Source organism: Dendrobates tinctorius, unplaced genomic scaffold (genome assembly GCF_039654945.1).
Source record: "Dendrobates tinctorius isolate UK_male_01 unplaced genomic scaffold, ASM3965494v1 ptg000246l, whole genome shotgun sequence".
Classification (NCBI taxonomy): Eukaryota; Metazoa; Chordata; class Amphibia; order Anura; family Dendrobatidae; genus Dendrobates; species Dendrobates tinctorius.
Window position 1 is genome coordinate 10,052,226 of NW_027361913.1, and position 144,179 is coordinate 10,196,404.

The window sequence follows — 144,179 nt, forward strand, 5'->3', positions numbered from 1 at the left end:
GACACTGGACACTTTTGGATTGTGTGAGGCCCAATGAATATCTGAACGCTATGTGACAGGCTCGATGGCACAGCTGTGACCAAAGTGACTAGAGGATAAGGGAGATTTTGAATCTCTGCACACACTTTTGGACACTGGACACTTTTGGATTGTGTGAGGCCCAATGAATATCTGAACGCTATGTGACAGGCTCGATGGCACAGCTGTGACCAAAGTGACTAGAAGATAAGGGAGATTTTGAATCTCTGCACACACTTTTGGACACTGGACTCTTTTGGATTGTGTGAGGCCCAATGAATATCTGAGCGCTATGTGACAGGCTCGATGGCACAGCTGTGACCAAAGTGACTAGAGGATAAGGGAGAATTTGAATCTCTACACACACTTTTGGACACTGGACACTTTTGGATTGTGTGAGGCCCACTGATATCTGAGTGCTATGTGACAGGCTCGATGGCACAGCTGTGACCAAAGTGACTAGAGGATAAGGGAGATTTTGAATCTCTGCACACACTTTTGGACACTGGACACTTTTGGATTGTGTGAGGCCCAATGAATATCTGAGCGCTATGTGACAGGCTCGATGGCACAGCTGTGACCAAAGTGACTAGAGGATAAGGGAGATTTTGAATCTCTGCACAGACTTTTGGACACTGGACACTTTTGGATTGTGTGAGGCCCAATGAATATCTGAGCGCTATGTGACAGGCTCGATGGCACAGCTGTGACCAAAGTGACTAGAGGATAAGGGAGATTTTGAATCTCTGCACACACTTTTGGACACTGGACATTTTTGGATTGTGTGAGGCCCAATGAATATCTGAGCGCTATGTGACAGGCTCGATGGCACAGCTGTGACCAAAGTGACTAGAGGATAAGGGAGATTTTGAATCTCTGCACACACTTTTGGACACTGGACACTTTTGGATTGTGTGAGGCCCACTGATATCTGAGCGCTATGTCACAGGCTCGATGGCACAGCTGTGACCAAAGTGACTAGAGGATAAGGGAGATTTTGAATCTCTGCACACACTTTTGGACACTGGACACTTTTGGATTGTGTGAGGCCCAATGAATATCTGAGCGCTATGTGACAGGCTCGATGGCACAGCTGTGACCAAAGTGACTAGAGGATAAGGGAGATTTTGAATCTCTGCACACACTTTTGGACACTGGACACTTTTGGATTGTGTGAGGCCCAATGAATATCTGAGCGCTATGTGACAGGCTCGATGGCACAGCTGTGACCAAAGTGACTAGAGGATAAGGGAGATTTTGAATCTCTGCACACACTTTTGGACACTGGACACTTTTGGATTGTGTGAGGCCCACTGATATCTGAGCGCTATGTCACAGGCTCGATGGCACAGCTGTGACAAAAGTGACTAGAGGATAAGGGAGATTGGATTGCTTTTAAAAAAGCAGTTTGCGGAGCAGTGGGTAAACAGCAATGCCAGCCTGTCAGGAAGCCTTAAAAGGCAGCCCAGCAACCAACACCACTGATACACCACAATATTGCCTCCCCTTGCACTGCACACACAGTGACTGGTGTGTTGTGCAGGCCAAATTGCTAGCAGCAGAAGCAGGTTTTTTTTCTTCTCAGCAGGACAAAAAAAAAAATTGGGATTGCTTTTAAAAAAGCAGTTTGCGGAGCAGTGGGTAAACAGCAATGCAGGAATGTCAGGAAGCCTTAGAAGGCAGCCCAACAACCAACACCACTAATACACCACTATATAGCCTCCCCTTGCACTGCACACACAGTGACTGGTGTGTTGTGCAGGCCAAATCGCTAGCAGCAGAAGCAGTTTTTTTGTCTTCTTCCCTGCCTAACGCTCTCCCTACAGAATCAGCAGCAACCTCTCCCTATACTGAGATCGGCAGAAGTAAGATGGCGGTCGGCGTGCACGCCCTTTTATACCCCCTGTGACGCCCACCAAAGCAAGCCAATCACTTGCATGCCCTTCTGAAAGATGGTGGTGACCCCTGCCTATGTCATCACGTTGCCCACAGTGTCCGTGGATCCTGATTGGCTGAAAAAGAGCGCAAAACAAACTTTTGAAACGCGACTTTGGCGCGTAAGTCGCCGACCTCGTGGCCGACCTCATCCTAGGGTCGGGTTTCGTTTCATGAAACCCGACTTTGCCAAAAGTCGGCGACTTTTGAAATTTTTCGACCCGTTTCGCTCAACTCTATTCATAACGTGTGGCTATTACAACTGGCGACGAGGATGGGATATAATCACCTACTGCTGTGAGTACAGACTATATTTTACCGCTTCACACGCCAGCACCACTGAGAGACTCTATCATGGCTGACTACTTGCACACATATTTGATATGACTGATGTCATTAATCTCTCCCATAACTGGAGAAAATGGCTAAACAGATTTGAGAATTTCCTAGAAGCCATGGACATAAAGGAGGAGAAAAGAAAGAGCTTTGCTCCTGCATTGTGCATGCACAGGAGTCTATGACATATACAGTACGTTACCTGCAGCAGAAACAGACACATACAGCAACTGCACTAAAGCTCTCACTGGCTACTTCAACCCCAAACAGAACATCAGATATGAAAGATATAAATTCAGGATTGCGAAGCAGCTTCCAGAAGAGTCCATAGACACTTATGTCACACGGCTGAAAGAGTTAGCACATGGATGTGCCTTTACAGATGTAGATGATGAAATCCTAACTCAAATAATTGTCACCTGCTCGTCTAATAACCTAAGGCGTAAGGCTCTGCAGCAGGATATCTCTCTACATGATTTGCTCAAAATGGCCCGTGCTATAGAAATAGCAGATCATCAGGCTACCGTAATGGAAAATGGGGATAAATTACATGTGCATAATCTCAAACAGAAAAATTTACCAGACAAACAAGCCCAGAAACAGAAGAAATGTTATAGATGTGGACAGGATTTCCCTCACCACCAGAACAAATGTCCAGCTATGGGACAAACCTGCAGTAAATGTGGAAAAGGGAATCATTTTGCAGCTGTTTGCAAATCAGCGCACTACAAGCCTCCGCTGCCTATGACAAAATCTGCAGATGTAAAAGTGATAAATCAGGACACAGAAGAAATGTCTGCAACTGAGAACTATGTGTTCACTACCTCTGTCACTGGTTCAGTACAGTCTCCCTGTGTTACACTCTCAATCTGCAACACTGACATTACCTTTACAATAGATACAGGAGCTTCAGTGGATATCATAGATGGCACTACATATGAACAATTGAAAACAAGGCCAGTCTTACAACAAGTGCAGACTAAAATCTTTCCTTATGGATCTAAAACACCTCTAGCTATAATGGGACAATTTGATGCTGAAATTAGATATAAAGAAAACAGGCAGAAAACCACTTTCCACACATTACAAGGATCGAGAGGCTGTCTTCTCAGCTATCATACTGCCTTGGAGCTAGGGCTCATCCAGATTATTCATACCATAACTGACCCTGCGGATATGGATGTACAAACTATGGTGAACAGCTTTCCCTCCCTATTTAGTGGTTTGGGAAAACTAAAGGACTCTCAAGTACACCTTCATGTGGATGACAATGTTCGTCCAATAGCCCAGCCTCACAGGTGTATTCCATTTCACCTGAGACAGAAGGTAGAAAAGGAACTCCAATTGCTCATGGATGAGGACGTTATTGAAACTGTTACTGGTCCCACTCCGTGGGTCTCTCCACTTGTGGTAGTTCCAAAACCAAAGACTCCTGATCAAGTGAGACTGTGTGTTGACATGCGCCTGCCCAACACCGCTATCCAGAGGGAAAGACATATCTCACCTACGATTGATGACATTATTCATTTATTAAATGGAGCCACCGTCTTCTCAAAGCTCGACCTCAATAAGGGATATCATCAATTAGAACTGAGTCCAGAGTCCCGATACTTGACCACATTTTCCACCCATGTGGGCCTCAGAAAATACAAAAGATTGACTTTTGGAGTCTGCTCAGCAGCAGAAATTTTTCAGGATGCAATAAGGAGTGTCATTCAACACATCCCAAATGCCTTTAATTACAGTGATGACATATTGGTTTTTGGTAAAACTCAAGCTGAGCATAATCGTGCTCTATATGCTATCTTCGAATGTCTGCTTTCTGCTGGACTCACTTTAAACAAAGAGAAGTGCGAGTTTGACAAGGGTTCATTAGAATTCTATGGTCACATCTTCTCGGCAAAAGGAGTACAACCAGACCCCAAGAAAGTGGAAGCTATCAGAACAGCCTCAATTCCACAGGATGCCAGTGAAGTGCGTTCTTTCCTTGGAATGGCAAGTTACTGTGCTAGATATATTCCGAATTTTTCAACAATCAGCAATCCACTACGGGAACTTACAAAACAAAGTTGTATTTTTCAATGGTCTCAAGACTGTCAGGCCTCTTTTGAAACAATTAAAAATGAACTCTGCTCGACAACCACTATGGCTTATTTTGATCCAGCTCTTCGAACTGAACTGATTGGGGACGCCAGTCCCGTGGGACTGGGTGCTATTCTAGCGCAGTACAAGGATAACAATCAAAATCCTCACATCATTTCTTATGCAAGTAAGAGCTTAACAAACACTGAAAGAAAATATTCTCAACCTGAAAAAGAAAGCTTGGCAGTTGTCTGGGGATGTGAACACTTTCACTTATTTCTCTATGGAGCTCCCTTCACCATTGTCACAGATCATCAAGCACTTCTTACAATTTTTGGAAATCCCAGAGCTAAAATGCCTGCATGAATTGAACGATGGGGCCTACGTCTACAGGACTACAACTATAAAATTGTTCACAAACCTGGAAAATACAGCAATCCGGCTGATTATCTTTCAAGACATCCTACTAATGATGATATACCTGTGCATTCCTCCATTGAAGAATACCTACGTTTTGTTACAGATCATGCCGTGCCAAAAGCACTTTCTCTTGATCAATTTATAAATGAAACAACAAAAGACAAGACACTCTGTGCCCTAATACAAATCATCCAAAATCGAAGGTGGCATGAAATTCAAAAGGAAAAATTTCCTGATTCTGAGATTGATCTGAAAGAGTTAAAACTATTCTCAAACGTACGTGAGGAATTATCAGTCACTGAAGAACACCTCATTCTTCGAGGTACCAAACTAGTTGTACCTAAGACTTTGCGTAACTTAGTCATACAGATAGCACATGAAGGTCATTTAGGAATTGTTGGCACAAAGAAGTTACTCAGAGAAAAAGTGTGGTTCCCAAATATGGATCACTTGGTGGAAGAAAAGATTAGACGCTGTTCTACTTGTCAATTAATCACTCCATCATCAACCTTAGAGCCATTACAAATGTCTCCGTTACCCACTGCTGTCTGGGAGGAAGTGGCAGTCGATATATATGGACCATTGCCAAATGGCCAATACATTCTCGTAACAATTGATGAATATTCTCGATACCCTGTCATTTCATTTATCTCTTCAACATCTGCTAATAATGTTATACCAGAGCTGGACGACATTTTCTCGGCATATGGTATTCCAAGAGTGGTCAAAACAGACAATGGACCTCCATTCAATGGACATGTGTTTACACAATTTTCTGAATACTTGGGATTCAATCACAGGAAAATCACACCTTGCTGGCCGCAAGCCAATGGAATTGTGGAACGTTTTATGCACACTCTGGGGAAACGTATCAAGGCAGCGAGTCTGGAGCACATCCCACTAAAACAGTCATTATACAAATTCATGCGTAATTACCGCAATACGCCACACTCCACTACTAATGCTGCTCCAGCTCATTTAATGTTCAGCAGAACCCTGCGTATACGTCTCCCTGATGTGACCAGCCATCCCCGACCAAGTGACTCCTCAGTGAGATCCACAGATTTCTCCAACAAACAAGCCATGAAACGTTATGCAGACAGAAGGCGAAGGACACAATCAAGTGCCATCGAGAGAGGGGATGTCGTGGTGGTACGTCAAAGACCAACCAACAAGACCTCATCTGTATATGGTCCTGCAAAATATTATGTTACTAAAAGGAAAGGCAGCATGATTACAGATGAACGAGATGGACACTCCATAACGCGAAATTCTTCATATTTTAAAGTCATACCGCAGAATGATGACAATGAACTCTCTTTGGTGGAAGATTTGGTATCCGATGGTGGAGAGGACCAACAAGAGGTAGCTGGTCCATCAATAATGAACCCTCTCAATGAGCCCAGACGTTATCCTACACGAGAGAGAAGAGCTCCATCGAGGCTTATTGAAGAAGTGTAATTACAGTTTTGTTTTGTTTTTTTTGTTTTTTTTTGTTTCTCTGGTTTTGAAATTGAACAAATAAGACAAAACGGACATATGATTTCTTTGGACGTTTTCATGTTGTTGCATTTATCAGTAATATGGGTTATTTATAAAAAAAAAAAAGGGGATGATGTAATGTATAATAATTAGATCTGTCTCTTTAAGCAAGCCAGACTTATGGGACTTGGGGGGTGGAGACAAGAGGGATGAGAAGGGAAGTTTCAGTTTCACTTCTGTGTAGCATGGGAATGCAACTGTTATGCTGTGTGCCGGAGGACGAAGAATAAAACATATCTAAAGTTTAATACCTTGAATTCTTCATAACGTGTGGATATTACACCCCCTTGTGCTGACACATAGCCCCCCATCCCATCCTGGATATTGCCCCCCGGTCACTATATGCCCCCTGTTGGCACTCACATGGCCCCCCTCTCTCTATATGCCCCCCTGCTGGCATGTACATGGCCCCCCTCTCTCTATAGGCCTCCCTGCTGGTACGCACATGGCCCCCGCGTTCCTATATTCCCCCCTGCTTGCACACATTGTCCCCCCATCCATATATTCCCCCCTGCTGGCACACATTGTCTCCCTGTCCATATATTCCCCCCTGCTGGCACACATTGTCTCCCTGTCCATATATTCCCCCCTGCTTGCACACATTGTCCCCCCATCCATATATTCCCCCCTGCTGGCACACATTGTCTCCCTGTCCATATATTCCCCCCTGCTGGCACACATTGTCCCCCCCGTCCCTATATTCCCCCCTGCTGGCACACATTGTCCCCCCATCCCTATATTCTCCCCTGCTGGCACACTTTGTCCCCCGTCCCTATATTCCCCCTGCTATCACACATGGCCCCCGTCACTATTTTTTCCCCCCTGCTGGCAAGCACGATAAAATAATAAACAGTTAACTCACCTTCTAATGATGGCTCCTGCTCCCAGCTCCCCCTGTGGCTTTCCTGTGTCTGCTGAGATCCTCCTCCTGTGAGGGCGTGCACACTGGGAGTCACGTGACCGCAGATCCTATTGGTCACATCATGGAAGGTCCTGAAGCGATGAACTGCCTGAATGAGCAGCTGCTGCCACGTGCCCTGCAGGAGGAGGATCTCAGCAGACACAGTAAAGCCACAGGGGGAGCTGGGAGCAGGAGCCATCATCGTAAGGTGAATATAGTGACTGGGCAGGGGGGGATAGTGCAGGCTCATGTAATATGCACCGCTCCCCTGTCTACCAACTCGGCGCTGCTTCAGCACCGAGGTGATGGACTGCGGGTGCAGTGAATATTACATGAGCCTAATGAGCGGGAGCACAGGACCTCCTGCTGTCTCTGCAGCCCACAGCCAGCCCACTCCAGCCCCCTGACACCATGCCAGAGCCACCCCCCACTCTATAGCACAGCAGCACACAGATTCGCATTATAAGACGCACCCCCACTTTCCCTCCAAATTTTGGGGAACAAAAGTGCGTCTTATAATCAGAAAAATACGGTATACACACGATATACAGTGGTGAAAAAAAGTATTTAGTCAGTCAGCAATAGTGCAAGTTCCACCACTTAAAAAGATGAGAGGCGTCTGTAATTTACATCATAGGTAGACCTCAACTATGGGAGACAAACTGAGAAAAAAAAATCCAGAAAATCACATTGTCTGTTTTTTTTCATTTTATTTGCATATTATGGTGGAAAATAAGTATTTGGTCAGAAACAAGCAATCAAGATTTCTGGCTCTCACAGACCTGTAACTTCTTCTTTAAGAGTCTCCTCTTTCCTCCACTCATTACCTGTAGTAATGGCACCTGTTTAAACTTGTTATCAGTATAAAAAGACACCTGTGCACACCCTTAAACAGTCTGACTCCAAACTCCACTATGGTGAAGACCAAAGAGCTGTCAAAGGACACCAGAAACAAAATTGTAGCCCTGCACCAGGCTGGGAAGACTGAATCTGCAATAGCCAACCAGCTTGGAGTGAAGAAATCAACTGTGGGAGCAATAATTAGAAAATGGAAGACATACAAGACCACTGATAATCTCCTTCGATCTGGTGCTCCACGCAAAATCCCACCCCGTGGGGTCAGAATGATCACAAGAACGGTGAGCAAAAATCCCAGAACCACGCGGGGGGACCTAGTGAATGAACTGCAGAGAGCTGGGACCAATGTAACAAGGCCTACCATAAGTAACACACTATGCCACCATGGACTCAGATCCTGCAGTGCCAGACGTGTCCCACTGCTTAAGCCTGTACATGTCCGGGTCCGTCTGAAGTTTGCTAGAGAGCATTTGGATGATCCAGAGGAGTTTTGGGAGAATGTCCTATGGTCTGATGAAACTAAACTGGAACTGTTTGGTAGAAACACAACTTGTCGTGTTTGGAGGAAAAAGAATACTGAGTTGCATCCATCAAACACCATACCTACTGTAAAGCATGGTGGTGGAAACATCATGCTTTGGGGCTGTTTCTCTGCAAAGGGGCCAGGACGACTGATCCGGGTACATGAAAGAATGAATGGGGCCATGTATCGTGAGATTTTGAGTGCAAACCTCCTTCCATCAGCAAGGGCATTGAAGATGAAACGTGGCTGGGTCTTTCAACATGACAATGATCCAAAGCACACCGCCAGGGCAACGAAGGAGTGGCTTCGTAAGAACCATTTCAAGGTCCTGGAGTGGCCTAGCCAGTCTCCAGATCTCAACCCTATAGAAAACCTTTGGAGGGAGTTGAAAGTCCGTGTTGCCAAGCGAAAAGCCAAAAACATCACTGCTCTAGAGGAGATCTGCATGGAGGAATGGGCCAACATACCAACAACAGTGTGTGGCAACCTTGTGAAGACTTACAGAAAACGTTTGACCTCTGTCATTGCCAACAAAGGATATATCACAAAGTATTGAGATGAAATTTTGTTTCTGACCAAATACTTATTTTCCACCATAATATGCAAATAAAATGAAAAAAAAACAGACAATGTGATTTTCTGGATTTTTTTTTCTCAGTTTGTCTCCCATAGTTGAGGTCTACCTATGATGTAAATTACAGACGCCTCTCATCTTTTTAAGTGGTGGAACTTGCACTATTGCTGACTGACTAAATACTTTTTTTCCCCACTGTATATACTGTTTATTAGATATTTATTAAATATATATATACTGTATACTGTGTGTGTGTATATATATATATACAGAATATATATATACTGTATCTATTTCATAGGCGCATCTTCCTGACCACAACAGGTTACACTGCCTGTGTTGCCAATAGCAACCAATTACTAAGCATCTTTCATTTCACCAGAGCTGTTTAAAAGATGAAAGCTGAGCTGTGATTGGTTGCTATGAGCAACAGTTTTCCTTGTAGACAGTTGTGATAACTGAGGCCTGTTATTCTTATCATTTCTATGATGTTATCATCCTTCTGTAAAGCTGGAAATAACATAATTTATTACTGTGCCGACACAGACCTCCCTCTGACACAGACTGCAGGGGGAGCCCAGAATCAGGAACTGAATCCTGTTATTCTTATCATTTCTATGATGTTATCATCCTTTTGTAAAGCTGGAAATAACACAATTTATTACTGTGCCGACACAGACCACCCTCTGACACAGACTGCAGAGGGAGCCCAGAATCAGGAACTTCTCTTTGTCTGGCATGAAGCATCTCATTAACTTAAAAATTCAAACGCAGATTAAAAAAAGAAACATAAGATGGATTTCTCCAACCCAAGTATCATTTTAATTGGTGTAACATCTCCAACCTGACAATGCCTGGTTTGCTTGAAACTTATTTATACAGCTACAACTAATGCCACTCTAAATTAGTCCTTCTTTACAATTTCTAACTAAATGGTATTACACTTCCACAAGGTTGAAGTCTGCTTTCTCTAAGACAAAAACTATATTATGCCTCAATGAGCAAGACTTATAGAAAGATGAAAGGGAGCCAAGACTTACAGAAAGGAGTACAAAAATGGAAGAAAGGGAGGCTAGCGCTGTTTCCTCAAGGGCCACTGAAACGTCTCAGCAGAGCCTGCCCCTCCACCGTGTACAGATGGGAGGGAACCTGCGAGACATACAGGTATATACTATATACAGGGAGAGATGACATACAGGTATATACTGTATACAGGAGGAGATGACATACACGTCTATACTATTTACAGGAGGAGATAACATACAGGTTTATATACTATATACAAAAGGAGATGACATACAGGTATATACTATATACAGGGGATACTATGCCTGGGCAATGCCGGGCTCTTCAGCTAGTGTATTAATGAAAATAATGCAGTAGTATAAGCTAATTACTACAGTAATTTTTGAGTGGAAATTATCCTGTCCCTAAACCTACACTGTTAAGTTTTTGGTTTAATTATAGGCATCACTCAATGCCAGCTCTGACAGAGCTACAATGGAAGGATTCAGGTCAAAGCATATTCATGCGTGTGAGTAGCCCAGTCACACAGTCCAGACCTAAAACCCCCATTGAGAATCTGCGGCAAAATGTGAAAAGTGGAAAGTTTCATGGGGTATAAATACTTTTTGAAGGCACTGAATGTCAGGAAGTGGTTAAAGAATAATCATTAATGTAAAATATAACATTCACCCTTCTTACACTTTGTACTATAAAAGTTTCCTAGTGGCACCAGCCTAACAGTAAAGTCATGAGTAACACAATGCCTCTGTATAGCTTGGAGACTATATTTTAACAATGTCCCCGTGTTTTTTTCAAAAACAGCATTATAGATTATTTTACTGAAATCAATAATCAGAGCATAACATACCAGTATTTTGTCATCACAGGACCATTTGAGCAAAAGTAACTGCACTTTGTGTTCTGAGCTCTATGTGGATGTTCAGGCTCATTGGCTCCCATTACAAGGGATATTCAGCTGAAGAGTGCTGAATGACTATGTTCTTTAAGAAACCCTTGTACAATCACAGAGACTAATATCAGTTGCAGCCATACAGAGTCTCACGGCCATTTAGGAAAACAATATAAGTAAAGGTAACTGTGCTTTAAATCTCTCTAAGATCACAGTGGCGAATAACACTTTATTACCACTCTTCACATCTGAAACTGACATCAAGCTAGCAGATTATAGAGCGTTCTACACTAAAAATTGCTTTTTTATGCATAGACATTAGTTTAGCTTTGTGAAATGTACCTATTTGTTCATTTCACATATAGAGGGATGAAATTGAAGCGTAAATCACCTACCACACCGGCTACAATTTTACACATATTGTCTGTACGTACGCACACTCAATGATATGGTCATAACAGTAATAAATCATAAAAAATTATAAGGACGGCAAAGAAGTGAAAAAGGTGTTAAATTTCATCTAAGGCCTCTTTCACACTTCCGTTTTTTACAATCAGTCACAATCCGTCAGGTTTTGAAAAAAAACGGATCCTCAATTTTTTTTTGAGGATCCGTTTTTTTTCCCATTGACTTGCATTAATGGCGGATTGTGACGGATTGCTGTCCGTTGCATCCGTTTTTTGTGAGGATCCGCCAAAAGTTGCTGTCCGTCACCATCCTCAAAGATTTCAAAACGGAGCTTGTAACGTTTTTTCCTCTGGTGGATCCTCCAGACACTCATTTAACCCGAAATTCTTTCTGGGTGCCGGACAAAAAAAAAAATTCTCTCTATCTCTCTCTCTCTCTCTCTCTCTCTCTCCAGCGATTCCTTTAAATTTCTTCATTTTCAGGATCCGTCTGAAAACGGATCCTGCCCCATCCGTTCACATCAGTTGAGAACGGATCCGCTTGTCCGCCTTTTTGGCGGATTATAACTGATGCAAAAAACTGAAGTGTGAAAGAGGCCTAACAAGAAAACAGAAAGTACAGTAAGTAGACAAGAGTTACCAGCCTTTTTGCACTAACAATGTGATTCCTCTGGCTTCCATCATAGCACAGAGGCCAGAGAAAGCGTGTCATTTGTACGAAACAGACTGTTCACCTGATATTTTCCAGGAGAATGCCATATTTTCATTTCTTTGGAAATAAATTACATATGAACTGTGAATAAAACCAATCCCAGAAACATTAGGTATAGTGGCAGGGCTGCCATCCAGGAATTTTGGGGCCCCATACAGGGAAAATTTTCGGGACCCCTTCGTACTCCACCCAGGTTCCACCTCCAACCCTCGAAACTTCTACAGTCTCTCAGCCCACTCATAGAAAAACTTCGCATCTGCACCACGTCCTCACCAATCACACATTATCAGCTCCCATCTAACACCAGATAACATACATAGCCAGCAGCTTTTGTTTTGGCTAAAAGATTTTTTTTAATCTGCCACCACGATAAGGTAGACTGTTTTGGCAGGACCGTACTCTACGCTAATCTATTAAATATTTTTTAAAATATCCAATTCTCTTTTAAGGTACATTTTTCCTTATGTTTCTTTAAGGAAATGTGTCACATACATTTTTTTTTTTAAATGAACAATAATACCACATATAAGTGACAAATACTGTCACACCATGACCAGACCACATATTACCACCACATAGTGACTTTTAATATCACTTACAAGGGACAAATACCACCACATAGTGACCGAATAATACCACATACAAGGGACATATACCACCCCACCATGTCCAGACCACATATTACCAACACACAGTTACCAAATAATATCACATACAAGGGACAAATACAGACACCATGGCCGAACCACATATTACAACCACATAGTGACCTAATACTACATTACTGATCATAAATAAAAAAAACAATACTATTTTTACCATAAGTGCCATTATACACAGGAGCTTTGTATATAGTACACAGTGTATAGTGTCAGGAGTGTCAGTGTACACATAATACAATTATCACCAGTGACATTATACACAGAAGTTGTATATATAGTGTCAGTGTATAGATAATACAGTGATCATCGGTGACATACACAGGAGCTCTGTATATAGTGTATAATGTACAGAAAATACAGCGATAACTAGTGACATAATAAACAGAAGCTCAGTATATAGTCTATAGTGTACAGGTAATACAGTGATCACTAGCGAAATTATACGCAGGAGCTCTGTATATAGTATACAATATATAGTGTCAGTGTACAGATAACACACTGACTCACCGGTGATGTCTCTAGTTGAAGTCCTTCATCTTCGCTTTTCATCTTCATCCAGTTCAGACCACCATCACTTCTTTCAGCCAGGAATCATCTAAGCAGAAAATAACAGGTATCTAGAGAACATTCCTCAAATTTTCCCCAACCTCTACACTACAGCAGATGAAAAAGCTACCGTGTCGCCCAGCGCAGTAACAGGACCTCTCCTCTCCCTCAAAAATAATATCCTTTAATTAGCACCTACAGTAATAATATCCTACATTCTGGACCCCACGTGTCCTCCCATTATGGACTTAATGTGTCCTCCCATGCTGCCTCATGTCTTTCCATACTGCCTCCATAGATCATCCATAATAGTATAATGCATCCCATAGTCATATATAGTAGTATAATGCAGTCCCATAGCAGTATAATGCAGCCCACTACAAGTATAATGTACCCCCATAGCAGTACAATGCACCCCCATAGCAGTACAATGCACCCCCATAGTGGTATAATGCACCCCCATAGTGGTATAATGCATCAAAGTATAATACATCCGCAGAGAGGTGTAATTGACCTCCATAGTGGTATAATGCAATCAATAGTAGTTTAATGGACCTCCTAGTATAATGCCCCCAATAGAAGTATAATGCACCCCTCATAGTAGGATAATGCAGCCCCATACTGCGGCTTTGCATAAAAAAAGTTTGTCCTTACCTGGCCAAGGTCCAGCAGTGTCTTCCACTTGATACATCTGAGAGGCATACCATCGTATGACAGTGACGTCATATGCTGGCGATGTGTCCACTGACGTTAGCTGCTGGCCTGTGATTGGCTGGCAGAAGTTAACTGTTGCCATGCAGGAATCTCCCGCAAGGCAACAGATTTTGACTGCCTGTGTGTTTAAAGACACACGATCAGTTGAGCAGGCAGAATTACTCTACTAGGGCCAGTAAGGGCAGTAATGCCCTGGTGGCACCCTTTATAGGGGGCACAGCACCAGCCAAAGGTGCATTGATAATACCACCCATAAAAACTCATTCCATACATGCAGATGAAACAACTGGAGCAAGAGGAGTAGCGAATGATTAAAACAATTTTAATACATGATTTGACAATGAAACAGTGAATGATAAAGTACAAAAAGGATATATGTAACACAGCAAAGATAGACAAAGACAGTATCAGCCAGAGAACACTCCATCTCCTGGGTAAACAAGAGGCACATCAGCATAGATGTGAACAGGAGGTGTAAGCCAAATTATATTGCTAACACATGCTAATATGTGGACACCAGGCGAAATGCATCCTTCCAGGTAGATGGAGAAAGATTCAGGCTGGAGGAAGGCTAAGAAGATTAAAATATTTTTGATAACTCGCTATTCATCTTTCTCCAGTTCTCCAGTTGTTTCATCTACATATGAACTGTGTAGAGTACAGGACCCATGGAAAACATGAGAATTGTGAGCATACCTGTCACGATACATGAACACACTAACCAGACAAACAAGGGAAGATGATAGGAATAAATGAAAGCACAAACTGTTGTGAGTTCATTTTCCCCTTCACCGTTGATGTCTGATGAACTCCCTCTTCTGGTGAAGGAAGCTAGTGAGGCTGATTACCAAACACCTGATCTGGTGGATGATGACTGGGTGGCAGGAACTTCTGACTGGATATAAGGCAGCCGACGCCCTTCTGAGTCGCTGGTGATTTCTCTGCTGGATTCTTGGAGACCAGTCTGATTCCTGCTTCCCAAAGATAAGTTTTTGCTCTGCTATTGAACTTATTAGTTTTGTTTTGCTTACCTTGTTTTTTGGAGTTCAGCCATCTCCGGTCTGGGGTGTGCTGAGTTCCATTTTTTCTTTGATCAGTTTGTCTCTTTTCTCTGTCTTCAGAATTTACCTGAGTGCTGATATAGTCATTTTGAAGTCCTAGCGACTTCAGGGCCTGTTTTTCCTATCAGACGGTTGGGACATTTTTTGGTAGGGTTTTTTACGGATTGCAGACAGCAGCTTTTCTATCCTGTCCTTTTTAGTTAGCTTGGGCCCCATCGTTTGCTCAACCTATCTTTCTATCTGTGTTAGTGTTTTCATTTTGCTTTACCGTCATTATATGTTGGGGGCTGCCTTTTGCTTTGGGGTCTGCTCTGGGGCAGTTTAGATTTCCCCTTTCTTTCTTTAGGCCTCTTTAGTTCTCCGGCTGTGATCGAGGGGTCTAGGGCATCGTAGGAACCCCCCATGGCTACTGTTAGTTGTTGTGGATAGGATCAGGGGTCTGCAATCCGATAGCTACCAACCTCTCTGGTTTTCTGGACTTAGCTTGTATTTTTGTTTTTTCCTCCTTCGGTGACTCATTCATAACAACAAACCATACAAAATACACACACCAAATAACAGAGTGTGACAGGGAATTTAAAGGAAGAAGAAATCAAAAATATAATACTCAAATATAAGGACTACTAAGGTCATATGGTCATAAATTGTTTTAAGAAAATACACTCAGCTATGAAATCACATGCCAATCACTCAGGCCAGAGCACAGTTTTTTAATTATGGCATGGACTTCTGAATGATCCTCAAAACAATTGGCATTTCAGATACTACTAAAAGTTCCTACTTCTTGAGTTCACAACCAAAACATCTTTGCAGTAAGTGAAAGTTTTATACTGTATGTAATCACCCACTTATGCAAATAGAATACTGCAGTTATTAATGAGAACCTGTCAACACGATTTTGTAATGTAATTTGAGGACATGGCTGCAGTTGCACTGAAATGCTGATTAAATGCACAGTGGGTACGAAAAGCATTATGACCCCTTTACATTTTTCACACTTTATTTCATTGTAGCCATTTGGTATATTCAAAAAGTTCATTTTTTTCTCATTAATGTACATTCTGCAACCATTTTGACTGAAAAAACAAAAATGTAGAAATTTTTGCAAATTTATTAAAAAAGAAAAACTGAAATATCACATGGTCATAAGTATTCAGACCCTTTGCTCAGACATGTATATTTAAGTCACATGCTGTCCATTTCTTTGTGATCCTCCTTGAGATGATTTTAATCCTTCATTGGAGTCCAGCTGTGTTTAAGTAAACTGATATGATTTGATTTGTAAAGGTATACACTTGTCTACATAAGACCTCACAGCTCACAGTGCATGTCAGACCAAATGAGAATCATGAGGTCAAAGGAACTGGCCAAGGAGCTCAGACAGAATTGTGGCAAGGCACAGACCTGGACAAGGTTACAAAAGAATTTCTGCAGTACTCAAGGTTCCTAAGAGCACAGTGGCCTCCATAATCCTTAAATGGAAGAATTTGGGACCACCAGAAGTCTTTCTAGACCTGGCCGTCCAGCCAAACTGAGCAATCATGGGATAAGAGCCTTGGTGAGAGAATTAAAGAAAAACCCCTATATCACTGTGGCTGAGCTCCACAGATGCAGTAGGGAGAGGGCATAAAGTTCCACAAAGTCAACTAGCACTGAAGCCCTCCACCATTCGGGCCTTTATGGTAGAGTGGCCAGACAGAAGCCTCTCCTCAGTGCCAGACATATGAAAACCCACATAGTTTGCTAAAAAACATATTGAGGACTCCCAGACTATGAGAAATAAGATTATCTGGTGTGATGAGATGCAGAGAGAACATTTTGGTGATAATTCTAAGCGGTATGTGTGGAGAAAACCAGGCACTGCTCATCACCTGCCCAATACAATCCCAACAGTGAAACATGATGGTGGCATCATGCTATTGGGGTGTTTTCAGCTGCAGGGACAGTACAACTGGTTGCAATTGAAGGGAACATGAATGCGGCCAAGTACAGAGATATCCTGGATGAAAACCTCTTCCAGAGTGCTCTGGACCTCAGACATGGCCGAAGGTTCACCTTCCAACAAGACAATGACCCTCACAGCTAAAATAACAAAGGAGTGGCTTCAGAACAACTCTGACCATTGTTGACTGGCCCAGCCAGAGCCCTGACCTAAACCCAATTGAGTATCTCTGGAGAGACCTGAAAATGTCATCCAATGGCCAAAGGCAGGTGGAGGGGCCAAAAATCACAGGCAGGGAGGAGAGGACCCAGTGTATGGTCCAACCCTTGAGCTTTGAAATCTAAATAGCAGAAAACTTCAAATCTTGATAAAAAGAGAAACACAGTGGATTTCTTCACCAAAAGTATCAATGTAATTTCTATTCAGCATTATTATAGCCATGTCTTTACATTACAAAATCCTTCTGACAGGTTCTTTTTAACATGATTTACACTATGGAACAAGGTTCTCTAGTAAGTGTTGAAATGTACTACAAATGGACCCCAGCATGCGGATTATATAAATTTAGTTATTACTAGAGCTACACTATAGACAAAATATAAAGTTGTTCTCAGCAATAGGCACACGTTTTCTGATGTGTAGCTATACAGATGTTTCTGGAAACAGAAAAATCTTGGTTAAAGTTTAGATGGTCCTAGTGTACCAACTTCACATGGAAGCATACAGGTGCCTTTTTTTCCAAATTTTGTATAGTTGGCATATTTCAAAGCAATTTTTCTCTTATGAGTACTATATTATTATTATTATGCATTTATTCCATGGCGCTTTACATGTGAAAAGGGGAAATATAGGCAAGTATAATAAACATGTGTAAGACAAGGGACACACAAGTACAAAAGGAGAGGGGACCCTGCCCGTGAGGGCTCACAGTCTACAGGGAATTGTGATCATAATAATAGCAAAAGGAACTTTGTGTATGGCTGTACAAACCCAGTTCACATGGCTCGGTATTGTGCGTAAAACTTTATGCTGTAGAAATCAATAGGTTGTTTGAGATTTATTTTTTTACCTATTAATCTATCTACAATAAATCCTAAAATAAAAAGAAACAGTAAGAATGCAGTTGTTTGCTGATGAATACGTGTGACAGCAACCTGCTGACTTTGAGGCTATGCGCACACGTTGCTTTTTTTTAGCGTTTTTCCGCTGCGAAAACGCTAAGAAAACTCATCCCATGCAATCCTATGGGATTCCGCATTGCTGTGCTAATGCTGCTGATTTTTCCGCTGCGGAACCGCATAGCGTTAAAATACGCAGCATGTTCATTCTTTGTGCAGAATCACGGTGATTTCGCACCCACAGGATTGCATTGAACGCTCACTTTATGCATGTGGCTATGTCCACCATGCTCTGGGTTCCATAATCCTGTAAAAAATAGAAATAAAATAAAAAAACGAGATATACTCACCCTCTGATGGCCCCCGGAGTCCTTCCCGCCTCTCACCACGTTGCCAGCACCTTCCAGTCCCAGTGATTCTTTGCGCGAATCACCTGAGATGATGTCGCGCTCTCGCGAGCGTGACGTCACAAAGGTCCTTCGCGCAAAACATCACTGGGACCAGAAGATGCCAGAAGCACCGCTGAGGAGATCGAGGCCGTTGGAAGGTGAGAATAACCATTTTTTTATCATCCTATCTTTTACTATTGATGATGCATAGACAGCATCAATAGTAAAACATTGGTCACCCTTGTCAAGCACTATGCTTGACAAGAGTGACCAACTTGTCAATCACCTTTCCAAATGATGCTTGAAATTGCTTGGAAAGCGCAAGCATTCTGCAAGCTAAATACTCTTGCAAAACGCTTGTGTTTAGCGGGAAAATGCCTGCGAATTCCGCATGTGTTTTACCCACGGCGGAAGTTGCAGAAATTTCCGCAGCATTTCCGAACGTGTGCACATATGAATGTTTAGGTGGGAAGAAAAGAAGAGTTGACATTTTCTATGTTTGTCCAAAAAAAGAAACAAGAAACGGCACCGCTGATCCACCAATTATATTCCCACAAAAGACACACGCACACAAAGACGCATAAACGTCCTAAGAAGGGGTGCTCTATCCTTGGAAAATACAATGTCTTGATCCAAGCAAACAAGAAATAAGGATCGCACTCACCATTCATAAAATCCACCATTAAAATCTTCAGCAGGGGAGCAATGTGTGTGGTTAGAGGACTGCGGCCGTTTTGTGCTTCCACGGGCCCTACGGTTTGAGTTTGACATTTAATAGTATAATCATTTTTATAGTTATTACAACTGACATAATTCCATTAGGCGTACCGTAGCTTGTGGGCAGTGCTGGCATATGTTACAAAATGATTTACTAAACTATAGCTCACATAAAAGCTTATAGCAACCTTAGGAAAATCACTGGCTAATTTTTCATTTCCATATTCCTTGACCAGCTGGTAAGAAAATGCTATCCGAAGTGTATCTCACAGCTGTAATTTGTTCCGCAATGCTCAGAATTTTAACTAGGCAGAACTGCTGAACTATGGTATGACTAATTTTAATGCACAACCCTAAAATGTGATAGGAAAGTCTTTACGGTTTGAAAGCAAAGCAATTAATAGCATGTAATTGCCAAACACTAATGACCTAGAACAACTCCACATTTATTTTATGTCAAAACAGGTGGCATTTTGTCCACAGTTATAATATCCAGACAGAAAAAAAAGGGAAATACGGGGTGTTTCAAGCATTAAAATGCTCAACTTTACTGAACAATAAATTGACTTTTAATTAAGACCAATTTGATATTCATTTTTGATTAACAATCACATTTAACTTATAATATGGCAATTTTTCCAGCCTTATGGGATGCATACAATTTGTATGGGAATGATATAACTCTGGGGAGTTTTTAAAAAATGCCAGCTCAACTTTTAATTACAGCATCACTGCCCCAAAAGTCCTATTAATTACACTACATGCTCCTTTTTAAAGGGTTGCAAGCAAATTAGGCTTCTTAGAGTATCTTAATATCATGGTAAGTCTCTTGGTAGTTCAGAGCAGACATGAATCAGCAATATGTACTCCTTTAGCCTATATGAAACAGACGAAGATGTATTTAAATAGAAATAGGACATCCTGGGCCAAGGGGACCATCTGCTTTAAAGACAGATGGAAAAGGGGTTATTAATGTCATGCAATGGTGAGTAAGGAGAGGTCACGGACAATGTTAATAGGGAGCAATAAAGGCACAGGTGAGCTTCAATGATGGAGTGAAGTACATGAGAAGAACAATGTATCAAGACGATAAAAAATGAATTTTCATGTGTTGTCATTTTTCTGTAGAGCTGTTTTGCTTTGAAATTTGTCAAAAATTGTAATGGGTAAAATTCATCATTTATGTGCAATATGGGACATATGACAAAAAAAAACACAGATAAAACAGTTTAACATGTCCTGGAGAAAGACAAACAAGCAATATAGTTAAGGTATTTGTGGTTGCTTCTTCCTAAATGAAATATGTACTTTGGCAGCTTGTTTTATGTATTTATGGGTTGCATTTAAGGAATGAACGTCATTGTAACTTTATAAAAATTAGTGGGGACTTTCAATCTATGTAAAAAATATACACTGATGAATTTTACATTGAAAATATCTATATATAGTTGAATATAATCAAATGGCCTCTTCAGAGAGGAAGTACTAAGTAGGATATAAACTTTAGTATCACCTATCAAATGCAACAGTCCAAAATATTGACCTTTAAAAGGACCATTTGAGGACAAGTGTGTCATAACTCCTTTTCTCAGAGTGTCTGGGACTCAGTGATGGACAGCTCTGTCATCCTATCCTGTGCTGGGGCATGCTGAGCTGTCAATGCTTTGATTGACAGCTCGGTTGACCTATCAGAGACTGGAAGGTGCAGAAATTTCCACAGGTGCTCCCTATTCTTGGTAATTGCCCTCCTATTTAGGTGAGCTGTCTGGCCCAGATCACTGCCAGTCAAAAACTGCTTCTAAGCCTGTGCTCTCTGGTGTGTGTTCGCCTGATCCCATTGCTGTAAGTTCTGATCTTCTGCTGTTGATCTTTGGACCGTGTTCTGACTACCCACTTGTTATTGTAACTTTACATCTGATTCTCTGCTACTGATCTTTGGACCATGTTCAGACTATCCATTTGTTATTGCCCCTTTGCATCTGATATTCTGCTGCTGACCTTTGGATCAAGTTCTGACTACTTGTTTGTTATTGCCCATTCGTTTATTCACTCTTTCTCTGGTATTCTGACCCTGGTATGTGATCTGACTCACGACTTCATATTTTCCCTTGGTTTACCATGTGCTCTTCTGGTATTGCCCTCGGAACATTTGACTTCACTGATTCATGGCCTGTCCATGGGTTGTGACTAGCATCACATTAGTGACTAGCGTCACAAAGTGTTTCAGTGTGGTTGCTCCTCATCAGTGCAAAGCTGGACAGAATTTGTTTGACATGTGATCCAAGGGGTAAAGTTTCTCCTAGTAGAGAGGCGCAAATCGGCATTGGGAGGCTTATAGGCCATTCAATGCTCCACTTGGATTTGAACATGAAAATAGCCTGTTTAGAGGGGAAGAGGATGGGAAATCTATGCTATATGTACTATATAGTACTATGTACTATAGTCAGATACTAGAGAGCATTGATATCCTAATTTACACCACTTTTTTGGCATAAATAAAGATAAATATGTTGCCAGTACTTGGCTACACTCTCTCCTGGCAAATTTGGACAGATTGGTGAAAAATTGCCAAAAAATTTCAAAATGTTTGAGCAATCACGAGTTTCACAAAATTTGATGACATTTCATGAACCTTTACAAAAGTAAACTGTTGAAAACTGCTTAATGATTCCGAAACTTTCAAATGTATTAGGAGATAGAAGGAAAAACAAAAGCCAATGAATGCTCTCTGTGATTACATGTAGATTTCAGCTTTTTATGAATTATTAGTATTGAACCATCGGTTATGCCATGCTCGCAGACTACTGACCATGATGTTTAGACAATGTAAGATTAGTATAGTCTGGGCGCGCTGTTGCATCAGTGAAAAACACATGTGAAAACAAACCCAAAATCAGCACAATAAATTATTGTACAGCATTAGGCCTGGATCACACTTCTGTTTTTTAAATCCGTCCAAATCCGTCGTTTTTGATTAAAAAACGGATCCGCCATGTTCTTGGCGGATCCGTTTTTTTTTCCCATAGACTTGCATTAGCGGCTACCGCGGATCCGTCAAAAAAACGGATCCGGTAGCATCCGTTTGCGTCAAAAAACGGAAACGGATCCGTTTGGCGGACACAAAAAACGGATGTGTGAAACAGGCCTTATCCACTGTGCACAAAAAATTCTTATACAGTGTCCACTCCTTACGCCTTTGGATGCAAGGCAGAAAATTATCCAATATGTACAAGATTGCATCTCCCAACATAATTCTTGTGACAGCTGAAATGAGTAATCCATACTGGGATATTATGACAAAAGTTGGGCACCATACCAATAAGTTAAGATTTCAGGTGATTGGCTGAATGCCAACTCAATGGAAAGGGTATTATAGAGAAAGAATTCCCATTCCAAAGAATTCTTCCCATTCTAGGGGGACTCATACACTATAGATAGCTGTGGGTTCAGCTGATTATCTCTATCAATTCCTCCATACACAGGTGCACTCTGCCGAGCAGTCCCGTGTTCTCTACTGTAGAACCGCTGCCATGATTCTCCAGCGACAGCTTATCTTGCCAAGAAATAAAGGATCAGCAGTCTGAAAACTGTCTGTGGAGCGGGAGGCCAGCGTACACATTTGACTGTCAAGTGAACCAGCCGATAAATGCCATTTGTCGTAAAGTTTTTGATAGCCCATCTGAAAGAAGCCTGATATAGAAGCAAAGACCCTAATTCCAACATTATATCACTTATTTTACTTAGTGCTGTAGTGTTTGTTGAAAATTATTTTGTCTGTTGTAAATCTGCCATTTATCTGAATTCTAAGCTCTGCATAACTATGACCATACTACTGATTGGCAGCTTTCTGTGAACACTGTGCATAAGCATAGATAAAACGGCCAATTAGTGTTGGGAGTGTGGTTGGACTACCTGGCAGCAAGTAACATAGTAACATAACATACATAGTAACATAGTTTTGAAGGCTGAAGGAAGACCTTATGTCCATCTAGTTCAGCCTATTTTTAGTGCAGCTGTTCTGCATTGTTGATCCTGGGGAAGGCAAAAAACCCACAGAGTAGAAGCCAATTTTCTCCATAGGGAAAAAAATTCCTTCCCCTAAGCTGGGTCAATCATCTACCTATAATATTCTATTATTCGTAACCTTCTATACTGTTACTCACAAGAAAAGCATCCATTCCTTTCTTAAATTCATTCAGTGAGTTGGCCATCACCACTTCCTCAGGAAGAGAATTCCAGAGCCTCACTGCTCTTACCGTGAAGAACCCTCTTCTATGCTGGTGCAGAAATTGTCTTTACACCAAACGAAGAGAATGCCCCTTGTTCTTGTCACAGTCCTTGGTACAAACAGTTCATTGGAGAGATCTCTGTATTGCCCTCTGATATACTTGTACATATATATTAGATCTCCCCTAAGTCTTCTCTTTTCTAGAGTAAATAGACCGAATTTTGATAACCTTTCTGGGTATTGTAGTGAACCAACTCCATTTATCATTTTAGTAGCCCGCCTTGGAACCCTTTCAAGTTCAGTAATGTCTTTCTTGAGCACCGGCGTCCAAAATTGCACACAATACTCCAAGTGTGGTCTGACGAGTGATTTGTACAGAGGGAGAATTATGTTTTCATCTTGTGTTCCTAGACCTCTTCTAATGCATCCCATGACCCTATTTGCTTTGGTGGCAGCTGCCAGACACTGGGAACTCCAATTTAGCTTCTTATTGACTTAGTTGCCTAAGTCTTTTTCCATGTCTGATTTCCCCAGCAGTTTCCCATTTAGTAAGTAATATAGCATGTTTCTCCTTCCCATGTGCATAACCTTACACTTATCTGTGTTAAACCTCATTTGCCATTTTTCAGCCCAATTCTCCAATTTACTCAAATCTGTCTGTAGTTGCAAACTGTCCTCCTTTGTGTTAACTACCTTACATAGTTTTGTATCATCTGCAGCACGGTGGCTCAGTGGTTAGCGCTGCAGCCTTGCAGCGCTGGGGTCCTGGGTTCGAATCCCACCAAGGACAACATCTGCAAGGAGTTTGTATGTTCTCCCCGTGTTTGCGTGGGTTTCCTCCGGGTACTCCGGTTTCCTCCCACACTCCAAAGACATACTGATAGGGAATTTAGATTGTGAGCCCCATCGGGGACAGTGATGAAAAATGTGTGCAAACTGTAAAGCGCTGCGGAATATGTTAGCGCTATATAAAAATAAAGATTATTATTATTATTATTATTATCTGCAAATACTGATATTTTACTGTGTAAGCCATCCACTAGATCATTAATAAATATATTAAATAGTAGGGGGCCCAATACAGAACCCTGTGGTACCCCACTAGTAACCCTGGCCCAATCTGAGTATGCACCATTAATAACCACTCTTTGTTTTTTATCACTAAGCCAGCTACCTACCGATCTACACACATTTTCCCCTAGCCCAAGCTTTCTCATCTTACTTACCAAGCTTTTATGTGGGACAGTGTCACATGCTTTAGAGAAGTCGAGATAAATGATATCCAATGATTCTCCTTGGTCCATTTGAGAGCTTACATCCACATAGAAGCTGACAGGAGCGATCCTTCATAAATCCATGTTGATATGGAGTTAAACATTTATTAACATTGAGATATTCCATAATGGTATCCCTTAGAAACCCTTAAAAAATTTTACCCACAACAGATGTTAAGCTTACCGGCCTATAGTTTCCAGGTTCCCTTTTACACTCCTTTTTGAATATTGGTACCACATTTGCTTGCCGCCTATCAAAAGGAACAGACCGCTAGTTAATCTCCTGCTACTAAAATAATGCTTTTACTGCAACACAGAGACCAGTAAGGGATACATTTCTGGAATCAGAGTGTCTGCCCATACATCATGCTGCTCTCACATTAGATAGTAAACACCTCATTACAACTTAAGTCCATAGACACTATAATGAAGTTGTCCTACTTCAAATAAGTTTGTCTGTGAGAATGTTGGCCCATTCATCCAAAAGAATATTTCTAAGGTCAGAGACTAGTGGAAAAAGCCTGGCAAAATCGACTGCTGGAGTTATTTACATCAGTCCATCTGACCCCTGGCATTGTGATTGGTGATTTAAGGCTTAAATCACCAATCTGTATGGAGCAGAGTTTGTGCTGATGGTTTGGAGATCTGTAGTTATTGAGTCAGCACAGTGTTGGTGAGTTTTGTGCACTATGTTCCTCAGCACTTGGTAACCCAATTTGTATATTTCTTGACTAAATTGCCGCTGTACTTAAATGCTTCAATAATACCACTCAAGGCTAATTGTGGAATATTTTGGAATGATGGTCCAATTTATTTGTTAGCAAATCAATTTCTATTATAATTTCCTGAAATCTTCAGGTATTGGCAATATCGAACAATGAGTTATTTAATTGGAGCGAACCGGCAAAAACATCCTTCATCATTTTACACATTGTAGAAGACTGCATGAATTACAGACTGTGAGGGCTTTTCCAAAATGCCTTGCAAATATCTCATAACATGTTATAGCACCACCAATCAGGAGAGACTCTCTTAGGCCAGGGTCACACTAGCGTGTGTGTGAGGAGACTGCAGGCACGTAGGATGCAGTAACGAACTGTACACAGATCAAGGGTGAAAGGGGTTTATTAGGCTACTTTCACACATCCGGTGTGTGGGGTCCGGCGGCGTGCGGCGAAAAGCCGGGCCGCCGGATCCGGCCTGCAGCCGTGACACCGGATGTGTGTGCGGCGAGATGATACGGCTCGGACGTTATTAAAGGAGCCGCAGGACAGAGGCAGCCAATGAGACAGCTGCTGAAAGGGAGGTGAGGGGAGGAGAGGATAGGAGAGGAGAGGGGAGGGGAGGAGAGGGGAGGGGGGTGGAGAGAGAGAGACATGGGGAGTTAACATTAGTGTCCAGGCAAGAGAATCTCTCTCTCTTGCTGGGCACTTGTGGGGTTAACCCCACAGAGAGATCTCTCTCTCTCACCCAGACACTGTGAGTGTTAACCCCACAAGTGCCCGGCGAGAGAGATCTCTCACAAGTGTCCGGGTGACAGAGAGAGATCTCTCTCTCTCTCGCCGGGCACTTGTGGGGTTAACATTCACAGAGTCCGGGCATGCGCTGTGGAAAAAGCCGGTCCGGCGCTGAGAAAAAACGTTGCAGAGAACGTTTTTTCCAGATGCCGGACCGGCTGTTTTTGCCGGATCAGGCAAAAACCGGATACGCCGCATAGGCATCAGGCGCGATGCGGCGATAATGAATCTGAATGGGGGAAAAACCGGATCCGGTGGCAACCGGCGCCGGATCCGGTTTTTACACTTTTCGCCGCATCGCGCCTGATGCTGAAAACCGGATGTGTGAAAGAGGCCTTATACAGTATAAACTCCATGCAGGGAGAAATGGAGGGATAATATTCCTTAATACAGCAAAAGGTTAATAGGGATAACTTAAGGAACAGGGACAAGTAAAGCCGACAATACAATAAAATATAACTTCTCACTCAGGCGCCAGTCACGGTTGAACTTCTGTCTGTGATTGGTGCTGCCTAGATTGCATCGCAGTGGGGGTCTGTCACAATCCTGAGGTAAATGATGTAGTATCTATTGACGTTGGCGGTGTCCTCCCGTGGTCCTGACGATGGCGGCGAATCCTTGGGATCCTGATGCAGGTCTTGGGTCCAGCAGATGAGGTGATGAAGAGGGATACAGCATTATCCTCAGTGGTGAGTGTCCCAACACTATGGAGATTTGCAGCACTACCCAAACACAGTTTACAATGCGCAGCCCAGTTCGCTGTGCCGAATCGACACACGCCTAAGTCCCGTTCACAGACCTTGTCTGTCAGCGGTGGTGGCTGTGGCAGCGTTGTCCGCTGTGTCAGAGGTCTCAGCGAGGGCAGTGATGTCGGCTGGGACAGCGGTGTCTGAGCGGTACTCAGTCGATGGTCTCCTGTCAAAGCACTCTGCTGTTCCAGGCTCTGCCCTGCTCTGCCAGGCGCCTCTCAGCTGATTTTACCTCACAGGCGTCCCATGCGAAGTTCCCGCCCAAGCTGTCTGGTCACTCGCAGGCTTCTGCTCTGTCTGCTTAGCCACGCCCCCTTTGTTCAAACACAGAGTCTGGAGTCTCAAGCTTTCTACCCGCAATATAGGTCACAGCCCCGACAGTTCCAGACCCTTCACGGAGGAGACATGCCTAGCTAGTTCCTTCCCCTTACATGTGCAATGTGAGAAACTCGCATCAACACCCGGCACTTGGACCGGAGTGTGCAGCTGCATGTATTTCTATGCAGCCACACACTCCAGTCCTGAGTGCCGGTGGCAATGCCGGGTAATGATGTGCGAGTTTGTCACATTGCACACGCAAGTGTAACCCCGGCCTTACTTTGTGTCTCTAGTCTGATGGTTGTAAAGCAACAGTTTGTATCCCTTGCTGTGAATGCACTTAACAATGTGAAGCATCGCTTGGTGTGCGAACACCATAAATCAATCCCTAGATCTCTCTCTCTCTAGCTCTTAACTGCAGGATTTCCACCTATTTTTAGAGTCAGCTCCCTCAATATTACTAAGTCCGTCTTTCTATTAACATATTATAATGAATATAATGAATTGCAATAACTCCAAGGAGACCTCAGAGTGATAGACACAACTTTTCAGGACAATTGTTCTTTTTGAAATTCACCAAATTTTTGTGAGAAATTTGCTTCATTTGTTTCTGTAGCGGACAGGGAATGGACAATGTCCGAGAGTGGACCCTCTGGGTCTCGGATCTGGAGCCCCTGGGTCGAGCGCGCCAGGTGATGACCGACCCCTATACAGGGATCGTTAGGGGCAAAACCGCAGAGAACAGAACCGCGACAGCCGGTACCAGGAGGGATGGCTCGGGGACACGGAGCAACAGCGTGGCCAAGAACACTGGACAGAGGTGTAGAGAACCCGAGCAGGGTTATAGGATGAGGAGGCGGCAGGCAGCCGCTACTAGTAGGGACACAGGAGGAGGCACCAGAGCAGAGGGAGTGCACACTAGGAGGACACAGATGGAAGTACAGGGATGGGTTACATACGAGACCTAGGGAGCGTGGAGAGGGAGAGACAAGGAGAAGGTGAGACACAATGGAGACCATCAGGGAGATGGGAAGAGGACCTAAACTAGATCCCTACAACGACAGAGGGGGCCAGAACAGAGCGTAAAGTAACACACTATCCTCAGGCGTCCTCTCTACAGAGAGAACGTCTGAAATATCATAGGACCCGGAAGTGGGCGGTACGCACCGCCCTCAGCGCCGCCCACCACCGACAGAAGAGAGAGCGCTGGCGCACGCCCGCGACCTAAGGAGGAGGCGCAGGGACGTCAGAGGACAGAGAGCTGGGTGAGAGATCGGGCTGCGGCGAGGGTGCCGGTGGGAGGTGGTAACAGCTGGCGCTGCCGGAGCGGAGGCGAGGCCGGGCACGGCCGTGAGCATTACAGTACCCCCCCTTTACATCCCCCCTTTCTGAGATTGGCCAGAAATCTTTTCAATATTAGGGGGGCATTGATGTTTTCTCGAGGCTCCCAGGACCTCTCCTCAGGGCCAAACCCCTTCCAATCAATAAGAAAGAGGGATCTCCCCCTGACCTTTTTCATGGCTAAAATGTCCCTTATTTCAAAGATGTCATCCGAGCCAACAGGCGAAGGAGGGGCAATTGAGGCCGGTTGGAACCGATTCAGAACTACAGGTTTCAGGAGCGAGACATGAAAGGCATTGGGGACCCGGAGTGAAGCCGGCAATCTCAGTTTATAAGCCACCTCATTGATGCGTTTTAGCACCTCGAAGGGGCCGATGTAACGAAGACTCAACTTATAGGAAGGAACTTTCAAGCGGATGTGCTTGGTCGAGAGCCAGACCTTGTCGCCAGGATGGTACGGAGGAAGGTCCCTTCGTCTCTTGTCCGCATGTTTCTTGATTCGAGCACTGGCATTCACGAGGGACTCTCTGGTCTCCCTCCAAATCTTAGAAAATTCTATGGCGAGAGCATCTGCTGCGGGAACTCCTGATGACGTGATAAAGGGCAGTTGAACACCCGGATTGCGGCCAGAGACCACAAAGAACGGAGATTCGGTGGTTAAATCACTGGGGTGGTTGTTATGGGCGAATTCTGCCCAAGGTAGAAGTGAGACCCAGTTGTCCTGATGAGCGTTGGAAAAGTGACGCAGATAGGTTGTCAGGCCCTGATTTATCCTTTCCACTTGCCCGTTGGTCTGTGGATGATAAGCAGAGGAGAAATCGGTGGATGTACCCATAAGTCGGCAGAGAGCCCTCCAAAAGCGAGACGTAAACTGAACCCCACGATCAGACACAATCCATAGGGGGAGACCATGTAACCTGAAGATCTGGTGGATGAAGATCTCGGCCAACTTCGGAGCTGACGGCAATCCGGCCAGGGGGACAAAATGAGCCATCTTAGAGAAGCGGTCCGCTACGACTAAGATGGTGGTGCAACCGGCTGAGCGAGGCAAGTCAATCATGAAATCCATAGCAATTTGCTGCTATGGAGCCTCCGGAACAGGCAACGGATGGAGAAGGCCGGAGGGAAGGGTCCTTGGGACCTTGTTCCGAGCACAGGTTGTGCAAGAAGCAACATAATCCACCACGTCTTGGCGGAGGGTGGCCCACCAGTAATAACGGGCGAGAAGCGAGAGGGTCTTCTTGGTCCCGACGTGCCCAGCAACCTTGGAGGAGTGCCCCCAACGTAACACCTCCAGACGCTAATTCCGAGGCACGAAGGTCTTGCCTGGTGGAGGAGCAGAAAAGTTCACAGGGGCCACAGTGATCATTTTGGTAGGCTCGATAATATATGATGGACCCTCGTCCTCCTCAGGCGACTGTAAGGACCTGGAGAGTGCATCCGCCTTGACGTTCTTATCGCCGGGCCGGAAGTGCAGCTTGAAATCAAACCCAGAAAAATACAAGGCCCATCTGGCCTGTCTGGAGTTGAGCCTCTGCGCGGACTGCAGATAGGCCAAATTTTTGTGGTCCGTGAAGATAGTAAAGGGATGCACCGCCCCCTCGAGCAAGTACCGCCATTCTTCTAGAGCCATCTTAATGGCCAGCAATTCCCGGTCTCCAATGGAATAGTTGCACTCTGCAGGTGAGAGGGATCTGGAAAAGAACCCGCAGGGCACCAGTTGTCCTGAGGAGGCTTGCTGAGAGAGAACCGCCACAGCTCCGGTGGAAGAGGCATCCACTTCTAGAACAAAAGGCCTACTGACCACCGGCCGATGTAAGACCGGTGCGGAGGCAAAGGAGCGTTTTAGTGCCAGAAAGGCGTCTTCAGCCTCGGGAGACCAGCTGTTTGGCTTAGTTCCTTTACGGGTCAGGGCCGTGAGGGGTTTGGTCACCGTGGAAAAATGCGGCACGAACTGTCGGTAATAATTCGCGAATCCAAGGAAACGCTGGATGGCCTTTATACCGACAGGACGGGGCCACTTGAGTACCGCAGAGAGTTTCTCGGGATCCATCTTTAGACCGGAGTCTGTGATAATATACCCCAAGAAGGGTAGCGAGGTCTGTTCGAAGAGACACTTTTCAATTTTGGCGTAGAGGTGATTCTCCCGGAGTCGGTGCAGGATCATGTGTACGCTTCTCCGATGAGAGGATAGGTCAGGCGAAAAGATAAGAATATCATCTAGGTACACTACTACGCACGAATACAGAAGATCCCGAAACACTTCATTAACGAACTCCTGGAACACGGCTGGAGCATTGCAGAGACCAAACCGCATGACCAAATACTCATAATGGCCGTCACGGGTATTGAAGGCCATCTTCCACTCATCCCCTGCGCGGATCCGGATCAAATTGTAGGCTCCCCGTAGATCCAGCTTCGTGAAGATCCGAGCCCCTCTCAGCCGGTCGAACAATTCCGGAATCAGCGGGAGCGGGTATCGATTCTTAACCGTGATATTGTTCAGGCCCCGGTAGTCGATACATGGTCTGAGGGATCCGTCCCTCTTCCGAACGAAGAAAAAGCCTGCGCCTGCTGGGGACGCGGATTTCCGAATAAACCCCTTGGCCAAGTTCTCCTGTATGTACTCAGTCATGGCCGTGGTCTCAGCTGGGGATAAGGGATACGTTCTCCCTCTGGGCGGCGTGACTCCGGGAATCAGGTTGATGGGGCAGTCATAGGCCTGATGCGGGGGCAGGGAATCGGCTTCTTTTTTGCTAAAAACGTCGGCGTACGCGTAGTCCGGTGCGGGAAGACCCGGAAGATTGGCTGGCATAGGCAGGGAACGAGGATGAAGGATGGGCAGCAAACACCGTGCGTGGCAGGAATGACCCCAGCATAGGATCTCCCCTGAGCGCCAGTCGACGACTGGCTCGTGCAGCCGGAGCCAGGGTAATCCCAAGAGGACAGCGTGGGAAAAATTAGGCAGGACATAGAAGGCAATTCTTTCAACATGAAGCGCTTCAATTTGTAGGTCTACTTCGGCCGTTACCATGGTGACGAGCTCGGGAAGAGGTTTTCCATCGATGGAGGTGATAGCATGCGGATCTTTTAAGATGACCACTGGGATCTGGAGTTTATCCACCTCATCTTGCCCGATAAAATTACCCTCCGCACCCGAGTCCACATACGCCTCCACAGATCTGCGCTCCCGACCTGAAATAATTAAAGCTAAAAGGGTAAGGGGCAGAGAGGAATTATGATCACCTAGGGAGACCACTCTTACCTGACCTGGGTGGAGGCGTTTCCCGGTCTCTCCGGACAGGTGCGCACAAAGTGATTGGCTCCACCGCAGTACAGGCAGAGCCCGTTCGTCATCCTCTCCCTGCGACGCTGCTCAGTCAACCTAATCCGATCTACCTGCATAGGCTCGGGACCGGTACTAGTAGAGGGAGCTGAGGAGCGCGGAATGGGCGCTTGATACAGCCTGAAGGGTCTGCGCTCCCTAACCGATTCTCGAGCGCGCTCCAGAAACCGCAGGTCTATGCGCGTGGCAAGGGATATGAGATCCTCCAGTGTTGCGAGTTCATTTTCCCCTTCACTACTGAGGCCCAAGGAACTCCATCTTCTGGTAAAGAAAGGTAGTGAGCCTGATTATCAAACACCTGAGTCTGATGATGATGACTGGCTGAGTGGAGTTACTGACTGGATATAAGGCTGCCGACGCCCTTCTGCCCTGCGGGTGATTTCTCTGTGGGATCCTTGGAGACCAATAAAAAATAATACAGCACAGTACAAAAAGAGGACTTGAAAATCCTCCAATAATGAGAACAACAAAAGAACAACAAGGTTTACCCGTACAGGCCTCCAAACAAATGCACCAGGATGCAGTGGACCCATATAATAAAGATGGCAACACAGGTGCAAAAATACCAATCAAGCAACTGCTCCAGCCTACCAATACATGGAGGGGGCGATTGCCTGGTATGTTGATGCACAAAACAACTGATAGTGCATTTGTTTGGAGGCCTGTACGGGTAAACCTTGTTGTTCTTTTGTTGTTCTCATTATTGGAGGACTTTCAAGTCCTCTTTTTGTACTGTGCTGTATTATTATTTAGTGTTAGGTACCCGTAAGCGTGGAGATCTTTGACGTAGGTTACAGGCTCACGTATTTTGGCCAAAATATCAGCTAATACTCCACATTTTTTTAAAATGTGTTTTTTGCACTTTTTATTTGGGGTGCAGTTGGGCACATTTGGTCTTGTAAACTGCAGTGTCTGTTCACACGACATGCATTTTGTTAGCGCTGGACAGCCCGCCTGAACTAATAGAAGGGTGTTGGTACTAGGCTGGCCTGGATGCTGTGCATGGCCTTAGTGTGAACAGCGCCGCATACAAGTTGTTTTGTGCATCAACATACCAGGCAATCGCCCCCTCCATGTATTGGTAGGCTGGAGCAGTTGCTTGATTGGTATTTTTGCACCTGTGTTGCCATCTTTATTATATGGGTCCACTGCATCCTGATAGTGCATTTGTTTGGAGGTCTGTATGGGTAAACCTTGTTCTTTTGTTGTTCTCATCCTTGGAGACCAGTCTGAATTCCTGCTCCTCTAAAGCTAAGTTTTCTGCTCGGCTTTTTGCATTTGTGCTTAGACTTCGTTTTGCTTTGTTTTTCTGGATTTCTGCCATTCCTTGCTGGGGTGTGCTGAATTCCTTTAGCTCTGTCTTCTGAAAATACCTGAGTGCTGATTTAGTTTTTGAAGCCTAGCTGCTTCAGGGTCTTTTTCATATCAGCTTGTTGGCTTATGTCTTTGATAGGGTTTTGGCAGATTGCAGACAGCAACCTTCCTTTCCTGTTCTGTTTAGCTAGCTTGGGCCCCATCATTTGCTCAGCCTATCTTTCTATCTGTGTGGGTGTTTTTTCATCTTGCTTCACCGTCATTATATGTTGGGGGCTGCCTTTTACTTTGGGGTCTGCTCTGGGGCAGTTAGATTTCCTTTTCTGTCTTTAGGCTATTTAGCCCTCCGGCTGTGATCGAGGGGTCTAGGGCATCGTAGGAACCCCCCAAGGCTACTGCTAGTTGTGTTGATAGGTTCAGGGGTCTGCAATCTGATAGTTGCCAACTTCTCTGGTTTTCTGGACGTAGCTTCTATTTTTGTGTCTGCCTCCTACGGTGACTCAATCATGACAGAATCACCCGCCATACCGCAGATCCTAGGGTACTCAATAGCAGGAGAGAATTGTATAAAAAAAAAAAGTGTGTATATTTTTTCCTCTATATCTCTGAGGCCGTAGGGGGAATTTTTTTTCTCTCAAAGTAGATAAAGCAATTGTCTGATCGTGTGGAGCAGCTCGCTGCAGAAGTGCGGGGAATTTCCGCCTACCTTGCTCATTCACATGCTGCTGAACCAAAGATTCCTACACCTGATGTATTTTTTGGGGATCGGTCTAAATTTTTGAATTTCAAAAATAATTGTAAATTATTTTTTGCCTTGAAGCCTAACTCGTCAGGGAGCTCTGCGCAGCAGGTTAAAATTGTCATCTCTTTGCTGCGTGGCGATCCGCAGGATTGGGCGTTTTCTTTGAAACCAAATGATCCTATTCTGACTAATGTGAACGCATTTTTTCAGGCCTTGGGGTTGTTGTATGACGAACCTAATGCCATTGATCAGGCTGAAAAGACCCTGCTGGCACTGAACCAGGGTCGTGATTCTGCAGAATTGTACTGTCAAAAATTCCGAAAGTGGGCAGTACTTACTACCTGGAATGATAATGCCTTGGCTGCTCTCTTTCGGAAGGGGTTGTTAGAAGCCGTAAAAGATACTATGGTGGGATTTCCTGTTCCCTCTGGTCTTGACGATTCTATGTCATTAGCCTTTCAGGTTGATCGGCGTTTGCGCGAACGCAAAGCTGCATGAGAGGTGTTGCCACCTGTTGAACAAATGTCTGAACCTATGCAATGTGATAGAGTTTTTTCCAGAGAGCAGCGTCAGGAGTTCAGAAGGCGTAATAAGTTGTGTTTTTTCTGAGGAGATGCCTCGCATATTATTTCTGTCTGTCCTAAATGAGAGAAACGCTTTGCACACACGTTTTCTGTTGGTGGTGTTCAACCTAAGTTTCTTCTGGCTATTACTCTGATCTGCTCCCTGTCCACATTTTCCGCCAAGGCTTTTGTGGATTCGGGAGCAGCCCTAAACCTAATGGACTTGGATTTTGCTAAACGTTGTGGATTTCCGATGACACCTCTGCAGACGCCTATCCCTTTGAGGGGGATTGATGCTACTCCTTTGGCTAAAAATAAACCTCAGTTTTGGACCCAGGTGGTAATGCGGGTCGCCCCAGACCATCAAGAAAATTGCAGATTTTTGGTGTTGCATAATCTGCATGATACTATTGTTCTGGGGTTTCCCTGGTTACAAATTCATAATCCAGTTTTGGATTGGAAATCTGTGTCTGTGGTGAGTTGGGGTTGTCGGTGTGCCTTTAGTGAGGCTCCGGTGTTTTCCACCTCTCCTCAGTCGCATGATGTTCCTGATTATTTGGCGGACTTTTATGATGTATTTAGTGAGAATGAGGCTGCGTCTCTGCCTCCTCATAGGAGTTATGACTGTGCAATAGAACTGAGCCCGGGGTGTAAATTTCCCAAGGGTCGGCTCTTCAATTTATCTGTACCCGAGCACGAGGCTATGCGATCCTATATTAAGGAGGCGTTGGAGAAGGGTCATATTAGACCATCCTCGTCACCCTTAGGTGCCGGGTTTTTTTTGTAGCCAAAAAGGATGGATCATTAAGACCTTGTATTGATTATCGTGCCCTCAACAAAATTACTGTTAAATATCAGTATCAGTTACCCCTGATTTCTGATCTATTCTCCAGAGTTAAAGGTGCTTGCTGGTTTACCAAGCTTGACCTCAGGGGGGTGTATAATCTTATTCGCATTAAGCATGGGGATGAATGGAAGATGGCGTTTAATACTCCGGAGGGACATTTTGAGTACCTGGTGATGCCTTTTGGGCTCACTAATGCCCCTTCTGTCTTCCAGTGCTTCATGAACGATATTTTCCGAGATTTTGTTGATACATTTTTGATTATCTATCTGGATGATATTTTGATCTTCTCCAAGGATTGGGATTCTCATGTGGAACATATTCGGACTGTGTTCCGGATCTTGAGGGAGAATTCGCTGTATGTCAAAGGATCTAAATGCCTTTTTGGAGTACAGAGGATTTCTTTTTTGGGATTTATTTTGTCCCTGTCAACTATTGAAATGGACCCGGCCAAGGTACAGGCCATTTACGATTGGGTTCAGCCCACTTCTTTGAAGGTCCTCCAGAAGTTTTTGGGTTTTGCTAATTTTTATCAGAAATTTATAGCAAAATTTTCTAGTATTGCCAAGCCATTGACTGATTTGACTAAGAAGGGTGCTGATGTGTTAAATTGGTCTCCGGAGGCTGTTTCTTCCTTTCAGGAGCTGAAGCGAAGATTCACCTCCGCCCCGGTTTTGCGGCAACCTGATGTCTCACTTCCGTTCCAGGTAGAGGTGGATGCTTCTGAGATTGGTGCAGGAGCTGTTTTGTCCCAAAAGGATCCTGTAACATCTAAAATGAATCCCTGTGCTTTCTTTTCCCGAAAGTTCTCTCCATCTGAACGTAACTATGATGTGGGGAATCGGGAACTGTTGGCCATGAAATGGGCATTTGAGGAGTGGAGACATTGGTTGGAGGGAGCTAAGCATCAAGTCGTGGTCCTCACTGACCACAAGAATTTGATTTACCTAGAGTCGGCTAAGCGCTTGAACCCTAGACAGGCTAGGTGGGCCTTGTTTTTTACACGTTTTGATTTTGTGGTTTCTTTTCTTCCTGGAACTAAGAATGTCAAGGCTGACGCCCTCTCTAGGAGCTTCTTTGCTGATTCTCCTGTGGTGACCAAGCCTGCAACCATCTTAGGCGAAGGGGTAGTTCTTTCTGCCATCTCGCCCGACTTGAGACGTGCTCTGGAAGAGTTCCAGGAGGACAAACCTGAGCGTTGTCCCAGTGGAAAGTTGTATGTTCCTGACCAGTGGAAGAAGAGAGTGATGTCTGAAGTTCATTGCTCTGCTTTGGCTGGTCATCCAGGTATTTTTGGTACTATAGATCTGGTGAGTCGGTCTTTTTGGTGGCCCTCCTTGTCTCGTGATGTCAGGAATTTTGTGCAGTCCTGTGGGACGTGCTCCCGGTCTAAATCGTGTTCTCGCTCTAGTGGGTTGTTGATGCCTTTGCCTGTCCCCAAGAGGCCATGGACCCATATTTCAATGGATTTCATCTCTGATATGCCTGTCTCTCAAAGGATGACTGTTATTTGGGTGATTTGTGATAGGTTCTCTAAGATGGTTCATCTTGTACCACTCCCTAAGTTGCCATCTTCCTCTGAGTTGGTGCCCCTGTTTTTACAACAGGTGGTTCGCTGCACGGGATTCATGAGAACATTGTATCTGACAGAGGAGTCCAGTTTGTGTCTAGATTTTGGAGAACTTTCTGTTCCAAGCTGGGAATTCACTTGTCCTTCTCCTCTGCTTTTCACCCTCAGACCAATGGGCAGACAGAGAGAACAAACCAGACATTGGAGTCATATTTGAGATGTTTTATTTCTGCTGATCAGGATGATTGGGTTTCATTTTTGCCCTTGGCCGAATTTGCTTTAAATAATAGAGCTAGTTCTGCCACTTTGATGTCACCTTTTTTTTGTAACTTTGGGTTTCTTCCTCGATTTTCTTCAGGGCAGGTGGAGCCCTCTGCCTGCCCAGGTGTTGACACTGTGGTGGAGAGAATGCCCCAGATCTGGGACCAAGTGGTGGATAAGTTATCTCTCTCCCAGGAAAAGGCCCAGCGGTTTTCCAACCGACATAGGACCATTGGTCCCCAGTTTAAGGTTGGTGATATGGTGTGGTTATCATCAAAAAATATTGCTATGAAGGTGGCTTCTCCTAAGTTTAAGCCTAGATTTATTGGACCTTACAAGATTTTGGAGATTATTAATCCGGTCTCTTTTCGTTTGGCTCTTCCTGTCACATTTAAAATCCATAATGTGTTCCATAAATCTTTGTTGAAGAGGTTTGTTGAACCTGTTGTTGTGGCACCTCCAGACCCTGTATTGGTTGAAGGTAACATGGAATATGAGGTAGAGAAAGTACTGGATTCCCGTCTGGCTAGACGGAGACTCCAGTATTTGGTTAAGTGGAAGGGTTATGGTCAGGAGGATAATTCCTGGGTCTCTGCCTCTGATATTCATGCCAAAAGATTGGTGCGTGCCTTTCATCGGGCTCACCCTGATCGCCCTGGTGGCGTGGTTGAGGGTTCGGTGACCCCTCCTCAAGGGGGAGGTACTGTTGTGAGTTCATTTTCCCCTTCACTACTGAGGCCCGAGGAACTCCCTCTTCTGGTAAAGAAAGGTAGTGAGCCTGATTATCAAACAGTATGATGATGATGACTGGCTGAGTGGAGTTACTGACTGGATATAAGGCTGCCGACGCTCTTCTGCCCTGTGGGTGATTTCTCTGTGGGATACTTGGAGACCAGTCTGAATTCCTGCTCCTCTAAAGCTAAGTTTTCTGCTCAGCTTTTTGCATTTGTGCTTAGACTTTGTTTTGCTTTGTTTTTCTGGATTTCTGCCATTCCTTGCTGGGGTGTGCTGAATTCCTTTAGCTCTGTCTTCCGAAAATACCTGAGTGCTGATTTAGTTTTTGAAGCCTAGCTGCTTCAGGGTCTTTTTCATATCAGCTTGTTGGCTTATGTCTTTGATAGGGTTTTGGCAGATTGCAGACAGCAACCTTCCTTTCCTGTTCTGTTTAGCTAGCTTGGGCCCCATCGTTTGCTCAGTCTATCTTTCTGTGTGGGTGTTTTTTCATCTTGCTTCACTATATGTTGGGGGCTGCCTTTTACTTTGGGGTCTGCTCTGGGGCAGTTAGATTTCCTTTTCTGTCTTTAGGCTATTTAGCGCTCCGGCTGTGATCGAGGGGTCTAGTGCATCATAGTAGCCCATGGCTACTGCTAGTTCTGTTGATAGATTCAGGGGTCTGCAATCTGATAGTTGCCAACTTCTCTGGTTTTCTGGATGTAGCTTCTATTTTTGTGTCTGCCTCCTACGGTGACTCAATCATAACACTCCAGGGTGGTTGGGGTATCCCGACCGGCAAGTTCATCCTTAATTTTACTTGAGAGGCCTCTCCAGAAGGCCCCCACAAGTGCCTCATTATTCCATCCATGTTCCGACGACAAAGTCCGAAAGCAGATGGCGTACTGTCCCACCGTAAGAGACCCCTGGCGGAGGTTAAAGAGGGCCTCTGTAATAGACGCTAAGCGTCCGGGCTCATCAAAAACTTTGCGGAACGTTTCCAGAAAGTTTTAAATACTAGACACGACAGGATTGTCCCTCTCCCATAGAGGATTCACCCAGGCCAGGGCTTCTCCCTCAAGATGGGAAACAATGAACGCCACCTTGGCGCGATCAGTGGGGTATTGTTGGGGCAAGAGCTCAAAGTGCAGTCTTCACTGATTTAAAAATCCCCGACATAGTTTAGGATCTCCGCTATACCGGGGAGGCTTTCCCAGTCGGGGGGGCGGAGACGAGTCTGCGTCCCTGGGTAGGGTAGTGGCGGCCGCGGCGGACTGCAAGGCAAGCAGTCGGTCGTTAACGGACGCCATATAACCCAAAATGTGGGACTGGGCATCGCGCTGCTGCGTGAACTCCTGCTGAAGGCTGACTAGGAGGGGGGCGTGCCCTGGGTCAGAGGTTTGTAGAGCAGACAACCGGGTGTCCATGGACTTCATGAAGGACATTATCCGGGTCTGATTTTCACGCAGGAACAGCAGTTCCTTCTGTGTAGCGGCCGCGGCACCGGCGGGGTCCATGGCCTGAGGATACTGTAGCGGACAGGGAATGGACAATGTCCGAGAGTGGACCCTCTGGGTCGCGGATCTGGAGCCCCTGGGTCGAGCGCGCCAGGTGATGACCGACCCCTATACAGGGATCGTTAGGGGCAAAACCGCAGAGGACAGAACCGCGACAGCCGGTACCAGGAAGGACGGCTCGGGGACACGGAGCAACAGCGTGGCCAAGAACACTGGACAGAGGTGTAGAGAACCCGAGCAGGGTTATAGGATGAGGAGGCGGCAGGCAGCCGCTACTAGTAGGGACACAGGAGGAGGCACCGGAGCAGAGGGAGTGCACACTAGGAGGACACAGATGGAAGTACAGGGACGGGTTACATACGAGACCTAGGGAGCGGGGAGAGGGAGAGACAAGGAGAAGGCGAGACAGAACGGAGACCAGCAGGGAGACGGGAAGAGGACCTAAACTAGATCCCTACAACGACAGAGGGGGCCAGAACGGAGCGTAAAGTAACACACTATCCTCAGGCGTCTACAGAGAGAACGCCTGAAATATCATAGGACCCGGAAGTGGGCGGTACGCACCGCCCTCAGCGCCGCCCACCGCCGACAGAAGAGAGAGCGCTGGCACGCGCCCGCGACCTAAGGAGGAGGCGCAGGGACGTCGGAGGACAGAGAGCTGGGTGAGAGATCGCGCTGCGGCGAGGGTGCCGGTGGGAGGTGGTAACAGCTGGCGCCGCCGGAGCGGAGGCGAGGCCGGGCACGGCCGTGAGCGTTACAGTTTCATTGGAGACATCATATTACAGAACCACATTCACATTCAGTGAGCTCTTTAGAATAAGTCCTTCTATAACAAGTGTTTGTAACGGCAGACAACATGGTGAGCGGCTGAATTTTATACACCTGTGGCATTGTGACTGAATGAAAAATCTTAATGAATTGATTAATAGGTGTGTTCCAAAAATAAGATGTCTGTTTATGAGAAATAGGTGTGAAAAGAACTACGGCTCTACAAAAAATAGGCAAAGATATGGAAATTACAGATGGCGCTGATATTGAATTTTCTACTAATAAAATATACAAAGAATTTTTACAAGGTCTTCCTAGGAAGGCTGTTTAATAACCACCAATATGTCTTTTTACTGACCTGGGATAAAAGAGAATAGCATCCCAAAATAGGTGACAATCCAGCAGCTGTCAGCTGTACACTATAGCTGACAACTTGCTGCATCAGCCATAATCAGTGTTGGCACCATCCATATCCATTTAACCCCTTAGATGCGGCTTTCATTAGTGACTACATCATATAAATGGTTAACAGAGTGTGGGGGCTTCCTGTTTAACCCCATTGGCACCCTGAGATTTTGATTGTGTGGTCCTGATGTTTACCATGGCAATTCATGACCAAATAGCGGCCTTAGAGTCTGCTGGCTGTTGTAACCTGATCAAAAGTTAGCCACATTTAGGTGATAAATATACACTTTTTCATTCTTGTCATCTCATTTATTTCCTCAAAATCACCTGAAGAGTAAGGGTATGTGCACACATAGTTTTTAGGTGCTGCGGGTTTCTCCCCGTGGACTTTGTAAAATCCACAGGTAAATATCAGGTCAAAAGACCTGCGGTTTACCTATGGATGAGGCTGCGGTTTTGCCCTGCGGTTTATCACCTCTCCAATGGAGGAGATGGTAAACTGCAGCGGAATCTTCAGAAAAGAAGTGACATGTCATTTCTTTCTGCGGATTTGAAACCGCAGCAAAACCACACAGAAAATTCCGCAGCATGTGCACAGCGGTTTCCATTTTACATAGAGTAAATGATGCTGTACAAAGCAGCAGATTCTGCTGCGGACCCACAGGGCCAGAAACGCTGCAGATCGGCAGCAAAATCCGCAGCATGTGCACACACCCTAAATAAACTACCTGGCAGCAGTTTGCAATATGTCGAGGGGTGCTGTTTTTAAAATGGTATCACTTTTGGAGGTTTTCCAATATATAGGACCCCCAAAGTCACTTCAAACCTGGATAGGTTCCTAAAAAAATTGATTTTGTAAATTTACATGAAAAATTGCTGCTACATTTTTTTAATCTCCTAAATTGCTAAAAAAAAATATAAAACAACATTCTACAAATGGTGCTGATTTAAAGCAGACAAGAGGGAAATGTTACTAATTAATGTTTTTCTATGGTATGACTATCTGGATTCAAAGGGTATTCATTCAAAGTTTCAAAATTGCTAATTTTTTTACATTTTTGTCAAATTTCTGATATTTTTTATAGATAATCACAAAATATATGGACCAAAATTTACCATTATCATAACGTACAATGTGTCATGAAAAAGCAATCTCAATATCACTGGGATTTGTAGAAGCATTCCAGTGTTATTACAACACTGGTCAGATTTAAAAAATTTGGCTCCGTCACTAAGGGTTTAAAAAAGCTACAACACCATGCCATCAGTTCAAAGGGGTTGTCCATTACAAAAATGTATACCTCACGCAGGGTGCCATTCAGGCGATGTGGTCGCTACAGTTCCCAGTGGGTGACATCATGTCATGTGACCACTGCAGCCAATCAACAGTTGCTTATCAGCTGCAGATCATAAATATTCCATCAGAGTGTATGTCCACTATGACAAAATAATAAGATTGATAAGATTGCATGTCCTATCTATGAAGAAGCAGAAAACTCTGAATTTAGAGATCTATATTTAAGTTGACCTAATTTTTCTGGGTTAGTTTTATAACTAAATAGTGGAAAAATAATATAATAAGTGATAACATGCATTTAGTCATAAAAATAGGTCACATGTAGTGAACAGGTTTCTATATAAAGAGATAAATACTAAGTTTTCTAGTATAGATAAGGTGACTTATGAAACATTTTGCAAAATAATTTTCATTTGGCAACAGCCTAATATTAAAGCTACAGGTGTGTGAACTGGATAATTGGGTGAAGAATGTGTTAAAGGAGTTGAGCTGTTTAAGACTTTTCAACAAAGATCTATTCCACAAATTACAGGACAGTCCTTAAAAGAAGACCTGTCTGTAAAAAAAAAAAAATTAAGACATCCGTGAATTTTTTGAAGATGAAGAAATGTATACAGATTATTTTGACTATAATTCTCATCATTATACAATTCACAATGAATTGAGCTTTTGACTTCATATCAAAATTATGGGTTGTAGACATGTATCACTTAAATTATAATGATTTATTATGATTTTCCAGTGTGTCTGTAAAAAATATTGTCTGCTTGTGATTTTTAGATAAGCTGTCCAGAAAAAATAAAAAGACAAGTTTTCAACCCTGAGTGGGTCTATCTGATTATTGGTTTATTGATGCAAAGAAGGAATCGTTGTGGGGCTAAGAAATACCACAATATGACCCACTTTTAAAAAATGATGTATATATACCTCACTCCTCTGCTAGTAAAGATTTATAGATGTACAACAACTTTTATTTATTCGTAAAGATCATCACTTTAATGTCTATTACGAATCAATGGATATTGTACACTAGTGAACAAATCCCATTGAGAAGTCACATAAAACCATTGATTTGTTGCTCTGTTTTTGTGTATGATTCCTTTGCCATTGTGGTTGCTGCAAAGAAATAAATAACATGTAGCTCGGTGGGGGGAAAGCAGTTGTCAAATAGAGTCTGGGCTGAAATCAATCTAAACAAAATGGGAAAGCCAGCCAGAAAACACTTGTTAGAAGACTTTAATTAAAATGCCAACAAAGCCTTGCCTCGGAGAACAGATGAAATAGATTACGAAGGTTATAGCAAACTAGGAACATATTTCGCCTCCCTGAACCCCTTGAATGCCAGGTAAATAATGGATGGTTGGAAGTGTAAAGAATTTTTAGAATTCAAAGTATACTGTACTATCCTGAATTGTGTGAAAACTATGAAAAGTTTACTGACATAAATGTGTTCATTCTCCTTCCTTGAACTCAAGGTGAAGTAAGTTCTCAAAAACTAAAATTTTCTCCCTACATTTCCCTTAAAGTAATGCGTTCTTCAGATGCATGGACTTTCCGTGGGTTTCCTGAACCAAACTTGACAGCCTCATTGACATATATGAAACTGTCAAGTTCAGGTCAGGGGACCTACAGCCAGTTCGTGCTTAACAGTGCGTTCATAGACTGTTATGAGTAAATGAGGCTTCAGGCAATTTTAATATTTCAAATTGCATGGAAAGACATGACTATTACCTCTCTTGACTATGGATGCAGATAAAAAAAATTGAAGAAGCCTTACACTAAATATTTTATGAATCATTGGGAGGTATCAAAGAAATTGCTTGGTGTTGGTTAAACCACTGGAAGACCAAGAGTACCCAAGAATTGAACAGAAAAGCAGGAAAGCACACTATGGCTGGAGTCACGCTAGCGTACAAAAAATTGGTCTGATGTTGATTCAGAAACTTAGGACAAGTGTCATGCGAGTGTCATGTGAGTGTCATGTAAATATAATGAGATTTTTCTCAACTAGTATATGTATTACATGTGTATGCAATGCATTTTTAGCATCATTTTTTACATACTGTAATCTCTAATTTAAAATTAGCTAAGTAATAAATCAATCTTATATACATTGTTAGATAAATAGCGGTCAGATATTTAATAAGCTCTGTGGAGCTTGTCAGTCAGATTTTTAGGAATAAAAAACAAAAAATGGCATGGAGTCCCCCTTATTTTTAATAACCAGCTAATGAAAAGCAGACAGCTGTAGGCTGGTTTTATTAGTCTGGGAAGGGGCCAATATTCATGGACCATGCCAGCTTATTAATATCAGCTCACAGCTGTCTGCTTAGCCTTTACTAGTTATTAAAAAGGGATCTAAAAAAATGATATTGGGTTGGGTCCCCCTATTTTTAATAATCAGTAAAGGCTAGGTAGACAGCAGTAGTTGTGAACTGCGATAACCTTACTGGCATCACTGCTTGTCACAGCAGCCGGATTTTCACGTTATGCAGCGTGAGCACCGGCAGAGGCTCCAGCTCCAGTCTACTTTCTCAGACTGGGTCGCCATAGACTGGAAGAAGATAGGTATCATCGTGGGACCTCCATATGGACTTTGTCAGACTACTGTGGATTTTTTTATGGTAATAAATGGGTAAAAAAGGGAATTTACTGGGGAATGCTTTTTACAAATAAAGGACTTTTGTGTGTGTGTGTGTCTTTCTTTCTTTTGACTATGGGGTTAGTAATGGGGGTGACTGATAGACACCTCTCCATTACTAACCTCTGGGATTGATGTCACACTGCTGACATCAACCCCAAAACCATTACCCTGCACCTGAGCAATCGGGAAGTGCAGAATCAAAGTGCCAGATGTTATGATTAGGTAACCGAGGAGGATAGCAAGGGAATAGGCTAGGCAACCAGATAACCAGAGAGGTTGGTAACTGTCACGTAGTGACTTGTCCTGTGTGACGCGACCAGCAGGTCGGTAACTAGAACGACAAGACAAACAAGGGAACACCGGGGACACGATTACGACGGTGGGCCCTACAATAGGGAATGGGGACATGGACACCTCCTGCACACTCTCCTGAGGCTGTGTCCCTGAACACTCCTAACGTTCCCTATACAGGCACTTCACCTGTCACCAACCAGGATACCTGAATCCCTCACTAGCCCTGCACCTATCCCTTACTAGGGAGCTGGTTAGTGCCAACACTGGTCCCACCGCTGTACTAATATAACATTAGGGAAAACAACAAACAGGGAACTCAAACAACTTAGCTTTCTCTGTTGCCAATGCTCCTGAGGCAACAGAGTACGGTACCCAGATCCAGCTTCCAACTGAACAGCTGAAACACCAAAGCTCTTGCTGAGCTGCAAAGCACTGCTCCCAATAGCTCATCTCTCCTCCAAGGTTGGTTAGGAAATGACCAGTATCACCAACAGTGATTTAGAGCACCTGACACCCTTTTATAGGAAGGAGGGGAGGGTTAACACCTGCTGGCTAATTTACACATGTAGTAACCCCAGCGGCCACCGGGAGCAACCCATTAGCAGCAACCAAGGTTGTAATAACCCCAGCAGCCCCCGAGGGAAAAACCCATTGGTAGCCACTTAAGGTTGTAATAATACCGGCGGCCACCAGGGGCAAAAACTAATATTAAGCCAGAGGCTTGAAGGGAAAAAAAGGTTATATGTGAGCCCAGATCTGCCACAGATCCAAACATGGATTGTGACAGTAACTTAGCGGATTGCAGACCCCTAAACTGACAACACAACTAGAATTAGCTGTGGGACATACCTACGATGCCCTAGACGCCTCGGCACAGCCAAAGAATTAACTAAGCCTAAAGAGAGAAAGGGGAAAGCTAAACTGCCGCGGAGTAGAACCCCAAAGGAATAGATAGCCCCCGAACATATATTGCCGGTAAGACAAGATTAGGCACAAAACACAGGCAGAAAATAGAGTCAGCAAATAATGGGGCCCAAACTGTCTGGATAGAACTAGACAGGAAAGGATACTGTCTGCAATCACGCAAAAAACCCTAAGAAAAAATCCAACACGTCTGATATGCAAAAATACTGAGGCCACACGACCTCTCCCCCACTAAATCAGAACCCTGGTGTGAACTTGATGCAAAACAAAAGATACTGATATAACAGGGGATTAGAAATACTGAAAAGACTGACATGAGCTGAGGCATATGGAACAGAGTCCAGCACAGGTCCCAGCAGGGAACAATGCTGAACTCACACCAGCAAAGCAGAAATCAGAGAAAAGCAAAAAGTGGATCAAATACAAAAAGATTCAAGCAGACAAATAACTTATCTGAAAGATGCATGACAAAGCAGGAGGCAAGCAGACTTCCAAAATGCTCAGGAAGAAAACCAAATCACCGGCAACAAATGAGGGAAGGTTGCTCACTTAAATCTCTCCAGTCTGTAACAACTGACCTTCAATCATCCTCCTCAGGTGATTGATTTCTTTCAGCCAGACCAGCTCCACTACCAGCAGCAACCAGCAGGGGGAGCCCAAACAGAAGCCAGGTCAAAAGTGTTCACAACAGTACCCCCCTTTAGGAGGGGTCACCGAACCCTCACCCAAGCCGCCAGGCCGATCAGGATGGACCCGGTGAAAGGCGCAAACCAATCTCTCGGCATGAATGTCAGAAGCAAACACCCAAGAACTATCCTCCTGACCATAACCTTTCCACTTGACCAAGTACTGGAGTCCCCGTCTAGCCATACGAGAATCCACACCTTCTCTTCTTCATACTCCAGATTACCCTTAACCAATACAGGATCAGGGGGCACAGCCATGGGAACTACTGGCTCCACAAACTTTTCAACAAAGATTTATGAAAGATTTTGTGAATCTTAAATGTTCCTGGAAGAGCCAAACGAAAAGAAACGGGATTAAGGATTTCCAAAATCTTATAAGGTTCAATGAACCTTGGCTTAAATTTTGGAGACGCAACTTTCATAGGAATATTTTTTGAGGACAACCAAACCATGTCACCCACTTAAACCGGGGACCAATAGTCCTATGCCGGTTGGCAAACCGTAGGGCCTTCTCCTGAGAGTGAGACAACTTATCCACTACTTGATCCAAAATCTGCTGTATTCTCTCTACCACAGAATCAATACCTGGACAGGCTGAAGCCTCCACCTGCCCTGAAGAAAACTGAGGATTAAACTCGAAGTTGCAGAAAAAAGGAGACATCAAAGTGGCAGAACTAGCCCTATTATTTAGAGCAAATTCAGCCAAGGGCAAAAAAGAGACCCAGTCATCTTGATCAGCAGACACAAAACATCTCACATAGGTTTCCAGGGTCTAATTTGCTCTCTCAGTCTGCCCATTGGTCTGAGGGTGAAACGCAGAGGAGAAGGACAACTGAATTTCCAGTTTAGAACAAAAAGCTCTCCAAAATCTGGAAACAAACTTGACTCCTCTGTCAGACACAATGTTCTCCGGAATATCGTGCAAATGAACCACCTGCTGTAAAAACAAGGGAACCAACTCAGAAGAGGATGGCAACTTCGGCAGTGGTACAAGATGGACCATCTTGGAAAATCTATCACAGATCACCCAGATAACAGTCATTCTCTAAGAGACAGGGAGGTCGGAAATAAAATCCATTGAGATATGGGTCCATGGCCTCTTGGGCACTGGCAGTGTCACCAACAATCCACTAGAACGAGAACAGGGTGTGGACCGAGAACAAGTCCCACAGGACTGCACAAAATTCCTGACATCACGAGATAAAGCAGGCCACCAAAAAGACCGACTCACCAAATCTCTGGTACCAAAAATACCTGGATGACCAGCTAACGCGGATCAATGAATTTCAGACATTACTCTTTTCCTCCACTGGTCGGTGACATACAATTTCCCCATAGGGCATCGTTCAGGTTTGTCCTCCTGAAATTCCTCCAGGGCAAGTCTCAAATCGGGTGAAATAACGGAAAGGACTACACCCTCATTTAGAATAGTAGTAGGTGTTATGGAAATATATATGTATTTCATATAGATCTCACTTGCCTGCTATAGGCTATATACTCATGTACTCTTATATAGGCTATATACTGCTGTGTACTCAGATATACTGCACACAGATACATATTCACAGTTTAAACCTTGTAGCTAGTTGGTGGAAATGACCTACTGCCCCCCCCATGAGAGAGTCTGGGGAGCAGATGGTATCTTATGATAGCATTGTCTTGTGATATTTGTCCCAGACATAGAAAGAGGAAGTTTAGGCCAGATGTGCCAGCCGATACCAGAACATGCTGACACTGTAGAAACAATAGGCTGTAAATTATATTGCTAGAATCAGCTTTATGGTAAACTCTTCCATATATGTTCATGTATTCAAACTGACCAATTGCACTAGAAGGTCAGCCTTTATGTTAATGAGTAACCACTCCTTTTCTGTACAACTGATAAAACCAAGTATATTCAATAAACTTCCAGAGTTTTGCTGGGAGGTATTGCTGCCAACCAAGTCTGGCGTCTTTCCTTCTTTGAGCGCTCAATAAGACTCTGTCTAATTTGGGCAGGCCACAGTACGCACAGGGGTAAATTTACCCAGCTATAAATTTCCACATCAGGCTCAGTCATATCAAGAGAATCCGCAAAGAAACTCCTAGAGAGGGCATCCGCCTTAATATTCTTAGTGCTCGGAAGAAAGAAGACCACAAAATTAAAACGCATGAAAAATAATACCCACTTAGCCTGTCTAGGATTCAATCGCTTGGCTGATTCGAGATAGATCAAGTTCTTGTGGTCGTGAGGACCACAACTTGATCTCTGGCCCCCTCCAACCAATGTCTCCATTCTTCAAATGCCCACTTCATAGCCAACAATTCCCAATTCCCCACATCATAATTACGTTCAGATGGGGAAAATTTCCGAGAAAAGAAGGCACAAGGATTCATCTTAGAGGTTACCGGATCTCTTTGAGACAAAACGGCTCCTGCACCAATCTCAGAAGCATCTATCTCCACCTGAAATGGGAGTGAAACATCAGGCTGCCGTAGAACAGGAGCAGAAGTGAATCTCCGCTTAAGCTCCTGAAACAACGAGACAGCCTCTGGAGAACAATTCACCACATCAGCGATCTTCTTGGTCAAATCTGTCAGTGGTTTAACAATACCAGAAAAATTATTTATGAATTTATGGTAGAAATTAGCAAAACCCAAAAATTTCTGGAGAGCCTTCAAGGAAGTGGGCTGAACCCAGTCATAAATGGCATGGACCTTGACCGGGTCCATTTCAATAGCGGACGGGGACAAAATGAATCCCAAAAATGAAATTTTTTGTACGCCAAAGAAACATTTCGATCCTTTAACATACATAGCATTTTCTTCAAAATCCGGAATACAATCCGAACATGTTCCACATGAGAATCCCAATCATTGGAAAAAATCAAAATATCATCCAAATAAACGATCAACAACTTGTCCACAACATCTCGAAAAATATCGTTCATGAAAGATTGGAAGACGGAAGGGGCATTAGTGAGCCCAAAAGGCATCACTAGGTACTCAAAATGCCCCTCTGTAGTATTAAACGCCGTCTTCCATTCATCACCGTGCTTGATGCGAATAAGATTATACGCCCCCCCTAAGGTCAAGCTTGGTAAACCAACTAGCACCTTTCACTCTAGAGAATAAATCGGAAATCAGGGGTAACGGATACTGATATTTAACAGTAATTTTATTAAGGAGACGATAGTCAATACATGGCCTTAATGAGCCATCTTTCTTGGCCACAAAGAAAAAGCCAGCACCTAAAGGTGAGGAGGACAGTCTGATATGACCCTTCTCCAATGACTCTTTGATATAAGATCGCATAGCATCATGTTCAGGTACAGATCAATTGAAGAGCCGACCCATGGGAAATTTACAACTGGGCACTAAGTCGATCGCGCAATCATAACTAATATGACGAGGCAAGGATGCAGACTTACTCTCACTAAATACATCAGAGAAATCAGCCAAATAGTCAGGAACACCATGAGACTGGGGAGAGGTAGAGAAAGCAAGAGTGTCACTAAGAACACATTGACAACCCCAACTAACCACAGACATGGATTTCCAATCCAGAACAGGATTATGGGCCTGCAACCAAGGAAAACCCAGTACAATAATGTCATGTAAATTATGCAACACCAAAAATTTACAATTCTCTTGGTGGTCCGGGGCTACCCGCATTATCACCCGGGTCCAAAACGGGGGTTTATTCTCCGTCAAAGGGGTAGCATCAATACCCCTTAAAGGAATAGGAGTCCGCAGGGGTACCATGGGAATACCACAACGTTTGGCAAAGTCAAAATCCATCAGGTTCAGGGCTGCTCCTGAATCAACAAAAGCCTTAGCAGAAAATGAGGATAAGGAGCAGATCAAGGAAACCAACAAAAGGAATTTACGCTGTACATTGCCCAAAACAGATGAGTGAGCAAAACGTTTTTCCCGCTTAGGGCAGACGGAAATAGTATGAGAGGCATCCCCACAAAAGAAGCACAACTTATTACGCCTTCTAAATTCTTGACGTTGAGCCCCAGAAAAATCCCTATCACACTGCATGGGCTCAGAAGTTTGTTCGAAAGGCAACACCATCTCTCGCATAGTTTTACGCTCACGTAAACGTCTGTCAATTTGAATGGCTAATGAAATAGAGTCGTTGAGACCAGAGGGGACAGGAAATCCCACCATAACATCTTTTACAGTCTCTGCCAGACCTTTCCGAAAAAGAGCTGCTAGGGCATTATCGTTCCATTCAGTAAGGACCGCCTACTTTCGGAATTTCTGGCAATATTACTCTGCTGCTTCCTGACCCTGGTTCAATGCCAATAAAGTTTTCTCAGCCTGATCAATAACATTAGGTTCATCATACACAACTCCAGAGCCTGAAAAAATGCATCCACATTAGCCAGAACAGGATCACCAGGTGTCAGGGAAAAAGCCCAATCCTGAGCGTCGCCGTGCAACAGGGAGATGACAATTTTAACCTGCTGCTGCACCGAGTTCCCCGAGGAATTAGGTTTCAAGGCAAAAAACAGTTTACAATTATTCTTAAAGTTCAAAAATTTAGACCGATCCCCAGAAAATAAATCAGGAATAGGGATTTAAGGTTCTACAGCAGACAACTGAGCGAGATAGGCAGAAATTCTTTGAACTTGAGCAGCGAGCTGCTCAACACGATCAGACAATTGCTTAGTATCCCTTAAAGAAAAAATCCTCCTACAGCCCCCAGAGGAAAAGAAAAAATATATAAAAAATTCTGACACCCTTTTTTTTTAAATTTTTTATTTTTTTACTATTCTTTCCTTCTTTAGAGTACCCTAGAATCTACAGTTAGGCCAGTGATTCTGTTATGATTAGGTAACCGAGGAGGATAGCAGGGGAATAGGCTAGGCAACCAGATAACCAGAGAGGTTCGTAACTTAGCGGATTGCAGACCCCTAAACTGACAACACAACTAGAATTAGCCGTGGGACGTACCTACGATGCCCTAGACGCCTCGGCACAGCCAAAGAATTAACTAAGCCTAAAGAGAGAAAGGGGATAGCTAAACTGCCCCGAAGTAGAACCCCAAAGGAATAGATAGCCCCCAAACATATATTGCCTGTGAGACAAGATGAGGCACAAATCACAGGCAGAAAATAGAGTAAACAAATGATGGGACCCAAACTGTCTAGATAGAACAGGACAGGAAAGGATACTGTCTGCTATCACGCAAAAAACCATAAAATCCAACACGTCTGATATGCAAAAATACTGAGGCCACACACCTCTCCCCCTCTAAATCAGAACTTGTGTGCACTGGACACAAAACAAAAGATACTGATATAACAGGGGATTAGAAATACTGAAAAGACTGACATGAGCTATGGCATATGGAACAGAGTCGAGCACAGGTCCCAGCAGGGAACAATGCTGAACTCACACCAGCAAAGCAGAAATCAGAGAAAAGCAAAAAATGAATCAAATGCAAAAAGATTCAAGCAGACAAATAACTTATCTGAAAGATGCAGGACAAAGCAGGAGGCAAGCAGACTTCCAAAATGCTCAGGAAGAAAACCAAATCACCGGCAACAAATGAGGGAAGGTTGCTCACTTAAATCTCTCCAGTCTGTAACACCTGACCTCCAATCATCCTCCTCAGGTGACTGACTTCTGTCAGCCAGACCAGCTCCATTACCAGCAGCAACCAGCAGAGGGAGCCCAAACTCAGAAGCCAGGTCAAAAGTGTTCACAACAGCCAGAATTGGTGCATCTAATGGATTCACCATTTCTGGGGTGGCTGAGGGCTGGTCCTATTAGGCTTGGAAAGGACCAATATCCATGGATCTTCACAGCCTATTAATATCAGCCCGCAGCTGTCAGCTTAGCCTTTGCTGAAGCCAGTAGTCCCACCCTGTCAACAGGAATAGAAACTGCTGCTCTGTTGACTGGGAGGAGCTGAATCTCTGGCAGGCATGGTTAATGACCAGAGGCGGGTACAACTGACAGATAGAGTTGAGCGACTTTGGTCGGATCGGGTTTCATGAAACAAAATTTGTTTCAGATGAAACTGGTCCGACTAGGGCAAAAAAAGTCGGAGTTTCGTCCGAAACCCGACCCCAATGCAAGTCAATGGGGAATAAAAGTCGGCATTGCGTGGATGACATTCATCCACTCAATGCCGACTTTTATTCCCCATTGACTTGCATTGGGGTCGGGTTTCGGATGAAACTCCGACTTTTTTTGCCCTAGTCGGACCAGTTTCATCTGAAACAAATTTTGTTTCATGAAACCCGATCCGACCAAAGTCGCTCAACTCTACTGACAGATAGTTGCCTCTGTTAGCAATTACATGCTTTTTTTTAAAGTCCCAGAAATCCCCTTTAGCAATGGTCAGAGTGCAATGCAATGTTTTCTAGCATTGCATGTCCGATTTATACACCAGCGTGAGAGAGCCCTGAGGTGTCAAATTTTTTCAGCAACAATAATGCAAAACAATCTGGGGTATGATGTCTGAATGGACAAACAATTGGCAAGTGAGATTTAATGTTGTAGAGTAATACACCTACAGTAGGATTGAGTAATATTATTGCTGTACATACATTAACTGGGAGTATACTCTGGATTACAAAACAGGAGAAGGACTTGAATATTCTGGTTACAAATACGCTGAGCAGCTGGATAATTCCCTCAGTACAATTAACATTGTGGGTTATAAATAATTTTACAACATTTAATGTATAATTGGGGAGAAAGGCTGGACTTGACAAGCTTAGGGTATGTACACATGCTGCGGATTCTGCTGCAGATCCGCAGCAGATTCGGCCCTGCGGATCCGCAGCAGTTCCGCAGACATTGTACAGTACAATTTTAGCCAATGGGATTTCAAATCCGCAGTGCACATGCTGCGGATTTTTCAGTGCGGATTTGCTGTGGTTTTAAATCTGCAGCATGTCAATTCTTTCTGCGGATTCCGCAGCGGTTTGACACCTGTTCCATTGTCCAGGTGTCAATCCGCAGGGGAAAACCGCTGGCAAATCTGCAGGAAAACCGCAGGTCAGTTTACCTGCGGCTTTACCTGCAAATCCGCAAGGAAAAATCCGCAGGTGAATCCGCAGCGTGTGCACTCACCCTAAGGTCTTTTTCAACCAATGTAACTATGTGAAAATGTGATCAAAATTATATATAATATTTGCCACTTTTACAATTTTTACATCAATCATGACAAGCTCTGGTAAATTTTTGAAAAGTAGGGGGGAACTTTGTTGGAATGTGGCCAAGTACAGCCAGCAAATTGATCACAATTTACTCCACAAAAGTGACATAAATTATTTCATGAATGTACTCCAGTCATTTTTTACATGGTGCACAGCAGCTGAAAGATGTGCCAAATTTGATATGATGCTTCTGAATTTTTAATGAACTTGTATATTACAAAGGAGAAACATAGGAGTGTTTTGCTAAAAATAGCAGACCTTCTTTATTCACATCTAAAGACAATACAGAAATGTGACATAGATTTAAAAATTACAATTCCATACACATTGAGGGTATACTACAACAGAATATGCAATATATTGAATGTCCTATATAACCATATCTACCTGTAGGGTGAATCATATGAATTGCCACGGCTCCTGTAAGAGTATTGCATGCAGGGAAGCTAATGGCATTACATCTTCCAATATCCCATGTCCATATTTAATTAAATGTCCCTGCACTTCCCCAAACAATATCCCAAGGGCAGATGGAGACAAGTGTTATATCAACATAGTTCATAAACCCATTGTGAATCCATATAATGGTACAACCATGGATCACCTTACCAATTGCAGTTTTAATGAACTTGGTCCATCTTACTCAAGTGGACTGTCTTGATCAATCAATCATATGGAATGTGTCCTGATTATAAAAAGATTAATACATTTTAGTGACCTTTTAATAACAAAACATTACATAGGGATAACATTTTATGGTAATTTTTTAGTGTGCAGTTAGAAGTTAAAACCCATATCACTGGAGGATATAGTGCAAAGTCATTACAAACACTACCCAACAACAAGGTCCATGGAAATGGTCACAGGGGTGCAGACAAAGTTATCCAAATGCATCTGACTAGGTACATTGACAAGGAATAATCCCCACGAATAAAGTGCGTATAAGCAATAAAGTGCACATGCAAAACATCAAATGTAAGCTACCAGAAAAATACAAGATATGATGCAGATTAGAGTGTTTCAAATGGAAACACAGTCAACTGTCCTGTCTATGCTGGCAAAGTAATAGGGAGGATGAAGACCGTCATGGAAGGTAATATGCTACCCATACCAAAGACTGATCAGGAATAAAATGAACCCAAGGCCCAACGTGTATCGCCACTAAAAAGGGTGGCTTCATCAGGGGAAGTGTTGTTGTGGTCTTGCTGAACGGCGATAGATACATTACAATACTTTTTCAGGCCTCAATCACAGACATCTGTGAATCAACAAGTGTTCTTTAACAAGTGTTCTATGATTTTTATGTCTTGGACTCAGTGATAGACAGCTCTGTCATCCTATCCTATGTTGGGGTGTGCTGAGCTATCAGTGCTTTGATTGACAGCTCGGTTGACCTATTTGAGACTCGGAGGTGCAGATGATTCCACAGGTTCTCCATGTTCTTAGTAATTGCCCTGCTATTTAGGTGAAGTGTCTGGCCCAGATCATTGCCAGTCAAAAGTTTGTTACGAGCTTGTGCTCTCTGGTGTGTGTTTGTCTGATCCCTGTGCTGTAAGTTCTGATCTTCTGCTGCTGACCTTTGAACTGTGTTCTGACTCCCTATTTGTTATGTCCCTGTGCTTATCCTCTATTTCACTGGTATTCTGACTCGGCATGTGACCTGACTTACGACATTGTATTTTCCCTTGGTTTACTACGTGCTCTTAAGGTATTGACCCTGGAGCGTGTGGGTTGTGACAAGCGTTAGATATGGGATAGACATGTAAATTGATACACACATTGCATCAGAATTTTCCATATTGCTATTCTGTATGACGCGTACTTTTTCACTATATTGGAATCAACAATTTTAACCCCTTAACCCCCAAGGGTGGTTTGCACATTAATGAACGGGCCAATTTTTACACTTTTGACCACTGTCCCTTTATGAGGTAATAACTCTGGAAAGCTTCAATGGATCCTGGTGATTCTGACAATGTTTTATCATGACATATTGTACTTCATGCTAGTGGTAAAATTTCATTCATATAACTTGCGTTTATTTGTGAAAAAAACAGAAATTTGGCGAAAATTTTGAAAATTTCCCAATTTTCCAAATTTGAATTTTTATGCCCTTAACTCACAGAGATACGGCACACAAAAAACTTAATAAGTTACATTTCCCACATGTTTACTTTACATCAGCACAATTTTGGAACCCAAATTTTTTTTTCTTAGGAAGTTATAAGGGTTAAAATTTGACCAGGGATTTCTTATTTTTGCAACACCATTTTATTTTTACGGACCACATGACATTTGAAGCCACTTTGAGGGGTCTATATGATAGAAAATACCCAAAAGTGACACCATTCTAAAAACTGCACCCCTTAAGGTGCTCAAAACCACTTTCAAGAAGTTTATTAACCCTTCAGGTGCTTCACAGGAATTTTTCGAATATTTAAAAAAAATGAACATTTAAATTTGTTTCACAAAAAAAATACTTCAGGTTCAATTTTTTTATTTTACCAAGGGTAACAGGAGAAGTTGGACTGCAAAAGTTATTGTGCAGTTTGTCCTGAGTATGCTGATACCTGATATGTGGGGGGAACCACTGTTTCGGCGCACGGCAGAGCTCAGAAGGGAAGGAGCGCCGTTTGACTTTTTCAATGCAAAATTGGCTAGAATTCAGATCAGACGCCATGTCACGTTTGGAGAGCCTCTGATGTACCTAAACAGTGGAAACCCCCCACAAGTGACCCCATTTTGGAAACTAGACCCCACCAAGGAATTTATCTAGATATAAGGTGAGAACTTTGAACCAATAAGGGCTTCACAGAAGTTTATAACATACAGCCGTACAATTAAAAAATCATATTTTTTCCACAAAAATGATCTTTTCACCCTCAATTCTTATTTTTCCAAGGGTAACAGGACCCCAAAAGTTATTGTGCAATTTCTCCTGAGTACGCTGATATCCCACATGTGGGGGTAAACCACTATTTGGGCGCATGGCAGAGCTCGGAAGGGAAGCAGCGCCATTTGACGTTTTTGGCTGGAATTGAGATTGGGCACCATGTCGCGTTTGGAAAGCCCCTGATGTACCAAAACAGTGGAAACCCCTCACAAATGACACCATTTTAGAAACTAGACCCCACAAGGAACTTATCTAGATGTCTGGTGAGCACTTTGAACCCCCGAGTGCTTCACAAACGTTTATAACGCCCGTGCATGAAAATAAAAAAATCTTATTTTTTCCACAAACATGATCTTTTAGTCCCCATTTTTTTATTTTCCCAAGGGTAACAGGAGAAATTGGACCCTAAAAGTTGTTGTCCAATTTGTCCTGAGTACGCTGATACCCCATATGTGGGTGAAAACTACTGTATGGGCACACGTCGGGGTTCGGAAGGGAAGTAGTGACGTTTTGGAATGCAGACTTTGATGGAATGGTCTGCGGGTGTCATGTTGCTTTTGGAGAGCCCCTGATGTACCTAAACAGTGGAAACCCCCCACAAGTGGCTCCATTTTGGAAACTAGACCTCCTAAGGAACTTATCTAGATGTGTGGTGAGCACTTTGAACCCCCCAGTGCTTCACAGAAGTTTATAACGACCGGGCGTGAAAATAAAAATATCGTATTTTTTCCACAAACATGATCATTTAGTCCCCAATTTTTTTATTTTCCCAAGGGTAACAGGAGAAATTGGACCGCAAAAGTTGTTGTCCAATTTGTTCTGAATATGCTGATGCCTCATATGTGGGAGAAAACTACTGTATGGGCACACGTCAGGGCTCGGAAGGGAAGTAGTGACGTTTTGGAATGCAGACTTTGATGGAATGTTCTACGGGTGTCATGTGCGTTTGGAGAGCCTCTGATATACCTAAACTATTGAAACTCCCCACATGTGACCCCATTTTGGAAACTAGACCCCCCACGGAACTTATCTAGATGTGTGTTGAGCACTTTGAACCCCCAAGTGCTTCACAGAAGTTTATAACACCCGGGCGTGAAAATAAAAAAAATCATTTTTTTCCACAAAAATGATATTTTTGCCCCCAATTTTTTATTTTCCTAAGGGTAACAGGAGAAATTGGACCCCAAAAGTTGTTTTGCAATTTGTCCTGAGTACGCTGTTACCCTATACAGTTGTGGCCAAAAGGACACCCCAGCAATTCTGTCAGATAATACTCAGTTTCTTCCTGAAAATGATTGCAAACACAAATTCTTTGTAATTATTATCTCCATATAATTTGTCTTAAATGAAAAAACACAAAAAGAATTGTCCTGAAGCCAAATTGGATATAATTCCACACCAAACATAAAAAAAAGGGTGGACAAAAGTATTGGCACTGTTCGAAAAATCATGTGATGCTTCTCTAATTTGTGTAATTAACAGCACCTGTAACTTACCTGTGGCACCTAACAGGTGTTGGCAATAACTAAATCAAACTTGCAGCCAGTTGACATAGATTATAGTTGACTCAACCTCTGTCCTGTGTCCTTGTGTGTACCTCATTGAGCATGGAGAAAAGAAAGAAGACCAAAGAACTGTCTGAGGACTTGAGAAACCAAATTGTGAGGAAGCACGAGCAATCTCAAGGCTACAAGTCCATCTCCAAAGACCTGAATGTTCCTGTGTCTACCATGCGCAGTGTCATCAAGAAGTTTAAAGCCCATGGCACTGTGGCTAACCTCCCTAGATGTGGATGGAAAAGAAAAATTGACAAGAGATTTCAACGCAAGATTGTGCGATTGTTGGATAAAGAACCACGACTGACATCCAAACAAGTTCAAGCTGCCCTGCAGTCCGAGGGTACAGCAGTGTCAACCCGTACTATCCGTCGGCGTCTGAATGAAAAGGGACTGTATGGTAGGAGAATGGTAGGAGACCCAGGAAGACCCCACTTCTTACCCCGAGACATAAAAAAGCCAGGCTGGAGTTTGCCAAAACTTACCTGAAAAAGCCTAAAACGTTTTGGAAGAATGTTCTCTGGTCAGATGAGACAAAAGTAGAGCTTTTTGGGCAAAGGCATCAACATAGAGTTTAAAGGAGAAAAAAAGAGGCATTCAAAGAAAAGAACACGGTCCCTACAGTCAAACATGGTCGAGGTTCCCTGATGTTTTGGGGTTGCTTTGCTGCCTCTGGCAAAGGACTGCTTGACCGTGTGCATGGCATTATGAAGTCTGAAGACTACCAACTTATTTTGCAGCATAATGTAGGGCCCAGTATGAGAAAGCTGGGTCTCCCTCAGAGGTCATGGGTCTCCCAGCAGGACAATGACCCAAAATACACTTCAAAAAGCACTAGAAAATGGTTTGAGGGAAAGCACTGGAGACTTCTAAGGTGGCCAGCAATGAGTCCAGACCTGAATCCCATAGAACACCTGTGGAGAGATCTAAAAATGGCAGTTTGGAGAAGGCACCCTTCAAATATCAGGGACCTGGAGCAGTTTTCCAAAGAAGAATGGTCTAAAATTCCAGCAGAGCATTGTAAGAAACTCATTGATGGTTACTGGAAGCGGTTGGTCGCAGTTATTTTGGCTAAAGGTTGTGCAACCAAGTATTAGGCTGAGGGTGCCAATACTTTTGTCTGGCCCATTTTTGGAGTTTTGTGTGAAATGATCAATGTTTTGCTTTTTGCTACATTTTCTTTTGTGTTTTTTCATTTAAGACAAATTAAATGAAGATAATAATACCAAAGAATTTGTGTTTCCAATCATTTTCAGGAAGAAACTGAGTATTATCTGACAGAATTGCAGGGGTGTCAATACTTTTGGCCACAACTGTATGTGGGGGTAAAACACTGTTTGGGCGCATGGCAGAGCTTGGAAGGGAAGGAGCACCATTTGACTTTTTCAATACAGAATTGGCTGGAATTGAGATCAGACGCCATGTTGCATTTGGAGAGCACCTGATGTGCCCAAACAGTGGAAACCCCCCAATTACAACTCCAACCCTAACCCCAACACACCCCTAACCCTAATCTCAGCCCTAACCCTAGCCCTAACTCTAGCCCTAACTCTAGCCCTAACCCTAGCCCTAACCCTAGCCCTTACACTAGCCCTAGCCCTAACCCTAACCCTAATGGGAAAATGGAAAAAAATACATTTTTTTTATTTTATTATTTTTCCCTAACTAAGGGGGTGATAACGGGGGGTTTGATTTATTATTTATGGCGGTTTTTATATTTGGCAGCTGTCACACGTTAAAAGACGCTTTTTATTGTAAAAATAGTTTTTGCATCACCACATATTGAGAGCTATAATTTTTCCATATTTTGACCCACTGAGTCATGTGAGGTCTTATTTTTTGCGGGACGAGTTGCCGCTTTTATTGGTATCATGTTCAGGCACGTGACATCTTTTGATCGCTTTTTATTCCGATTTTTGGGACGCAGAATGAAAAAAAACCAGCGTTTCATGAATTTCTTTTGGGGGGTGCGTTTACACCGTTCTGCATGTGGTAAAATTGATAAAGCGGTTTTATTCTTCGCGTCAGTATGGTTACAGCGATACCTCATTTAGGTAGTTTTTTATGTTTTGGCGGTTTTATGCAATGAAAACAATTTTATAAAAAAAATAATTATTTTTGCATCGCTTTATTCTGCGAGCTATAACTTTTTTATTTTTTCACTGATAATGCTGTATGGTGGCTCGTTTTTTGAGGGACACGATGACGTTTTCAGCGGTACCATGCATATTTACATGCGTCTTTTTGATCGCGCGTTATTGCACTTTTTGATCGGCGGTATGATAATAAATCATTATCTTTTGCCTCGTTTTTTATTTTTATTTTTTAAGGGGTTCGCTGAAGGGGTTAACTAATGGGACAGTTTTATAGGGTGGGTCGTTATGGATGCGGTGATACCAAATATGTGTACTTTCATTGTTTGGTTTTTTTTATTTCCAAAAAAATGAATTAGGGAATTTTTTTTTTTTTTTTTAATTTATTTAGCGATTTTTTAAAAATTATTTTTACAGTTTTATTCTTTTTTTTAACTTTATAACATTGTCCCAGGTGGGACATAACTGTCCTGTGACAGATCGCTGATCTGTCACATCACAGATCACTGTGACAGATCAGCGATCTGTCACAGGCACTGCACAAGGCTTCCTCCTTGCCTGCGCTTTGCAGGCATGAGGAAGCCAGCTCCCTGCAGGCCCCCGAAGGTCCCCGTCGCCATCTTGGATCCAGGGACCTGCAGGGAAAGAGCCCCTGGCAGCAGCGCTGCACATTGCGCTGCTGTGGGGGGCTCAGGGAAGCACGGAGGGAGCCCCCTCTCTGCCGATGCTTCCCTTTAACCCCCGGTACACCACGATTGTGTTTGATCGTGGTATGCAAAGGGGTTAACGTGTCGGGGGTGGTCCGTGACCGCCCCTGACACATTGTGCCGGGTGTCAGCTGTGATAATCAGCTGACACCCGGCCGCGATCAGCGGCGTTCATCACGTGGGCGCCGCTGATCGCTGTGACGTACTATCCCGTCCCTGGGGATTAAGTCCCAGGGCACATGGACGGGATAGTACGTCACATGGCAGAAAGGGGTTAATATTATACATCCAGGAGAATGTGGGTTGAATTCAAAATATTCATTTGGTATTTCTGACTATTTTTAGCTAAATTGTTTATTGAATTGTACAAGACACATCTATTCCTTTGATTAAGGTCATTGAGCACTGTTATTTCCTACAGCAGTACTGTCAGGCCACCTGCACTCAATCTTTACAGGTCATTCCCAATTTATGCTGCCTGCACATGATTCAAGATCAATTCCTCACAGCAATGCTTCTGAGACATTATATCCTTTTTACAAGGTAGAAGAACAAAGTTATTTTATGCAACATGGTTCTGCTTGATATACGACTGACACACTACATTAGCTATGAAATTGAAATGTAACAATTCATACTTTGTACAACAAACATCACTTTCATTTCACAATGATAATTTAAAAGAACTTTAAAGTTATGCTGCATTAAATAACCAATTCCTTTTCTTATGTTCATGGCGGCTTTACATTGTTTATCGAAATAAAGGGTTCCAAAGACTCATGCACACAGTCAAATAACTTTTTAAAGGGCTGTCGTACAATCATAAATAATCCAAATTCGTACTAAATATACTACCAGCTCTGAAAGTTTATTTTGAGACACCTAGAGGCTCAGTTCACACTACATTATGTCCATCCAGTTTGACTGGACAGTAAAACCTAGAATGTGGCTCATTCAATTCTCGTCATCCTAGCATGATGGCTTTTTTAATACGGATCATGATATATATATTCTCTATTTTTTATTAATAAAATATTTTTAATTGATTATAATTTAGTATATACGGTATGTGTTTTTTAATTTTCCTTATTTTTTTCCTTTTGTTCAACAACCTGTTAAATTAAAATAGTCATGTCAATATAAGAACAGCTTCTAACTATTACTATGAATTTTTATACTGTCTGCGAACTATGAACTTTGATATGTGTCATCTGACTGTTTGGAGCTCTTTTTTTTTTCTGTGTGTACTTAATGCACCATCTATGTATGCTTCATCTGGGATATTTCCTGAAGAAGAGGTTGCAAAAAACCTTGAAACGCATAGAATAAACCACTGTCAAACTTTATTAACCTTCTGGAATTTTATCATTTGGGCAGCGCGGACAAAATCCACATATTCCTTTGCAGAGTTCTGTTTCAGATCGTCAGTAACCGACTTGTGGATGTGCAGCAGCCCTTATCTATACATGCTTTAAATACCTACTACCAGGTGAGCAGTTTTCTGTCAAACCGCTTACTTTATTTGTGGGATAAGACCCTATATTGCGCTTGTGTCTTCCTCTTTCCTCACAATACTAATACTGTCTTCTGGCACAAGGTCTGGTTCCCAGGTACCCAGTACCACAGCTCACAGATGACGGTTCTGCTTCTTCCAGGGGTTCCCCGCTCCTCTTCCATTCAGAAACGTCTCGGGAGTTGCCCAAAAGCCTCACCATTTGTTCCCTCAGGCTGCCCAGTCCCACTTGTTTCCTGTCGACAGTTTTCATCTTTTCTGTAATGCGAGCCTTCACTTCCCTGTGTCTCCCCCTCTGGCACTGCTTCTTGTCCCTTCACTCTTTACCTCACAACTCTTTCTAGAACAATCCAGTTACCTCAGAACTAACTACTCCCACTAGCTAACTTCCTATTGGTTTAAACATTTAACTATTACGACTCTGGCTAAAACCAGTTAACTATCTTATCTTACATCTAAGGCCTCGTTCACACGCACCGTTTTTTTCGCGTTTCCGCAGCGGTATTTTCAGCTCGTTTTTGCCGCGAAAACACGAAAAATAAGCATCCCATGCATTCCTATGGGATTCCGCAATGCTGTGCTAATGCTGCACTTTTTACCGCAGCGGAATCGCTTCGCCGTAAAAAACGCAGCATGCTCATTAATTTTGCGGAATCGCGGCGATCCCGCACCCATAGGAATGCATTGTTCGGCTTACTTTCCGCATGTGGCTGTGCACACCATGCGAAAAGTAAGCAGAACATTTGCGGATGGTATCCACGGTCCGGAGGAGAGGAGACTGTCCTCCGGGCTTTGGGTACCGTATCCATGTAAAAAATAGAATTTAAAATAAAAAATATTGTTATTCTCCCCTTCCAACGTCCCGCGCAGCCTTCCCGCCTCTCTCCACGCTCCCGATCCCAGTAAGCCTTTGCGAGCAATGACATCTGTTCTCGCGGGATCGCGACGTCTCGCGGTCATTCACGCGACGTCATCGCGAATGACCGTGAGACGTCGTGATCCCGCGAGAACGGACGTCATCGCGGTAATTGTCGCAAAGGATTACTGGGACCGGGAGCGTGGAGAGAGGTGGGAAGGCTGCGCGGGACGTCAGAAGGTGAGAATAACAATATTTTTTTTATTATTATTTTTCACATTCTATCTTTTACTATTGATGCCGCATAGGCAGCCTCAATAGTAATATGTTTGACGAGTGTGACCAACCTGTCAATCAATTCTCCAAACGATGCTACTGATCGCTTGAATTACACTTGCAAAATGCTAGTTTTTCCACGGGAAAATCGCGGGAATTTAAAATGCGATTTTCCCGCGGAATGGAATTCCGGAATTCTCGCGGTAATTTCCGCGAGAGTTCCGCTACGTGTGAACCCAGCCTAAATCTACATCCCTGCCTCTGTAGTGCCATCACTACAATATACTTCACATATCCTCATACTATGCTACACATTAGGCCTAACTATGTTGTTAACTGTCCCTACCTTAATCCCTAACACAATACAGGTATATAAACATTACATCACATGTAAATGTAGACTATAAATGACATATACACATGAGCACATTAGTAAAACATCCACAGCGTACCCGGTTTGATCCAGCAGATATGCATAGAGGTGCAGGGGCGAAATCAGCCACCTGCACACCCCTTACACAGTGACAGCTGCAAACGCTGGCTTCCATAAGATGTCATGCTCACCCTCCGTCGCTGCATCTCCGTCCCTGGCACCGGCAGCTTTTCCCCTGTGCTGAGCGGTCACATGGTACCGCTCATTGAGGTAATGAATATGCACGCATCTCCACTCACATAGGTGTGGAGCGCATATTCATTACCTTAGTGAGTGGTACCACATGACCGCTCTGCTCAGGAGAGCTGCCGGATGGAAGGAGATGCAGGGATGGGGTGAGGAAGGTGAATAGGACAGGGGGTGTGAGCCATGCGTAAAACGATGGAACGGGGGAGTGAGCCAGACATATAATGATGGGACGGGGGTGAGCCATGCTTGCAAGGATGGGAGGGGGGTGAGCCATGCATACAACGTGAAGAGCCACACATACCAAGACAGGACGGGGGAGCCACACATACCAGGACAGGACGTAGAGAGCCACACATAGCAGGACAGGGATGAGGAGACAATGCATACCCGGCTTATACTCGAGTCAATAAACTTACTCAGCTTTCCGTGGCAAAATTAGGTGCCCCGGCTTATACTCGGGTTGGCTTATACTTTGTTTTTGTGTTTCTTTGTCATACGGCTTATACTTTGTTTTTTTGTTTCTTTGTCATACGGCACGTGCCCGGGTCGGACCATATCATATGGTTCCTTAGAATCCTCCTCCCTGCCCAGACTTACATTGCTTGGGGGTTCCCTCAGTCATTTTTCCCCAGATCTGAGGGCATCTGCCCATGCTATAAGCTGCCACATGGTGAGTGACCTGCCTGTCTATACTACCGTGATCTTTCAGCTCCCACTATTGCCGTACTGCTGATGTTCTGTCCAACTGGTCCTGGATGGCTGGGCTCCAACTTAGAACGTTACGTGATTACTGCTTCTATCCCGGGCTCTGTAGCCCGTCAAGACGGTCTGGGCACACAGACCCTACTGAACTCAAAGAGGAAGTCCTTCCTCCCTTAACTGCAGCTGATCCCTCCTATACTTAACTATGTACAGGGTGTTGACTATCTAGACACTGTCAGAACCGCATCTTGTGGACTACATGGGTACTGCACTTTCCCTATGTCAGAAATATTATACATAGCAAGATATGTATATACATTTATACAAATATAAACAAATGGAGTATTTACACGGTCCCGGTACACCCTTTACGTATATACGGTAAGTCAAAAGTTATCCCAAAGAGTTGCTACCAGCAGAACACTATTATTCTAACAGAATAAGTAATTTCTGCAAAACAATTTCATGCTTACCATGACAGCTGCTCCTCTTTCATTTACAAGGTGCCTGAAGAAAAGCCATTTTTCTCAAATTAAAAAGCAACTTTGCAAAGTCGGATGATTTTTGTAGTCTGATTAGGAAAAACAATACATCATTTGAATACAAAATACTTTTACATCTTATTCTTAACAGCTTTTAGAAATGGTTTATGTTTGTCGTTGTTGGCTCAATCAGTTCTAGAAAGTGTTTTATACAAATTTGTTTTTTTTTAATACATTTGCTTCTTGAACTGTGTCTTCACAATCCATTTAGTATCAACACTTGTGCAACTTACATTAATGGATTTTCATGAATGTGTTGCTATCATAATGGTGGAATCAAATTTCCCAGTTTTTAAGCAATGCTTGTGTATCTTATATATGTTAGAAATGCAAAACAGAATTTATGTATTCTAATTGTCATTTAGTAATGTGGCAAGAATAAAAAAGACCACAAAAAATCAACTGTACAGGTAACAATGTAATATTCTTCCTAACCAACGTTATAAGGCCTCTTTCACATGTCCGTGTCTCCGGTACGTGTGGTGACAGTTTTCACAAGTACCGGAGATAGAGTGGAGGAGAATGATGAAAACCGGCTTCAGCACCTGCCACAGGGGAACAGCGCTTACTGTAGCGCTTCTTCCCCGGTGGCTGACCGTGTGGTGCTGATGCGACACAAGGGTGGCACTTTAACCCCCGAAATACTGCGATCAAACATGATTGCAACATTCCGGGAACAGGCAGAGGGCTGACAGCCCCTCTACCATTGGATCGGAGACCCTGCGGCAAGACTCGGGGTCCCGATGGCTGCCATGGTAACCTAATGTCGTCACGACAACATATGGGTTACCAGAGCTAAGAAACGTCCTGTGATGCACAGCGCATGATCAGGAAGTCTCTCAGTGTCAGTGCAGCGCTGATAGCTTCTATAGCATGCAGATTCTATAAATGTAAAGAATTGTAAAAATATTTTTTTAAAAAATAAAAAATAGTAATAAAAAATCTATATATTCTATCACTAAATAAATATTTGAATGAAAAAAAATCTAAACAATAAAAGTACACATATTTGGTATCGCCACGTTCATAGCGACCCAACTGATAAAACTGTAATAGTTAACCCCTTGTGGTGTGACTGGTGGTCAAGTGGTTAATGGAAGGTATGTGTCACAGGGATGGCAGCTCCCTGTGATGTAGCCCGGAGTGTTTTCTTAAGTAGTTGTTGTTCACATTTGGGTCCAAGCTTTAAGAGTTGGGAGGATCTGGCTACCCATGTGTGTTGTGAGTTCATTTTCCCCATCACCGTTGATGGCTGATGAACTCCCTCTGCTGGTGAAGAGAGGTAGTGAAATTGATTGGGTTGAGAAGAACCTGTCATCTGAACAGGTGGAGCCTGATTGGACACCCGAAATCACTGAGTGGATATCAGGCAGCCGACGCCCTACAGGGGTGCTGGTGATCCTTTCTGCTCTGAGCTCTTGCAACCAGTTAGTCCTTGCATACACAAGGAGAAAAAAGAGTGACTGAATCCAACAGTTTATTATAAAAGTATGAAAATTTTATTGTAATTGGTAAATATAAAAAAAGCACAATAATCATAATATAATTACTAGAGTTGAGCGAAACGAGTCGAAAAAATTCAAAAGTCGCCGACTTTTGGCAAAGTTGGGTTTCATGAAACGAAAGCCGACCCTAGGATGAGGTCGGCCACGAGGTCGGCGACTTACGCGCCAAAGTCGCGTTTCAAAAGTTTGTTTTGCACTCTTTTTCAGCCAATCAGGATTCACAGACACTGTGGGCAACGTGATGACATAGGCACGGGTCACCACCATCTTTCAGAAGGGCATGCAAGTGATTGGCTTGCTTTGGTGGGCGTCACAGGGGGTATAAAAGGGCGTGCACGCCGACCGCCATCTTACTTCTGCCGATCTTAGTATAGGGATAGGTTGCTGCTGATTCTGTAGGGAGAGCGTTAGGCAGGGAAGAAGACAAAAAAACTGCTTCTGCTGCTAGCGATTTGGCCTGCACAACACACCAGTCACTGTGTGTGCAGTGCAAGGGGAGGCTATATAGTGGTGTATCAGTGGTGTTGGTTGTTGGGCTGCCTTCTACATTCCTGCATTGCTGTTTACCCACTGCTCCGCAAACTGCTTTTTTAAAAGCAATCCAATCTCCCTTATCCTCTAGTCACTTTTGTCACAGCTGTGCCATCGAGCCTGTCACATAGCGCTCAGATATTCATTGGGCCTCACACAATCCAAAAGTGTCCAGTGTCCAAAAGTGTGTGCAGAGATTCAAAATCTCCCTTATCCTCTAGTCACTTTGGTCACAGCTGTGCCATCGAGCCTGTCACATAGCGCTCAGATATCAGTGTGCCTCACACAATCCAAAAGTGTCCATCCAGTGTCCAAAAGTGTGTGCAGAGATTCAAAATCTCCCTTATCCTCTAGTCACTTTTCTCACAGCTGTGCCATCGAGCCTGTCACATAGCGCTCAGATATTCATTGGGCCTCACACAATCCAAAAGTGTCCATCCAGTGTCCAAAAGTGTGTGCAGAGATTCAAAATCTCCCTTATCCTCTAGTCACTTTGGTCACAGCTGTGCCATCGAGCCTGTCACATAGCTCTCAGATATCAGTGGGCCTCACACAATCCAAAAGTGTCCATCCAGTGTCCAAAAGTGTGTGCAGAGATTCAAAATCTCCCTTATCCTCTAGTCACTTTTGTCACAGCTGTGCCATCGAGCCTGTCACATAGCGCTCAGATATTCATTGGGCCTCACACAATCCAAAAGTGTGCAGTGTCCAAAAGTGTGTGCAGAGATTCAAAATCTCCCTTATCCTCTAGTCACTTTGGTCACAGCTGTGCCATCGAGCCTGTCACATAGCGCTCAGATATCAGTGGGCCTCACACAATCCAAAAGTGTCCATCCAGTGTCCAAAAGTGTGTGCAGAGATTCAAAATCTCCCTTATCCTCTAGTCACTTTGGTCACAGCTGTGCCATCGAGCCTGTCACATAGCGCTCAGATATCAGTGGGCCTCACACAATTCAAAAGTGTCCATCCAGTGTCCAAAAGTGTGTGCAGAGATTCAAAATCTCCCTTATCCTCTAGTCACTTTTGTCACAGCTGTGCCATCGAGCCTGTCACATAGCGCTCAGATATCAGTGGGCCTCACACAATCCAAAAGTGTCCAGTGTCCACAAGTGTCTGCAGAAATTCAAAATCTCCCCTGTCCTATAGACACCTTGTACCTTGTTTTACATTACTATATAGTTTGTTGGATTTTGTCTACATTTCTACCAAAAATGAGGAAGGCTGGTGGAAGAGGCCGTGGAATTGGGCGGGGGTTGGCAGCTGGTAATGATGGTGTTGGTGGTGGATCTGATGGTAGTGGCAAGAGCAAAATAGGACCGAATGCAGGAGGTGCTGACCCTGCGTCATCGTCTGGCTACATAAGGCCTCGAACGCTTAGTTTTCTAGGAGTTGGCAAACCGCTTTTAAAGCCAGAGCATCAGGAAAAAGTTTAGTCTTACATTGCTGACTCAGCCTCCAGCTCTATCGCCTCCTCTTCTTCAGTTGTAAAAAGTAAAAGCATTGAGTCGTCATTGGAGGCTCATGTTCATGAACCACACCTTTCCTTGTGTCCTTCACCCCAACCAAGATTGAAGGATGACGCACGCCATACTACTGATTACTCCATGGAGCTGTTTTCACATACCATGCCTGGATTATCAAGTGAAATGGTGAATTACCCAGGCCAAGATGAATCTGACATGGAGTGCACTGATGCACAGCCGCTGATGGATGATTCTGCTGGTACATTCACTCAGAGCACTACATTGTCCTAGCAGTGTACAGAGCCAGATTCTGACCCTGATGAGACTCAGGTGCCCCTTCCCGCACACTATACCACCATACACTGTGACACAGAGGAAGGTGCACATGACATAGAAGAGGAGGTGATGGATGACCCAGTTGTTGACCCAGATTGGCATCCATTGGGGGAAGAGGGTGCTGCTTCCAATAGCTCAGATGAGGAGCATCCACAGCAGACATCGACATCGCAACAGCTGTTATCTGGCAGGCCCGGAGCACTCCAAAGACAGGTTCCAAACATCAAAAGAGTTGCTGGACAGCTTGTCCAGAGGGTCAAAAGATCACAGCGTGCTAGGCCGCAAAATGTCTGCCAAAGTAGGAAGAGTGCAGTGTGGCACTTTTTTGAACAAAATCCTCATGATCAGGCCAAGGTTATCTGTAAGAAGTGCACAAAGACCTTTAGCCGAGGGAAAAATCTGAAAAATTTGAATACCAGTTGCATGCTTAGACATTTAACCAGCATGCACTTGCAAGCGTGGACACAACACCAAACCTCAAGTGCCACATGTGCAACTGATCACAACGAAGGTAGTCAGCAACGCTACATTGTTTCCCCCACTGTAAGCCCACCGGTTAGCACAGCAGCAAATGTTGAGGTGTCGTTGCAAGACCACAGCAGTCAGGGAATCCCACTGTTATATCAACGAAAGACTGATTCTAGGCCATCAGAAAGAACACCAACTCCATCACCATCATCAACCCTCTCTCAGTCCGCCCTGTCCACCGCTACTTCCACCATATGCAGCTCTCAAGTCCAGCTCACGCTCCCAGACACTATGAGTAGGTCAAGAAAGTACTCAGTCTCTCATCCGCGTACACTGGGTTTGAACGCCCACATTGCCAAACTAATCTCGTTTGAGATGATGCCCTTTTGGTTGGTGGAAAGCACAGCTTTCCGCGAACTCATGGCCTATGCAGTACCACGCTATGACCTACCTAGTCGCCACTTCTTCTCTCGCAAAGCCATCCCAGCCCTCCACCATCATGTGAAAGACCGCATTGTCCATGCACTCAAGCAGTCAGTGAGCGGAAAGGTGCACCTCACAACTGATGCATGGTCCAGTCGGCATGGCCAGAGCCGTTACGTGTCCATCACTGCGCACTGGGTTAATGTGGTGGATGCAGGGTCCACAGGGGACAGCGGTGGTGGGACAGTGCTGCCTAGCCCACGGTATAGGAAACAGTTGGCTGTAGGCGTTCGACCCTCCTCCTCCTCCTCCTCCAGAAGCGAAAGCTCATCCACAGAGCGCAGTTGTACGAGCACTCCATCTGCAGCTGCCACTGTTGCACACGATGTGTCCCCCTATCGAGCAGCTAGTGGAAAGCGTCAGCAGGCTGTGTTGCAGATGATGTGTTTGGGCGACAGACACACCGCCGAGGTGCTGGCCGAGTACTTGAAGCGACAAACTGAGTCATGGCTGGGCAGTGTACATCTTGAGGCAGGCAAGGTAGTTAGTGATAACGGGCGTAATTTTGAGGCAGCCATAGCCCTTTCAAAACTCAGCCACATACCTTGCTTGGCTCACACCTTGAACCTGGTGGTGCAGTGCTTCCTCAAAAATTATCCGGAGTTAACAGCCCTGCTCCAGAAGGTGCGAAGACTGTGCGTGCACATCCGCCGGTCGCCTGTACACTCCGTTCGTATGCAGAAGCTGCAGCGATTGCTCCACCTTCCCAACCATCGCCTCATTATCGACATTGCAACAAGGTGGAACTCCACCCTGCACATGGTGGAGCGGCTGTGCGAGCAGAGGCAGGCCATAATGCATTTGTGGGAGGATACACGGCCAGGCACTTTGAGAGCAGACATGGAGTTGACAGGTGTGCAGTGGTCGAAGCTGAAAGACCTTTGTAAAGTCCTTCAGTGTTTTGAGGAATGCACACGGCTGGTAAGCGCAGACGATGCCATCCTAAGCATGAGCATCCCACTTATGCGTCTGCTCATGCAAACTTTGACGCACCTTAAAGAGCAGGCGTCTGCAGCCAATGTTGATGAGGAGGAAGAGGAGGAGGGAATCCTTGATGACATTCAGCCATTGTCTGCTCAGGGACCTCTCCTGGACGAGGTGGAGGAAGAAGAGGAGGAGGAGGATGATGATGGGGATGATTACTTAGGGGAGGAGGATGCATCTCGTGGGGCAAGTGAAAATGTTGGCGTGGCAAGGTCTGGTACAGGGTTTGTGCGTGACTGGAGGGATGTGGATTTGCCAGAAAGTGCTCCTCCACCCAGCACTCGCAGTGCATCATTGACACCGGGAACATTGGCCCACATGTCAGATTATGCCTTGCGGATCCTAAAAAGGGACCCCCGCATTGCCAAAATGATGAACGATGACGACAACTGGTTGGCCAGCATCCTGGATCCACGCTATAAAGGCAAATTACAAAACATCATGCCACAGGAGAACCTTGACCTAATATTGGCTAATAAACAAGCAACTCTGGTAAATCGGTTGCTTGAGGCATTCCCAGCACACAGCAGCGGTGATGGTTCTCACACGAGCCGTACGGGCCGGGGGCAGCTTGGCAGAGGTGTTCGTGGTGCACACAGCAGAAGTGGTGTTGGAGACAGGGGTTTCATGACAATGTTGTGGACTGATTTTTCAAATACCGCTCACACAACTGGTAATACTGCATCGATGGAAAGTGACAGGAGACAGCAGTTGTCAACTATGGTTACAAACTACTTTTCCTCCCATATCGATGTTCTCCCACACAGGTCATTCCCCTTTGACTATTGGGCCGCTAAACTGGACACCTGGCCTGAATTGGCACAATATGCCTTACAGGAGCTCGCTTGCCCAGCTGCAAGTGTGCTATCGGAAAGAGTCTTCAGTGCAGCTGGATCAATCCTGACAGAAAAAAGGACCCGTCTGTCAACCCAAAATGTGGATGTTCTAACCTTCATTAAAATGAACCACGCATGGGTTTCCAAGGATTTTGTCCCACCTTCCCCTGATGACACATAGGGTGACAGAAAAATGGCTTGCTTTGGTCCACCTCTTCCTGGTACTTCACCTATTTCGCCTTTTGCATCAGCTGAATGTCCAACATCAACATATGCCACTTTCTAAAACTCCCTAACTGTGCTGCCTCCCCCCCCATGGCCGGGGTCACCACCTATCGCACGACACCGTGCGAGTGCCGTTGCCCTGGACAGGTGGGTAGGCCGACTCTTGGGCGCGGGCACTGGCACAGGGTCCCTCATAGTGCAATCAAGTGTCTCTGACGGTGGTGGTGCACACCCGCCGTCAGACACACCGCTGAACTATGAGGGGCCCAGTGCCAGTACCGACGCTCACGAGTGGGCCCCCCTTGCTTGGGCAGGGCCCCAGCATTTGCAATCTTTACCTCTCCCTGCTCCTCCGCTGTGTAATCTGGGCCGTCAAATCCATACTGTGCCTGACACCGTCTGAGCCTGCCTCCTGATGTATAGACATATATTTTGAATGTGTACACTATCCATACATGTTATCCGGGGATACGGTACCCTTTCTAACCTTTGTGCAATCACGTGCAATCCATACTGGGCCTAACACCGTCTGAGCCTGCCTCCTGAGACATATATTTTGAATGTGTACGCTATCCATACATGTTATCTGGGGATACGGTACCCTTTCTAACCTTTGTGCAATCACGTGCAATCCATACTGGGCCTAACACCGTCTGAGCCTGCCTCCTGAGACATATATTTTGAATGTGTACGCTATCCATACATGTTATCCGGGGATACGGTACCCTTTCTAACCTTTGTGCAATCACGTGCAATCCATACTGGGCCTAACACCGTCTGAGCCTGCCTCCTGAGACATATATTTTGAATGTGTACGCTATCCATACATGTTATCTGGGGATACGGTACCCTTTCTAACCTTTGTGCAATCACGTGCAATCCATACTGGGCCTAACACCGTCTGAGCCTGCCTCCTGAGACATATATTTTGAATGTGTACGCTATCCATACATGTTATCCGGGGATACGGTACCCTTTCTAACCTTTGTGCAATCACGTGCAATCCATACTGGGCCTAACACCGTCTGAGCCTGCCTCCTGAGACATATATTTTGAATGTGTACGCTATCCATACATGTTATCTGGGGATACGGTACCCTTTCTAACCTTTGTGCAATCACGTGCAATCCATACTGGGCCTAACACCGTCTGAGCCTGCCTCCTGAGACATATATTTTGAATGTGTACGCTATCCATACATGTTATCCGGGGATACGGTGCCCTTTCTAACCTTTGTGCAATCACGTGCAATCCATACTGGGCCTAACACCGTCTGAGCCTGCCTCCTGAGACATATATTTTGAATGTGTACGCTATCCATACATGTTATCTGGGGATACGGTACCCTTTCTAACCTTTGTGCAATCACGTGCAATCCATACTGGGCCTAACACCGTCTGAGCCTGCCTCCTGAGACATATATTTTGAATGTGTACGCTATCCATACATGTTATCTGGGGATACGGTACCCTTTCTAACCTTTGTGCAATCACGTGCAATCCATACTGGGCCTAACACCATCTGAGCCTGCCTCCTGAGACATATATTTTGAATGTGTACGCTATCCATACATGTTATCTGGGGATACGGTACCCTTTCTAACCTTTGTGCAATCACGTGCAATCCATATTGGGCCTAACACCGTCTGAGAATGATAGATGGGGCCCACCATACACTGGAACATTCCAAAGGTGGACATCAGACACTGGAGCAGCATTTACAGGGCCCATTATACACTAGAGCATTAGAAATGGGGCCCATTATGTTTGGAGCATTATTTGGGCCCATAAGACAGTAGAGCTTCATCCATGGGGACCAACATATACTGTAGCATTATGTGGAGCTCATCATATACTGTTTAAAACATTATATGGGACCAATGATTCTGTATGGAGAAATAGATGGGCCTCGTCATGAGATGTAAAAAGTGAGGTATTTTTCATTGTACTATACCGCTATTTCTCTGCCGTATCGGAGCATGATGAGTTGTGGTATGTGTTAAAGGGGCGCTCTTTCGCCCAGGGCACATGAAAACCTGGAGCCAGCCCTCCCCCCCCCACAGTCTGTAGCCAAATAACCCCCATTTTTCAGTGCGTAACTTGTATTATGAAGTTAATTAAGGTTGACAAGCTTAAGTAAGAAGAATTGATGCTTTTGGCATTCAAATGGGCACTGTTGGTGTGTTTCCTGTCCTCCTCTCACTGCCGACTTTTATTCCCCATTGACTTACATTGGGTTTCGTGTTTCGGGACGACCCCGACTTTTCCCTATAATCGGACGATCTTGCTCGACCCGACTTTTGGAAAAGTCGGGTTTCACGAAACGAAACGCGACCCTAAAAAACCAAAAGTCGCTCAACTCTAATAATTACACATAAAGTATGACACCATACACCAGGAGAGGAGATACACGACAATGGTAGGAGGCACCATCCAAATAAAATGCCAAAGATATAATAACCCTTATGGGATATAATTAGCAAACTGCTGCCTATGTAAGAATCCTATCGTAACCATAATGTGTCTAGGGTGGCAGAGGAATCCCAAAGCGGGCTGACATTATAGAAATGAAAACAACGGTAAGAGTTCAGCCATACAAAATTATGTCAAAAAGGGTAAGGAGGTTTTAATGCGAACGCTTACCAGATGGTGCCCACTATCCCCCGGTTGTAAGAGGAATCTCCAACGCGCGTTTCGCGCTTGCCACTAGCGCTTTCTCAAGGAGATGCCGCTAGTACTGGCGCAGGACCCCCTACAGGGGTGCTGGTGATCCTTTCTGCTCTGAGCTCTTGCAACCAGTCTCTGAGCTCTTACAACCAGTTAGTCCTGTCTACTGAAAGCTAAGTTTTTGCTCTGTTATTTTTCCATGAGATTTTGTCTGTTTGCTTCGTGTTTTGTGTTCAGCCTGCCTTTGTTGGGACTGGCTGAGCTCCATTTTTGTCTCTGATCAATTTATCTCTTTGCTGTTTTCAGAATATATCTGAGAGCTGATATAGTGATTTTGAAGTCTAGCGACTTCAGGGCCTTTTTCCCTATCAGACGGTTGGGACATTTTTGGTAGGGTTTTTTGCGGATTGCAGCCAGCATCTTTTCTGTCCTTTCCTATTTAGTTAGTTGGGCCCCATCGTTTGCTCAACCTGTCTTTCTGTCTGTGTTTGTGCTTTCATCTGCTTTTCACCGACAATACATGTTGGGGGCTGTCTATTGCTTTGGGGTCTGCTCTGAGGCAGTTTAGACTTCCTCTTTCTTTCTTTAGGCTTATTTAGTTCTCCGGCTGTGAACGAGGGGTCTAGGGCACCGTAGGAACCCCCCACGGCTACTGTTAGTTGTGGTAAATAGGATCAGGGGTCTGCAATCCGATAGCTACCAACCTCTCCGGTTTTCTGGACTTAGCTTGTATTTTTGTTTTTTCCTCCTTCGGTGACTCATTCATAACAGAATCACCAGCCATACCGCAGATTCTAGGGTAGTCAATAGCAGGAAAGAATTGTAAAAAAAAAAAAAAAGGGAAAGAATAAAAAAAGTGTCACAATTTTTTTTTTTTTGTCAGTATTTTTTCCTCTATGTCTTTGAGGCAGTAAGGGGAATTTTTTTCTTCTCAATGGAGATGAAGCAATTGTCTGATCGTGTGGAGCGGCTCGCTGATGAAGCGTGGGGAATTTCCGCCTATCTTGCTTGTTCACATGTTGCTGAGCCAAGGATCCCTACTCCTGATGTGTTTTTTGGGGATCGGTCTAAATTTTTGAACTTTAAGTATAATTGTAAATTATTTTTTGCCTTGAAGCCTAACTCATCAGGGAGCTCCGCACAACAGGTTAAAATTGTCATCTCTTTGCTGCGCGACGATCCTCAGGATTGGGCGTTTTCCTTGAAACCTGATGATCCTATTCTAACTAATGTGAATGCATTTTTTCAAGCCTTGGGGCTGTTGTACGATGAACCTAATGCTATTGATCAGGCTGAAAAGGCCCTGTTGGCATTGAGCCAGGGTCAGGATTCTGCAGCGTTGTACTGTCAAAAATTCTGAAAGTGGGCGGTCCTTACTACCTGGAATGATGGTGCCTTGGCAGCTCTCTTTCGGAAGGGTTTGTCAGAAACCGTAAAAGATACTATGGTGGGATTTCCTGTAACCTCTGGTCTTGACGATTCTATGTCATTAGCCATTCAGGTTGATCGGCGTTTGCGTGAATGCAAAACTGCACGAGAGGTGTTGCCACCTGTTGAACAAATGTCTGAACCTATGCAATGTGATAGAGTTTTGTCTAGGGCGCAACATCAGGAGTTCAGAAGGCGTAATAAGCTGTGTTTTTTCTGTGGAGATGCATCGCATATTATTTCTGTCTGCCCTAAATGAGAGAAATGTTTTGCATACACATTTGCTGTGGGTGGTGTTCAACCTAAGTTTCTTCTGGCAATTACTCTGATCTGCTGCCTGTCCACATTTTCCGCTAAGGCTTTTGTGGATCTGGGAGCAGCTCTGAACCTGATGGACTTGGATTTTGCTAAACGTTGTGGATTTCCTATGACACCTCTGCGGACGCCTATCCCTTTGAGGGGTATTGATGCCACTCCTTTGGCAAGAATAAACCTCAGTTTTGGGCCCAGGTGGTAATGCGGGTCGCCCCAGATCATCAAGAAAATTGCAGATTTTTGGTGTTGCATAATCTGCATGATACCATTGTTCTGGGGTTTCCCTGGTTGCAAATCCATAATCCGGTTTTGGATTGGAAATCTGTGTCTGTGGTGAATTGGGGTTGTTGGTGTGCCCTTAGTGACGCTCCTGTTTTCTCCACCTCTCCCCAGTCGCATGATGTTCCTGACTATTTTTGCTGATTTTTGTGATGTATTTAGTGAGAATGAGTCTGCGTCTTTGCCTCCTCATAGGAGTTATGACTGTGCAATTGAGCTGAGCCCTGGGTGTAAATTTCCCAAGGGTCGACTTTTCAAATTATCTGTACCCGAGCACGAGGCTATGCGATCCTATATTAAGGAGTCGTTGGAGAAGGGTCATATTAGACCATCCTCTTCACCCTTAGGTGCTGGGTTTTTTTTCATGACCAAGAAGGATGGTTCATTAAGGCCTTGTATTGACTATCGTTCTCTCAACAAAATTACTGTTAAATATCAGTATCCGTTACCCCTGATTTCTGATCTATTCTCTAGAGTTAAAGGTGCTTGCTGGTTTACCAAGCTTGACCTCAGGGGGGCGTATAATCTTATTCGCATTAAGCATGGGGATGAATGGAAGATGGCATTTAATACTCCAGAGGGACATTTTGAGTACCTGGTGATGCCTTTTGGGCTCACTAATGCCCCTTCTGTCTTCCAGTGCTTCATGAATGATATTTTCTGAGACTTTGTGGATACATTTTTGATCATCTATCTGGATGATATTTTGATCTTTTCCAAAGATTGGGACTCTCATGTGGAACATGTTCGGACTGTGTTCCGGATTTTGAGGGAGAATTCCCTGTATGTCAAGGGATCGAAATGCCTTTTTGGGGTACAGAGGATTTCATTTTTGGGATTTATTTTGTCTCCGTCAACTATTGAAATGGACCCGGCCAAGGTACAGGCCATTTATGATTGGGTTCAGCCGACTTCTTTGAAGGCCCTCCAGAAGTTTTTGGGTTTTGCTAATTTTTATCGTAAATTTATAGCTAATTTTTCTGGTATTGCCAAACCATTGACTGATTTGACTAAGAAAGGTGCTGATGTGCTGAATTGGTCTCCGGAGGCTGTTTCTTCCTTTCAGGAGCTGAAGCGAAGGTTCACTTCTGCTCCGGTTTTGCGGCAACCTGATGTCTCACTCCCGTTTCAGGTAGAGGTGGACGCTTCTGAGATTGGTGCAGGAGCTGTTTTGTTCCAAAAAGATCCGGTAACATCTAAAATGAATCCCTGTGCTTTCTTTTCCCGAAAGTTCTCCCCATCTGAACATAACTATGATGTGGGGAATCGGGAACTGTTAGCCATGAAATGGGCATTTGAGGAGTGGGGACATTGGTTGGAGGGAGCTAGACATCAAGTCGTGGTCCTTACTGAATTTGATTTACCTGGAGTCGACCAAACGCTTGAATCCTAGACAGGCTAGGTGGGCCTTGTTTTTCACACGTTTTGATTTTGTGGTGTCTTTTCTTCCAGGCACTAAGAATGTCAAGGCAGACGCCCTCTCTAGGAGTTTCTTTGCTGATTCTCCTGTTGTGACCAAGCCTGCTACCATCTTAGGTGAGGGGGTAGTTCTTTCTGCCATCTCGCCCGATTTGAGACGTGTTCTGGAAGAGTTTCAGGAGGACAAACCTGAGCGTTGTCCCATTGGAAAATTGTATGTTCCTGACCAGTGGAGGAAGAGAGTGATGTCTGAAGTTCATTGCTCTGCATTGGCTGGTCATCCAGGTATTTCTGGTACTAGAGATTTGGTGAGTCGGTCTTTTTGGTGGCCCGCCTTGTCTCGTGATGTCAGGAGTTTTGTGCAGTCCTGTGGGACTTGCTCCCGGTCTAAACCTTGTTCTCGCTCTAGTGGGCTGCTGATGCCTTTGCCGGTGCCCAGGAGGCCATGGACCCATATTTCAATGGATTTTATCTCTGATATGCCTGTCTCTCAGAGAATGACTGTTAATTGGGTGATCTGTGATAGATTCTCTAAGATGGTCCATCTTGTACCACTCCCTAAGTTGCCATCTTCCTCAGAGTTGGTGCCCTTGTTTTTGCAACAGGTGGTTCGCTTGCACGGGATTCCTGAGAACATTGTATCTGACAGAGGAGTTCAGTTTATTTCTAGATTTTGGAGGACTTTCTGTTCCAAGCTGGGAATTCAGTTGTCCTTCTCCTCTGCGTTTCACCCTCAGACCAATGGGCAGATGGAGAGAACAAACCAGACTTTGGAGTTGTATTTGAGATGTTTTATTTCTGCTGATCAGGATGATTGGGTTTCATTTTTGCCCTTGGCCGAATTTGCTTTAAATAATAGAGCTAGTTCTGCCACTTTCATGTCACCTTTTTTTTGTAACTTTGGGTTTCATCCTCGATTCTCTTCAGGGCAGGTGGAGTCTTCTGCCTGCCCAGGTGTTGACACTGTGGTGGAGAGAATGCACCAGATCTGGGACCAAGTGGTGGATAGGTTGTCTCTCTCCCAGGAAAAGGCCCAGCGGTTTTCCAACCATCATAGGACCATTGGTCCCCAGTTTAAGGTGGGTGATATGGTTTGGTTGTCATCAAAGAATATCTCTATGAAGGTGGCTTCTCCAAAGTTTAAACCTAGATTTATTGGACCTTACAAGATTTTGGAGATTCTTAATCCTGTCTCTTTTCGATTGGCTCTTCCTGTTACATTTAAGATCCATAACGTGTTTCATAAGTCTCTGTTAAAGAGGTTTGTTGAGCCAGTAGTTCCTATGGTGGCACCTCCTGACCCTGTATTGGTGGAAGGTAATGTGGAATATGAGGTTGAGAAGATACTGGATTCTCGCCTGGCTAGACGGAGACTCCAGTATTTGGTTAAATGGAAGGGTTATGGCCAGGAGGATAATTCTTGGGTCCCTGCATCCGATATTCATGCCGAAAGATTGGTTCCTGCTTTTCATCGGGCCCATCCTGATCGTCCTGGTGGCGTGGATGAGGGTTCGGTGACCCCTCCTCAAGGGGAGGAACTGTTGTGAGTTCATTTTCCCCTTCACCGTTGATGGCTGATGAACTCCCTCGGCTGGTGAAGAGAGGTAGTGAAATTGATTGGGTTGAGAAGAACCTGTCATCTGAACAGGTGGAGCCTGATTGGACACCCGGAATCACTGAGTGGATATAAGGCAGCCGACGCCCTACAGGGGTGCTGGTGATCCTTTCTGCTCTGAGCTCTTGCAACCAGTTAGTCCTGTCTACTGAAAGCTAAGTTTTTGCTCTGTTATTTTTCCATGAGATTTTGTCTGTTTGCTTCATGTTTTGTGTTCAGCCTGCCTTTGTTGGGACGGGCTGAGCTCCATTTTTGTCTCTGATCAATTTATCTCTTTGCTCTGTTTTCAGAATATACCTGAGTGCTGATATAGTGATTTTGAAGTCTAGCGACTTCAGGGCCTTTTTCCCTATCAGACGGTTGGGACATTTTTGGTAGGGTTTTTTGCGGATTGCAGCCAGCATCTTTTCTGTCCTTTCCTATTTAGTTAGTTGGGCCCCATCGTTTGCTCAACCTGTCTTTCTGTCTGTGTTTGTGTTTTCATCTGCTTTTCACCGACAATACATGATGGGGGCTGTCTATTGCTTTGGGGTCTGCTCTGGGGCAGTTTAGACTTCCCCTTTCTTTCTTTAGGCTTATTTAGTTCTCCGGCTGCAAAAGAGGGGTCTAGGGCACCGTAGGAACCCCCCACGGCTACTGTTAGTTGTGATGAATAGGATCAGGGGTCTGCAATCCGATTGCTACCAACCTCTCTGGTTTTCTGGACTTAGCTTGTATTTTTGTTTTTTCCTCCTTCAGTGACTCATTCATAACACATGTGCCTAACTCCGTGGTGAGGGGGCTCACTGTACCCCGTTTTGTTTGAAGATATGTGTGTGGTTGTGAATCTGCAGGACCATGAACATGAGGTCATGAACATGTGATTAGCCATGTGGTAGGTAACTGGGTGTGGTTACAGGCTATCTAAGGAAGGTGTGTTGCACATGTGTGAGAGAGTGTGTTGGAGACTGTCAGCCCAGACAGAGCTCCCATGTTCAAGGCTCGAACGTTGCATAGCTGTTATGCGGGGCTTAGGTCAAAGGAGGCTGAAATACCCGGGGCCCCTGCTGAGTCCCTCAAACTAGGGAAAACCCTGTCTGACCCTCAACCCAGGGTTTTTGCTAATGGTGCTAATGGTGCAAATGCCTGAGCCTCCAACCTTTCCTTATCTCCTGCTCAGCCCTAAGCTGAACCCTCCACCCTCCACCCAGTGAGTTGTCAAACCACCAAAGCCCACACAGTAATGACAGACAGGGAGAACTTAAACCACACCGTGCCGCAAACACACCGGACAATACTGTAATGTGAACAGGGCAAAACAAAGCACAAATATAGGAAGGCGAAAATTTCTCTCTCCAACACCACCTCTCCAGACCGGAACCACTTGGCATAAAACACAAGCTATAATCGGCGACGCCCACAGGCCAGCACGACTATTTAAAGACCGTGGGCATGACCAAACATCCCACCTGATTTCCAGGTAGATTAACCCCTGATAACCTGAGTAAAATCAAGCCGGCGCCACTGAGGCTATAGTGGACGGAGATGGAACTACCGCTGCCTGCCGGACGCTGTGGTGTGAATAGCGTCCGACATGACAGTACCCCGTCTTCTACAAGGGACCCCAGGGTCCTCAAGACTCATAGGACACGGCTTGTCCGGATGACAGCAGTGAAAGGAACTGACCAGCCGATCCACATGTATGTCCGTGGCTGGTACCCAAGACCTCTCCTCCGGACCATACCCCCGCCATTGTACCAAATACTGAAGAGAACGGCGCAGTACTCGAGAGTCCACCACCTTGGAGACTTCAAACTCTAAATCGCCATCCACCATGACTGGAGGTGGCATCGGCGTCGTGTCCACAGAGCCTACCACCTTTTTCAATAAAGCCCTGTGAAACACGTTGTGTATCTTGTATACCGCAGGAAGTTCCAACCGATAAGCAACCGGGTTAATGATGGCAGCAATCTTAAAAGGGCCAATAAACCTTGGACCCAATTTCAATGATGGAATTTTGAGTTTTATGTTTTTAGTAGCTAACCACACCCAATCACCCACACACAGGTCCGGACCTGGCACGCGTCTAGCGTCAGCCACACGTTTGTACCTTGCACTCATGCTCAGCAATCGCTGTTTCACACTCCTCCAGACCGATGATAGTTGAACTCCTAACCGGTCCTCCTCTTGGACGCCCCCAGAGCCCCCCTGACGCAAGGTACAAAATTGAGGATGGTGCCCATAAACACAAAAGAACGGAGACTCTCCCGATGATTCTTGGCGGTGATTATTTAATGCGAACTTGGCCAAGGGAAGGAACGTCGACCACTCCTCTTGGTTGTCAGACACAAAACATCGCAAATACTGCTCCAGATTTTGGTTCATGCGCTCAGTTTGACCATTTGACTGCGGATGAAACGCCCACGAATGAGACAACTTGATCCCCAATCGTGAGCAAAAAGCTTTCCAAAACTTCACCACAAACTGGGTACACCTATCAGACACTATGTCCGACGGAACTCCGTGTAGTCTGACCACCTCCTGCACAAAAACCTGAGCCAACGTCTTCGCGTTGGGCAAGGAAGGCAACGACACAAAATGCGCCATCTTCGAAAATCGATCAACACCACCAGGATGACCGTGTTCCCCGCCGAGGCAGGCAAGTCCGTGATAAGGTCCATGGAGATTTCTGTCCATGGCCTACTAGGCATCCCCAGAGGCTGTAGAGTGCCAGCAGGACGGGTTCTGGGCGACTTGGCCCTGGCGCACGTGATGCAAGCTGTCACGTACGAGACCACGTCCTGCCGGATTTTTGGCCACCAGAAGCGGCGCGATACCAGCTCCAAGGTGCCCCTAACCCCTGGATTACCGGCCAGGACAGAGTCGTGGTGTTCCCCCAACACTTTAAGATGAAGATGAAGGGGTACGAATGACTTATTAGCAGGAAGTCCTGGCGGTACCTCCGCCTAGGCCTCGGCAATCTCCGCCTCTACCTCAGTCGTGAAAGCCGAAACCACTACACCTTCCTGGAGGATGGGTACCGGATCTTCCGGAGGTTCTCCCCCCGGAAAACACCTGGACAAGGCATCCGCCTTGGTGTTTTTAGCCCCAGGACGGTAAGTCACCAGAAAGTTAAAACGTGTGAAAAACAATGCCCAGCGAGCCTGCCTGGGAGACAGACGCTTGGCCGACTCAAGATAGAGCAGGTTTTTATGGTCGGTGATGACCGTGACCTGGTGGGCCGCCCCCTCCAGGAAGTGTCGCCATTCCTCAAAAGCCAATTTGATGGCCAACAACTCCCAGTTGCCGATGTCGTAATTCCGTTCAGTAGGCGACAGCTTCTTGGAGAAGTAGGCGCATGGACGCATATTGCTCAAGGACGAGCCCTGTGACAGTACTGCCCCCACTCCCACCTCAGACGCATCGACCTCCACCATAAAAGGTTTAGATACGTCCAGTTGCACCAGAATGGGGGCTGAAGCAAAATGGTTTTTCAGAAGCTCAAATGCACGCACCGCATCATCAGACCAGATAGCGAGATTGGTACCTTTTCTCGTCATGTCCGTGAGCGGTTTGGCTATAGTAGAGAAATTCTTAATAAACTTCCTATAATAGTTGGCAAACCCAAGGAACCGCTGGAGCGCTTTTAGATTATCAGGCCGTTCCCATCGCAGCACCGCTTGCACCTTCGCGGCGTCCATTTTAAACCCTGCGGCGGATACAATATAACCCAAAAAAGGCAACTCCTGAACAAAAAATATGCATTTTTCAAGCTTAGCATAGAGCTTATTCTCACGGAGCAACTGTAACACCTGCCTGACATGCTCTAAATGAGTGTCCTGGTTGCTCGAATAGATGAGGATATCATCCAGGTACACAATCACAAATTTCCCCAGCACATGAGCGAATACATCATTTATGAAATGTTGGAAAACAGCAGGCGCGGTTGTCAACCCAAATGGCATAACTAGGCTTTCAAAATGACCTTCAGGGGTATTAAATGCCGTCTTCCACTCATCCCCCTGACAGACCCTTATGAGGTTATATGCCCCCCTGAGGTCAAGTTTGGAAAACCACTTCGCACCAGCTACCTGGTTGAACAAATCAGGGATCAGAGGCATCGGGTAGGGATCACGGACCGTAATCTGATTTAACTCCAGGAAATCCAGACACGGGCGTAACCCCCCATCTTTTTTCTTAATGAAGAAAAACCCCGCTGCTACAAGTGAGGATGAAGGCCGGATGTGCCCTTTACTTAAACTCTCCGCGATGTAGTCTTTAAGAGCTTGTCTCTCCGGACCAGAAATACTAAACATCCTAGCCTTTGGCAATTTAGCCCCGGGCTTTAACCTAATCTCACAGTCATAGGCTCGATGTGGAGGTAGTTCTGAGCAACCCCTCTCAGAGAATACGTCCGCAAAATCCAGCAACGCCTCCGGAAGGCTGGACTTCACGGCGGACACACATGTGGCCTAGCAATTTTCCTGGCAGAAACCGCTCCACTGAACTATGTCCTGGGTTCTCCAGTCAATCACCGGGTTGTGCTTGGACAACCATGGGAAACCCAGGACCATTTGTGCTGGGAGATTATTGAGTACCCTACATGTAACCCACTCACAATGTAGGACCCCAATGTGGAGTTTAACCTCAGCTACAAACTCAGTAATCTCCCCCTGTGGGAGGGGAGCGGCATTAATGGTAACCACGCGAATAGGATGAGTTAGTTTTTCGATCTTAAAACCTGCCATGCGTGCAAACTTCTCATCCATGAGATTGGTGGTGGAACCGCTATCCACAAACACTGATATGGGTAGCTCTCTGCCTGCAATAATAACCCTGGCAGGGAGCATACATTGAGATACCATCATGGAGGATATGCATACGCTCAGTTGGGCCTCCTCCATACCCTCTGAGCTTACCAGTTTTCCGCCGGTGCGACTTTCCTTGGTAGCACAGGACAGGCATTTACATAATGATCTCTTTTACCACAGTAAAAACATGCTCCCTGCTTCCTGAACCCAGGAACGCGACGCTGCACATGTGATACCCCAGCGATTTGCATAGGTTCCATGGGCTCACCTTCAGCAACCACACTTGCACCCCTGCTTTCCCCCAGGGGCAGAGTCTCCTGCGCCCCTTGCCGCAAACAGCGATCAATACGAATAACCAAACTCATGGCAGACTCTAACGATGCAGGAGTCTCATATATCAGGAGGGCCTGTTTAACTCTTTCTGAAACCCCATGAATAAACTGACTCCGCAGCGCTGGGTCGTTCCACTGTGTGTCTACTGCCCAAGGGCGAAATTCTGAACAATTGTCTTCCGCCTTACGTTCCCCCTGACGGAGGGCGCGGATTTTAGATTCCGCCAAAGCCAATCTGTCGGGATCATCATAAATGAGCCCGAGTGCTGAAAAAACATTCTCAACTGAATGAAACGTAGCAGAGTCGGCTGGTAAAGAAAACGCCCAGGCTTGAGGGTCCCCACTCAGTAATGATAACACCAGACCCACCCGCTGAGCCTCATTACCTGAGGAGACCGGGCGCATGCGAAAGTATAACTTGCAGGCCTCCTGAAAGATGACAAATTTGCTGCATTCCCCAGCAAATCGTTCAGGCAGCGGAATCTTTGGCTCTGCACCTGCACCTACAGAAGCCGCTTGCACATGAGCTACAACCAGGCCCTGCTGCTGAACTGCTCCCTTTAACTCGGTGACCTGTAAGGACAGCGCCGCCAACTGGCGGTTTATAGAAGTCATGGAATCCATGGAAAAATGTGGGGCCGATTATAATGTTATGCGGGGCTTAGGTCAAAGGAGGCTGAAATACCCTCAACTCAGGGTTTTTGCTAATGGTGCAAATGCCTGAGCCTCCAACCTTTCCTTATCTCCTGCTCAGCCCTAAGCTGAACCCTCCACCCTCCACCCAGTGAGTCGTCAAACCACCAAAGCCCACACAGTAATGACAGACAGGGAGAACTTTAACCGCACCGCGCCGCATACACACAGAACAATACCGTAATGTGAACAGGGCAAAACAAAACACAAATATAGGAAGGCGAAAAGGTAACATACGCCACCAGCTACGAATTTCTCTCTCCAACACCTCCTCTCCAGACCGGAACCACTTGGCATAAAACACAAGCTATAATCGGCGACGCCCATAGGCCAGCACGACTATTTAAAGACCGTGGGCGTGACCAAACATCCCACCAGATTTACAGCTAGATTAACCCCTGATAACCTGAGTAAAATCATGCCAGCGCCACTGAGGCTATAGTGGACGGAGATGGAACTACCGCTGCCTGCCGGACGCTGTGGTGTGAATAGCGTCCGACATGACAGTACCCCGTCTTCTACGAGGGACCCCAGAGCCCTCAAGACTCATAGGACCCGGCTTGTCCAGATGACGGCGGTGAAACGAACGGACCAGCCGAACCGCATGTATGTCCGTGGCTGGTACCCAAGACCTCTCCTCCGGACCATACCCCCTCCAGTGTACCAAATACTGAAGAGTACTGCGCAGTACTTGAGAGTCCACCACCTTGGAGACTTCAAACTCTAAATCGCCATCCACCATGACTGGAGGTGGCATTGGCGTCGTGTCCACAGAGCCTACCACTTTTTTCAATAAAGCCCTGTGAAACACGTTGTGTATCTTGTATACCGCAGGAAGTTCCAACCGATAAGCAACCGGGTTAATGATGGCAGCAATCTTAAAAGGGCCAATAAACCTTGGACCCAATTTCAATGATGGAATTTTGAGTTTTATGTATTTAGTAGCTAACCACACCCAATCACCCACACACAGGTCCGGACCTGGCACGCGTCTAGCGTCAGCCACTCGTTTGTACCTTGCACTCATGCTCAGCAATCGCTGTTTCACACTCCTCCAGACCAATGATAGTTGAACTCCTAGCTGGTCCTCCTCCGGGACGCCCCCAGAGCCACCCTGACGCAAGGTACAAAATTGAGGATGGTGCCCATAAACACAAAAGAACGGAGACTCTCCCGATGATTCTTGGCGGTGATTATTTAACGCGAACTTGGCCAAGGGAAGGAATGTCGACCACTCCTCTTGGTTGTCAGACACAAAACATCGCAAATACTGCTCCAGATTTTGGTTCATGCGCTCAGTTTGACCATTTGACTGCGGATGAAACGCCGACGAATGAGACAACTTGATCCCCAATCGTGAGCAAAAAGCTTTCCAAAACTTCGCCACAAACTGGGTACCCCTATCAGACACTATGTCTGACGGAACTCCGTGTAGTCTGACCACCTCCTGCACAAAAACCTGAGCCAACGTACGAAACCACGTCCTGCCGGATCTTTGGCCACCAGAAGCGGCGCGATACCAGCTCCAAGGTGCCCCTAACCCCTGGATGACTGACCAGGACAGAGTCGTGGTGTTCCCCCAACACCTTAAGACGAAGATGAAGGGGTACGAATGACTTGTTAGCGGGAAGTCCTGGCGGTACCTCCTCCTGGGCCTCGGCAATCTCCGCCTCTATCTCAGTCGTGAGAGCCGAAACCACTACACCTTCCTGGAGGATAGGTACCGGATCTTCCCGAGGTTCTCCCCCCAGAAAACACCTGGACAAGGCATCCGCCTTGGTGTTTTTAGCCCCAGGACGGTAAGTCACCAGAAAGTTAAATCGAGTAAAAAACAATGCCCAGCGAGCCTGCCTGGGAGACAGACGCTTGGCCGACTCAAGATAGAGCAGGTTTTTATGGTCGGTGATGACTGTGACCTGGTGGACCGCCCCCTCCAAGAAGTTTTGCCATTCCTCAAAAGCCAATTTGATGGCCAACAACTCCCTGTTGCCGATGTCGTAATTCCGTTCGGCAGGCGACAGCTTCTTGGAGAAGTAGGCGCATGGACGCATATTGCTCAAGGACGAGCCCTGTGACAGTACTGCCCCCACTCCCACCTCAGACGCATCGACCTCCACATTAAAAGGTTTAGATACGTCTGGTTGCACCAGAATGGGGGCTGAAGCAAAACGGTTTTTCAGAAGCTCAAATGCATGCACCGCCACCTCAGACCAGATAGCGAGATTGGTACCTTTTCTCGTCATGTCCGTGAGCGGTTTGGCTATAGTAGAAAAATTCTTAATAAACTTCCTATAATAGTTGGCAAACCCAAGGAACCGCTGGAGCGCTTTTAGATTCTCAGGCCATTCCCATCACAACACCGCTTGCACCTTCGTGGCGTCCATTTTAAACCCTGCGGCGGACAAAATATATCCCAAAAAAGGCAACTCCTGAACAAAAAATACGCATTTTTCAAGCTTAGCATAGAGCTTATTCTCACGGAGCAACTGTAATACCTGCCTGACATGCTCTAAATGAGTGTCCCGGTCGCTCGAATAAATGAGGATATCATCCAGGTACACAATCACAAATTTCCCAGCACATGAGCGAATACATCATTTATGAAATGTTGGAAAACAGCAGGCGCGGTTGTCAACCCAAATGGCATAACTAGGCTTTCAAAATGACCCTCAGGGTATTAAACGCCGTTTTCCACTCATCCCCCTGACGGACCCTTATGAGGTTGTACGCCCCCCTGAGGTCAAGATTGGAAAACCACTTCGCACCAGCCACCTGGTTGAACAAATCAGGGATCAGAGGCATCGGGTAGGGATCACGGACCGTAATCTGGTTTAACTCCCGGAAATCCAGACACGGGCGTAACCCCCATCTTTCTTCTTAATGAAGAAAAACCCCGCTGCTACAGGCGAGGATGAAGGCCGGATGTGCCCTTTACTTAGACTCTCCGCGATGAAGTCTTTAAGAGCTTGTCTCTCCGGACCAGAAATACTAAACATCCTAGCCTTTGGCAATTTGGCCCTGGGTTTTAACCTAATCACACAGTCATAGGTTCGATGTGGAGGTAGTTCTGAGCAACCCCTCTCAGACAATAAATCCGCAAAATCCAGCAATGCCTCCGGAAGGCTGGACTTTACGGCGGAGACACATGTGGCCAAGCAATTTTCCTGGCAGAAACCACTCCACTGGACTATGTCCTGGGTTCTCCAGTCAATCACCGGGTTGTGCTTGGACAACCTTGGGAAACCCAGGACCATTTGTGCTGGGAGATTATTGAGTACCCTACATGTAACCCACTCAGAATGTAGGACCCTAATGTGGAGTTTAACCTCCAGCGGCATTAATGGTAACCACGAGAATAGGATGAGGGAGTTTTTTGATCTTAAAACCTGCCATGCGTGCAAACTTCTCATCCATGAGATTGGTGGTGGAACCGCTATCCACAAACACTGATATGGGTAGCTCTCTGCCCGCAATAATAACCCTGGCAGGGAGCATACATTGAGATACCATCATGGAGGATATGCATACGCTCAGTTGGGCCTCCTCCATACCCTCTGAGCTTACCAGTTTTCCGCCAGTGCGACTTTCTTAGGTAGCACAGGACAAGCATTTACATAATGATCTCTTTTACCACAGTAAAAACATGCTCCTTGCTTCCTGAACCCAGGAACGCGACGCTTAACATGTGATACCCCAGCGATTTGCATAGGTTCCGTGGGCTCACCTGCAGCAACCACACTTGCACCCCTGCTTTCCCCCAGGGGCAGCATCTCCTGCGCCCCCTGACGCAAACGGCGATCAATACGAATAACCAAACTCATGGCAGACGCTAACGATGCAGGAGTCTCATACATCAGGAGGGCCTGTTTAACTCTTCCTGAAACCCCATGAATAAACTGACTCCGCAGCGCTGGGTCGTTCCACTGTGTGTCTACTGCCCAACGGCGAAATTCTGAACAATAGTTCCGCCATACGTTCCCCCTGACGGAGGGTGTGGATTTTAGATTCCACTAGAGCCAATCTGTCGGGATCATCATAAATGAGCCGAGTGCTGAAAAAACATTCTCAACCGAATGAAACGTAGCAGAGCCAGCTGGTAAGGAAAACGCCCATGCTTGGGGGTCCCCACTCAGTAAGGATAACACCAGACCCACCCGCTGAGCCTCATTACCTGAGGAGACCGGGAGCATGCGAAAGTATAACTTGCAGACCTCCCGAAAGATGACAAATTTGCTGCATTCCCCAGCAAATCGTTCAGGCAGCGGAATCTTTGGCTCTGCACCTGCACCTGCAGAAGCCGCTTGCACATTAGCTACAACCAGGCCCTGCTGCTGAACTGCCCCCTTCAACTCGGTGACCTGTAAGGACAGCGCCGCCAACTGGCGGTTTCTGGAAGTCATGGAATCCATGGACTACCAAAATATTGTGGGCCGATTATAATGTTACGCGGGGCTTAGGTCAAAGAAGGCTGAAATACCCGGGGCCCCTGCGGAATCCCTCCAACTAGGGAAAACCTTGTCTGACCCTCAACTCAGGGTTTTTGCTAATGGTGCAAATGCCTGAGCCTCCAACCTTTCCTTATCTCCTGCTCAGCCCTAAACTGAACCCTCCACCCAGTGAGTCGTCAAACCACCAAAGCCCACACTGTAATGACAGACAGGGAGAACTTAAACCGCACCGCGCCGCATACACACAGGACAATACCGTAATGTGAACAGGGCAAAACAAAACACAAATATAGGAAGGCGAAAAGGTAACAACGGATCATATGCCACCAGCTACGAATTTCTCTCTCCAACACCTCATCTCCAGACCGGAACCACTTGGCATAAAACACAAGCTATAATCGGCGACGCCCATAGGCCAGCACGACTATTTAATGACCGTGGGCATGACCAAACATCCCACCAGATTTCCAGCTAGACTAGCCCCCAATAAACTGAGTAAAATCAAGCCAGCGCCACTGAGGCTATAGTGGACGGAGATGGAACTACCGCTGCCTGCCGGACGCTGTGGTGTGAATAGCGTCTGACATGACAGTACCATTTTGAGACATATGACTTTTTTTGATCGCTTTCTACTCCAATTTTAGGGAGGCAGAATGAACAAAAAACAGCAATTCAGAAATTGTTTGGGGCTTATGTTGTTCCGCGTGTGGTAAAATTGATAAGGCAGTTTTATTCTATGAGTCAGTACGATTACAGCAATACCCCACTTGCTTTTTGCATTGCAAGATACTGTTTTCAGCGGTATCAAATTTATTTATATTCATCGTTTATTCCACTTTTTGTTCAGCGTCATGATAAAGCATTGTTTTTTTGCCCTGTTTTTAATTTATTTTTTATGGTATTCACTAAAAGGGTTAACTAGTGGGACAGATTCATAGTTCGGGTCTTTCCAGACACGGCCATACCAAATATGTGCACTTTTATTCTTTATATTTTTTTTCATAAAAATATTTATTTATGGGCAAAGTATATTTTTTTTAAACTCTTTTAAACTTTTTTATTTTGTCCCACTATGGGACTTTCATTTTTTGAAACCTGATTGCTTGTATAGCATGGGGATGCAGCAGCTGTGGGAGCAATAGTAAAAAAAATGGAAGACATACAAGACCACTGATAGTCTCAGTCAATCTGGGGCTCCACACAAGATCTTGCCCCGTGGGGTCAAAATGATCACAAGAACGGTGAGCAAAAATCCCAGAAACACATGGGGGGACCTAGTGAATGACCTGCATAGAGCTCACACTACCGTAACAAAGGCTGCCATCAGTAACACACTATGCCACCAGGGACTCAGAACCTGCAGTGCCAGATGTGTCCCCTTGCTTAAGCCAGTACATGTCCGGTCCCATCTGAAGTTTACTAGAGAGCATTTGGATTATCTAGAAGAGTATTGGGAGAATGTCATAAGGCAGGAGTCCCCAACCTATAGCTCGAGAGCCACATGTGGCTTGCGGTCCCATGAATTTTGGCTCACGGCTGTCTGCCAGCTTGGTGCGTTAGCTGCAGGTCTAGCAAACAGGTATGAGGAGAAAATCTAAAAATGGTGAATTTTGTGCGTAGCCCTGCACAGAAGAGCAGATCTGATGCACATATACTATACTGGTCTTAGGGGTTTAGAGATAATTTAAGTATGGTATGCTGGAGACAGGATGATACTACCTGTCGGAGAAGGGGCCTGAAGCTAGATTTGACAGTGTATTGAGAGTGCTGGATGGGAGAATACTGAATGGGAGTATTGTGGGGACTAGAGTTGAGCGACTTTTGGTTTTTTAGGGTCGAGTTTCGTTTCGTGAAACCCGACTTTTCCAAAAGTCGGGTCGAGCAAGATTGTCCGATTATAGGGAAAAGTCGGGGTCGTCCCGAAACTCGAAACCCAATGTAAGTCAATGGGGAATAAAAGTCGGCAGTGAGAGGAGGACAGGAAACACACCAACAGTGCCCATTTGAATGCCAAAAGCATCAATTCTTCTTACTTAAGCTTGTCAACCTTAATTAACTTCATAATACAAGTTACGCACTGAAAAATGAGGGTTATTTGGCTAAAGTTGTGGGGGGGAGGGCTGGCTGCAGGTTTTCATGTGCCCTGGGCGAAAGAGCGCCCCTTTAACACATACCACAACTCATCATGCTCCGATACGGCAGAGAAATAGCGGTATAGTACAATGAAAAATACTTTACTTTTTACATCTCAAGATGAGGCCCATCTATTTCTCCATACAGAATCATTGGTCCCATATAATGTTTGAAACAGTATATGATGAGCTCCACATAATGCTACAGTATATGTTGGTCCCCATGGATGAAGCTCCACTGTCTTATGGGCCCAAATAATGCTCCAAACATAATGGGCCCCATTTCTAATGCTCTAGTGTATAATGGGCCCTGTAAATGCTGCTCCAGTGTCTGATGTCCACCTTTGGAATGTTCCAGTGTATGGTGGGCCCCATCTATCATTCTCCAGAGTATAGTGCTCCCCAAAAATTGCTGTCCCAACATTGAAAACAATCAAATAAGTCTCCTTGCTAGGGAATCCCTGTACTTGTCTGGACTCCTCGTCGTCCCCATCTTCCATCTCACTGCACAGTATTTCAACTTTGCAAGTGCTGTGATCCTGAGCAAGCAGGGGGGGCCCACTCGTTGGCGACGGCACTGGCACAGGGCCCCTGATAGTACGGTGGTGTGTCTGATGGCGGGTGGGCCGAACCTGCACTTTCATCTGCAGCTTCCTCTTTGTCACCGTGTAAGATGGAACTGTATATGGGAAGGGTAACCTGAGTTTCATCAGGGTCAGATTCAGGTCGTGTAGCGTGCGAGGGGAATGTAGTGGTCTGCGTCAATGTACCAGCAGATTCATTGAGCAGTGGCTGGGCATCAGTGCACTTGTGTCGCCCCCAGGAGTACGGTCGCCACAGTGGCATTACCTTCTTCCTAGGGAGTGTGATGTCATGCTTGGGAGCAACGAGCGATCTCTCTAGCAGGTTAACTGATTGGGCGGCGTTATTCCTACGAGTCATGACCCTCCAAACAGCGTTCATGAAGGCAAAGTGTTTGTTTTACGTGGGCAGTATGGTTGCAAAGCTGAACCTTAAAGGAATGTCCAGAAGGGCACCACCAGGAGTGGAGCCTACGGTTAAATTCGACTCCACCTGGGAAACCTCAACCATGCCAGCTACAGAACAGATGCACACATTGCAAGCTTAATTCCGTTAACGAACGAGACTCCGTCATGCCCCGCGGTCCGAGTCCGGCTTACTAGAGGGACACGTGAGGCTCTGGCACATGAGATTGGCCAATAACTGGTGTGTCATGCCCTTACATGTCCGTGGCTGCATGTGCGCTACACTGAAAAGGCCAGCGTTTGTCGCTTACAGGTGCAGATAACCCGCTGAACAACGTTAGTGATGGGGATCACTGATTACAATTATTACCCGCGAACAATGATTTCCCAGTAAGTGCAGGTCAACCGCAGTTCCGGAATTAGGCCTAACCGTCATTCCTGAAAAAATGAAAAACTTACGTGTGCAAACCACAGGTGCTATAGCTTGCTTAACAGCTCGCCAGCCGTTCTCACGCCCAGTATGGATTACACGTGATTGCACAAAGGTGAGAAAGGGTACCGTATCCCCAGATAACATGTATGGATAGCGTACACATTCAAAATATATGTCTATAAATCAGGAGGCAGGCTCAGACGGTGTTAGGCCCAGTATGGATTGCACGTGATTGCACAAAGGTTAGAAAGGGTACCGTATCCCCGGATAACATGTATGGATAGCGTACACATTCAAAATATATGTCTATACATCAGGAGGCAGGCTCAGACGGTGTTAGGCCCAGTATGGATTGCACGTGATTGCACAAAGGTTAGAAAGGGTACCGTTTCCCCGGATAACATGTATGGATAGCGTACACATTCAAAATATATGTCTATACATCAGGAGGCAGGCTCAGACAGTGTTAGGCCCAGTATGGATTGCACGTGATTGCACAAAGGTTAGAAAGGGTACCGTATCCCCAGATAACATGTATGGATAGCGTACACATTCAAAATATATGTCTATACATCAGGAGGCAGGCTCAGACGGTGTTAGGCCCAGTATGGATTGCACATGATTGCACAAAGATTAGAAAGGGTACTGTATCCCCGGATAACATGTATGGATAGCGTACACATTCAAAATATATGTCTATACATCAGGAGGCAGGCTCAGACGGTGTCAGGCACAGTATGGATTTGACGGCCCAGACTACACAGTGGAGGAGCAGGGAGAGGCAAAGATTGCAAATGCTGGGGCCCTGCCCAAGCAAGGAGGGCCCACTCGTGGGCGTCGGTACTGGCTCTGGACCCCTCATAGTACGGCGGTGTGTCTGACGGCGGGTGTGCACCACCACCGTCAGAGACACTTGATTGCACTATGAAGGACCCTGTGCCAGTGCCCGCGCCCAAGAGTCGGCCTACCCACCTGTCCAGGGCAACGGCACTCGCACGGTGTCGTGCGCTAGGTGGTGACCCCGGCCATGGGGGGGGGGAGGCAGCACAGTTAGGGAGTTTTAGAAAGTGGCATATGTTGATGTTGGATTCAAAGAAGGAATTTTTATGGATTAACCGTGCGCTGCCGGACCATCACTCCTCACAAGTTGTGTGCTTTAAAACATTTATTTCCCAACGCGTTTCAAAGTTAAAAACTTCTTCCTCAGGGGATGACATGTACAGACAGGTATAGACATTGCCGGTTTTATATACACACAGTTCAAAAATTGGCGCCAAGGGTCACATGTTGCAAGAGAGACAGAAGTCAAAGTTCATCAGTGTTGCAATGTCAAAGGTAATTAAAAGCTTATTACTTCAAACGAAATTAATTCTTATAATATATTTCCAGATAAAAGGAAGGAAAAAAGAAAAAGAGAAAAAAAGAAACGAAAAAAATGAAAAAGGATGAAAAAAGAAAAAAGAAAGGAAGAGAACTTGAACAGAACCAGAAAAAAGGAGTCAGAAGAGAGAAATGGCCAGCGCACAGACCACTACTCTAATGAACAGTTTATATATTGAAAGGAAAAAACGGAGGGAAGGGAGGGAAAAAAATGGTATAAAAGATATAAATATTAATATAAGTATTAAAAAGTCTAAAAAATGTGAAATTAATGTATTTAAAAATTGTAATAAAAACGAAATTTATCAAAAACTTTATTGCATATAATAAAAATGTAGATAAAAAAATGAATAAAAATATGTCACTTCAATTAAAAAGCGAAGGAATATAGAACACTGAATAAAAGAATAAAGATGTATGCATGTCAAATATACATGAAAACTGGTGTAGGAAGAATATATCTGGTGAACAGATTGTGGAGAACAGGAGGGCACAATGGGAGAAGGATGTGTCCATGAACAGTCACAAAGGCAGTGGCACGCAGAACAGCGAAAAGGATTTGAGAAGGAAGAAAAAACAGAGCGCTCAAAGGAGAAGGATCGTATCCAGAGGGGGAGGAGAAGAGAGGATTAAGAGCGGAGAAAAACCACACATTGACAGCGTAAAACACAGCTGAAAATGGGGAAACTAATAAAATAACAAGGCAAAGAATAATTTTTAAGCAGCGAAACTGTACATAACAGAACCTAAAAAGGTTTTGAACACATGGCAGGTACAGAATACAGCGACCAGAGTTAAACATAAAGTCGCAAACATAAAAAAGCATCACATATAAGGGATAAATAAAAATTAGCATAACTAGACAGGATATCGGCCCAAAAGAATTATTCAGACCGGGAGAAAAGGTATTAGTTTAACTTCACAAAAAAACTTCAGTAATTTCGTTGAGGCCATTAGGTCTTAAGGTATTCAGCCTATAGATCCAAAAGACTTCCTTTCTATTAAGTGACCCTATTCTTTCAGGAATGTTGTCCGGAATATGCTCAATGGGGCTGATTTTCAGATTATTAAAATTTCTATTATGTTCAACCGTACAGTGTCTGGAGAGACCATGCTTTAAAAAACCTTTTTTAATATTGTATCTGTGGGAATTAATTCTTAAGTGCAGGGGTTGGACTGTCCTACCCACATACTGTTTTCCGCACTCACACTCGATCAAATAAATCACAAAGTCAGTGGTGCAACAAAGAAACTCCTTAATAGGGAAAACTTCGTTAGTGCTAGTAGATTTAAAGTTCTTATCTTTATGTGCGATGCAAGTACAGCATAAGCAGTTCCTTTTGCCGCATTTAAAAATACCCTTAGGGGGAGCTTTATATGTAGATAAAAACTCAGTACAATTTTTTGCATTTTTTAACCGGCTTGGAGCCACTACACTTTTAATGGTGGGGGCTCTTCTGAACGTTACACCAGGATTGCTTGGGAGGAATTTCTGCAATATGGGATCGTTTAATAAAATATGCCAGTTGCTACTCAGAATCTTCCTAATTTCTATATGTTCAGAACAAAATTGCGTAATAAAATTAGTCATGAATTTATTGTTTTTAGGTTTAACCATTTTAGTGCCATTAATAAGGCTATCTTGAGATAAATTAATACATTTATTAAAGGCATTCGTGAGCAAATTATCAGGATATTTCTTATCAATAAACCTATTTCTTAATATTTCTGCTTGATCCTCAAAAACCTTTATATCCGTACAATTTTTTCTTATTCTTCTATATTGGTTTTCGGGAATGTTCCTCAACCATTTCCCGAAATGACCGCTACTAAAAGGAATATAGCTATTTGTATCAACATTTTTAAAGAAAGTTTTCGTTAGAATACTATTATTCTCAATATAAATAGTTAAATCCAAAAAATTAATATTTTCCTTATCATAAATTGCTGAGAAGTTTAAACCCCAAATATTGTTATTAATATCCCGAATAAAATCACCAATATTATTTCCAGAGTTGTCCCATACAAGGAACAAATCATCTATATATCTCTTGTAAAACATGCAATTACTGTACCATCTAGATTTAAAAATATAAAAATCTTCAAATACCCCCATAAAAATATTGGCATAAGTAGGTGCTACCTTTGAGCCCATCGCGGTCCCGAGTTGCTGATGGTATAAAATTCCATTAAAAGTGAAGTAATTATTATTCAATATAAAATCCATGCCTTTTAATAAAAAGTTTTTTTGGCTTTTACTGAGTCTTTCATCTTTCAATAGGACCTTGTTGAAACAAGCCAAACCCAAATTATGTGGAATGTTTGTATACAAAGAAGATACATCCATGGTCACCAGTATATAATGTGATTTCCATTCGATTTGTTGTAAATATTGGATTAAATGGGTAGAATCTTTAATGAAGCTTTTTAATAAAGGAACGTGAGAGACCATTATTCTGTCAATGTAATGCGATAAATTACTGGTTAATGAATTAATACCAGAGATAATAGGTCTCCCTGGGGGATTGACAAGGCATTTATGGATTTTAGGCAAATGATAAAAGAAGGGGGTCCTTGGATTCGTTATTTGAAGAAACTTCAGTTCATTTTTATCGAATATATTGTTATTTTTACCCTCCAGAATTAAGTTGTCATAGGCTACTCTGGACCTAGTTAGAGCATCAAGAGGGACTTTAGTGTAATATTTATCATCTGATAGTATATTAAGAGCTTCGTTGCAGTAATCATTCCTATTCTGGATTACTATCCCTCCCCCTTTGTCTGCTGACCGAATCACTATTTCAGTATTAGATTTCAGTGTTTTCAGGGCGATTTTTTCATTTTTTGTTAAATTAAACTTATGACCACAAGGAGCTTTAGTAGAAAAAATCTCTTTGAATTTCTTTTGTACAACATCGCTAAAAACCTTTAGAAAGTGACCTCTATCCTCAACCGGATAGAATTTAGATTTGGTTGGAACATTCAAATCAAAATCAAAATCACTACCCTTATCGTTATTGTTTTGTGTATCATCATTTACACTATTACATGCATTTTTATTCATCTCTTTTATTGCAAAGTGTCTTTTTAATGTAAGTTTTCTGATGAAAAGCTGGAGGTCTAAAAAAAGATCAAAATCGTTCGTCTTATAAGTGGGGCAAAAATTCAACCCTTTGGAGAGGACTTTACTTTCATCGGTAGTCAGGGTGTAAGAAGATAAATTAAAAATATTATTATCCACAGTAGAAGATTTATTTATATCCTTTATTTTATATTTATTTTCCCTTTCTTTTTTTCGCCCCCCTCTGCATCCTCTATAGAGCCCTTTCTTTTTCCAGTTCTTGGTGAAAAAAAGTTTTTTATCTGTGGGTTTTTTATAATTGTTTGCGGTAAAAAAGGAACCGTAGCAGTGTTGTTAGTGTTAGAAGTATCAATTAAAACCGTGTTATCACTAGGTGTATTAGAAAAATGATCCTCAGGAACAGGGTTACCTTTGGATATATTCAATTCAGTGTCCTCATATATAGAAAGGTCAAGTAGTGACTTATGAATAGAGTCAGGAAACTCAATAAGTGCAGGTGAAGAAAATTCCACAGGGGTGGGTGTAATAATTTTATCCTGATTGAGGGTAGGATTAACAGTGTCAATCAAATTTTTCTTAGTGCCATTATCATTAAAGTGTTCCATTTGTCTTTTAATACTTTCCAAATGTTTCATGGCTTCAATAAGCGGTGCAGTGGTTGCAGTACTTTTTATTACTGGAGGTTTGGAAAAAATATTTTCCTTACTTCCAGTTAATGGACCTTTGTGAAAAAAGTTACCTAAAGGTATAGAGGAATGCCCCAGACTGGTTCTGTCCTTTATTTTCTCTTGTTCTGTCTCATTAGTTATTTTATTCAAAACCTCGGTATTAGTAATTTCATTATTATTTGTACTGAGTATATTATCAGCTGTTTTATTCTTTTTTCTGTAATCCTCTCTATCTCTCTGTAGTTTTTTTGATTTTTTTAAAATGGTTTCATGTTCCACTTGCATTACATGTGTTATGACGTTAGAATTAATTTTCTTATATTCTGGGTGTTTTTGAAAGGGAATAAGATCTTTAGATAAATTCATAACCTTAAGGGCTGCCAGTTCAGCCAATTTGGACCTTTTCTTATATAATAGCAGAATCATTTTATGCATACAATTATTAAGATTATTGTCCCAATCTTGCGTAAAGTTCAAATCGTTCATAAAGGGTGAGTCGAACACTAACCTCAGTCCACGAGGGCATATGTTCTCTTCTAGATAAATCGATAAGAAACGAGCATCCAAACTGTAATGGAGTTCCTCTTTAATAGCTTCTTTGAAGCTGTAGAAAATCTTCCGAAGTGTCTTTGTTTCATCCTCACTGAAGGGGTTAACCGATTCCTCCTCACTAGTAGAGAATCCAATATTTCCGATTGTTTGTAGTATTAGCCTTTCCCTTGACGAGAGTCTATTCTGAAAATATTCCATCCTTGAACAGAGTAACGGACCCTCTGCTGCTCCAAATCCAAAGCACCAACAGTGTTTTCCAAGCACTGTCAGAGATTTAGAATAATGAAAACTGAAAGAAAAAGAGCGCAATAGGGTCTTACCCGAGAAAATAAGAATATAAAACAATAAGTTATACTCACCCTGTGTAGGAGAGTATTAAGCATAAAGGAACAAAGTCAGCTTGCTGCACATCCAAATGACCACGCCGTGGCCATAGATCATCAGATTCAAAGAAGGAATTTTTATGGATTAACCGTGCGCTGCCGGACCATCACTCCTCACAAGTTGTGTGCTTTAAAACATTTATTTCCCAACGCGTTTCAAAGTTAAAAACTTCTTCCTCAGGGGATGACATGTACAGACAGGTATAGACATTGCCGGTTTTATATACACACAGTTCAAAAATTGGCGCCAAGGGTCACATGTTGCAAGAGAGACAGAAGTCAAAGTTCATCAGTGTTGCAATGTCAAAGGTAATTAAAAGCTTATTACTTCAAACGAAATTAATTCTTATAATATATTTCCAGATAAAAGGAAGGAAAAAAGAAAAAGAGAAAAAAAGAAACGAAAAAAACGAAAAAAGGATGAAAAAAGAAAAAAGAAAGGAAGAGAACTTGAACAGAACCAGAAAAAAGGAGCAAGCTGATGTGCAGCAAGCTGACTTTGTTCCTTTATGCTTAATACTCTCCTACACAGGGTGAGTATAACTTATTGTTTTATATTCTTATTTTCTCGGGTAAGACCCAATTGCGCTCTTTTTCTTTCAGTTTTCATTATATGTTGATGTTGGACATTCAGCTGATGCAAAAGGTGAAATAGGTCAAGACCCAGGAAGAGGTGGACCAAAGCAAGCCATTTTTCTGTCACCCTATGTGTCATCAGGGGAAGGTGGGACAAAATCCTTGGAAACCCATGCGTGGTTCATTTTAATGAAGGTTAGATCATCCACATTTTGGGTTGACAGACGGTTCCTTTTTTCTGTCAGGATTGATCCAGCTGCACTGAAGACTCTTTCCGATAGCACACTTGCAGCTGGGCAAGCGAGCTCCTGTAAGGCATATTGTGCCAATTCAGGCCAGGTGTCCAGTTTAGCGGCCCAATAGTCAAAGGGGAATGACTTGTGTGGGAGAACATCGATATGGGAGGAAAAGTAGTTTGTAACCATAGTTGACAACTGCTGTCTCCTGTCACTTTCCATCGATGCAGTATTACCAGTTGTGTGAGAGGTACTTGAAAAATCAGTCCACAACATTGTCATGAAACCCCTGTCTCCAACGCCACTTCTGCTGTGTGCACCACGAACACCTCTGCCAAGCTGCCCCCGGCCCGTACGGCTCGTGTGAGAACCATCACCGCTGCTGTGTGCTGGGAATGCCTCAAGCAACCGATTTACCAGAGTTGCTTGTTTATTAGCCAATATTAGGTCAAGGTTCTCCTGTGGCATGATGTTTTGTAATTTGCCTTTATAGCGTGGATCCAGGATGCTGGCCAACCAGTAGTCGTCATCGTTCATCATTTTGGCAATGCGGGGGTCCCTTTTTAGGATCTGCAAGGCATAATCTGACATGTGGGCCAATGTTCCCAGTGTCAATGATGCACTGCGAGTGCTGGTTGGAGGAGCACTTTCTGGCAAATCCACATCCCTCCAGTCACGCACAAACCCTGTACCAGACCTTGCCACGCCAACATTTTCACTTGCCCCACGAGATGCATCCTCCTCCCCTAAGTAATCATCCCCATCATCCTCCTCCTCCTCCTCTTCTTCCTCCACCTCGTCCAGGAGAGGTCCCTGAGCAGACAATGGCTGAATGTCATCAAGGATTCCCTCCTCCTCTTCCTCCTCATCAACATTGGCTGCAGAAGCCTGCTCCTTAAGGTGCGTCAAAGTTTGCATGAGCAGACGCATAAGTGGGATGCTCATGCTTAGGATGGCGTCGTCTGCACTTACCAGCCGTGTGCATTCCTCAAAACACTGAAGGACTTTACAGAGGTCTTTCAGCTTCGACCACTGCACACCGGTCAACTCCATGCCTGCTCTCAAAGTGCCTGGCCGTGTATCCTCCCACAAATGCATTATGGCCTGCCTCTGCTCGCACAGCCTCTCCACCATGTGCACGGTGGCGTTCCACCTTGTTGCAATGTCGATAATGAGGCGGTGGTTGGGAAGGTGGAGCAATCGCTGCAGCTTCTGCATACGAACGGAGTGTACAGGCGACCGGTGGATGTGCGCGCACAGTCTTCGCACCTTCTGGAGCAGGGCTGTTAACTCCGGATAATTTTTGAGGAAGCACTGCACCACCAGGTTCAAGGTGTGAGCCAAGCAAGGTATGTGGCTGAGTTTTGAAAGGGCTATGGCTGCCTCAAAATTACGCCCGTTATCACTAACTACCTTGCCTGCCTCAAGATGTACACTGCCCAGCCATGACTCAGTTTGTCGCTGAAAGTACTCGGTCAGCACCTCGGCGGTGTGTCTGTCGCCCAAACACATCATCTGCAACACTGCCTGCTGACGCTTTCCACTAGCTGCTCGATAGGGGGACACATCGTGTGCAACAGTGGCAGCTGCAGATGGAGTGCTCGTACGACTGCGCTCTGTGGACGAGCTTTCGCTTCTGGAGGAGGAGGAGGAGGAGGAGGGTCGAACGCCTACAGCCAACTGTTTCCTATACCGTGGGCTAGGCAGCACTGTCCCACCACCGCTGTCCCCTGTGGACCCTGCATCCACCACATTAACCCAGTGCGCAGTGATGGACACGTAACGGCCCTGGCCATGCCGACTGGACCATGCATCAGTTGTGAGGTGCACCTTTCCGCTCACTGACTGCTTGAGTGCATGGACAATGCGGTCTTTCACATGATGGTGGAGGGCTGGGATGGCTTTGCGAGAGAAGAAGTGGCGACTGGGTAGGTCATAGCGTGGTACTGCATAGGCCATGAGTTCGCGGAAAGCTGCGCTTTCCACCAACCGAAAGGGCATCATCTCAAACGAGATTAGTTTGGCAATGTGGGCATTCAAACCCAGTGTACGCGGATGAGAGACTGAGTACTTTCTTGACCTACTCATAGTGTCTGGGAGGGTGAGCTGGACTTGAGAGCTGCATATGGTGGAAGTAGCGGTGGACAGGGCGGACTGAGAGAGGGTTGATGATGGTGATGTAGTTGGTGTTCTTTCTGATGGCCTAGAATCAGTCTTTCGTTGATATAACAGTGGGATTCCCTGACTGCTGTGGCCTTGCAACGACACCTCAACATTTGCTGCTGTGCTAACCGGTGGGCTTACAGTGGGGGAAACAATGTAGCGTTGCTGACTACCTTCGTTGTGATCAGTTGCACATGTGGCACTTGAGGTTTGGTGTTGTGTCCACGCTTGCAAGTGCATGCTGGTTAAATGTCTAAGCATGCAACTGGTATTCAAATTTTTCAGATTTTTCCCTCGGCTAAAGGTCTTTGCGCACTTCTTACAGATAACCTTGGCCTGATCATGAGGATTTTGTTCAAAAAAGTGCCACACTGCACTCTTCCTACTTTGGCAGACATTTTGCGGCCTAGCACACTGTGATCTTTTGACCCTCTGGACAAGCTGTCCAGCAACTCTTTTGATGTTTGGAACCTGTCTTTGGAGTGCTCCGGGCCTGCCAGATAACAGCTGTTGCGATGTCGATGTCTGCTGTGGATGATCCTCATCTGAGCTATTGGAAGCAGCACCCTCTTCCCCCAATGGATGCCAATCTGGGTCAACAACTGGGTCATCCATCACCTCCTCTTCTATGTCATGTGCACCTTCCTCTGTGTCACCGTGTATGGTGGTATAGTGTGCGGGAAGGGGCACCTGAGTCTCATCAGGGTCAGAATCTGGCTCTGTACACTGCGAGGACAATGTAGTGCTCTGAGTGAATGTACCAGCAGAATCATCCATCAGCGGCTGTGCATCAGTGCACTCCATGTCAGATTCATTTTGGCCTGGGTAATTCACCATTTCACTTGATAATCCAGGCATGGTATGTGAAAACAGCTCCATGGAGTAATCAGTAGTATGGCGTGCGTCATCCTTCAATCTTGGTTGGGGTGAAGGACACAAGGAAAGGTGTGGTTCATGAACATGAGCCTCCAATGACGACTTAGTGCTTTTACTTTTTACAACTGAAGAAGAGGAGGCGATAGAGCTGGAGGCTGAGTCAGCAATGTAAGACAAAACTTTTTCCTGATGCTCTGGCTTTAAAAGCGGTTTGCCAACTCCTAGAAAACTAAGCGTTCGAGGCCTTATGTAGCCAGACGATGACGCAGGCTCAACACCTCCTGCATTCGGTCCTATTTAGCTCTTGCCACTACCATCAGATCCACCACCAACACCATCATTACCAGCTGCCAACCCCTGCCCAATTCCACGGCCTCTTCCACCAGCCTTCCTCATTTTTGGTAGAAATGTAGACAAAATCCAACAAACTATATAGTAATGTAAAACAAGGTACAAGGTGTCTATAGGACAGGGGAGATTTTGAATTTCTGCAGACACTTGTGGACACTGGACACTTTTGGATTGTGTGAGGCCCACTGAATATCTGAGCGCTCTGTCACAGGCTCGATGGCACAGCTGTGACCAAAGTGACTAGAGGATAAGGGAGATTTTGAATTTCTGCACACACTTGTGGACACTGGACACTTTTGGATTGTGTGAGGCCCACTGAATATCTGAGCGCTCTGTCACAGGCTCGATGGCACAGCTGTGACCAAAGTGACTAGAGGATAAGGGAGATTTTGAATTTCTGCACACACTTGTGGACACTGGACACTTTTGGATTGTGTGAGGCCCACTGATATCTGAGCGCTATGTCACAGGCTCGATGGCACAGCTGTGAAAAAAGTGACTAGAGGATAAGTGAGATTTTGAATTTCAGCAGACACTTGTGGACACTGGACACTTTTGGATTGTGTGAGGCCCAATGAATATCTAAGCGCTATGTGACAGGCTCGATGGCACAGCTGTGACAAAAGTGACGAGAGGATAAGGGAGATTTTGAATTTCAGCAGACACTTGTGGACTCTGGACACTTTTGGATTGTGTGAGGCCCACTGATATCTGAGCGCTATGTCACAGGCTCGATGGCACAGCTGTGACAAAAGTGACTAGAGGATAAGTGAGATTTTGAATTTCAACAGACACTTGTGGACACTGGACACTTTTGGATTGTGTGAGGCCCAATGAATATCTGAGCGCTATGTGACAGGCTCGATGGCACAGCTGTGACAAAAGTGACGAGCGGATAAGGGAGATTTTGAATTTCTGCAGACACTTGTAGACACTGGACATTTTTGGATTGTGTGAGGCCCACTGATATCTGAGCGCTATGTCACAGGCTCGATGGCACAGCTGTGACAAAAGTGACTAGAGGATAAGGGAGATTTTGAATTTCAGCAGACACTTGTGGACACTGGACACTTTTGGATTGTGTGAGGCCCAATGAATATCTGAGCGCTATGTGACAGGCTCGATGGCACAGCTGTGACAAAAGTGACGAGAGGATAAGGGAGATTTTGAATTTCTGCAGACACTTGTGGACACTGGACACTTTTGGATTGTGTGAGGCCCACTGATATCTGAGCGCTATGTCACAGGCTTGATGGCACAGCTGTGACCAAAGTGACTAGAGGATAAGGGAGATTTTGAATTTCAGCAGACACTTGTGGACACTGGACACTTTTGGATTGTGTGAGGCCCACTGATATCTGAGCGCTATGTCACAGGCTCGATGGCACAGCTGTGACAAAAGTGACTAGAGGATAAGGGAGATTTTGAATTTCAGCAGACACTTGTGGACACTGGACACTTTTGGATTGTGTGAGGCCCACTGATATCTGAGCGCTATGTCACAGGCTCGATGGCACAGCTGTGACAAAAGTGACTAGAGGATAAGGGAGATTTTGAATTTCTGCAGACACTTGTGGACACTGGACACTTTTGGATTGTGTGAGGCCCACTGATATCTGAGCGCTATGTCACAGGCTCGATGGCACAGCTGTGACCAAAGTGACTAGAGGATAAGGGAGATTTTGAATTTCAGCAGACACTTGTGGACACTGGACACTTTTGGGTTGTGTGAGGCCCACTGATATCTGAGCGCTATGTCACAGGCTTGATGGCACAGCTGTGACAAAAGTGACTAGAGGATAAGGGAGATTTTGAATTTAAGCAGACACTTGTGGACACTGGACACTTTTGGATTGTGTGAGGCCCACTGATATCTGAGCGCTATGTCACAGGCTAGATGGCACAGCTGTGACAAAAGTGACTAGAGGATAAGGGAGATTTTGAATTTCAGCAGACACTTGTGGACACTGGACACTTTTGTATTGTGTGAGTCCCAATGAATATCTGAGCGCTATGTGACAGGCTCGATGGCACAGCTGTGACCAAAGTGACTAGAGGATAAGTGAGATTTTGAATTTCAGCAGACACTTGTGGACACTGGACACTTTTGGATTGTGTGAGGCCCAATGAATATCTGAGCACTATGTGACAGGCTCGATGGCACAGCTGTGACAAAAGTGACGAGAGGATAAGGGAGATTTTGAATTTCTGTAGACACTTGTGGACACTGGACACTTTTGGATTGTGTGAGGCCCACTGATATCTGAGCGCTATGTCACACGCTCGATGGCACAGCTGTGACAAAAGTGACTAGAGGATAAGGGAGATTTTGAATTTCAGCATACACTTGTGGACACTGGACACTTTTGGATTGTGTGAGGCCCAATGAATATCTGAGCGCTATGTGACAGGCTCGATGGCACAGCTGTGACAAAAGTGACGAGAGGATAAGGGAGATTTTGAATTTCTGCAGACACTTGTGGACACTGGACACTTTTGGATTGTGTGAGGCCCACTGATATCTGAGCGCTATGTCACAGGCTCGATGGCACAGCTGTGACAAAAGTAATTAGAGGAAAAGGGAGATTTTGAATTTCAGCAGACACTTGTGGACACTGGACACTTTTGGATTGTGTGAGGCCCACTGATATCTGAGCGCTATGTCACAGGCTTGATGGCACAGCTGTGACAAAAGTGACTAGAGGATAAGGGAGATTTTGAATTTCAGCAGACACTTGTGGACACTGGACACTTTTGCATTGTGTGAGGCCCACTGAATATCTGAGCGCTCTGTCACAGGCTCGATGGCACAGCTGTGACCAAAGTGACTAGAGGATAAGGGAGATTTTGAATTTCTGCACACACTTGTGGACACTGGACACTTATGGATTGTGTGAGGCCCACTGAATATCACAGCGCTATGTCACAGGCAGAAATTGGCTAGTGTATCACAAACTACAAGGTATATGTAGAATTGGGCAGAATAGGAATCTCCCTAGAGTGCAGGTCTGTAAGAACGGAACATGTCCTCGTTTTATTCTCACAGAGTGACACACTGATAGCTTCACTGTGGCTGTGATAACAGCCGTTACACGGTACTGTGTGAGGAGCGTACACTGCTGTATGGTGTGAAAAAATGCACGCTCAGTACCTCAGCAGGACAAAAAAAAAATTGGGATTGCTTTTAAAAAAGCAGTTTGCGGAGCAGTGGGTAAACAGCAATGCAGGAATGTCAGGAAGCCTTAGAAGGCAGCCCAACAACCAACACCACTGATACACCACTATATAGCCTCCCCTTGCACTGCACACACAGTGACTGATGTGTTGTACAGGCAAAATCGCTAGCAGCAGAAGCAGTTTTTTTTTCTTCTCAGCAGGACAAAAAAAAAATTGGGATTGCTTTTAAAAAAGCAGTTTGCGGAGCAGTGGGTAAACAGCAATGCAGGAATGTCAGGAAGCCTTAGAAGGCAGCCCAACAACCAACACCACTGATACACCACTATATAGCCTCCCCTTGCACTGCACACACAGTGACTGATGTGTTGTACAGGCAAAATCGCTAGCAGCAGAAGCAGTTTTTTTTTCTTCTCAGCAGGACAAAAAAAAAATTGGGATTGCTTTTAAAAAAGCAGTTTGCGGAGCAGTGGGTAAACAGCAATGCAGGAATGTCAGGAAGCCTTAGAAGGCAGCCCAACAACCAACACCACTGATACACCACTATATAACCTCCCCTTGCACTGCACACACAGTGACTGGTGTGTTGTACAGGCAAAATCGCTAGCAGCAGAAGCAGTTTTTTTTTCTTCTCAGCAGGACAAAAAAAAAAATTGGGATTGTTTTAAAAAAGCAGTTTGCGGAGCAGTGGGTAAACAGCAATGCAGGAATGTCAGGAAGCCTTAGAAGGCAGCCCAACAACCAACACCACTGATACACCACTATATAGCCTCCCCTTGCACTGCACACACAGTGACTGGTGTGTTGTACAGGCAAAATCGCTAGCAGCAGAAGCAGTTTTTGGTGTCTTCTTCCCTGCCTAACGCTCTCCCTACAAAATCATCAGCAGCAGCAGCTCTCCCTATTCTGAGATCAGCATGAGTAACATGGCGGTCGGCATGCACGCCCTTTTATACCCCTGTGACGCCCCCCAAAGCAAGCCAATCACTTGCATGCCCTTCTGAAAGATGGTGGTGACCCGTGCCTATGTCATCACGTTGCCCACAGTGTCCGTGGATCCTGATTGGCTGAAAAAGAGCGCAAAACAAACTTTTGAAACGCGACTTTGGCGCGTAAGTCGCCGACCTCGTGGCCGACCTCATCCTAGGGTCGGGTTTCATTTCATGAAACCCGACTTTGCCAAAAGTCGGCGACTTTTGAAATTTTTCGACCCGTTTCGCTCAACTCTAGTGGGGACTGCTGGATCTTGCTATACTGCTTCGGGGTGATTTCTGTGGAAAAGCTTTGGTTATCATTATACCCGTAATAGGGGCTCTTGTTGCCACTACTGTGAGGGGGAGGGAGCTAGATGTGGCTCGCGACACCCTGTCAAATCAAAATGTGGCTCGCAACGCTCTCACAGAGCGGAATGGTGCTCTCTAGGTCAGAAAGGTTGGGCACCACTGTCATAGGGTCTGATGAAACCAAAGTAGAACTGTTTGGTAGAAACAAAACTCGTCATGCCAGAATGCTGAGTTGCATCCAAAGAAAACCATACCTACTGTGAAGCATGGGGGTGGCAACATCATGCTTTGGGGCTGTTTCTCTGCAAAGGGACCAGGATGACTGATCCGTGTACATGAAACAGTGAATGGGGCCATGTATCATCAGATTTTGAGTGCAAACCTTCCATCAGCAAGAGCATTGAAGATGAAACGTGGATGGGTCTTTCAGCATGATAATGATCCCAAGCACACCGCCAGGGCAATGAAGGAGTTGCTTCGTAAGAAGCATATGAAGGTCCTGGAGTGGCCTAGCCAGTCTCCAAATCTCAACCCCATAGAAAACCTTTGGAGGGATTTGAAAGTTCGTGTTGCCCAGCAACAGGCCCAAAAAAACATCACTGCTCTAGAGGAGATCTGCATGGAGGAATAGGCCAACATACCACCAACAGTGTGTGCCAACATTGTGAAGACTTATAGAAAACTTTTGACCTCTGTCATTGCCAACAAAGGATGTATAACAAAATATTGAGCTGAACTTTTGTTAATGGCCAAGTACTTATTTTCCACCATAATTTGTAAAATAAATCTTACCAATTCAGACAAGGTGATTTTCTGGATTTGTTTTCTCATTTTGACTGTCATAGTTGTGGTCTACCTATGATGTCAGTTAAAGGCCTCTCTCATCTTTTTAAGTGGGAGAACTTGCACAATTGGTGGCTGACAAAATACTTTTTTCCCCACTTTAACTGGTGCAGTACTATGGGACGTAACTGGTACAATGCTATGGGACGTAATTCGCGCACTTCCATGGGACACAACTCTTGTACTGCTATGAGACTTAACTTTTGCACTACTACGAGATGTAACCAGTGCACTACTATGACACGTAAACGGTGCACTGTTATGAGACGTAACCGGTGCACTGCTGTGGGACATAACTGGTGCAATGCTATGGGACGTAATTTGTCCACTGCTATGGAATGTAATTTGTGCACTGCTATGGGATGCATGTAACTTTCAGATCAGACACCAACTCCCTGAGTACTTAAAGGAGTGGGGCACCATTTCTCAGCAGTTTTTGCCAGGATGAGTGAAGTGTAGATCTGTCAAGATCTCCACTCTTTTCCTGTCTGATATGTTACATTGTGTAGGGGTTGTGTTGGGTTTGTGCTGCATCATCTGTGTTCACTTTCCTTGATTAGTCTTCTACTTAAGCATGCTAGCTCCTTCACTCTGTGTCAATCGTACACTTGGTGTTGCCTGTGTAAGTCTGATCACTCTGTGCTCTGTGCCTGACCCAGCCTGACTTTATTCCCTTCCTGGACTTAGATTATTTGCTTGTGACTAGAGTTGAGCGATACCGTCCGATACTTCAAAGTATCGGATCGGAATGGATCGGCCGATCTTAAAAAAAAGTATCGGTATCGCCGATTCCGATACCGGAAGTCCCATTCAAGTCTATGGGACTTCCGGTATCGGAATAAGAAAAATCCTGTTTTTCCCTTGTACAGCCTCTCTGGGGTCTGTACGGGCCTTTCGGGGGGCTGTGCCATCCTGCCAGGGGGTCTGTGCAGGCTCCGGTGGTCTGTGCCGGCCTGCCGGGGGGCTGTGCAGGCTCCGGGGGGCTGTGCCGGCCTGCCGGGGGGCTGTGCCGGCCTGCCGGGGGGCTGTGCAGGCTCCGGGGGGCTGTGCCGGCCTGCCGGGGGGCTGTGCAGGCTTTGGGGGGCTGTACAGGCATCGTCCGATGGGACTACAAGTCCCATCGGGCGATGCCTGCTACCATGACAGTGATTGACACATTAGCCAATGATGGGACAGTAGTAGTCCCATCATCCGGCTAATGTGTTGAATGTAAAAAAAAAAAAAAAAAAAAAATTACATGCTACATACATGCTACATACATACAACATGCATACTACATACATGCTACATTCATACTACATACTACATACATGCTACATTCATACTACATATATACTACATGCAACATACATACTACATATATACTACATGCATGCAACATGCATACTACATATATACTACATGCAACATACATACTACATATATACTACATGCAACATACATACTACATATATACTACATGCATGCAACATGCATACTACATATATACTACATGCTACATACATACTACATATATACTACATACATACTGCATGCTACATACATACTACATGCTACATACATACCACATACATACTACATACATACTACATGCTACATATATACAGAAATATGATGTCATTGGAATCACTGAAACTTGGTGGGACAATACACATGATTGGAATACAAGACTAGAAGGATACAACTTATTTGCAAGAAACAGACTTGATAAACAAGGAGGGGGTGTCGCATTGTATGTTCGAAACGCGTATATCTGCACAGAGATTGAAGCTTCAGAGACTGGGAGTTCTGTGGAAACTGTTTGGGTAAGAATACAAGGACAGAACAATGGAAAGGACACCATTGTAGGCATTTACTACAGGCCGCCTGTGCAAGCCGAAGATATAGATGAACTCTTTATGCATCAGATGGCCAAGTTCTCCAAAAAATATGACATAGTTGTCATGGGAGATTTCAACTATCCAGACATTTGTTGGGAATCTCACTCAGGCAAAACTAACAGGTCAAGGAAATTCTTATCCTCTCTTGCTGACAACTTTATCTTCCAAAAGGTAGGGGAGAAAACAAGGGGAACTGCTACCTTGGATCTAATCCTTATAAACAGGGAGGAAATGGTTGAGGAGGTAAAAGTGGCTGGGACCCTAGGAGGTAGCGACCATGCTATTTTAGAATTTTGGATTACTAGAGGTGGAAGACCTGTGAAGACTCAGACGTCAAGGTTAGATTTCAGAAAGGCAGATTTTAAGGGATTCAGAAAGAGAATTGGAGGGATCCAATGGCTGGATATCCTTAAAGACAAAAATGTCCAGGAAGGATGGGAAATCTTGAAAAATGAAATTCTCAAAGCACAGTTGTTAACAATTCCGAAAAGAGGGAAGAATAGGAAGCATTTAAGGAAACCAGGATGGATGAACACAGAACTTAAGCACATGCTAAAAAGGAAGAAAAAAATGTTTATAAAATGGAAAGAGGGAGGCATATCTAAAGAAGAATATAATGCTGTCTGCAGAACCTGCAGGGCACAAATCAGATTATCTAAAGCTGAAAATGAACTGAGGCTTGCAAGAGATGTCAAAAGCAATAATAAAGGATTTTGGGGATATGTCAAAAGTAAAAGAAAAGTCAAAGATGCTATAGGATTTTTACAGGATGAAAATGATGAAATGGTAAGACAGGATGTTGAGAAGGCTGAACTTTTAAATTCCTATTTTGCATCTGTTTTCTCTCAGAAAGGAAATGCAACATCAACTGTTATTCACTGTCCCATTAAGGGAATAGAAGAATCCAGGATATCTATAAACAGAAAGATAGTGAGGAAACACTTAGCTAACCTAAATGAATTCAAGTCTCCAGGTCCCGATGAATTACACCCCAGAGTACTGAAGGAGATAGCAGAAGACATTTTTGAACCCCTCTCCATAATCTTTGAAAATTCTTGGAGAACAGGAGAAGTGCCAGAAGACTGGAGAAGAGCAAATGTTGTTCCTATCTTCAAAAAGGGGAAGAAGGTGGACCCAGGCAACTATAGGCCGGTGAGTCTGACTTCTATACCAGGAAAGATCTTTGAACAAATTATTAAACAACATGTATGTCAATACCTGGATAAGAATGAAGTGATTAAACAGAGTCAGCATGGGTTTCTAACTAATAAGTCATGTCAGACTAACTTAATTTCCTTCTATGACGGTATCACTGATTGGGTGGATCAAGGAAATGCTGTAGATATAGTATATCTTGACTTCAGCAAAGCATTTGACAAAGTCTCTCATACAATCCTTATTGAAAAAATGACTAAGTATGGAATGGACAAGGCAACTGTTAGGTGGATTCATAACTGGCTTAGTGATCGGACCCAAAGAGTGGTCGTAAATGGCTGCACATCCAGTTGGAAGAATGTCTCAAGTGGGGTACCACAGGGCTCTGTACTGGGCCCTGTATTGTTCAACATCTTTATCAACGATTTAGATGAAGGAATTGAGGGTAAACTGATTAAATTTGCTGATGACACAAAGCTAGGAGGGATAGCTAATACTAGAGAAGAGAGAGAGAGGATTCAAAAAGATTTAAATAAACTGGAGAAGTGGGCAGCAACTAACAGAATGGTTTTTAACAGGGAGAAATGCAAAGTACTACATCTGGGCAATAAAAATGAAAAAAGCATATATAGAATGGGAGGAATAGGGCTAAGTGACAGCACATGTGAAAAAGACTTGGGTATACTAATAGATCACAGACTGAATATGAGTCAACAGTGTGATGCAGCAGCAAAAAAGGCAAATGCAATTCTAGGATGTATTAACAGAAGCATACAGTCTAGATCACATGAAGTCATTATTTCCCTCTACTCCTCTTTGGTCAGACCTCATCTGGAATATTGTGTCCAGTTTTGGGCACCACATTTTAAAAAAGACATCAACAAACTGGAGCAAGTTCAGAAAAGAGCGACCAGAATGGTGACCGGTCTGCAAACCCTGTCTTATGAGGAAAGGTTGCAGGATTTGGGAATGTTTAGTTTGCAAAAGAGAAGACTGAGAGGAGACTTAATAGCTGTCTACAAATATCTAAAGGGCTGTCACATTGTAGAAGGATCAACTTTATTCTCATTTGCACAAGGAAAGACTAGAAGCAATGGGATGAAACTGAATGGGAAGAGACACAGATTAGATATTAGAAAAAACTTTTTGACAGTTAGAGTGATCAATGAGTGGAACAGGCTGCCACGAGAAGTGGTGAGTTCTCCTTCAATGGAAGTCTTCAAACAGAGGCTGGACAGACATCTGACTGGGATGATTTAGCGAATCCTGCTTTGAGCAGGGGGTTGGACCAGATGGCCCAGGAGGTCCCTTCCAACTCTACGATTCTATGATTCTATGATACATATGTACTACATGCTACATACATACTACATATATGCTACATACATACTACATGCTACATACATACTACATATATACTACATACATACTACATACATACCACATACATACTACATACATACTACATGCTACATACATACTACATATATACTACATGCATGCTACATACATACTGCATGCTACATGCATGCTACATACATACTACATACATACTACATGCTACATACATACCACATATATACTACATACATACTACATACAATACATTCATACAATACATACATAGACATACAGTACATATAACATAGAGTAACATACTTACCAATACTTGTCACATTGTTCCCCGAAGCCATTGTCTTTTACGGAATAAATATTAACATAACAAACCACAAAAATACTCACCCACGATCCGAAGCAGTCCACGAGTGTGTCCCACGACGATCTTGGGTAGAGAACTGCAGCATCAGCTGTTGCTGCCGTTCTCTACGGGCTGCAGGAATCCAATGACGGAAGGTAGGTATCCTTCCGCACTGTATTCCTCCGCCACTTAAAAAAAAAAAAGTCCCTAGTCTCACTTTATGCCATTGCTGCGTGGGAAATTCCCACACAGCAATGGCATAAAGTGAGACTAGGGACTTTTTTTTAAGTGGCGGAGGAATACAGTGCGGAAGGATACCTACCTTCCATCATTGGATTCCTGCAGCCCGTAGAGAACGGCAGCAACAGCTGATGCTGCAGTTCTCTACCCAAGATCGTCGTGGGACACACTCGTGGACTGCTTCGGATCGTGGGTGAGTATTTTTGTGGTTTGTTATGTTAATATTTATTCCGTAAAAGACAATGGCTTCGGGGAACAATGTGACAAGTATTGGTAAGTATGTTACTCTATGTTATATGTACTGTATGTCTATGTATGTATTGTATGAATGTATTGTATGTAGTATGTATGTAGTATATATGTGGTATGTATGTAGCATGTAGTATGTATGTAGTATGTATGTAGCATGCATGTAGCATGCAGTATTTATGTAGCATGCATGTAGTATATATGTAGTATGTATGTAGCATGTAGTATGTATGTAGTATGTATGTGGTATGTAAGTAGTATGTATGTAGCATGCATGTAGTATGTATGTAGTATGTATGTAGTATATATGTAGTATGTATGTAGCATGTAGTATGTATGTAGCATGCATGTAGTATATATGTAGTATGTATGTAGCATGCATGTAGTATATATGTAGTATGTATGTAGCATGTAGTATGTATGTAGCATGCATGTAGTATATATGTAGTATGTATGTAGCATGTAGTATGTATGTAGCATGCATGTAGTATGTATGTAGTATGTATGTGGTATGTATGTAGCATGTAGTATGTATGTAGCATGCATGTAGTATGTATGTAGTATGCATGTAGTATATATGTAGTATGTATGTAGCATGTAGTATGTATGTAGCATGCATGTAGTATATATGTAGTATGTATGTAGTATGTATGTAGTATATATGTAGCATGTAGTATGTATGTAGCATGCATGTAGTATATATGTAGTATGTATGTAGCATGTAGTATGTATGTAGTATGTATGTGGTATGTATGTAGCATGTAGTATGTATGTAGCATGCATGTAGTATGTATGTAGTATGTATGTAGTATATATGTAGTATGTATGTAGCATGTAGTATGTATGTAGCATGCATGTAGTATATATGTAGTATGTATGTAGCATGTAGTATGTATGTAGCATGCATGTAGTATATATGTAGTATGTATGTAGCATGTAGTATGTATGTAGCATGCATGTAGTATATATGTAGTATGTATGTAGCATGTAGTATGTATGTAGCATGCATGTAGTATATATGTAGTATGTATGTAGCATGTAGTATGTATGTAGCATGCATGTAGTATGTATGTAGTATGTATGTGGTATGTATGTAGCATATAGTATGTATGTAGCATGCATGTAGTATGTATGTAGTATGCATGTAGTATATATGTAGTATGTATGTAGCATGTAGTATGTATGTAGCATGCATGTAGTATATATGTAGTATGTATGTATGTAGTATGTATGTAGTATATATATGTAGCATGTAGTATGTATGTAGCATGCATGTAGTATATATGTGTTATGTATGTAGTATGTATGTAGTATGTATGTAGTATGTATGTGGTATATATGTGGTATGTATGTGGTATGTATGTAGTATGTATGTAGTATGTATGTGGTATGTATGTAGTATGTATGTAGCATGTAGTATGTATGTAGCATGTAGTATGTATGTAGCATGCATGTAGTATGTATGTAGTATTTTTTTTTTTTTTTAACATTTAACACATTAGCCGGATGATGGGACTACTACTGTCCCATCATTGGCTAATGTGTCAATCACTGTCATGGTAGCAGGCATCGCCAGATGGGACTTGTAGTCCCATCGGACGATGCTTGCACAGACCCCCGGACATCAGCACAGCCCCCCGGCAGGCCGGTACAGACCCCCACAGGGTGCACAGACCACCGGCAGGCCGGCACAGCCCCCCGGCAGGCCGGTACAGACCCCCACAGGGTGCACAGACCACCGGCAGGCCGGCACAGCCCCCCGGCAGGCTGGTACAGACCCCGGGCAGTCCACACAGCCCCCCGGCAGGCCGGCAGAGACCCCCGGAAGGCCCGAAATGACGGCGCATCATGATGCGCACACACCGCGCATCATGATGACATCAGGCTGTCAATCAACTTTGAACTTCCGATTCCGATGCCGACTTCCGATATTGAAAAAATATCGGAAGTCGGTATCGGAATTCCGATACAGCAAGTATCGGCCGATACCCGATACTTGCGGTATCGGAATGCTCAACACTACTTGTGACCTGACTTCTCTTTTGCTTGCTCCCTATAAACTATATTGACTTACTGGTTTTCCTAACCCCGGCTCATGAATTGGATTTTCTCTGACTACCCCTTGTTGTACTGTGCTATGTCCTGCACCGGACCTCAGATCGTCTGACCTCCCTTTACTTATCCAGTAAGTAGTATTACATTACTATCTGTTATAGTAGTCTCTCTCTCCATTTTTGGACTTATTACTATAGTGACTTGCGTCCCATTACGATTGACCATTAGATTTTTTCTTTTTCCCACCTATGGATCCGTTACGTACTCTGTGTGATCAGGTGGCGAATCTGACTCAGTTAGTCCAAGATCTGGCCTTGGAACAACACAAACTGGCATCCTCACATGCTCAGTTACAGGGTCAGATTTCTGATGCTCTTACTGCCAAACCAGGCCAGGCCAGGCCAGGCCAGTAGGACAAAATGGAACTTCTTGTTGCACCTCGCGTCTCTTACTGCCCCTCAGAATCTCTATCCTCTGACCGCTCATGACTTCTGAACCATCTGACATGTTTTTGAGTTCCCTTGAACCTGTTATGGCACTCCTTGACAAATTTTCGGGAGAAAAAGATCAGTTCAGAATTTTTAAAGAGAGTTGAAATTTGTTTATCTTGTGCCCCCGGTCATCAGGGAATGAGTCACAGCAGGTGGGAATTATAATGTCACTTTTGGGGGGGGTCCTCAGACCTGTGAAGTATATGGCGGTATTATGTGAGAACACTATGGCAGTATTATCTGCTAAAAGGGGACACATTCTAGGGTGGTTCTGGCTGAGCACCTGCACATGCGTCAGGGGTAATAGGTGCCTATATGGCTACATTTACCCCCAGCCTGCTTTCCAGCGTCACCCTGGACTGCGCCTGTCGCCTCGCTTTCACACATCACCAGGACAGGATCTGAGAAGGGGAATGGGGTCTTTGCATGCAATGTCTGGATCAGATCAGGCCATCAATCAGCAGAAATGTATCCTGGATTTCTGTGGTGCTGTCACCCTGCTCCTCCCCCATATATCTCCCTCTGTGGCCCCCCATAGATCAGCACACTGCTCTCCTGAAATACTCTGTGCTGCTGTCACCCTGCTCCCAGAATCCTTGCTGCCTGCCTTCCTCAGTGACCGAAGACCCCATTCCTCTCCTCAGATCCTGTCCTGGCGATGTGTGAAAGCGAGGCGACAGGGGCCTGATACCGGGGTTGGACAAAATAATGGAAACACCTCTAACATTTTGACATCATAATCTTCGAACATGTTATAAACATGCAAACCGTGACATATGGTAATGTTTTGTAGTTGATTATTTGTGTTATGTGATGTGTATGTAAATTAACTGTTTGTTTTGCAGAAATGTAAGAACATTGATGAGAACCTGATACCAATGGCAGACCTCTTGGATTTTCAAAGAGGCCAAATTGTTGGTGCTCGTATGGCAGGCGCCAGTGTAACAGAAAGTGCCCGAATGCTTGGCGTGTCAAGAGGTCCTGTCTCCAAAGTAATGACTGCATTTGAAAGAGAAGGAAAAACATCTGCAGCAAAGCACAGGTCCGGCCGTAAGTCGAAGTTGACTGAGAGAGACCGTTGGACTCTAAAGTGAATTGTGAGAGAGGATCGCAAGACCACGGCTCTGAAAATCACTGCTGAGCTCAATGAACACCTACAGAACCCAGTTTTCATGAAAACTGTTCGTCGGGAGCTGCACAAATCTGGATTCCACGGAAGAGCTGCAATTAGGAAACCGCTGAACTCAATGACAAATGTTTCCAAGCGATTAGAGTAGTGTAGAAACCTCTAGAATAGGTCCCTCGAGCAGTGTAAACATGTGATATTCTCAGACGAATCATCGTTTACCCTATTTCCGACCTCCGGCCAAGTGTACGTTTTGAGACAGCCGAAAGAAGCATTCCATCCAGACTGCCTTCTCCCAACCGTAAAACAGGGAGGAGGTTCTGTGATGATCTGGGGTGCTAATTCATGGAGATCTGCCAGGCTAATGATATCCCTTCATGGAAGAATTAACAGCCGCGATTATTTAGGCATTTTGGGCGACCAAGTGCATCCTATGGTTCAAGCACTGTTCCCGGAGGGGAACGCCATCTTTCAGGATGATAATGCACCAATTCATACAGCTAGAATCGTTAAAGCATGGCACGAGGAACATTGTAATGAAGTTGAGCATCTCATCTGGCCCCCACAATCCCCAGACCTCAACATTATTGAGCATTTATGGTCGATTTTAGAGATTGAAGTTAGACGTCGATTTCCGCCGCCATCGTCGCTCAAAGAACTGGAGGGTGTTTTAACTGAAGAATGGACTACATTTCCTTTGGAAGCAATTCACACCTTGTATGAATCCATACCTCGGAGAATTGAGACTGTAATCGCCAAAAAAGCTGGACCTACACCATATTAAACTAACTTTTGTTGATGTTTCCAGGTGTTTCCATTATTTTGTCCAACCCCTGTATATGGTGGAAGGAGCAGGGTGATAGCAGCACAGAGAATTTCAGGAGAGCAGTGTGCTGGTCTATGGGGGGCACCCTGTTCGGTGCCAGGGATTGTACATAGAGCGCTGTGTTTTATACACATGAATGGACCGTCTTCTTGTCTGCTCCACAGAAATCCAAGAAACATTTCTGCTGATTGATGATCTGTTCTGATCTAGACTTTGCATGCAAAGACAGTCAGTAAGGCTACTTTCACACATCCATCTTTTGTAATCCGTCACGATGCGGCGAAAATTGTAAAAACCGGATCCAGAATCGTAATGATCGCCGCATCGTGCCGGATCGACATGCGGTGCCTGATAACTTTTCTTGCAGCGCCAGAACGGCTTTTTAAAGAACGCATGCCCAGACACTGAGTTTTAACCCCACAAGTGCCCAGCGAATGCATCTCTCTCTCCATATGTAAATCCGGTGTCAGCGCTGCAGACCAGATCCGACAGTACGGCTTTTCACCGCACGGCGCCGGAGACAAAACACTAGATGTGTGAAAGTAGCCTAACTTTGCAGGCCCCATCAAAATGGCTGCTCACTGTGTTCCTAAATGTCATCCTCTCTTTTCCATTAGCAAACACCCAGAAGGGGAGGAGAGGAGTGACATCACATCTATGTCAGCAGATTCCGTCCATAATTACTGCAGGGCAGTAATGTGAGCTAGTTGTACACTAGGTTTTTGTGCCAAATTTCAGTAGCTGCTCCCCCTAGTGTTAACAAGTGGAAATGCCAAACTTTTTAAAATTATTTTTCATATTTTACAAAATTAAAAACAAATGATGATGTTTTTAAGAAAATGTAAACATTAATTATTTACATTTTTTCAATTGCTGAAAAAATTTTTTTTGGATGACATCTTCCCTTTAAGCATGCTATTTCCTCCCCCCAGTGTCAATTGTACACTTGCTGTTGCCTGTGGAACATTGATCCCTCTGCATTCTGTGCCTGACCCTGCTTAACTTGCTTCTCTTCCCGGACTCAGACCATTTGCTTGTGATCTGACTTTGCTTGTGTCTGCTCCCTGTAAACTGTTTTGTCTCTCTGGCTTTCCTGACCTCAGCTCGTGTATTGGACTTTGTCTCTGACTTCCCTCTGTCATACTGCGCCATTTCCTGGATCTGACTTTGGATTGATTAACCTCCCTTTACTTACAGTAAATAGTATATATATTTACTGCTGTGACTCATGTCACACAATAAATCTCCCAATATAATCAGAAAAAATATTCATAAAATTTTGGAAAACCACGGGTGCATTCGTTAGACCAAAAGGCATGACGAGATTTTCAAAGAGACTTTCAGACGTTAAAAATGCTGTCTTCCACTCATCACCCTCACAAATCCATATCAGATTATATGCCCCTCTAAGATCCAGTTTGGATAACCATTTGGCCCTGGAAAGCTGATTATATAGATCGAGGATAAGTGTAAGCGCATAAGTATTTTTATCAGTTATTTTGTTTAATTCTCAGAAATCGAGGCAGGGACGGAGACCTCCATCTTTGTTTTTAACAAAAAAGAATCCGGCAGCTACCGGCGATGAGGAAGGGCGATATGACCTTTTCATAAACTTTCGTTAATGTAAATTTTCAAGGCTGACCGCTCAGGTCCAGACATGTTATACAAAGGAGCCTTGGACAATTTTGCATTAGGAATGAGAATAATACACAGTCATAGGGGCGGTGAGGAGGTAATATCTCAGACTCTTTTTCCGAAAAAATATCTCCGAAGTCTTTCAGGTATTCTGGAAGACCCTCTAGACTAACAGAGCAAATATGCACAGGTTTCAGACATTTTTCAATACAATAAGGACCCCATTTGACAAGATCTCTCCGATTCCAGTCAATAATCGGATTATGCATACGCAACCAAGGATTACCTACTACAATTCCAGCAGGTAAATTGTCCAAAACATAACAGGAGATTAATTCCGTATGAAGAGACCCCACCTTGAGTGTGAAATCCACCATAACTAACCAATCCAGATTTTTGAGCATTGGTGTTCTATCAATGGCCATGATTTGAATAGGGTTTTCTAGCTTAACTGTCCCTAATCCTAACTTCAGAACAAGTCCCGCATCAATGAAATTAGCAGCAGAACCACAGTCAATAAAGGAACATGTGAACAGACACTGATCTTGAAAATGAAGTTCAGCATTCAACAACACTTTAACGGAGGAGTAAAAGGGTACCTATAAGTCTGAGTGACCTCCTAGAGACAATCACACAGACTTAGGCGCTTCCCGATGGCTTGTTTGCTGCAGGTCGTGTCAAACAATCCTTTAAGAAATTTCCAGCTTGGTCACAGTAGAGACAAAGTCCAAGTTCCCGACACCGTGTCCTCTACTTAATCCTAGAGCTGGCAGCCCCAGTCTCCATATGTTCCACCTCAGATGAACGAACCAGGCCAGTAGGACAAAATGGAACTTCTTGTTGCACCTCGCGTCTCTTACTGCCCCTCAGAATCTCTATCCTCTGACCGCTCATGACTTCTGAACCATCTGACATGTTTTTGAGTTCCCTTGAACCTGTTATGGCACTCCTTGACAAATTTTCGGGAGAAAAAGATCAGTTCAGAATTTTTAAAGAGAGTTGAAATTTGTTTATCTTGTGCCCCCGGTCATCAGGGAATGAGTCACAGCAGGTGGGAATTATAATGTCACTTTTGGGGGGGGTCCTCAGACCTGTGCTTTCTCCCTACCCTCTCTTGCTCCTGAATGTCTTTCGGTGGACGCCTTTTTTGACGCTTTAGGAGTGATCTATGATGAACCTGACTGGGTCAAGGTGGCAGACAAGGATCATGAACCTGTCACAGAGAAACCACACAGCAGAAGACTATTGTACTGAGTTTTGGCAGTGGTCTTCTGAGGTCCTGTGGAATTGTGCAGCTCTCAGATGTCAATTCCTCAGGGGTCTTTCAGAGTCTCTTAAGGATGCTCTGGCTCTACATGCTCCACCTGGTTGTTTGGTGGAGGCCATGACTCAGGCTATCCCCATGGATTGGAGGATGAGGGAGAGACGCGAGGTGCAACAAGAAGTTCCATTTTGTCCTACTGGCCTGGTTCGTTCATCTGAGGTGGAACATATGGAGACTGGGGCTGCCAGCTCTAGGATTAAGTAGAGGACACGGTGTCGGGAACTTGGACTTTGTCTCTACTGTGACCAAGCTGGAAATTTCTTAAAGGATTGTTTGACACGACCTGCAGCAAACAAGCCATCGGGAAGCGCCTAAGTCTGTGTGATTGTCTCTAGGAGGTCACTCAGACTTACAGGTACCCTTTTACTCCTCCGTTAAAGTGTTGTTGAATGCTGAACTTCATTTTCAAGATCAGTGTCTGTTCACATGTTCCTTTATTGACTGTGGTTCTGCTGCTAATTTCATTGATGCGGGACTTGTTCTGAAGTTAGGATTAGGGACAGTTAAGCTAGAAAACCCTATTCAAATCATGGCCATTGATAGAACACCAATGCTCAAAAATCTGGATTGGTTAGTTATGGTGGATTTCACACTCAAGGTGGGGTCTCTTCATACGGAATTAATCTCCTGTTATGTTTTGGACAATTTACCTGCTGGAATTGTAGTAGGTAATCCTTGGTTGCGTATGCATAATCCGATTATTGACTGGAATCGGAGAGATCTTGTCAAATGGGGTCCTTATTGTATTGAAAAATGTCTGAAACCTGTGCATATTTGCTCTGTTAGTCTAGAGGGTCTTCCAGAATACCTGAAAGACTTCGGAGATATTTTTTCGGAAAAAGAGTCTGAGATATTACCTCCTCACCGCCCCTATGACTGTGTATTATTCTCATTCCTAATGCAAAATTGTCCAAGGCTCCTTTGTATAACATGTCTGGACCTGAGCGGTCAGCCTTGAAAATTTACATTAACGAAAGTTTATGAAAAGGTCATATCGCCCTTCCTCATCGCCGGTAGCTGCCGGATTCTTTTTTGTTAAAAACAAAGATGGAGGTCTCCGTCCCTGCCTCGATTTCTGAGAATTAAACAAAATAACTGATAAAAATACTTATGCGCTTACACTTATCCTCGATCTATATAATCAGCTTTCCAGGGCCAAATGGTTATCCAAACTGGATCTTAGAGGGGCATATAATCTGATATGGATTTGTGAGGGTGATGAGTGGAAGACAGCATTTTTAACGTCTGAAAGTCTCTTTGAAAATCTCGTCATGCCTTTTGGTCTAACGAATGCACCAGTGGTTTTCCAAAATTTTATGAATATTTTTTCTGATTATATTGGGAGATTTATTGTGTGACATGAGTCACAGCAGTAAATATATATACTATTTACTGTAAGTAAAGGGAGGTTAATCAATCCAAAGTCAGATCCAGGAAATGGCGCAGTATGACAGAGGGAAGCCAGAGACAAAGTCCAATACACGAGCTGAGGTCAGGAAAGCCAGAGAGACAAAACAGTTTACAGGGAGCAGACACAAGCAAAGTCAGATCACAAGCAAATGGTCTGAGTCCGGGAAGAGAAGCAAGTTAAGCAGGGTCAGGCACAGAATGCAGAGGGATCAATGTTCCACAGGCAACAGCAAGTGTACAATTGACACTGGGGGGAGGAAATAGCATGCTTAAAGGGAAGATGTCATCCAAAAAAAATTTTTTCAGCAATTGAAAAAATGTAAATAATTAATGTTTACATTTTCTTAAAAACATCATCATTTGTTTTTAATTTTGTAAAATATGAAAAATAATTTTAAAAAGTTTGGCATTTCCACTTGTTAACACTAGGGGGAGCAGCTACTGAAATTTGGCACAAAAACCTAGTGTACAACTAGCTCACATTACTGCCCTGCAGTAATTATGGACGGAATCTGCTGACATAGATGTGATGTCACTCCTCTCCTCCCCTTCTGGGTGTTTGCTAATGGAAAAGAGAGGATGACATTTAGGAACACAGTGAGCAGCCATTTTGATGGGGCCTGCAAAGTTAGGCTACTTTCACACATCTAGTGTTTTGTCTCCGGCGCCGTGCGGTGAAAAGCCGTACTGTCGGATCTGGTCTGCAGCGCTGACACCGGATTTACATATGGAGAGAGAGATGCATTCGCTGGGCACTTGTGGGGTTAAAACTCAGTGTCTGGGCATGCGTTCTTTAAAAAGCCGTTCTGGCGCTGCAAGAAAAGTTATCAGGCACCGCATGTCGATCCGGCACGATGCGGCGATCATTACGATTCTGGATCCGGTTTTTACAATTTTCGCCGCATCGTGACGGATTACAAAAGATGGATGTGTGAAAGTAGCCTTACTGACTGTCTTTGCATGCAAAGTCTAGATCAGAACAGATCATCAATCAGCAGAAATGTTTCTTGGATTTCTGTGGAGCAGACAAGAAGACGGTCCATTCATGTGTATAAAACACAGCGCTCTATGTACAATCCCTGGCACCGAACAGGGTGCCCCCCATAGACCAGCACACTGCTCTCCTGAAATTCTCTGTGCTGCTATCACCCTGCTCCTTCCACCATATACAGGGGTTGGACAAAATAATGGAAACACCTGGAAACATCAACAAAAGTTAGTTTAATATGGTGTAGGTCCAGCTTTTTTGGCGATTACAGTCTCAATTCTCCGAGGTATGGATTCATACAAGGTGTGAATTGCTTCCAAAGGAAATGTAGTCCATTCTTCAGTTAAAACACCCTCCAGTTCTTTGAGCGACGATGGTGGCGGAAATCGACGTCTAACTTCAATCTCTAAAATCGACCATAAATGCTCAATAATGTTGAGGTCTGGGGATTGTGGGGGCCAGATGAGATGCTCAACTTCATTACAATGTTCCTCGTGCCATGCTTTAACGATTCTAGCTGTATGAATTGGTGCATTATCATCCTGAAAGATGGCGTTCCCCTCCGGGAACAGTGCTTGAACCATAGGATGCACTTGGTCGCCCAAAATGCCTAAATAATCGCGGCTGTTAATTCTTCCATGAAGGGATATCATTAGCCTGGCAGATCTCCATGAATTAGCACCCCAGATCATCACAGAACCTCCTCCCTGTTTTACGGTTGGGAGAAGGCAGTCTGGATGGAATGCTTCTTTCGGCTGTCTCAAAACGTACACTTGGCCGGAGGTCGGAAATAGGGTAAACGATGATTCGTCTGAGAATATCACATGTTTACACTGCTCGAGGGACCTATTCTAGAGGTTTCTACACTACTCTAATCGCTTGGAAACATTTGTCATTGAGTTCAGCGGTTTCCTAATTGCAGCTCTTCCGTGGAATCCAGATTTGTGCAGCTCCCGACGAACAGTTTTCATGAAAACTGGGTTCTGTAGGTGTTCATTGAGCTCAGCAGTGATTTTCAGAGCCGTGGTCTTGCGATCCTCTCTCACAATTCACTTTAGAGTCCAACGGTCTCTCTCAGTCAACTTCGACTTACGGCCGGACCTGTGCTTTGCTGCGGATGTTTTTCCTTCTCTTTCAAATGCAGTCATTACTTTGGAGACAGGACCTCTTGACACGCCAAGCATTCGGGCACTTTCTGTTACACTGGCGCCTGCCATACGAGCACCAACAATTTGGCCTCTTTGAAAATCCAAGAGGTCTGCCATTGGTATCAGGTTCTCATCAATGTTCTTACATTTCTGCAAAACAAACAGTTAATTTACATACACATCACATAACACAAATAATCAACTACAAAACATTACCATATGTCACGGTTTGCATGTTTATAACATGTTCGAAGATTATGATGTCAAAATGTTAGAGGTGTTTCCATTATTTTGTCCAACCCCGGTATCAGGCCCCTGTCGCCTCGCTTTCACACATCGCCAGGACAGGATCTGAGGAGAGGAATGGGGTCTTCGGTCACTGAGGAAGGCAGGCAGCAAGGATTCTGGGAGCAGGGTGACAGCAGCACAGAGTATTTCAGGAGAGCAGTGTGCTGATCTATGGGGGGCCACAGAGGGAGATATATGGGGGAGGAGCAGGGTGACAGCACCACAGAAATCCAGGATACATTTCTGCTGATTGATGGCCTGATCTGATCCAGACATTGCATGCAAAGACCCCATTCCCCTTCTCAGATCCTGTCCTGGTGATGTGTGAAAGCGAGGCGACAGGCGCAGTCCAGGGTGACGCTGGAAAGCAGGCTGGGGGTAAATGTAGCCATATAGGCACCTATTACCCCTGACGCATGTGCAGGTGCTCAGCCAGAACCACCCTAGAATGTGTCCCCTTTTAGCAGATAATACTGCCATAGTGTTCTCACATAATACCGCCATATACTTCACACTTAATGCCACCATATAGATCATACACAATACCACCATGTAGATCACACATAAAACCGGCAGGGTGACAGCAGCACAGAGTATTTCAGGAGAGCAGTATCACACGGGATAGAATTAGATACACGGCTCAGCAGACAGTATCACACAGGAGAGGATTAGATACACAGCTCAGCACACAGTATCACATAGGATAGGATTAGATACACGGCTCAGCAGTCAGTATCACACAGGAGGATTAGATACACGGCTCCGCAGTCAGTATCACACAGGATAGGATTTGATACACGAATCAGCAGACTGTATCAAACAGGATAGGATTAGATACACGAATCAGCAGACTGTATCACAGATGATAGGATTAGATACACGGCTCAGCAGTCAGTATCACACTGGAGAAGATTAGATACACGGCTCCGCAGTCAGTATCACACAGGATAGGATTTGATACACGAATCAGCAGACTGTATCACACAGGAGAGGATTAGATACACGGCTCAGCAGACAGTATCGCACAGGATTGGATTAGATACATGGCTCAGCAGTCAGTATCACACAGGAGAGGATTATATACATGGATCAGCAGACTGTATCACAGAGGATAGGATTAGATGCATGGCTCAGCAGTCAGTATCACACAGGATAGGATTAGATACACGGATCAGCAGACAGTATCACACAGGAGAGGATTAGATACACAGCTCTGCAGACAGTATCACACAGGAGAGGAATAGATACACGGCTCAGAAGTCAGTATCACACAGAAGAGGATTAGATACACGGCTCAGCAGTCAGTGTCACACAGGAGAGGATTAGATACACCGCTCAGCAGTCAGTATCACACAGGATAGGATTAGATGTCCAGCAGATGCCCAAGTGTTTTGAAAGAGCAGGAAGCAGCTCCTCCTATGTTTTGTAAGTGCAGGGGCTGCAGCTGGTCGGGTGTTTTGGAAAGAGCAGCTTGGTCACCAGTTGCTCGTCCCGCATCCTCTCCTGCAGCTGGTATGTGCAGAGTGAACATCCAAGCCGTTATGCTGGAACGGTACAGCATTCAGGGCTTGCAATAGAGTGTAAATGGAGCTAAAAGGAAAGCACTGGGCTCTAACAAAATGGCGCCTGGCCACACCTAGCTGTGAATTGAGCTGCCCACAGAGGCATGCCCAGTTCATAGCTGATGCTGCTGCAATGATACAGATAGGGGTCGGGAGTCGACTCTTGTCTCTTATGCACAGGGACTGCCGCAAATGAGCATGGAAAGTGTCGTTCAGCAGCCAGAAAGGTAAGATGGCAGCCCCCAGTGGCTGCATTAATACAGTAAAAAAAAAAAATCATACACACCACTGAGTCAAGCTTAGGGGACAATATTTTTTTATGCTATTTTCTTTTTTACATTAAATTATGAAAAAACACGGCACCTTCCCTATACAGTCATATGTTAAAGTTTGGGCACCCCTATTAGTGTTAACCTTTTTTCTTTATAACAATTTTGTTTTTTGCAACAGCTATTTCAATTTCATATATCTAATAACTGATGGACTCAGTTATATTTCTGGATTCAAATGAGGTTTATTGTACTAACAGAAAATGTGCAATCTGCATTTAAACAAAATTTGACTGGTGCAAAAGTATGGGCACCCTTATCATTTTCTTGATTTGAACACTCCTAACTACTTTTTACTGACTTCCTGAAGCACTAAATTGGTTTTGTAACCTCATTGAGCTTTGAACTTCATAGCCAGGTGTATCAAATCATGAGAAAAGGTATTTAAGGTGGCCACTTGCAAGTAGTTCTCCTATTTCATTCTCCTATGAAGAGTGGCATCATGGGCTCCTCAAAACAACTCTCAAATGATCTGAAAACAAAGATTATTCAACATAGCTTTTCAGGGGAAGGATACAAAAAGTTGTCTCAGAGATTTAACCTGTCAGTTTCCACTGTGAGGAACATAGTAAGGAAATGGAAGCACACAGGTACAGTTCTTGTTAAGCCCAGAAGTGGCAGGCCAAGAAAAATATCAGAAAGGCAGAGAAGAAGAATGGTGAGAACAGTCAAGGACAATCCACAGACCACCTCCAAAGACCTGCAGCATCATCTTGCTGCAGATGGTGTTACTGTGCATCGGTCAACAATACAAGGAGAAGCTGTATGGGAGAGTGATGCGAAAGAAGCCGTTTCTGCAAGCACACCACAAACAGAGTCGCCTGAGGTATGCAAAAGCACATTTGGACAAGCCAGTTACATTTTGGAAGAAGGTCCTGTGGACTGATGAAACAAAGATTGAGTTGTTTGGTCATACAAAAAGGCGTTATGCATGGAGACTAAAAAACACAGCATTCCAAGAAAAACACTTGCTACCCACAGTAAAATTTGGAGGAGGTTCCATCATGCTTTGGGGCTGTGTGGCCAATGCCGGCACCGGGAATCTTGTTAAAGTTGAGGGTCGCATGGATTCAACTCAGTATCAGCAGATTCTTGACAATAATGTGCAAGAATCAGTGACGAAGTTGAAGTTACGCAGGGGATGGATATTTCAGAAAGACAATGATCCAAAACACCGCTCCAAATCTACTCAGGCATTCATGCAGAGGAACAATTACAATGTTCTGGAATGGCCATCCCAGTCCCCAGACCTGAATATCATTGAACATCTGTGGGATGATTTGAAGCGGGCTGTCCATGCTCGGCGACCATCAAACTTAACTGAACTGGAATTGTTTTGTAAACAGGAATGGTCACAAATACCTTCATCCAGGATCCAGGAACTCATTAATAGCTACAGGAAGCGACTAGAGGCTGTTATTTTTGCAAAAGGATGATCTACGAAATATTAATGTCACTTTTATGTTGAGGTGCCCATACTTTTGCACCAGTCAAATTTTGTTTAAATGCAGATTGCACATTTTCTGTTAGTACAATAAACCTCATTTGAATCCAGAAATATAACTGAGTTCATCAATTATTAGATATATGAAGCTGAAATAGCTGTTGCAAAAAACAAAATTGTTATAAAGAAAAAAGGTTAACATTAATAGGGGTGCCCAAACTTTAACATATGACTGTAAGTAGAAGCCTGATTAAGGAAAATGAGCACAGGTGATTGCAGCACAGACCCAGCACAGACTGACAGCCCCGACACAAAGTAACAAAAAGACTGAAACAGAGTGGAAATCGTGACATGTTGTTTATTTGGATGACATTCTAACTTTCTCACCTGACCTGGATTCACAATATAAACAGGTCTGTTTGGTTCTGCAAATGTTGAGAGATAATTGTTTGTTTGCTAAGATTGAAAAATGTACCTTTTCTGATCAAGAAATATCATTCATTGTGTCTGCCTCCAGGTTAAAGATGGATCCTGGGAGAGTTCAGGCAATCATTGATTGGGTTCAACCCAGCGACCTCAAGGCTCTGCAGCACTTTTTAGGGTTCACAAATTATTTTTGAAAATTTATTAAAGGATTTTCTCAGATCGTCAAGCCTCTTACGGACCTCACTCGTAAAGGGGCAGAGCTAAAGGTTTGCTCTCCGGGAGCAGTTGGGGCATTTGAAAATTTGAAGAAATGTTTTATGTCTGCTCCAGTTCTTGTGCAACCCGACCTCCAGAGGCCATTTATTGTGGAGGTAGATGTCGCTGAGGTCGGGATGGGGGCTGTACTGTCTCAAGGTCCAGAGACTTTAACTAACCTGTGATCATGCGCCTTCTTCTCTAAAAAATGTTCTCCTGCTGAAAAAGACTATGATGTGGGTAATCGGGAGTTGCTTACTGTGAAGTTGGCTTTTGAAGTGTGGAGGCATTTTTGGAGGGAGCTGTTCATCCAGTCACCGTGGTGACAGATCACAAAAATGTAGCTTATATTGAATCGGCCAAGCTGTGGACACATAGACAGGCCCGATGGTCTTTATTTTTTCATGGTTTAATTTTTCTATTACGTTCAGACCAGGGTCTAAAAAGTGAGGGCGAAAACCCTGTCTCGTAGTCTTGGTTCTGTGTCTCCTCCAGAACCTCCTTCCTCCATTCTTGCTCAGGGTATTGTTGTGGCCATGGTTTCCTCGGAGCTTTAAGCTGAAATCTGTGCTGCTCAGTCCTTGGCTCCTTCCAATACCACGGAATGTAAGCTGTTTGTCCCAGAGTATCTCAGATTACGCCTTTTGCAAGAATTCCATGATTCTGTGTTGAGTGGTCATCCTGGGGTCACTGCCACCCAGAAGGCAGTTGCGAGACTCTTTTGGTGGTCCGCTATGCATAAGGATATAAGAGATTTTCTGTCTGTTTGTTAAACTTGTGCACGAGCTAAAGTACAGCATTGCCGACCGGCAGGGGAATTGGCTCCTTTGCCAATTCCGGAAAGACCATTGACTCATTTGTCCATGGATTTTAATTCAGATTTACCGTTGTCTGGGGGAGTGACTGAAAAGATCACTTTGTCCCATTATCTGGGTTGCCCATTGCTGAAACTCTCTCCAAACTGTTTATTATTCATGGTACGTTTGCATGGGATTCCTCTAAATATTATATTGGATAGGGCTGTACAATTCGTCTCTAGATTTTGAAGGGCTTTCTGCAAAACATTGGGGATTGATTTATCCTTCTCCTCTGAAACTAGCGGTCAGACTGAGAGGACAAATCAATCTTTGGAGCAAATTTTAAGATGTTTTGTCACCGAACAGCAGGTCATCATTTCTTCCTTTGGCTGAGTTTGCCTTTAACAGTCGGGTTAAATCAGTCCTCTGGCACCTCGTTGTTTTTCTGTTATTACGGGTTTCATCCTCATTTTGGTGTGTTCTCCAGGAAAAGTTCTTTGTGTCCTGGGCTGGATGTCACCATTTAAGATTTGGGGGATGTCTGGAGGAGGGTTAAAAAGAACATTGGAGAGGCTCAGCATTGGCAGAAGCGGAAGGCCGATAGGAGGCGATCGTTAGGTGTCTCCTTCAAAGTGGGAGATAAGGTATGGCTATCCTCTAAGAATATTAGATTGAAGTTGCCCTCGCTGAAGTTGGGTACTAGATTCATAGGTCCGTATGAAATTCTGGAGGTGATCAATCCAGTTGCCTTCCGGTTAAAGCTCCCTCAGTCTTTTCGCATTCCTAATGTGTTCCACAAGTCGCTGTTGAAGGAGTTTATTCCCCCTATTCTGTCTTCCTTGCCCTCGCCTCCTCCAGTCTCTATTGAGAGAAACTTGGAATATGAAGTACAAAGCATCGATTCCCAAATGGTCTGAAATTCTCTTCAATATCTGGTACATTGGAAGGGGTATGGACCTGAGGAAAGGTCCTGGGTTCCAGCTCATTCTGTAAGCGCTGATCGGTTCTTCCAGGCCATTCATCGGAAGTTTCCTGGGAAACCTGGGGGTCTGGTCTGGTGGCCCCCCTTGAAGAGGGGTAGTGTCTCAATCTCCACTCTGTTCCTGTCTGATGTTACTTTGTGTAGGGGTTATGCTGGGTTTGTGATGCATCATATTTGTTCACTTTCCTTGATTAGCCTTCTACTTAAGCATGCTAGCTCCTTCACTTTGTGTCAATCATACACTTGCTGTTACCTGTGTAAGTTTGATCACTCTATGCTCTGCGCCTGACCCAGCCTGACTTTATTCCCTTCCTGGACTTAGACTATTTGCTTGTGAACTGACTTCTCTTTTGCCTGCTCCCTGTAAACTATATTGCCTTACTGGTTTTCCTGACCCCGGTTCGTGAATTGGATTTCGTCTCTGACTACCTCTTATTGTACTGCACCATTTCCGGGACCTGACCTCGGATCGTTGGACCTCCCTTTACTTATCCAGTAAGTAGTATTACATTACTATCTGTTATAGTAGTCTCGTTCCATTTTTGGGACTTATTATTACTATAGTGACTCGCGTCACAAGATCTGACTTAAAGGTATAAGGGATTTTCCCTATGGAGATCTGTTTTTTGTATTTCTGCCCTGCATGTATAAGGTACTGTATGTCTAGAGCTTATATTTAGTATAACGGACTTTCTATCTCTCTGGTTTCTCTATCCTTAGATGTCTTAAGTAGAGATGTGCGAACCTTTCAAGGTTCGATTCGGCTCCGATTCAGAAACGAACCGATGTTCGCTGAACTGTTCGTCGAACGTATCCAAACTTCACTGAATTCAATGGGAGGTAAAATAGAAAGGATAGACACATTCAGGAGGTCAAAAAAATCTAAGTTGCAGTCAGGAATGGGCCATGCATGAGACAGGGTTTGATTCAGCATTTATAGCTTGTAATTAAAGTATCAATGAGGACCTGGTGGTTAAGTCAGTGGTGTAAGCCTTCTAAGCTGGGAGAACTGACACCTCATGCAACACCTCCATTTTTTTTTATTCCAGCCACACTCAAATGGTACAAACTTCAGTTTCATACAGTACTATTCGTAGAAAAATGTAAGGAAAGGTAGATGACTGAAAGTGAGTGCAGGCCTGCCTATCTGGGAGCCCTACTTACATAGGCAACCCAACAGATGGAGACCCAACTTTGAGTCTCTACATTTCCAAAAAATAATTGTCACACACCACTAAAGTGGCATTAATTTCCAGAGTAGAAACAGTATAAAAGGCCTCTGACACACCTTCTACTACAGGCAACCCACCAGATGGAGGCCCAACTTGGAGTCACCACATTTCCAAAAAATTGTTTGTAACATCAGCAGCAGTAGCTGGCACAGAAGACACCACAAAGATGGAACAAACTGAAATAATGTGAGATCAATGCATGGCACTAGAAACGACACCATCACCTAGTCTACCCAGTCTGTGACTGGGTTGCAAAAGTCATTTTAAGTCCATGACTTCTTAATTTTAATGAAAGTTAGGTGATTTACACTTTTAGGGGACAGCTGGATGTTCTTATCCATCAGGACAACACCAGCAGCCCTGAAGACACATTCTGAGAGAACGCTGGCTGCAAGGCATGACAAAACCCCCAAGGTGTGACAAGCAAGCTCAGGCCACTCTTCCATTTTTGAAGGGCAAAATGCAAACCCCCCACCTGATGGCATTGATATTGAGCTCCAGATACTCCTGCACAATCCTCTCCAGTCATTAACAACATGTCAAATTTGTACTCTTTTTTGCTGGTGCACGGGCTGGTCTAAAAAATATGTTTTGCGATGACACCTTGACGTTCCCTGGGTTGAACGTCTAGAACTGGGATGCACACTATGTGCCTCACTTCTGTCTTGTGGAAAAAAAAACTCTTATGATTGTCTACAAGCGTGTTTCAGTACTCCAGCATGCGTGTGTCCCTTTCCAATGGGGGAAGCATCTGACTAAATTTACTCATGTACTGCAGCAGGAAGGTGCTCATGTGTTGACGCTTCCATGAGATCCAAGTCCATGCTGTGTTGGACTTCTTGTAGAAAACTTGGCACTCAGGTAAATTTGCTGCTGATTCTGAGTGTTCATTTCTGCCTGTAACCCTGTGCACACTGCAATCTGTCTGTCTAATTAAGGTCATTGTAGGACCAAAACGTCTTCTTAATTTTATTGTGTGCAGGCAATCCAAAAATAATCTGCTTACATTTACCTGAGTGTCAAGTTTTCTACAAGATTTACATGGGATAGGATCCTACTTGGGCACCATCCACAGGAGTGCCATAATTACCAATTTTGATCATGCTGTGTTGGTGGTGGGGTAACACTTAAGGTTGCTTCCTCCATCCCCTCCAGTCAACCACAGACAACAAAGAGCGGATCATTATACTCGTCATCTCCTGACTGTTGCTCATCCATCACTGCATCCTCCTCCATTCCTCGACTCCTGCATCTTTACTAACAGTTTGTTTGGTATCATGAGCCCACCTTGATCAATGTTAGCCACCCTCCCATGACACCCACCCGTGCAATGACAGTACAGAAATTTGAGCTATTGTTATCCCTTCTGCATCCTCCTATGCTTAGATGTCTGGCATAGTGATACTGATGGCAGTATTGTCAGCGCTAACCATCTTAGTAGCCATTTCAAAACTGTGCAGAAGGGTGCAGAGGTCCTTCACCTGTGCCGACTCTGCAAGACTGATTTGCGCCACATCCAAACTGCGATGGCCCAGGCTATGCAAAAGGACATACTGCACCAGGGCTCGTCGCTGCTGCCACAACCACTGCAACATGTGCAGAGTTGAATTCCACCATAACATAGTTAAATAACATAGTTAAATAACATAGTTTTGAAGGCTGAAGGAAGACCTTATGTCCATCTAGTTCAGTCTATTTTTAGTGCAACTGTTCTGCATTATTGATCCTGGGGAAGGCAAAAAACCCACAGAGTAGAAGCCAATTTTCTCCATAGGTTAAAAAATTCCTTCCCCTAAGCTGGGTCAACCATCTACCTATAATATTCTGTTATTCGTAACCTTCTATACTGTTTCTCACAAGAAAAGCATCCATTCCTTTCTTAAATTCATTCAGTGAGTTGGCCATCACCACTTCCACAGGAAGAGAATTCCAGAGCCTCACTGTTCTTACCATGAAGAACCCTCTTCTATGCTGGTGCAGAAATTGTCTTTCCTCCAAACAAAGAGAATGCCCCCTTGTTCTTGTCATAGTCCTTGGTACAAACAGTTCATTGGAGAGATCTCTGTATTGCCCTCTGATATACTTGTACATATATATTAAGTCTCCCCTAAGTCTTCTCTTTTCTAGAGTAATGTTCCATGTCGGAACATCGCTAATCAAATGGTTAACCATTAGGCCGAAAGACTTCTGTAGCAATTCAAGTCGATGATCGTCAGAAGTGAGCAAACAGAAACCATGCTTTCTACAGCAGCACATCCAGGCCAGAATAGTGGAGTAGAAATTACTGTACCACCAGGTTGAGGACATGAGCCATGCAAGGCACATATGTGAGGTTGCCACGGCGTAAGGCCGCCATGATGATTGCACCGTTATTGCACATGGCCTGCCCTGGCTCCAGGTTTAGTGGAGAAAGTCAGTGCTCTAACTCTTCCTGCAATACCTGTCCACAATTCTTGAGCTATCTAACTGCCATCTCCAAGGCACATTAATTTAAACACTGCCTGATTGCGGTGGGCAATGGGTGCGCAGTACCAAGGTGGGGGAGATTCTATCTGCACTGTTGGAATGTGTGTCTGATTAAGGGAGAGGATGAGGGCACTGGCGAAGGCCATAGAGGAGGTGGAGGAGGCACAAGCAGTGGAGGAACTGCTAGATACAAAGGCTTGTCCCACAAGCCTTGGGGATTCCAAGACTTGTGGAGCAGCAAAATGACCACTCGCTCCCACAGCCACCATAGTCACCCAGTGCCCAGTCAGTGAGATGTAATGCCCCTGTGTAAGGGGGTGAAGAGGAAAAAGAGCCTAAAAGGGGTTACCTCTCCTGCTCCGTGTTCGGAACCACCTAGCCAGACAGGGTTGCCGGGGGAAGACTTTCTGGCCCGGACCGACTGAACCATGTCACCATGGGGGGCAGTGACAAAAGGGAAGGGATGGTGGGCAGGAAGCTGTGCAGGGTGAGGGTGCTAAAGTAGAGCGCACCAGACAGAGCACAGAGTGTGCCAGACAGAGAGCAGAGCGCACGGGACAGAGAGCAGGCCACAGCACTACGCTCCCAGAGAGAGAGAACCCCCCCCATCAAGAGACTGAGATTGAAGGACGAGGCGTTGAGAGCGCCGTATATGAGTACGTGGACTCGGCAGCCTCCGTGACTAGAGGAGACTTCCCCCCTGACAGTTAAGAGACAGTGACACGAGTGTGCAATCCCGGGGACCGCAGTGACAAGCCAGAGCCCCTGAGTGTGGTAAAGAGACTTCACAGTGTGCGCAGCATCGTTCCTGCAGAGAGACAGGCAGGGTATCATACAGAGACTCAGAGCAGGGAGACTCAGATTCGCATCATCTCCCTGCTCCTTACTTACTAACCCCTGGAGGTCCCAACTTCATTCAGTGTAGAGATTTTAGAGACTGCAAGCGCCGCTGTTGTCGGTGCCAACATGGAAGAAGTAATTGAGGTAGCATGGAGACTGTCAGAAATAGGAGTGCTAGCTGTGCGTTCTTTTAATGACTTGTTCATTATTTGGACCGGTTCAGTGAGAAGCAATTGAGTTTACCCAGTCCCTGAATCATAATAATTGGGGTCTCACTTTCTCCTCCAATATTTCCACCGCAGGCATTCAATTTTTGGATCTAATGATTAATGTTGACCCACAAGGTCGAATCTCTACATCAACCTATTTCAAAAAAGTTGATGTTAATAGTTACCTTAATTTTTCCTGCGGCCACCTCCCAAAATGGATTTGGAATATTCCATATGGGCAATACTGGAGAGTTGGTAAGAACTGTACCAATGACAGTGATTTTTTTTAAAAGAGGCAAAAATTCTAGATAACCGGTTTATTAACAAGGGCTATCCTTAAAAAATATTGAAAGATGCCTTCACTAGGGCCAATTATTTCTCATAGAAAGATTGCATTGAGAAAATCAGAAATAAAAATGTAGATAAAATCTCTGCACAAAGAAAGGCCGGACCTGCGGATTTTGTGAGATGGGGTCTCATCACCACTTTCAATCGTTCTCACACATGCATACGCAATTTAATTAAAAAAAATTGGTTCCTGTTAAAGGGTGATCCTATTTTGTCTACCCATTTACCAGCACAACTCATGACAATTTTTAGAAATTGGACCCTACGTAATTTGGTGGCCCCGAGCAATACTTCTATCAGACATTCACCCCTACCAATAACCCAAGGTCCACAGAACCCAGGGTGTTTTGCTTGTAGAACTACCAAATGTCTCTGTTGCACATCTATTTTAAACGGGGTGCAACATTTCAAATCTCGCACTACTGGTTCATCTTTTAAAATAAACTGTCACGTTACCTGTCAGTCAAATTATGTCATCTACTTAATTGAATGTGACTTTGGGCTGCAATATCTGGACAGGACTTTTCAGTCTATGCATAATAGACTGAATAAACACCGTCAAAATAAGACCGAGGACTGGCTGTTGTGCTGAGAGGGCGGAGTGTGGAGAACAGAACAAACTGTTGAACTGTGAGTAAGGTTCAGGCAGAGATATTATGGTGGATTCAGAAAGATGTATTGTGCTAGGTAATACTAAAGTAGCAGTCATATCTACTTCCGTAACAGCTGTCCGGCTCTCACTGAGCTTGACTGTGGTGAGTAAACAACTGTAGTGTAATGGTGCTGCAGTTCAGTACAGCGCAACCTCTACCAGGGGGTGCTGGTGAGGCAAGAAAGGTTGCTCACACAGTGCAGCACCACTGAGCAGCAGCACAGGTGCCACTTGGTGGCGAAAGAGAGGTCTGACAAGCCGAGTCAAAAACCAAGAGGGAACGAAGTACCAGAGGTCACAGCAATGCACATAGTCAAATACAAGCCAGAAGTCAGCACCAGATGGGACCAGAGATGTGAGACAGTAAAACAGGTCAGAAGACAAGCCGGGTCACATACCAACAGGTCCAAGCACAGGGAGCAACCACTAAGGCAAGCGGGTTAGCAGGAAAGGGAAGTCACGTGATCAGAGTAAAGGGGCAGAGGACAAAACATGGTATCAAGGGGTTAGCTGCTCTAGCCTGGGAGCATGAACTATCACTGATATTGGTCTGCAGGCCACAGCAAACTGAAATAGCCCCACAGAACCCAAAATGAGGCAGAGAAGGTTAACTCCTGCATGACCAGACAGGGGAGAGAATAACAAGAAATAAATTCTGGCATGGATCATGACATGTAGTTTTTGTGGCCACAGACCTGTGTGAGAAAACTTAGAATGGTGATGGAGGAGGAAGAAGCAGCAGATGGGATTGATGGGACATCCTGTTGTTGGCTAGGCATGCAAGTCTCAAAAAACACCTAGGCTAAGCAACCCTTACAGTCCCTGGGAACTGCACACTCTTGACCCATGCTGGCTAGAGAGAGTTGGGGTTGAGGAAGCAGTGCTAGTCATGGTTGCATCAATTCATGTCTGTGTGAGAAGCCGCAACGTAACCTCCTCATCTTTTTACTCTTCCACCTCCTCTGCTGAACTACTGAGCTCCATACATCTGGGTTCACACCAAGTGGGATCTACAACCTCATCGTCATCCTCTCTGTTCTCACATTCCTCACTCTGAGATTCACCCTCATCCTCTTCCTGTCCTGACACCACAGGACAGTCCTTGTGCGCCTCTGGTATCTGAGACACTTCAGGATCACCTTCAGCCTTGGTGGTTAACGTCTGGTGATGAGGGTCTGGATTCTGATCAGACCCCACTTTGTCCGGCTCCAGATCCAACATGAAAAAAATTTGGGCATCAGTGCAGATGTGTCAAGAATAGTGTTTAGCATTCCGATACTGCAAATATCGGCCGATATTCGCTGTATCAGAGTTCCGATATTTTTACAATATCGAATACCGGAATCGGAAGTTCCCATAATGCAATGAGCCAGTTGTGTTAGCCATGTTAACTAATGGCATGGCTGTGATTGGCTGCTGAAATGATGTCATCATGATTCGCGGTCTGTGCGGGCCTGCCAGGGGTCTGTGCGGGCCTGCCGGGGGTTGTGTGTGTGTGTGTGTGTGCAGGCATCATCTGATGGGACTACAAGTCCCATCGGGCTATGCCTGCTACAATGACAGTGATTGACACATTAGCCAATGATGGGACAGTAGTAGTCCCATCATCCGGCTAATTTGTTGAATGCAAAAAAAAAAAAAAAACCCATACATACTACATATATACAACATTCATACAACATACATACATACTACATATATACTACATATATACTACATTCATACAACATGCATACATACTACATAATACATATATACTACATTCATACAACATATATACATACATACTACATACATAAATACTACATATATACTACATTCATACAACATGCATGCATACATACATACTATATACATACAACATGCTACATACATACTACATACATACTACATACGTTACAGTCATTCATACAATGCATACATACATACAGTACATATAACATAGATTACATACTCACCATCACTTGTCACTTTGATCCCCGAAGCCAGTGTCATCTCACTGTAAAAAATATTAAAATAACAAACAACCAATATACTCCCTGATCCACAGAAATCCACGAGTGTCCCACGACAATCTCCTGCAGTGCATCACTGAGAGGTTACTATAGTTCACTGGTCTCACTTTATGGCAAAAGCTGCGTGGGAACTTTCTCACACAGCAATGCCAAAAGTGAGACTAGGGACTATTTTTTTACAGTGGTGGAGGAATACAGTGTGGAAGGATACCTACCTCCCGTCAAGGTATTCCTGGTGCCCCTAGAGAGCGGTCGCATCAGCTGATGCTGCTGTTCTCCACAGGAGATCGTTGTGGGACACTCGTGGATTTCTGCGGATCAGGGAGTATATTGGTTGTTTGTTATTTTAATATTTTTTACAGATGACACTGGCTTCGGGGATCAAAGTGACAAGTGATGTTGAGTATGTACTCTATGTTATATGTACTGTATGTCTATATGTATGTATTGTATGTAGTATGTATGTTGTATGTCTGTAGCATGTTTTATGTATGTTGTATGTCTGTAGTATGTACTATGTATGTTGTATGAATGTAGTATATATGTTGTATGTATGTATGTTGTATGAATGTAGTATATATGAAGTATGTATGTTGTATGAATGTAGTATGTATGCTGTATGAATGTAGTATATATGTAGTATGTATGTTTTTTTTTACATTCAGCACATTAGCCGGATGATGGGACTACTACTGTCCCATCATTGGCTAATGTGTCAATCACTGTCATTGTAGCAGGCATCGCCCGATGGGACTTGTAGTCCCAACAGACGATGCCTGCACACACACACAACCCTCGGCAGGCCTGCACAGACCCTCGGCATGCCCGCACAGACCCCTGGCAGGCCTGCACTACTACTACATACTACATACATACTACATATATACTACATTCATACAACATATATACATACATAGTACATACTACATACATACTACAAACATACAACATGCATAAAACATGCAACAGACATACTACATACATACTACATATTATACATTCATACAATGCATACATATAGACATACAGTACATATAACAGAGTACATACTCACTATCACTTGTCGCACAGACCCCTGGCAGGCCCGCACAAACCCCCGGCAGGCCCGTACAGACGCTGCCCGCACACACAGACACGCACAGTGTCCACCTACGCACCGCCTACATTCTTCCCCCCTCCCTATCTGGATGTGCAAGTAAAGAAAGGGTTTATTTTCATTCCAATATTCGTGCCCCATTGACTTGCATGGGTTTCCGGTATCAGAATCGGCGATACCCGATATTTTTGGTGTATCGGTCCGATCCAATCCGATCCGATATTTCCCGATATCGGAAGGTATCGCTCAACACTAGTCATGATCCAGGTTGGATTATGACAGATAAATGTGTTACGGCGGCGGAACACGCTTAAAAAAATATAAATAAGCGTGTTCGCCGCCCAGGGTCCACCGTGTGGCAGATGGAAAGACCGCTGCTAACAGAGGCAGAGCACTACGGCGGTAGTGTGCACTGGGTATAACTGCACCCAATATGCACTGAGGCAAGCTCTATTCACACCCAGAGCTGCACACACAGAGTATACAATAACGCTGAGTCTGTTCTATGTCACAGACTGACAGCAACACAGATACAGTATTTAAGGTCACAGGAGTAGCCTTAAACCGCAGGACTACTCCGTCTAGACCTACCATAACAAAAGATGCGGAATGTCACAACTGCAAACGTCCGACAGACTGCAACCGCAGCGCGGTGTGCACGGAGCGCCAGAGGAGACACCGCAAACTTGCTGGCACAATGCAGGACGCTAGCTGCTGGAAAAGTATAGCTGGAGCGCGCTGACGCTAGCGCTGCTACTGGCGGCTGCCCAATCACTCACACAATCGTAATATCAGAGGAAAGGGGTTTCATAATAAGTCAGTCACCAGTCCAAGCATCCATCACCATACATACAGGAGCAGTATGAAAATACTAGTGCATGGCATAGCGGCCATGCGCACTTTTTATAGCGTACGGGACCTGACGGAAATCTCCAGAGCCCTGAGCATAACCAATCAAATCAGGAGCAGGACCTGAGCAGCTGACTCCTGAACTCCAATGAGAGCTACTCCCGTGAGCATGCTCAGAAGCTGGGACAAAGGACTTAGGCTCTGGAGACAAATGTGTGGATCTGGATTCCTGCATAGGCATTATAGAACCCAGATTCCTAACATTACCCCCCCTCCTAGGGCCCCCTCCTCCCTGAACCCTCCGATCCACCAACCTGTGCCCGACAGAGGTACAGGTTTCAGACTCGTCAAAAGGCGAGCCTGATGTCCCGGTAGGTGAAACCGAAAAGCGGGACACACGGACGGTATCAGGAGAGGCCAGATCGCCAGGTCTCAGGAGGGATACCCGGGAGACAATGGGAGTTTTAGGAGATGGCCGCCGTGTAACGACGGGTGTAGCCACACTCCGTTCGGGAAGACTATCCCGAGCACATAGGGTGTATGCCCGAATAAATTTCTTTACATCCCAAGCCCTGTGCGGCCACCAATACGCACCGGCCAAAGACTTCGTGGTCTGCATATAGCCACGATGGCCGTCCACATTGGGCGCATGTGCCCACGCGAGGACTTTATGCCGCTGGCAAGGAGGGACAAAGGTCTCGCTTACCGGCTCACAGTCAGAGGATTGCGGGAAACTGTCTTCCTGGGAAGCAGCTAGTAGGTGGTGACAACCGCATACAGGCTCTTGAACCGGACATGTCTCAGACATGGCGCGAGACACCTCCATGGGCTCGGGTGGCGGAACCTCTGGTTCAGACACCTCCAGAGGCTCAAAAAATTTGGGAGCCGGAGTACCTCTCCGTTTGGAGTGAGCTCGCTCCAAACCACGCTCCGAAAAATGGAGGTCAATCCGCGAGGAGATTGATATTAACTCCTCGAGATTGGTAGGAATTTCTCTCGTGGAGAGGGCATCCTTTACATGCTCCGCTAATCCCTTCCAGAACACAGGAATTAGAGCCTTGTCGGACCACTCCAACTCGGACGCTGAAAACGGACGGCGTATTCACTGACCGAGAGTGATCCTTGGGACAAGGCGAGCAATTGCAGAGAGGTATCATGTGTGACCCGTGGACCCAGAAAGACCTGCCTGATAGCAGTTAACAAATTAGCTGCGGTCCGGATATCCGGGTCACCATGCTCCCATAATGGCGTGGCCCATTCCAGCGCCTTGCCCGACAGTAGGGATACAATAAAGGCCACCTTGGCCCGCTCTGTAGGGACTTGCGCAGCCAGCAGCTCCAGGTGAATCGAGCACTGGCTGAAAAAACCTCTACAGGAGGCGCCGTCCCCAGAATATTTTTTGGGTAACGGGAGGCGGGTAACTGTCGGTGCAAGGGCGGACATGGACATACGCCCAACCGCGTCCGTAAGTGCTTGGACAGCAGCATCTGTGGCCTGCGAAGCTGCGAGAGCTCTCTCAAGGGTAGCAAGATGAGCCTCGAGCTGACGCACAAGTTGTAACAGCTGCTGCTGGTCTGCCATCTTTAGCCAGACCCTGGCGCTAGTATTATGTTACGGCGGCGGAACACGCTAAAAAAAAATATAAATAAGCGTGTTCGCCGCCCGGGGTCCACCGTGCGGCAGATGTAAAGACCGCTGCTAACAGAGGCAGAGCACTACGGCGGTAGTGTGCACTGGGTATAACTGCACCCAATATGCACTGAGGCAAGCTCTATTCACACCCAGAGCTGCACACACAGAGTATACAATAACGCTGAGTCTGTTCTATGTCACAGACTGACAGCAACACAGATACGGTATTTAAGGTCACAGGAGTAGCCTTAAACCGCAGGACTACTCCGTCTAGACCTACCGTAACAAAAGATGCGGAACGTCGCAACTGCGAACGTCCGACAGACTGCAACCGCAGCGCGGTGTGCACGGAGTGCCAGAGGAGACACCGCAAACTCACTGGTGCAATGCAGGACGCTAGCTGCTGGAAAAGTATAGCTAAAGCGTGCTGATGCTAGCGCTGCTACTGGTGGTTGCCCAATCACTCACACAATCGTAATATCAGAGGAAAGGGGTTTCATAATAAATCAGTCACCAGTCCAAGCATCCATCACCATACATACAGCAGCAGTATGAAAATACTAGCGCATGGCATAGCGGCCATGCGCACTTTTTATAGCGTACGGGACCTGCCGGAAATCTCCAGAGCCCTGAGCATAACCAATCAAATCAGGAGCAGGACCTGAGCAGCTGACTCCTAAACTCCAATGAGAGCTAGTCCCGTGAAGCATGCTCAGAAGCTGGGACAAAGGACTTAGCCTCTGGAGACAAATGTGTGGATCTGGATTCCCGCATAGGCATTATAGAACCCAGATTCCTAGCAAAATGCACTAGTAACCTTTTTTTTCTTTCAAGCCTTTGGCTTTAAGATAGTTTTGCCCCCGGTGGCCATTAGGGTCATTGCACTGTGGTGATTTTGGTTCTAGTTTTGCCCCTGATGGCCGGTAGGGTCATTGCACTCTGGTTTCTTTAGTTTAGTGCACGTGATTATCACTAACAGGTGTGACTGC